This window comes from Ascidia mentula, chromosome 7 (assembly GCF_947561715.1).
Source record: "Ascidia mentula chromosome 7, kaAscMent1.1, whole genome shotgun sequence".
NCBI lineage: Eukaryota > Metazoa > Chordata > Ascidiacea > Phlebobranchia > Ascidiidae > Ascidia > Ascidia mentula.
Window position 1 is genome coordinate 12,672,526 of NC_138572.1, and position 144,179 is coordinate 12,816,704.

Consider the following 144,179-nt stretch of genomic DNA (forward strand, 5'->3'; position numbering starts at 1 on the left):
AAATAGCGGAAGCGTCATGGGTACCCCTAAATCAAAAGAGCATATAACAACCCTTCTTTAAAGCGGAGAAAGGTTTCTCATCAATCAAATGAAGTGCATACATGGTGTTACGGACAATACTCTCCCCAGCACGAAATAATTCTTTCCCGCCACCAAAGTGATTTTTGTTGTCGACGTCTTGTGACGTAATAAGCATGTACTATCTTACATTCTTCACTTTTCGGCCAGTGTAATGTTGAGGCTGGTGTAATGAGTCTGTATGTGCTTATAATATCCTTTTTGAATAGGTATGGTCAGAAAATCGTTTAAAATCACAATTTAGGAATCGATTTTGAAACTGTCGAAATAAACGTGCATATTAAACTGGACCAACCTTATAAGCAACTACCAGTTGGAGAACTGTAAGGTGGAATTGAGAGAGTGCTCGAATTCTACATTATTTTAAACGATTTTATTTGCCTCGGTGATATCTCAGTCACCATCACAAATTTGAAGATCTATGTCTAAAGACACAGGAGAAGTCCCGCCTACATCACAAGAGCTGTTTGATGTAATTGATGCTGTGAAACCTGTACAGCCCGGTGCACCGTCTTCTAATGGCTCGGTACGGACTTTCAAAAGCACAGCGAGTGCACGTGCTCGCCGAAATGCTGAGGCCGCAGCTTTAAGACTCCAACAACTTAAGCGACGATGTGCTTTAAAATCAAGAATGTTGGATCTTGAGCTCGAGCTCTCTAAAGCCCAGGACGATGTGGAATTGGCTGAATTCGCTGCGGACACAGTAAGTGAATTTGACTCATGCGAATCTACGCAAGGATGGGACCTCACCCCAGTTACAAAGCCGAAGCCCATTCGAGCCTTCCAGTGTCCTCCCAGCGAAGACAGAAGGATTTGGTCCAGCTGTTGTCACCAGCGCAGATGCCACTGGGGCCGGCACATTTGAGACGAGTCCTCTCAACCGGGCGTCGGGACCTCATAAAATACGTCCACAGGCGACTACCTCAGATTTGTACGTATTTGCTGAAACCGTGAAGCAAGGTTTTAACTTACCCAAACTGACGTTAGAGAAATATGACGGGGATCCTCTTAATTATCACAAGTTCATGAACGATTTTGATCGACAGATAAACAAGGCTTATCTATCTGACGCCGAGAAGTTGGGATACCTCTGTGAATTTTGCGTTGAAGACGCCCTGACTAACATTTTGGAATGCAAAAGCATGCCTCCCGAATTAGGATACAGGGAGGCATTGGATATACTCCACAGGAGACATGGGAGATTAGACCTTGTTGTTAGAGCACACATGGACAGACTGACCTGTCGGCCGCCACTTAAAGACAACGACTTCAGAGGTTTGCGTTCTTTTCGAGCACAGGCTTCTGAGAGTTATAAACTGTTTAGTCAGTGGAACTGTCAGTACACACTTGATTTGCCACAAAACATTGAGGCCGTTGTACAACGTTTGCCACAAAACGCGATCAGACGATTTATCACGAAGTCATCCGAACTCCGTTTGCGAAATCGGCCAGTGACTTTTCAAACCTTGTTGGATCTTCTTGAACTGTTGGCAGAGGATAGTCTTTCGCCTATGATGAGGTTTGTTTCCGTAGATGAACGTAGGTCAAAGGGTCAAGCGAGCATGAAAGGAAAGCCGCCCGAGCGAGTTGCAGCTACCTACTCAACGGTAACCAACGGTGTCACCTGCCCCGATTGCGAAGCCTTTCATTTTTTGTGGAAATGCGAGGTCTTCAAGAAACGGTCGCTCGAAGAACGCCACGCATTGGTACGTCGTAACAAGTTGTGTTACAATTGCTTTCGTCCCGACCATTTCGCGTCCGAGTGCACATTGAATCAGGTGTGTCGGGTAGAGGATTGTGGTAAAAGGCACCATACACTACTACATTGGACACATCCTACTGGTCCATCGGGTCAACGGACAAGTTTACCGGTGGAAGGTCACGGGACCGGCGTGTCAGGAACGTCTGCTGCCACGCTTCGAGCTAGCTCTGTGCGTCTGAAAGTGGTGCCAGTGACTGTCTTTGGTACGAATTCGGAGCCTTGCTTTACCCATGCATTTTTAGATGACGGATCGGATACTTCACTATGTTCTGAGGCCTTGGCAAAAAGGCTGGGATTGCGTGGTGTGGAGGACAACTTAACGATAACCACCGTAAATGGAACGCAGACATTTTCGTTATCAGTACAGGGTTTAAAGGAGAACGAACGATTTTTTATGGAAAACGTCATGGTCGTGCCCAAGTTGCCGAACTTACAGGGTAGCATTCCTACAGTAAATGATGTTAAGCGGTATCAGCACATCCGCGACCTTGAATTTCCTGTGATTGATTGTCCAGACATTGGCTTGCTTGTTGCAGCCGATGTGTACGAGGCGCACGAACAACGCGATGTTGTGCGTGGCACACGAGGCGACCCCGTTGCTATACGCACTGGGTTGGGTTGGTGTTTGTTTGGCCCAGGAAGAGAACATCGCAGCCAGAAGGCCTGTGTCAACTTCATGCATTCAGACACGAAACTACATCGACAGTTGGATCAACTATACAGTAATGAGTTTCAGGAGCAAGGCCATCAGGGCCTGGGACTGTCACTTGACGACAAACGCGCTATTTCCATTATGGAAGATAGTGTCATCAAAGTGGATGGACATTACCAGATTGGGTTACCTTGGAAGTCGCCCGAACCGAAGCTGATGCCATACAATAGAATTTTGGCAGAGCGACGCTTACTACATTTAAAGCGCCGTTTTGAGAAAGATACCAAGCTTTTTGAGAGGTACAAAGAAAAAATAGGGGACTACTTAAAACAAGGGTTTGCGCGGAGAATACCCACGGACTGTTTGCCATGTACAGAGCAAACATGGTACATACCACACCATGCTACGGGTAGCAGCTGCTTTCCACAAGGGATCCTCTTTGAACGACAAGCTGTTGCAAGGGCCAGACCTTACCAATAGTCTTGTGGGAGTGCTGCTACGTTTTCGCCAGGAGGTTGTTGCGTTTGCGGCCGACATCAAGGGCATGTTTCATCAGGTGAAGGTTGTACCAAAGGACTGTGATTCGCTACGATTTCTATGGTGGCCTGATAGCGATTTAAAACGTCCCCCTGTGGACTACCAAATGCTTGTGCATTTGTTTGGTGCCACGTCTTCGCCAAGTTGTGCAAGCTTTGCGCTGAGGAAAGCAGCGTTGGATAAGAAGGACTTATTTTCGACACCTGTTGTTGAGACTGTTTTAAAGAATTTTTATGTAGACGACTGTCTTAAGTCAGTGCCAACAGTTGACCTGGCCACTGAGCTCATCAAGGATGTAAGTGCCATTTTGCGTGAGGGAGGATTTCGTCTGACAAAATTTCTCAGCAACTCATCTGTTGTGCTTGAATCTGTAGATAAGGATGACCGCTCAGAAGCGCTGTTGAACTTGGATTTATCGTACTTGCCGATGGAAAGAGCGTTGGGTGTTCAGTGGGACATGGCCAACGACTGTTTTGGAATTCGTGTGAATATAAAGGAAAAACCACATATTCGCCGCGGTATGTTGTCAATGATCAGTCAGGTTTACGACCCGCTGGGGTTTATTCAACCATTTGTCCTTCCCATGAAAAGACTGATGCAGAATCTGTGCAACCAACAATTTGGTTGGGACGACCCACTTCCCCAAAGTGTGGTCGAGCATTGGAACGTCTGGTTGGACCATGTGCCTCTGTTAAAAAACGCGACAATTCCGCGTTGCTTCAAACCGCCTGACACTGTTATCGTATTGACTGAACTTCACTGCTTTGGTGACGCCTGCGAGGCCGGGTATGGCGCCGTTTGTTTTCTACGTTTTGAGGACTCAAGCGGGAATATACACTGCTCATTGGTGGTAGGAAAATCACGAGTGACCCCTCTGAAGCCGGTCAAGATACCTCGGCTGGAATTAGTGGCCGCAGTAACTGCTGTCAAATTGGGGACAATGATTATTCAGGAATTGGACTATGACGTAGACAATGTGTGGTTTTGGTCTGATTCCACCACGGTGTTGCACTACATTCACAATTCTTCACGCCGTTTTCAGACCTTTGTTGCGAATCGCTGTAATTCACGAGCACTCGATACCGTCGCAGTGGCGACACGTGGGGAGTAAGGATAATCCCGCCGACATTGCTTCGCGTGGGTTGATGCCCAGCGAATTTGAAAAGGCCAGAACGTGGTTTAGGGGCCCAGAATTCCTGTGGAAAGGTCGGAAATTTTGGCCAGATCAACCGCATGTCCTTCCCGTGCTGGATGCAGATCTCGAATTAATAGCACACACTGTTTGTACTGTTAATGTGACCGTTAACCAAATGCCTTTGCAGAGACTGTTGCAACATTTCTCCTCGTGGGTTACCTTACAAAAATCAGTTGCCTGGTTAACCCGCTTCAGAAATTGTCTGCTGTGGAAATACGGACGAAGAGGAGCTGCAGCTTTCACTGAAACCCCGAAATTTTGTTCGGTTGGTCTAACAGTTCAAGAGTTGGATCTGGCCACGAGAAATATCCTGCAATTGGTGCAACGAGAAGCTTTTCCTGCTGATCTAGCGAATCTGGTAAACTGTACAAGTTTAACGAGCTGTGCGTCGTCGCTGTGCAAGCTCTACCCTTGTGTCGTCAACGGAATAATTCATGTTGGAGGAAGGTTACGAAAATCAGACTTGGATGTGACGGATTTAATCATAGACTATTATCACCGCTCCGAAGGACATAGCGGAACTCTACATGTGCTCGCGTCAGTGCGCGAGAAGTATTGGGTAGTTAAGGGACATTCAGCTGTACGGCGCGTCAGTGTATAAGCTGCAAGCTGCGGCACGCCAAGGCAGGGTCGCAAAACATGGGTGCCTTACCAAAAGAACGGATTACCCCTGGAAACCCGCCATTCACCAACGTGGGGGTTGACTACATGGGGCCTTTTCTGGTAAAGGTGGAAAGGAGCCAAGAAAAAAGTTTTGGTTGTGTTTTCACTTGTATGTGCACGAGGGCTGTACATATAGAGGTCGCTCACTCGCTTGACACTTCCTCGTTCATCAACGCTTTTCGAAGGTTTTCATGTCGAAGAGGTTCACCTTCTGACGTGTTCAGTGACAACGGCACTAACTTTGTCGGGGCGGAACGTGAGCTTGGTAATGGCATTACCAATTGGAATCAAACTCACATACACAATCATCTGAGCCAGCAAAGAACCAACTGGCATTTCAACCCCCCGCTTGCAAGTCACCAGGGTGGAGTATGGGAGCGTGTCATTCGTTCCATACGCCGCGTTCTTTAAGCGGTCGCGGGCAATGCTTCGTTGTCCGACGAGTCTTTGTGTACATTTCTTGCAGAAGTTAAACGAATACTGAATAACCGACCAATCGCCGCCGTTGGGGACGATGTTCGGGACCTACGAGCTCTCACTCCCAACATGTTGTTACTTGGTAAGACGGACTGTTCGCTCCCCCCAGACGAATTTGCGACGGCCGACGGCTATCGGAAATCATGGCGTACAGTCCAGTTGTTGGCCGACATGTTTTGGAAGAGATGGGTACGGGACTACCTTCCAACGTTGCAACTGCGCCACAAATGGGTCCGACAATCCGCAAACTTTGGAGTTGGCGACCTGGTTTTGGTCGTGGACGAAATGAACCCCCGGGGCGCTTGGCCGAAAGGCCTTATTGAGGAGGTGTACCCTGACGGAGAAGGGGCTGTTAGACGTGTTCGCGTACGCACTGCAAGAGCTGTTTACACGCGTGATGTGCGCAAGCTGTGCCTTCTCGAGGCCGCTTGATATTTGTGTATATACCTGTGTTTCGTTATTGTCCATTGTTGTTTGAAATAACTTCGTTCCCACGTTCGTTATTTGAGGCCGGTATGTTACGGACAATACTCTCATCAGCACGAAATAATTCTTTCCCGCCACCAAAGTGATTTTTGTTGTCGACGTCTTCTGACGTAATAAGCATGTACTATCTTACATTCTTCACTTTTCGGCCAGTGTAATGTTGAGGCTGGTGTAATGAGTCTGTATGTGCTTATAATATCCTTTTTGAATAGGTATGGTCAGAAAATCGTTTAAAATCACAATTTAGGAATCGATTTTGAAACTGTCGAAATAAACGTGCATATTAAACTGGACCAACCTTATAAGCAACTACCAGTTGGAGAACTGTAAGGTGGAATTGAGAGAGTGCTCGAATTCTACACATGGGGCGAAAAGAAGTATGGATTTAAACTTTTTAATGCGTTGTTATGATGGATTTTTGACTTCATTAATTCAGATTCAAACTTTGCTGCGCAATAATGGCAAGCTTTAACTATGTACAGCGAGGTATGTTAGTTGTATTTTAATGTATTTTTGTTACATATACATCAAAGCCACATATTGACAAGTCAGAGCTCCACTGCTGATTCTTTAAATCTTCATCTGACTTGCCAATTTGTAGCGGCTTTGAACCATAGCTTGACTGCGGTACTGTAAATTTACAGACTGAATTTAATGTAATTTCTATTTCTTGTAGTTGCTTCGTGAAGTTAAAAGAATACAAAATTTTACTGATGAAGCTGCTTTGAACAGCATTGCCAAAAACTTAATTCAAACAATTATTAAATATTCTCTGGGAAAACCAAACAAAACATCCTCAATGAAAACTATCACAAAGAAATGTTATAAAATTTTTGTTTTTGTAGATGTTCACTTTATGGTTGGAATATTAATTTTATGTTTTTAATTGAAGTCCAATACAAAACGGCAAGTCGGCAGGAGTGGTATTTGCTAGATTTGTGCCCTGCAAGTATAAGCAATCATATTTCATATTTTGATGGAAAATTTTTGTTTTTGACTAGCAAGGCTATTTGCTCCCAAAAAGTTATTCTGTGCATGATTATGTAAAATTGGGCATTGTGAAAAAAGTACAATTTAGGTATTGGAAAGCAGCATCCTTGTTATTTAAGAAGAAGATATTTAACCCAAAAATTTTTGGGTGTGAAGTTTGGGTTTCCCAATGAACAGACCCAAACAATTTTGTTGTAATTTTTCGTGTATAAGCTGGAGAAGAAATCCATCGAAGTCGTCAACAGGAATAGTGTCATTACTTTCATCAAAACTTTTCAACATTCACAACACACGCATCGTTTGTGTGAAATCATTAACTGCTATGTGCCAGTCACTTTAAGTCATTTGTGCAAATACTTCACTAACTAAGTAATTTTAATTCATTCTGTTTTTGAGAGTTGTAATATGTTTTTCGAAATATCAGGATCGTTTCTTTTTCCTGTAATCTATCAGTTGCTTAGTCAGTAAAAAAAAATCATTGAAGCCAAGCGATTTAAATCAGAGTTTAACACGTGATTGAATTGCAGCGAATTAACCACAAAAGAACATGCGAACGTAACAGCGCGATGGCGAGAAAAACGTGGTTGTCCAGCAGAGTATCAGCAGCTTGTTTGAGCTCTGCATCCTTTGGTCCGTTAAGTAGGGAAACATGCGTGTTTGCCACACCGGAGCAAAAAAAACCTTCATTTCGTATAGTTGCAGGTTTTTATTCTGGTTCCATAACACTCGTATTGCTTCCCTGACAATACACAACTGAGCAGTTCTTTCTCTTGCATAACAATCACCAATGGTTTTCGAAGAGGTATACCCAAAATATATCCACAAAAAGTTTAATGATGATCATTTGGTCATGTCACAGTCACCTCTGTTACATCCCTGTTATTGTAAACTGCCGGAAAGAAAACGCATTGTTCTTTGTCATTGACGCAACCACTTTTTTTTGTGGATGTGCAGCGACTCAAGAAATAGCCGGCTCCGTTTGTTTCCTCGGGCGAATTTCGCTAACCACTGCCTTTGCATACATGGTTAAAATCAGGACGGTAGCAGTGAAATTGCCTCAGTAGCCGAGGTGTACTTGGGCAGTCATGTTAGGGTCATCTCTTGGTGTTGATGACGACTGTCTGCTAGAGTTGGGTATGTCCGAAGGTTGTTATTGAGAAGGACTACTACCACTTCATTCTTTCCGTGATGCCGTAGTGGTTTCAATGGAGGCATATGTAACGTCTACTTCAGTGCTCCTGGTGGGTTAGATTTTAAAACGCGCCTATCCGGTCCCAACTAAGGGCTTCTCTTCCCACTAACACTCCTCACAAGGTTATAACAGTTATTGCTGGCTTCAATTAGCAGGAGGCAGTTACTTCAACAATACAAAAAAATGCCGGTTTCAACAATATAACATTCTTACCAAAACGTTTGGACCAGGACTTGTAACAAAGTACACTTTAGACCAGGCATATTGTCACAACAAAAGGTTTAACAATACAAAACAACTTGGTCACGAATTACTAGCAGACTTTATGTGCACAGCAATAAGAAATAGGTTGCATAAGATTTAACGGACAATTTACTTGACACACGAAACGCAAACTTGTCGAACATGAAGGCGCTGTTTATACTGAAATATACAATTTTGGGAGATTGCGATGTAACAGAATATGCTGAACCAATTCCATTGTTTCTGCCTGGAACTGCCACTGCAGGTTGAATAGTAGTATCCTTTCTCTGGGCATACTTGAAGTTGACCTCGTGCTGGCCTCATTTGTGGTGAAAAACTTGCGTACTTCTTTTTTCCGTCTCAGCTGATCTTGTGTCATCTTCAATCCCATGTGCCTTGCATTTCTTCGGCATACAGCTTACAGCCTGTATCACACAACCAACATATTCTGCCATAATGCGAGTTGGTGCGTTAATTCCGTTTAAGATTGTTTTTTCGAACTGCACGTTACAGAGATCTTGCACTGTGTACAATGCAATGGTGGTGTGATACAGAAAGTCCAGCGTGCTAATGGTGTCACTAACCCCGTTTACATGACGGTTTAAGACGGCTTCATCGAAGCTGATCCGACTCTCTCGTTTTCGGCGAAGAGAAAAAGGCAAGCATCTTAAGCCGTCTCGGCCTTCGATCTAACGCGGAGAGTGGTTTACGGGACAGCTTAAGCGATTAAGTCAGCAAGTGCCGCGAAGAAGTTAGGATTAGGTAATTTGTTTATGAGGTTGTGCGTTGAGGGTTTGCTGTTTACAATAAACCTTAAAAGTAAGGCTCTATGCTGCAGGGGCGAGAAGGATGTGCTTACTCCAGTTAATTTTGATAAATACTGCGCAAGTGTTAAATGAATTGTACAAGCATCAAGATACAAAAAAGCAACAGGACCTAAGTTGCATTTTGGAGACCTGAAGGAAATAAATGCTGACACTTGCTTGAAAGAAGAATGCACTTGTGTTAACTGTTTTCATTTGCTGTTGGATGTGTTATGCAAGGATTATGTGAACAACAATCAACCATAAAATACAAAAGAAGGCTTATGTAAACCTTTTCTGTTTGTCAAAATAAAACAAATATGACAAGAATGCCATGACACAAGTTTATGTTATGTAACTATCACATCTTCTGTATATTTGTTTCAAATTAATTAACATTGGGCTGATATGAAACATTCCATTCAGTCTTTTCTGACACTCAATTGTACATGGGATTACGGGATTAAGACAGCTTCTGAAAAGGATCCTGTGAAGGACAGAGATAATTAATACTACTAAACATGAAATTTTCACTTGAATACTTTTACCATGGTGTAGTTGTGAACACATTCCAGGGAAATGTAGGCTTTTAGTTTAATCAGAAATTAAAAAAATATGGGTTGCAGCAGGCTTTCTAGTTAAAATCATCTATTATATCTGGCAAAGTAAACTCACATTATAATCAAGGACCAATTTGCAGCAATCATTTGCGTAAACTGACTACAGCCTGTCAGCCCGAGACAGCTTAACTTAAGCTGACTTAAAAGCCCCATGTAAATTCGTCGTTTTCGCGCGTCGAATTTGAAAATCACGTGACCCGGTCACGAGTCGACTTGATGCTCGAGTCGACTTGGCCATGTAAACAGGGTTAGTGACGATTTCTCTAAATTGCATTTCTTCGGGTGCAATGCTTGCATATTGTTTTCATTCAACAGCTCAAAGTGTTTGAAGGCATTTCTGGTCAATTCAACAATTGCGCTGGCACTAGGTGAGGGAAGGTCAAGGACTGAGAAACAGTGAGAGCGTAAGGCTTGAATGCTGAGAAAAACAGGTATGCAGCACTTGCCACAGCGGTAGAATTCGTACACGTCTGCGCTCTATAATCGGTTTCAAATAACCAGCCGGGGAAAACCCTGATAAGCCAATTAAATGTGGAGTGACCGAGGTTGACCAGTAGACGACTTACACGCGACAAAACCCTTCCCACGTGCACTTGAGAATTATTAGCGCGTTAAGGCGACTCGATAAAAAGACTTTTCGCCAGCTGTCGCAGCTCGTGATCGAAAATTTCCACTCGAAATCTCACGTAAAGTGTAGCTAAGTCTGGACCCTGTCAAATAAAATGAATCAACATCTAACAAACTCACACACACTCAACGTCAACAAGTTGTTTTTCTTTTGCAAATTTCAGTGAGGATTTCCGTCGCACTCTTTACCTGAACGAAAATTTTAAATTGTAGGATTACTTATTTTAACATCAAATTATTAAACGTACTGTATCAGTGTATATGTCTACAATTAAAGACTGACAAGTACCTCTCGCTTCATCAGGAGTGAATAAACACAATGCGATACAACAAGCAAGCGCAAGACGGTCTAAGAAAAATGCACTGTGAAAACGATAAGTTGTTAGTCGGCGTCCTAGTGTTAATAGTGGCTCATGAACCCCAATCTCTGAGCCCGTCTTTGGTGGCATTGCCTTGACTTTTTGCAAGACCATTACCCGTATGTCGTCCATGCTATGATTGGGCTCGTTGCCCCCACTGGCTTGTCAGTTATTGTGTCGGACATCATCGTTCTTATGGCCATTCATTCGCAGAGTTTGCCCTGTCTGTCCAATGTACAGAGCGTGTGTGCAGCGTGCATATGTTATTGCGTACACCACGTTCGTTGATTTGCAACTGAATGATCCCTTTGGTGTAAATTTGTTGCTTTTATTAGTGGTAATGTGGTTCTCCGGTTAATCAATTTGCACAGAGTACACCTGGTGCTTGTGCAAGGATGAGTTCCCAACTGTTGTTTGCTTGCAGTCGTGTCGAGGTAGTTAAAAGTTTCTTAAGTTTAGGGGGTTGCCTGGTAACTGTGGAAAAAATTCACTTACTGCTCTGTCTTGATGAAGAATGGGTTGCAGGTCTCTTGCGATCTTTTTGAGGCGACCAACCGAATTGTTGTAGGTGATGACATGTAGGTGGTATACGCGTTGGGTTCTTCCTTTGGTTGTTGTATTTTAGAAGACGGTCTCTTGGATCTTTGCTGCTGTTTTCATTTCTTTATCTACCAAGCTGGCCCGGTAGCTATTTGCCAGAAACACATCCCGCAAAGCACGTAAATGTGTGTTGCAGTCGTCGTAACGAGAACATATCCATCTGTATCATAGCGTTTGGGAATGCACTATGGACCGACACATGTCTGGGCTGGTCCTTCCCTCCAACGCTTCATTGGTCACGTCAGGACATCGTTATACAGCAACGTTGACCACGACCGTGGACTGAAGGCTATACAAGAAGCACTGGAACACAACACTTTCACAATTATATCCAAATTAAAGGTACGGCGATGGGTACTCGCTTGTCACCACAATACGCCAACATATTTGTGGCAAGTTTGGAGGAACGCTTCATACAACCATACAAGTCATCGATAACAACATAACATCGGTTTTTCGATGACGTTTTCTTGGTTTGGACCGCGGGGGAATGCCCCCTCCAGCTGTTCGTGCATCAATTCAACCGAGTGGACCCGAACATAAGGATCACGGTGGAGTGGTCTAACACTACCTGGATGTAACGGTCGCACTGCAAAACGGTGAACTTTTGTAACATGAACATTGGTCATTTATGCATACCATGAACATTGATCACAAATAGCCAACTTGGCAAACATTCTTGTATTTGCTAACCATTGCATAGGATAAACTAATTCCGTTGTTTCTGCGTAAAACTGAGCCCGACCACTGCAGCTTTCACACTTGTTTTTGTCCAGCCCAGTTCTCATTCTGGACACATTTGCAGTGGAGGAAAACTTGTTGACAGTTTCATCTCTGTGCTAAGCAAAAAATCTATGCTTCCGTGGTTTCCATGGAAGTATTTTGAAACAGCCAAGGCAACTGCATTAATTTTGCCGATTTCAGCATGGCGGGTTTGTGTTTCCTCCAAGGCAGGATCGCCCCACTGCCTTGGCTGCGAAGCCTGTGAACCTTATCCTCTGTAAGCTGGTTGAACTTGATCTTCATCAAAAAGTACATATAGGTGTCGGTAGTGATTTTTGCCACTTGCAAGTTATGTTGCCAACCGGTAGGTGTTCATCAAAGAATGGTTGGCCTGACTTTGTGGCTTGCGAGCTCAAGTGTTGTAGCAAAGACATCCTGGCTGTATGGACTGCTGTTATCGGCTACAGCGCCCACAATTTGGCTCGCTGCTTGACCCAGTCGAGCTCTTCCTGAGCCCTGGCGGAAGTTGTACCGACAATCCGATTGGAGGTTGACCTTGAGCTTCCGTCCACTCATTCACCAGCTCAACAATTGTGCGGGAAGCAGGTGAACCTGTGCAGTTAAAACACAGATTCCAGTAGCACATATTGCAAGACTTAGTTGGCCGTTGACAGCACTCTGTTGAGGAAAAACAGGATCATGATCAAGTAGCCCTCATAGCGAAACCGCAGCCATTGCTGTGCTTTTCAGTAATTACTGGCACATCGGCACACAGCTCACTTGTCTGTTGAAAGCGCAATGTTCGTGCCCAATTTTCTACATGAAACATGTCCAATCCAAACTTGCCTACATTAACAATTCGGAACAAAGTAAAGACATATTCCTTAAATAATGCTGGAAGTAATACGAAACATCGTTCGAATAAAACAATTCATATGATAAAAAGGCTTTTTTCAGAAATAAAACATACCCTAGTCTGCATATCACCTTGCAGAAATATCCCCATACAATAGTTGCAGGTTTTCGTTTTCAGACATGGCTCTAATTCTTTCAACTCTGTTGAATTGTTGAATTCTTCGTTTTTTTTCGTGTTGCATGGCATTATAGGCATTCGATTTTATGCTGGACAGTTTTTTGCTGGATTTTTCTTTGGTGTAAAATAATCTTCTCTTTGTTTATGCGTGCATGCAGGTCCATTGTTTCCGAATGCACTAAATTTAAACATTTCTCGGAAATCAAATCAAACCGATTGTTTTTGTAAAATGTAAGGAACAAATGTTGCACTGTTTAGTGTAAAATTTCTTAATGTTTAGATAAATTCTTTACTGCCCTTCCGCGATTGCAACATAAGTGCACCTCTCAAATCGAACCGATTGTTTTTGTAAAAGGTAAGGAAATTCAGTAACGTAGACAAATATGCCACTTTTGATGAAACTTGTCCTTCACCTTTCAAATGTTGCACTGTTTAGTGTAAATTTTCTTAATGTTTAGAAAAATTCTTTACTGCCCTTCCGCAATTGCAACAGAAGTGCACTTCAATTCATGTCTGGATGGTATGTTTTATGGTGGTATGTGACATTTTTATACTGCCCGTCAGTCATCCCTTTATACCACAAGGCATATTCAAAAATCTTGTTGTGTTGCTTTTTGGTGATATCGCTTTGAAAATTCTTATTAAGCCTTTGGTCTTATGCAACAGAACAAAACACATCACACTGGAAATCCGGATATATCAGACGTGCGACAGGTTTCGCTATCTTTACTACTCTGTGATATCGGAATATTTTTCCTGGTTCAGTTGACGAAACCAAACACAACACGCGTCAAAACAGAAAATGGTATTTACTGAAAGGGTTGCGATAAAGCAAAAAAAATTACATGGTCGCATTGAAATCTTGGGGTATGCGAATGCCGCACTTGCAAGATTGGGCCTGTGCGGTTGCGTGGTTTACCGACCGCATGGGCACCGATGATGGACTTTTTTGAAAGTGTTGATTAGCGAAGTTACATAAATTGCTTCCCGGTTCAGCCTGGGATGGTTGTTTATTTGCGTCATTACAGGTCAGTCCGGCAATCTCCATTGTATAAGAAAGAAAAGTGACACAAAATACGCTTCTCTTTTAAACCACAAACAAAATGTATTAAAAGCGCCTGAGAAAATAGTTGCCATGTCCGCCTCAGAAGCTCCCAATTCGGGCCGCAAACGTTCTGGCAATGTCTTCTCCCTTGTAGCGCAAAAGAAACTCGCATTGGGATGAATGGCGTACGTGCTCCACCCACAGGGAGTCGTTTGTACAAACCTCGACCACTTTATCATCTCGTGGATGTAAACAGGGATATTGCTCGTTGCACAAGCCAGATGGGTGTCCCCATAGTCAAGAGCTCAAACAAATGTTTTACGACATTCATAAAGGATGAGAGAGGATAAATCCTCACAAAGCTCAATCCGCAATACTCATTTTGCAACTTTGTTTCGTCTTCTCGTAGCATCTTATCAAAGCTGCTGAACACAACAAACCAAATAAATAGGTTGATTTTTTAGTTGAAACCATAATCTTTCCAGTATTCAGCGTTTCGGTGGGGCATTCGCGTATTGTTGGGCGCTAATCAACTTGAAACGGGTCATAGCTGTAATGTAGACATGAACAAATAATATGATATTATTTTACATTTGTTAATCTGAAACTTTTATAACAATCCTAAAACCGTTTATCAGCAAGTAAATAGAACCTTTTGTTTTATCCGTGTGTGATACATTACACCGTGGTCTAGAGCAGGGTTGTCCAAACTTTATGAGACGCATTCGGCAAGGAGATTAGATCGCGGGCCACAGTTGACATTTTTCCTCTTATACACTGTATGTAAAGTAAAACACGTACATGTGTAAATGAATCTTTATATTTATCATAAAAACATATTGGGGAATAGATTAAAGAAGCTAAGATGTGAATACTACGAATAAGAGAGTTTTGGAAATTTTGAGCAAGTATGAATAAGAATAAACCATAAATTTATTCGTAAAAAATATTTAAGGAAGTACGTAAAACGGTACAGTTTACTTAAAATTCAGTGAGATGGATGTGCCTGTATTTTGGAAGCCAGAAGGCAGGCTTCGAGAGATGTTTGTTTAAGTAGATTATGCTGCTTCACAAAGGTAGGTACTGCCAAACATTGACAGCAAGTGCAATCCGAAACGGCGTAAATTTGGATTATGCTCTTCAGAAAGAAGAGGCCAAAATTGAGTGATTGGCAGTGTAGCTTTGCTTAATAAAAACTGGTCACTTTGCAAGTCACACAATTCAAGCTGCAAATCGTCTCGTCATCGGAGCATTGAATACATTGAAGTTTTTCTCAAGGTGCCGGAAATCTTGAAATCGCTTGTTGAAGTCTTCAATCAGGGTATCAAGAGTTTCAACAAAGCAGCAGAAGTTATTGTCCTCTATTTTGAAGAGACATAATTTTTTGCGGAAGCCATCTATGAAACCATACAGAGAAGCAATTGTTTGATTCCTACCCTGTAAACTTAATTGAGCTTATTCAGATGCTGAGTAATATCCGTGAAAAATGCAAGACCTTTCAGAAAGTTGACGTCTTGCAATAAACCTTTAAACCCATCAGTGTCTGCATTCAGTTCTTCTAAAAAGTTTAGAATCTCATTACGCAGACTGAAGAACTGCTGCAAACATTTCCCAGCACTAAGCCAACGAACAGTAGAATGGAGTGAAACGTCAGAAAATTCTGTATCCAAATCTTTCAAGATGTCTCAGCGCTTTATTACCGCCTCTAATGAAATTAATAACTTTCATTACATGCTGCATCACATCAGATAAACGTATACAGCGACTAGATAACGATTCTTGATGAATAATGCAATGAAGCATTGGGCAGTCGACTTCAGCATCTCTCAAGTACCCTATAACCCCTCTTTTAGCTCCAGTCATTGATTTGGCACCATCTGTAACGATGCAAGAGCATTTCTGAAATCCACCATACTTGCTCACTAAAGAATTCAGCGCTTCATAAATATCAGATCCTTTCGTAGTGGTAAAAAGTGGGAGTAAGCCGAGTAACTCCTCACTGACATTAAACTGTGAGTCAATACTTCTAATAAAGACAAGCAACTGGCTGACATCCCTTATATCTGTGCTTTCATCAAGAGCGAGAGAAAAATAAACACACTGCTGAATTTGATTCATGACCTTCTCCTGAACGAAATTGCTAAGCTCTTCAATACGTCTAGCAACAGTTTGATGCGAGAGTGGAATTTTTTCAAACCCACGAGCTGCATCGTTAAAGCCCATGGCCTTTCCCATAGCTATTGCACATCGCTTAATGAGATCACCGTCAGAGAATGCCTTTTTGGATTAAGCCATCAAAAGTGATACATCATAAGAAGCAATGGTTTCACTAATTGAAACATGTTTTCTTGACGCTTACGCAGGTTTGATTTGAGATCATTGAGTAGGGCTCGCCGCGCCTCACCAGTGTATTTATCATAGCCAGTGACATGAAGAGTGCTGTAGTGTCGTTGTACATTGTACTCTTTCATAACAGATATCATTTCATTACAAATTAAACATAAAACTCGACCACTTTGTTCTTTCACCAGGAATCTCAATTCCCAACTATCCTTGAATTTACGTTTTTCATCAGAGATTTTTCTTTTCTGAGCCATCGTAAAAAATGTGGCACTAAGTCAGAAAAGAAAGAATAAAACAGAATGTAATGGAGGATTAAGTAACACTGAAATTATAAAGAATATTCTCAGCATAAAGCACACAGCCAATATTGCAGGTTGTTTTTCTAGGGTCGGCTTATATGCGAGGATATACGGTAATTTTTAAAAGTTTTCTAGAAGAGGCGGCCGGCCGCATTGAAGGAGGCTTTGGACAACCCTGGTCTAGAGGATTAAATACTAACCGCATATCATACGGAGATGTCTGCATTTGTCCGATTGATCGTATTTTGAATCAGGTTGTCAACATCCATACCGATATCCGGAATAACACAGTTGTTATTCGTAACCGGTTCAAGATCAACACTCAAAACAAAAATCACGATAAATAAAGACTTGTGAATCGGCAGATTTCAGTAAGTAACGTATAACCTATTCTTTTCAAACCTTTACGCGCGTCGTTACACGGTGTTTGTTCAGGGTCTTTGTTGGTATGTTTGAATGTGATCTTTTTATAGCAAATGTTGATTCCTCATCCTGGGTTGTCGCATCGACTAATATCGGTTTTGAGCGCGCAACTTCGGACAACTTTGCTTGAGGTAACGTTTCAGGTTGTTTTTAGTACTGAAATTATAAGACGACAAAAGCAATCGCATTGTCATGAACGGAGACAGTAATGAACATATTTTATACCTATTTTCAAAATCACAGCTGAGCATGTGTTTAAAAGACGCTTCGTGCCAAAACTTAGCTTGACAATTTTGACAAACAAACGTATGACGTTTTCAATTCTGTAAATATTGAAGCTCACTCTAACCACAGCTTCTCCATGCTGAGCTTTCGTTTGTTTGTTCAAATTTCTAAATGAAACTCGAATTGTTCCAAGTGCGAACTTGAGAGAGAGAGAGAGAGAGAATCGACTGTTTTACAATGGAAAAGTGAAAATTATATAAGGGGTTTATTTTGATTTTTGAAAATCCAACGGTTCGGTGGAGACTCCAGCCATTACTTTGCGTTTCCGGTTGAGGATTTTGCGATTTATTTATTCCCTTTGACGTTTGCTTCTCTGCACCGTCCCCAACTTTACAAAAATATGTTTTCGCGGTTAGATCTACAATTCCAGTTCCGCGCCATTCAATCTTAAATTCGGACGTTCGCGGTTTTTACAACACGGGGTTGAGAAAATTCTTGGTTGGCAACACGTGTTTCGACAAAATCGGTGCGATGGCGGTCGTAGGCAGGGGAAGGAAACCTCGTCAAAACTGTTTGCGAACATAGCGACATAAAACTAATCTGTGTCGGAAATTGTCAATTCGAAATTTGACCGGTCTACAAAGACGTAATAAAATTCAAGCATACGCAAAAAAAGAACAACATGAATAGGCAGATTTGGGTGAACTTTTCTCATTAAATTTTCATCTTTTTCGCACTGATACGACGTATCCACATGTTTTCTTTTGTTTGTTATCACCTTCCCGTAACTTAGGTTGCCCAGACCAACAAGATAAAATCAAACAAACCTATTACTTGCAGAGTAATTTGAATGTGTCTCCAATAATTTTTTTGTCCAGTTCGATATCACCCGTGCGACGCACTGGTAAATGATGTAAGTAATATTTTGTCGTCTTTTAGACTCGCGATCAAACAACGGCGTTCGGCAGTCATATTGTGTTTTTCTGCGTAATTCTTCATGCACTCACCGATATCAGCAAGTGAAACATAATGGGACACATTTCACTGAAATGTTCATCCGTCGGAACGGCGATATCACATTGAACTATACCAAACAGGGGGCCTGAACAGATATGCCATGCTGGAAATAGGTGTGCGCAAGTTTCGCACCTGTGGAAATAGCACTTATGTTTTCATGACACTAACCGTCAACCGGAATGTTACGCTTGCCAATACGAACTTCTTCCATATTAAACTGATGCTGGAATGTCTTACGTGGACTGAAAAAACGACGTCCCGTGTGCCTTTCCTACCGCCGAGAGATACAACGCGTTACGATTGACAAAGACGCGCCTGTTTATCGTATTTGACCGAGTGTATTCTGGTAATACCGCGTTCGTAATACCTATGAAAGATATTGGCCGGACCACCCACAACTAAACTTTTTACCAAAAAGAGGCAGGCCGATACTCGGATCAATTGTTTTCATTAAACAAACCGAAGTGACACCCGGCACTGAAATAGCCTGCTTGAACGGATCAACACCGAGCGCCTCGAAAAAACGCAGAGTTTCGAAACTACCTTTACAAATGGTAGGACATCATGGCTATTATACCAAATTAGATAGTCCACTATGATAATCCGCGTCGATGGTTGTTTCTTTGCGACCTCTCGCTGCGTGTGATTGGGAATTTGGTCGGTGGCCGGTTATAAATATGTACTGTTTAGTTTCACTACAAAATTGTGTCGGTGATTATCAAGGCAGGTATGTTCGCAAGATTTTAATCATATGAGTCAGAATCGGAATGTTTGTTAAATTAACCAATCTTTTTACCAACTGTTTAATGACGCCAGTAAAACGACAAAAAAAGATTATTTGAGGCCGCGATTCTAATTTCGTGCAGGTAGCCAACAAAACGATCCACCAAATCCTGGTTATTTGCTTTCCCAATGAAACAAACCCCACCACAGAAAAAGCAATTCATTTTCTGCCAACTCTGCAGGTGATATGGAACGACCACCGGCGCCTTCGCCTTACACGGCAATCGTTGATGTAAACAGGGATATCTTCTTGCTCGTTCCAGGAGCCAGATGCTTCTCCTCACCCGCGCTCAGCATATTGCAATTGTTCAACATGATGGGAGGAATGCTGCGTGTGTTTAATGAAATGTAGTAACTCACCCCGTATGCGATGATTTACAGGGCCAAGGAAGGGCAGTCGGTAATTGTACACAAAATATATTTCCACATTCAAAGTTGAGAGAAGATGTAATACCCGTTTTCTTCACAGGAATTGGATGCAGTAAACTCCCTCCGTTCGGATCATTCTACTATATGTGTTGAAGGGAATAGTGTAGTAATCATGGACAAAATAATTATTTATCGAAAATGATGTAATTGGAAATGCTACACTACCGCCAGCTAGTATTTCGTCGGCAATTTTACTTGATCCCGCAACCCGGCCTCTGCCAGCTCTTCAGGTGATGCGGTGATATGGAAGGGCCACAGACCGCTTTGAAACGACCGCCAGCAGTTGCAGTGATTCGTCCATGAATACAAAGTGTTTGCATAGCTTTTGTTGTATACCTTGAATATTTTTCGTTTGTGATACTGTTCCCTTAGTTTTTTTTCAGCGACACCAATCTTCGATTTAGTATTAAGAATTCAATGCAACGTTCTGTTCATTGGTTTTTATCATCGCCCTTTCTACGTTCTCATGTGTTGTGTTTACGGCGTACGTTCGTGCTGCAGGTGGTGTAGCGTTGCGTGTCACGTCATTCGGCTTATCTTTGCGCCTCTGAAGTCTGAGCCCCTTCCATTGCAGTGCATAGGGAAGGCAGCAGTACAGGGTTTCTTGCTTTTTAACTTTAGTAGTTTTATTTTACCGTATAGCTTTGTGTTTATTTGTGAAATCGATTTTTTACTAATATATCAGCTGACTCCATTCGAAACTCCTGCTAATTCATTGAATTTTTCGTTTGTGTTTTCTTTCTCTTGTTGGAATTTCAAGTCTTTGTTGCCTGACAGTTCAGAATATTTTCTAGAAAAAAGGTTGGCACATAACCCTAGAAATTCTCCTAATTTTAGTAAACATCGCCTGTTGGTACATTGTGTTGAAATCTCTTTCCACCCCGAGCGTCCATATATAGACGGTAAATGAAATCGCCTTGGCCGCGCAAAAATACATTCATTTGAATGTACTAGGATGGAAAAACAGTTGCTTGCGTCAACAAAAGTCTACAATAATGTTTTGGCCGCAATACCACCAGCAACGCGCTGTTATAATGAAAATAGAATAATTACTGTAAGAACAGAGATGGCGTAAAAATTACAACTGATTGAATGTCCACTGTGACGTCATAAATCGGCTAGATATTTTTGTCCTGTAATTATTCAGTTTGTACATGCAGCATTAGAGGTGAAATATAGCAAGTAGGGGGTATTTCTGAGACCTAACGAGAAGAAAATGTTGTTACACGAATGGGTTCGTGCGAACCCGACGTCAATAATAGTTGGTCGTTTGCATCACCTGCGAAAGCATGTTGCATCATCAACTATGGTTTCGCTCATAGAGCAAAGTTTAATGAAGTTATGGTAACCAACAAAACCAACAGTGGCCGCTACCGCTAGTGTTTACGAAAAACGATACTTTGACTTGACGTAACGTAGTAAAGCCGTTATGTCATGTTTGAACAACACAGGACTTCCATTCTTTTGTTTTTAAACGCTCTTCTGTATTTTGGTCATGAAAACCCGTCCTGCGAGCAGCCCCCAGAACTGTATACGATGTTAGACCACCGGGATTTTGCTACAATTGCAAAAACGATTACATCAGTTCTCGTGGCGTTATAAGCAGTGCTGCCGTTATTGGTCACGTGAAAAAACAAAAACCTTGGCGGTTGTATCACACAACCATATTATGCTTCAATAAATATTCGCATACGAATTTTGCGCAAAATCTGTGCTGATATTCGGCGAATCTATTCGGGTTCGCCCAGTGCAATGTACATGGATATCACAAAGAAACCTTCATAACCACAACACATCAGACAACAGCTAGAGCAGTTCAAAAGCAATTCATTCAGTGTGACATTATATGTAAGCAATGGTTGAATATTGTGTTTAGTCGTTTTTTACTCTGTTTCTCTTCTGTCATTTCTTCATGGTTGTTTTTTAGAAAATACAAAAAAAATGCATGATTTGCAAGGGTCTGGAAAGTTAAAATTTTCTATCAAAGCACACTCCATTTGGTAAAACATTTGAGCTTGTGAGTATTTCTAATGTATAAATGGTAAAACAAACACAAGCGAGTTGAGAAATTTTTAAATAGGTTTTGACTTATTATATGTTTGCATAATGCTTACTGCAGCACCACAAGCAACTATCACTGGGTTCGGACGACGTTTCGGTCGTTATTCAAAAAAAAAAGGCGAAAGCACGAAAAAGCTAAAAGAGCGCATAAAGAATTGACAACGCGCACCAACAAGGAGCGATGCCGGTGTCTAACGCACAACCCCCCCGAGGTGCTAACATCACGTTTAATCAAATCAGGCTTGTCGAGCAGACCGTTCATTAAATTACGATAAACAGGAGGAAAAAAGGTTTCCCTCTTATCATTCTATCAAGTCCAGAATTGGCCGAAATTTGAAGAGCCTGTCGTTTACAGGTTCGCCCCTTTCTTTTTCACTGTTGTCAACGAAATGAAGGAAACCTCGTATCGGTTTCGTGACATGTACCTTCCAAATTCGGGGGTAATGTGACAATATTTGTCTGCCAATACTCGTCATAACACTGTTTGTGACATAGAGCCCAAAGAAAACTTTCATCTCATCGATGGTCACAGGTTCCCATTTGCGAAACCGAGACTTGGGGGTGAGCTTCCCTGTGCGATTCCCTCTTCGGCGTATCGGTTTGTTTCTCGAACCAAAATGTTCCAACCCGAGAAATTCTTCTCCGACAGTTGCGCTTCTTTTTAGAGTCGAACTTTTCCCAGATTGTTGGTCGAGGTCCAAAGTGCACTATCGTCTCCCAATGATCGAGAAGAATACCTGTGTGAAGAACTGGAAACATGTTCCGACGACGGAAAACCCTGCTGATTTGGCAGCCGATGCCCTGGTGAGGAGTGAATTGTGGTGGACCATCGTTTCTCAAGAAGACGCCCGACTGCTGGCCAAATATGTTTGGTGACGCTGCTACAGATCCTGTTGAGGTTAATGTATTTGATAAGAAACCTTGTGGTGTGTTTACTGTGGTAGAGAAATGTCCTCCCACAGATGTTTTAATAACGAAAATTTCTTCTTTGTATCAACTTAAACGTGCTGCTGCATGGTTTTTGCGTTTGAAGGCAATTCTGCGAAGTGCGAGAACCGCGAGATTTGGCTCCTCGGCCCTGAGAGTTGATGAGCTGCAGACGGCTGAAGCCGAGTTGGTGAAATATGTGCAACGAGGTCATTTCTCACAATGGATGATAGCAATCACCCCAGATGGAAACTTGAAGAAACCAAGCAAGTCATCGGCAGTTTTTCGTATGGATCCTGTGATGATTGATGGAATGCTTGGGGTTGGCGGTCGTCTGGAAAATCCTTTTTGAGGCTCGACATCCTGCCATTTTGCCTCACAACTCGTACCTGACTGAGTTGCTAATTTCCCATTTCCATGCAGAGTGTGGACATTCGGGCATGAACCACATTCTGTCCCAGATGAACCAACGCTATTGGATCGTTAAAGGTGCAGTGGCGGTGCGACGTGTTCTCCGCGCATGTTTGGTATGCCGGCGTCGACGCAAAGCCTGAAGGGCAAATTATGTCCAGTTTACAGATTTATTGCTCGTCGCGGCGAAGTGCTGCAAATTTATTCCGATAACGGCACGAAGAAGTTCAGTGGCACTTTAACCCACCTGGTGCAAGTCACATGGAAGGTGCCTGGGAAAGGATGATTCGGTCTGTTCGACGCGTCCTCTCCTTGCTGACGAACGAACGAGTCCTCAACGATGGTCAACTGCAAACGTTTCTGCTTGAAGCGGAATCAATTATCAACTCGCGACCCCTGACTCCGGTCACACTTGATGACGTTGGTGAGTCCTAATCACTTGCTAAGGATAAATCGGTCCGGAGGGATGCCTCCAACCGTCACAAGTGATCGTGACTGCTACGCGCGCCGAGGTTGGCGCAAGGTCCAATCTATTGCAGATCAATTTTGGAGACGATGGTCTCGGGAATACTTGCGTACAATCATCGCTCGCCAGAAGTGGCATCATGAGAAGAGAAATGTCCAGGTCGGTGATGTTGTCCTTCTGGTTGATGATGCTGCCCCCAGACGTTTTTGGTCGATCGGTCGCGTTGAATCAACCAATCCTGATGACTTCGGTGTGGTCCGCAGTGTTCGAATTCGATCGAGAGCAACGATTGTGCGAAGACCCATTCACAAACTGTGTGTGGTCGTACCAGTTGGACGATCACCTACCACATGATGACCCGGCGACAATGGTCGCTGAGAAACACTGATAAACGATTGATACAAACGCGCGTCGAAATTGTGTTGTAAAAATTGAGCGTCGCTGCGACTTATCAAAAGATTTCTGTGCGCGTAACTTTCCCGTGTGAGGAAATTTCACAACAATAGAAACGTCATAATGCCCCTACCAACTATATGATGTAGTCTTAATGTTTGCCACGTGTTGAACTTGTCCGCGTGCATTAAACTGTTTTGGTGGTTAAATATCTGCTTAAGTTATAAATAGTGACTGCATAACGTAAATTTACCTGGTGCAACCGAATGCTATTCGAAGTCGGTCCTTGTGCATCTTGTATTGGTGAGTTTAATACCGTATGTCATGTTGCATGTGTGAATGTTCACTAATATGTGCTTGTTTGTTTGTTTAGTGAACGTGTCACAGTTTGTTAACTGTGCCGCAGAATAAAAGAATACTGTTCTTTCCTGACGGTGCGGTCAAACCCCTGTGACAAGTACTTTTCAAGAATTCTTCAAAAAACGTAGTGTATTCTTCGCCGTCGTAACTGAAAATAATCAAATGTAGCGATGCCATTTTTTCACACTGATACATGCAGTAGTCGAATTATTTAAATATTCGGCACTTTAGTATTTTTTCAGTAGAATGGTTTTTTTTATGATGTAACAATTCAACGGATTAAAATTATTATAAAAAAATACGATAAAATGTTTTGGGTTTCTCCAGTCACAAAACGCCAGCTGATAATAATGTTCCTGACAATTCTATTGCTGAAACCATATTTTTTTTTTCCAATGGTTCTGTGCCGGCATACATTTTAACAAAATAAAACGCAATAGCAAAAGCGAGTTGGCATCGCCTTGCTGGTGGGGCGGTGACAGAAAGGTTGCTTGTGGGACTAAGCCAGCGGTGCACAACCTGCGGCCGCTATTTTTTGCGGCCGTGCACATTTGTATCAAAATATGTGTATTGGCGGACGTCGTTGCTTCTGAAACTTGTTTTTATAGCGGTCTCAAGAGTTAAGCTATTGATTGGTCCATTTCCATTTCCGCGTTATACACATTCGTAAAGAGCAACAGTAGGGATGGTGACGTCATAAAACATTAATAGCATATCGGTGAATTGTCATGTACGCATGTACAGTTGTCGAAAAGATACAAACAGTGGAATCAATCAGTCATGTCGCTGAAACGCAAAAGGTTGTTAAAACGAGAGAAAAGGGGCGTTTAATCCCAAATGGGAAGTGGATTGTTTTATGATGGAGACGTGAACCTAGTGTGCAAGAACAAGGCAGCCATTGAATAATTCGACATTTCATTACATTGTCATATACGTAATTTGGCAAATGTAAATAATAAATAGTGCACATTTTTTCAGGTATGGAATCATTGCCATTCCTTTCTAATAATGCTCACGTCAACTTGTCGTAATTATCAGGAGTATATCGTTGGAAAAGCAGTATATTCAGTGGCGGCCGTTAGCACACAGTGGTGTGTGTGTTGCGGCCGGCAATAGTAAAAAGGTTGTGCACCCCTGGACTAAGCGTAAGCCATTTGTGCCACCACAAACTGTGCACAAACCCCGACCACCCCAGTTAAACATCAACACACAGAGGCTGAGCATTCTTGTAAGGGTCATGGTATTTACAAAGACTGTGCTCTGCCAGAGAGTTAGGTATGTATGTTATTCTATGTGGAGTGCCTACTCTGAACAAAAACGTTATTTGTTCACATGATACAGAGAAAAAACATCACAATTTTCACATATGTACATACTGTGTAAAACGTTTCAAAGAAAGGCGAGTATCGCGGGGTTTTACAGACTGGTGCAATATATGCGCTAATAACGACATCAGAAGTTCGTTTATACCATTGCGGGAGCCGTGTGGAGCGATACTTGTGTCATTTAGCATGAATGTTCGTTCGTTCTAATCGAGTTGACATGAGTTTGAAAAGTGCCCGTGGCTAAATGTAACAGGTTGGTGACGGGACAAAGCAATTGCGTGTTAAACAATAGCATCACGATACTAGGAACTGTTCTTTAATATGACATGATAGATGCACATGTAGCTTGGAATTTTGCCAAAAAGTACTTCTTACTGGGGAAGATGTAGTTAAGCATGCAAAACAACACATTCGTCAGGGATATGATGTGATTAGCCCTATGGATGGCTGTGAAAAGATTTTTTGTGTATTGTAAATTCATTTTCTTCTCACCTATTTCGCTGTCATGTGAAACAAGTCACTGTGAGGAATCGTTTTCTATCGAACCTGTTCATACAGACGCAGCAAGTTCACAAATTGTGGATGCTGACGTAACTAAAGAATGTGTACTTTTTTATTTTTTGCTCCAGTACAAGTATTTGGTACCAGTAAGCACTGTTCAGGGAATAGTTGATCATTTAAGTAAACTTCTATTCCAGCATTCAGCTGAAATTCACGCTTCTCTTGAATCCATACTTATAAGTGATTTAAAAACCAAAGATGTAATAGTGGATAGTTTTGAAACTGTTCTTCATTCATCATACAGCAGGGAAGAGTACTTTAAAAAACAATTCAACTATGTTTCTCCAATTCAAATTATTCTTGGATAGTCAGGCAGCACTTTTCACTACACCCCAATTCTACAAACTATTAAATCCATGTTTAAAGATTCACTGGTTAAGCATCAGTTTTTAAACCCTATCAATCACACAACTGGTATAACTGACTTTGCAGATGGTTTGGTATTTAAATCTAATCATTTGTTTCAACAAGAAAAACACTATAAAAATCATACTGTATCAGGATGCATTTGAAATTGTAAATTCGCTTGGCTCTGCAAAGAAAAAGCACAAAATTTTAGCAGTTTATTACACGCTCTATGCCTGGAACAGATCAAAGGTTGATTCATTTCAGCTAGTCCAACTGTGCAAAGACAGTTTGTTTCGTCCACTGATAAATGATCTAAAATTGTTAGAGAGTGAAGGCATTGATATTGGTGTTGGTTTTACTGTTCGTGGAAGTGTCTTGATGATTTGTGGTGATAATCTTGGAAGTCATTGGTTAGGGGGATTCACAACAAATTTTAGCATAAGGAAAACTGTACAATGAAGAAAAACATGCTGACAAAGCTTGACTATAACTCTCACTTATTCCATGATGGTTCCGTGAAAGGAAGTATTTTCAATGAGTTGCAATTTTTTTATGTGTGTAACCCTGGATTGCCACCTTGTACTGCCCACGACATATTTGAAGGTGTGGTTGCATTTGATATGATGTTGTACATTTCTTACTTGGTAAAAAACAGGTGGTTAACGTGGGAAATTGTCAATGGTAGGATTGAAGAATTTTCGTACACACTTTCAGATGCCCTTTCCAAACCGCCTGAATTAAGCCCAACATCCAAAAGGCTCTCGGGAAATGCATCACAAAATTGGTGTACTTTGAGGCTTTTTCCACAATTTATTTTAGATAAAATTCAGAACATACGGTGGCCCACAAGTGCCACCGCGAAATATTAACGAATCGCGAAATATATTTTCACTGCGCGAAATATATTTACATCGCGCGAAATATATTTGCACTGCGCGAAATATTTTTTCACCGCGCGAAATATATTTGCGCTGTGCGATGTATATTTTCTTCGCGCGAAATATGTTGTTAGTTTTTATTAGAAATGCCTGGCGGGAAGTCTAGTTGTTTCAAGTTTTCACGTACATCTATATGCTATAGTCTGTGCATTTAAGTTCAAATAGAAAAATAGTTTGAGTGTTTTATCCCTATTGTGGAAGGCTACTTTTTCAAAAACACTTGTATTGTGCACATTGCGGACGCGGTAAGTGGTTTATTCTTTAATTGTCGTTTATCAGCCTTGTCAATCTGTTATTTTGAGGTAACATTCTTGTAAATGTTAATATATCAGACAGACATATATGCCAGTAAAATAATATTGTGCAAGTATAATTAGATTGATTCTGTGTTGCAGAGAAAGCCCATGGCAGCAATCATCCTACTTTGTCTAAATCTGAAAATGAGGGTTCTGTGATTGAAAATGTTAATTCCAGTATAAATGGTTAGTATGCCAAACAACCTGTAGCTGAACAACTTTGGTTAACTTTGCAAAACAAAAGTTTAATAATACATGTAAAATCTACAGGTACATCATCCATGAAACCCAAAAGTGCAACAGAAATTTTGCCATTTAGTGAATTTAAAGCAATGAGTGTCGAAAAAGGATGAAAATGAGGAAGTGTGTGTTAACATAGGCATGCTTGAATATGGAGGGAAAGATTTTAAGTTGAAGCCAGTTCGGGGTCAATCCATTATAATTAATGTTGGAAGAAAAGAGTGTGTTCAATCCATACTGAATAAAGCCAAAGAACGGTACTTTCAATTTTATCCAAAGAGTCAAAGACATGGTGCAGTATACTACCTTGCTTTTAAAGATGGGCGAATTGTTGAAGTATTGCCTGGAACAAATCAGCCATTCACTCTAGTCAAATACAAGGAGAGCATTGGTAAAGATTACAAGAAGATCATGTTATATCTACTTGAATGTGACAGTGAAGATGATGAAACAAATGATTCAAGTAACATTGAATGCTCTAGTAATGGAAAACAATCTCCCTCTATTCTACAAAGTTCATTGCCTGATTTTACTGATTACTTTGATTCTAGTGAACTGGACAATATTATTGGCAATCAATGTGATTTGTTAGCCCCAAAACTCGAAAGGCATGATGGCAAAAAATTCAATGATTTGAATGCTGCACTAGAGTCATTGCATAAAAAAGTTGATGATTTAGACCAGTTGTTTATTTGTGTGCGCCGTGGGGCTCATATTCAACGTCAACTTAACTTGTGGAAAAGAGAAACCAAAAAGAAATCAGCAGAAAAGAAATTGGTTGTCCAATTTCAAGGTGAGACAGGGATTGATTCTGGTGCAATGGCTAAGGAGTTCTTTAGTCTTGTTTTGCAAAGTATTTGTGAACAATTCTTTCCTGATGGTGCCCCAGTTGACTCAATGCTTCATGTCCAAAATGGACATTTCAAAGCATGTGGTGAAATAATAGCTGCAAGTTTGGTGCAAGGTGGGCCAGCTCCACATTGCTTACACCCAAATGTGTTCACAATTCTTGCTAACATGGATTCAGTTGATATAACCAAACTAAATCTTGACCAACACTTTACTGAGAATGAAGTTCAACTGATACAGAGAGTTTGTGCTGACCCACTTGTTCATACTGACATAATTACAGAAAATGGATACACAGGCAAAATCAACATTGATAGCGCTAGTGAAATTAGTCGCACAATCATGGTGAGCATCACTAATAAGCGGCTTTGCTACCTCAAAGAGTTTGCTTCAGGGCTGAGTCTGTTTGGTTTGTTCAATGTTGTCAAAAATAATGCCTTACTTTTTGCACCATTATTCATTCCAGGCAAATTGACTGTTGATGCCAATTATGTGTCAAGTTTACTGCAACCGCAATATTCCTCAAAAAATTCCACAAAGCGGTGCGTAGAGGAGAAGATAATGGATAACTTTCAAGATTTCTTGAACTATATTGAGGATAACTGTATTCGGGCCCCCACAGAAGAGGTTTTGGCTTACTGCTGTACTAACAGTGAAAATGAAGTCAATGTAGAAAATATTGGAGAGACAATGACTGCAGCAGCTGATTGTACTCCAGCTGGTGTGCTAGGTTGGCTAACAGGCCAAAAACATAGGCCAATATTTGGTGACAGTTTGTCCATATCTGTGGAATTTAATCATGACTGCATGAGCAACAACCCAAACCACACCATCTGTTTTCCTGTTGTTGGTGCATGTGCGAAAACAATTACGCTCCCTACAAAACATATGGAAGAACTTCAAGATTTCAAATCCATCTTTATTACAGCAATGTCCAATGGCCAGGCATTTGGTTTACATTAAAAAAATTCTTCTGTTTCATTGTTTATATTCATAAGTAGTTGTCACTTCATTGCATGTTTCAAGTGTTATATGGCAAAACAGCAATTTAGATTTTTTACGTACTCACTATTGTGTTCGTGACCGTCAGCATTGTCGAAGCAAAATTAGTGTTTTATTTTTTTATTCAACTGCCTCGTGTTTGTTTTGGTGAAACGTATTTCATCCTTTTATACCAAAATTGTTTTTACCTGACACTTACTATTGCATTTTTGAGGTACTGCTGCATAATTGTGAGATTTTTGTGCCACTGCTACTTGCCACTGTACATTTATGCACTCACTTTTCTTCATTTACACTGCATGTTGTCTTTCACACTTTTCTATTCCATCATCTGTTTGCAATATAATGGGAAAAAAATTCGATTTGTATCCTAGCATTTACAAACCACCTCTTTTAGATTCTAGTAGTGCAGTATGCTGATTGTTAATCAGTGAGTAAAAAAACAATTTTTCACAAAGTTGCCTGTGTTTGTTGATGTAATTTGACAATTAACATACTTGCACTAACAACAAAGTTCAACATACGGAAGTACAAACATGTATACATGGCTGTGGGCTTTGACTTTTTATTCTTTTGCAACCTCCATTATCCCTTTGTACATTGCCAGTGCTTCTGCACAGGAGGTTGGCATGACAAATCCAAGTTCAGTTCGAACATAGTCAAAATATTCCTCATATTCGTTCACTTCTTCGGGTGGGGAAATATCATTGCACACCACTTGAAATTTCTCTTGTGAGACTGCATTTATCATGTCTGCTCTTCCACCATACCTTTCTGGCATTAAGTAAAGTAAATTTGGGCGACCAGCTATAACATTGTGTCTTGATTTTCGTATTCGATGACTATTCCAGTGATCCATTACAAAATTTAAGTCACTTTGTAGAACTTTGGAGAAGCAATACCACACACACTCCTTGCTTAAAGGAAGTGAATAATCAACAACACCTTTAAACACGAGATCACCAAAAAAGTTTCGCCACCAAGAAGTACGAAACTTGCACAATGTTGACCACCAACTTTCAATTCTCTGATTCCTTGGTGAAGGAACGTATCGATGTGCATTGATACTGTTTCTGAAAAAGCACTGTGCTGCTGCCAATATCCCATTTTCTGTGCCCAAATCAGACACAATTTGCACTGGACAACCTTGTACATGTGAAACAGTTCTAAGGTACATGGAAGCTATAGTGTGTGGGCATTTATTGGAGCGTATAACATGAAGCCATAGGACCTTACGACTAAAACCATCAATGGCTGCATGTATGGAAAAACCAAATGGCTTTAATTTATCATAACCATCTATATGCCAGGCATAATTGGGCCCTGGATTGTTATACTCTCTGCGCTTCAGACGATGGCCCCTCCTGAGTTCACAGCCATCAGGATCAATTTTATTCAAAACTTCTGCAACAAAGGATCTTGGAACTCTCAAACCCTCCATCTCCAAACCATGCCACACAGAACGGTACCCCCCACATGAAGATGGACCTTCTAAAATTTCTTTGATTCGTTTTTCAGCATCATTTATAATATTCGGATCTTTTTGCCAAGCACCACGTCTATGCAGCCCCATTTCTTGTAAGCGTCTTTTCAAGGTTCTCAAACTGAAAGTTACATTGTGGTAATTTTGCAACAAATGCAAAATTTCAGAGTGTTCATATCCTAGTTGAAAGTAGTGGGTGATGAGGTGTGTTTCATCAAAGGTGGTCCCTGCAAGGAAAAATTGTATTGTCCAAACCGAAATAACAAAATTGCAATGAATGTAGGCCAACTGGAAATACACAATACAAACACACTTACCATGGCCACAATGGGTACAAAATGAATGATCAAGTCCCACATAGTGATCACAATTTAAACAATTCATTCAGTTGAACAGTCCCTGCCAACAACTGGAGTAGGTAAATGCTGACTTAGCTGATATAGTCGGTCACCCGTCGTGCAAACATACGAACGGAGTGAAATCAACGAGAACCTGGCCTGTCACTACATTTTGCGTCACAAGAAATATATTTCGCGCGATGTAAATATATTTCGCGCGATGTAAATATATTTCGCGCAGTGAAAATATATTTCGCGATGTTACGAAATTTTATTTGTAGCGGTCGAAATATATTTCGCGCGATGTAAATATATTTCGCGAAGTGAAAATATATTTCGCGCGATGTAAATATATTTCGCGCGATGTAAATATATTTCGCGCAGTGAAAATATATTTCGCGAAGTGAAAATATATTTCGCGCTGTGAAAAAATATTTCGCGCAGTGAAAATATATTTCGCGCTTCGTTAATATTTCGCGGTGGCACTTGTGGGCCACCGTAAGAACACACAAGATGATGTTTGGAAACTGTTGCTCTGTTTGAGAAGCATTGTTGAGTTTATCTCCACTACTTCACACAATGAAGATTCTGTTTGCTATTTAAACTTCTTGGTTTCACAGTATTTGGAAAACAGAACTACTCTGGCCCATTGGTGTATTATTCAACTTTGAGGTTTGAAAGCAAGCATTCATATTTCAAACGAATAATACGACACTCCAAAATGTTTGTTATTCATTATCACACAGCCACCAGTTGCTTCAATCATGCTTACTTGAATGTGGTTATTTTGGTCCCGAGGTTGAAATTGTGTGTGGAAATGTATCATATCCACAGGAAATAATTGATGCTGTAAAGAATTTTGGAGTTGATGCTGTAAAGTGTGTATTCGTGAAATCGGCGAAATTTAATTGCACACTGTTGCAAATCAATATGTATGTAATAATTTCTAAAGTCAACCTTGACCTGCAATTGGGTCTTTTGATTGGTTTATTCATTCATGAAGGCAGTTTACATTGCATTGTCCGCAAACACCTGGCATGTTGTTATCCTCACTATGGTGTTTATACTATTTCACCCCAGCTCTCTGAAATATGTTGTGTGTCTGTACACACACTGCCTTCACATGCTCCATTCTTTATTTATAATGTTAATGGTGCTAAAATGTTTGCATTGAAACAATCTTGTAGTGTTGACATTGAAAGACTTGGAACATGTAGAAACGAGTGATTTACTTGGAATTTTTAATTTAGTCCAGGCCCGGAAACTTTTGTAAGTTAGAAGTTGGTGCATATAGATTTGCTGGTAATAATTTTATTGTCATAGATTCTATATCTGGTTCTTCGACGGAGCCCTGTTCCTCACAAAGTTCAAATGATGATTTAAACACATCACAGTGGATGTATAGTTTCAAAATTCCATGGAATAAATGCTCTCCGAAACTCATGGACATTTTGGAAAGTGGAAAGAGACCCCCAATTTATTTAAGCAAAGAGATTGTCCATGCAACAGTTGAAGGTTATATTTTTTTAACTCAGTTTAGGTTTATATTAATTTAATTATAAGTTGTTACTGTATAATTGAAGCAAAATGAAAGGTTTATTATTCAGATAACCAAGACTCCAGGCAAGAGAAACCTGGAAAGAATCGCGATTGCAATAGTTGAGAAATATCCAGATTCTTTTAGGAAGTTAAGTTGAAAATGAAAGTAGAAGTTTAAAAAGCTTCAATGTACTGGAAACAGGACAGTACCACAAAGTGGGAAGCGTTTGCAGCCATATGGAGTGGTAAATTGGAAGCCCGATGTATCCGATACAACCGCCAAAACATGGCTTTTAAATGAATTTAAAAAAGTTGACAGAGATATTGAACAAGTTGGCAGGTTAATGAAAAGCACTTTTGGTCAACAAAGGAAGAGTATAAACGATGGTAACACAATTAAAACAGTTATGGAGGATTGGCCATTTTTAAGCAAACCCCAATATCTTTTGCAACATTATGATCAGCTAATGCAGACTCATGACACCTTTAAACGACTTCCGACAGATGTGAGGAAACGAAGTCAGCAAATATACAAGTAATTTCCAGCAGACATTTTTATCCTTGTCTATTCAGTGCATCTTTTGTAGGGCACTGAAGTTTTCTTCATAACTTCCAATAAAAGCAGTGTATAAAGATCAATGTATTCAATTAGAGGAAAAAAGTCCTAAAACAATGGAAGTTTTGGCATTGCTGACAGCCTATTTCAATGAGGAACAACATACATTAATTAAATGCTACATGGTATTTGTAATTAAAACATTTGAAACTTGTTTATGGTTCAGATAAAATAATTTACCATGTCAAGTTCAAATTGAATTGTACCTGGACAAATTTAGTTTTATGTAACATGTGAAGTACAAACTTACTTTATTATGCAATTTTGTATATAGGATGAATTTATGATGGACGACATTTTGGGAGAAATTCCACCCACACCATTTTTGATCATATTTGGTATGTAAGCCAATTACAAGTTTACTTTCTTTAGTTATGAGATCGTCCTCCAGCAAAAAGATGTGTTGCAGCCGAAAAAAATATTGTATGCTCAACAGAAAACTTTTTTGTGTCCTTTGTCTGCCTTTTTGCAACATATTATGTGTTTAATATAAGTTATCCCAAGTATGGTGAACTCACTATGGAGTTCTTACAAAGGTATGATACTTAAAATCATTTAGTCTGAAGTTTGTGACAAATTTTGTTGATCATGTAGATTTATCTTCAAGATTAATGCACCTGGTGCAAAATCCACCAAAAAAGGTTTTTCAGGAGTTAATTCGAAGATTTTAAAGCTTGCAAAGCTTCTGGGAAATGACACTGAAGCAAAATTATGTGTCAAATATCAGTGTAAAATTATGTTTCGTATGTATTTCGTTCGCTGTGGCATTGGTGGTTGTGATGTTGAAACACCAAAATATACTTATGAATCCACAGTAAAGTTGGTACTATAACTTGAAATTTTACGGAGGTATAGATAGTAAAATGTAGGCAAGTTTTGACAGTATGATTTGGTAAATTACCCCAAAAAACATTGTAACATATACATACATTTTGCCGTAAAATTTACGTGACGGGTTCGTCTTTTTACTGACAGTAGTTTGTACTGTAAAATTTTTTAACAGTGCAGCTCAAGGAAGCTTAGAAACACTGATTCCAGTAACATATATTGCAAGACCCAGTTGGCCATTGACAGCTCTTTGCTCGAGGTCAGCAGGCTGTTGACACTCTTTGTACAGGAGCTGTTAGCCCTTGCAGCTCCGTTGTCTGTTGAAAGCGCAATGTTCGTGTTCATGAAACAGTTTAACTTACCTTAATTAACAATTCGGTTATCGCGAAGTGTTTTCTATGTACCATGCATAAATAATATTACATTTTTTAGGGCGCCACCATAGGAAACTTTGCTACAATCTAACATAAAAACAAATTCACAGTTTGTTGTTTAAACCCCGTTATTCTTCGGTTTTATCAATAAAGAGTCCAAATCGCCCGAGCTTCTACAAAGAATCCTTCAGGTACAGCCTGTATACCGATATAAGCTGTCCTCGTCACTGCTGCGATCTGAAAAACATAAAATTATGAGGTACAGAACCCATTTTTTTTAATTCTGCAACACCAAGATTGTTAAAGGAGCCCAAATCAAGGGAACAAGCCAATAAACGATGTTTCTTTGAAACTTTTGCGTGTACAGATAAACAAAATGAACAACAAATGATTACACATGAACTCCCTAAAGCAAGGCGAAATACACATTACACAGTTCACATTGATACGCTTCACTGTTCGTTACGGTTATGCAGTACCACAAACAGACCAACGCTATTGTTATCTACAAAAGTCCATAAATTGAAATACTATGATAACTTAATTATGTTTAACCCATCTTGCTAGTTTTCTATTTTCGAAGATTGGACGCCAACGATTTTCTAATTAACATGTAGTTGTCAATTTTTGTTACCGTACAGTCGTTGAATTTCAAACCGCAAACAATTATTTGGGGAGAAATTTGTATTTTGAGTGAACTTAATGCCATCATCGTTCGCTACGCAGGGATATCCACAAATAAACGCAACTGCATAAATTTTTGGACAAAATCCATGCAAAAACCAGCCAGCACTTACTTTAACAAACTAACCATTGTTATCAGACACGTTGTATTGTTAAAACAAGAACCATTTTTGGTTCAAACTAGTGATGTTCCCAGTTCCAAATTATCCGGCCCGGCCGGATCCGGCAGTTTGTTAACACCGATTCGTGTATTTTATCGGTATGGCAAAAATGTTTGATTGCCAAACAGAATGCTATGCTTGGAAGTCGGCAAGTATCACAGACTGGGTCCCAAAAACCAGTCATTTGCGAAATGTTTGTCCGTTTTTAGCTTTCCCAACTATCCGGTAAAATTAAGTGTATTATTCGGCCGGGTCCGGGTATTGAAAATTGGTCAATATCCGTCCGGGTACCGGGATCCGGCGCAACACATCACTAGTTCAAACGCATCCTTAAAGAGACATTGCAGCCTACATGCAAGGTGTTTGGCCTTGGCCATTCTCATGCGTAAGTTACCAGATACGACATTTCTGCAATTCGACATGTTCGACACGCAATAAAAAATCGACGATAGCATAGTTCTCAACGGATGCTTTAGAAGTATCCTTGTTTCAGAAAAAAATTGATAATATCACAAAGAAACCTGTATATTCTGAGCCCAAAAGCGTTCATAACATAACGGACCTCATAACCAATCGATGATACAAGCATGACAGTAGATTTAATGTTGGTTGGCTGTATGATGAAGTAATTACCAGTTTTCTATGGCAATTAAGCTGTTAGTATGAACACACCCTATATGTCTGTCCAACTGTGGCTCAGGCATTACAAAGAAGAGCTTCCATCAAAAAAATCGAAGGGGTGTAATGCTTTATATCAATCCAATTACAACACCACGTAACGAAACAGATCGCAATGTTGACACTGCACAAATCTATTTGCAGAAAAATTTGGGATAAAAATTGCATCTGTGGAAATGCCAGAAAGAGAACAGCAGCCAGATGGTCAACATCATTCAAAACTGTTACGGTCACAGATTGAAGGTGTGCCAAACATTATTTTAGAAAGATGTCTTTAGGGAAGTAGGACAAAGTGTCAGCTCCTTAAACGTAGTCTCTGTTATATTATTGCTGTCATGCACCATTTCCGCAAAGAGTTGTAGCAACACGCATGACAGCAATAACATAACAGAGACTACGTTTAAGGAGCTGACACTTTATTGGAATATGTCGGTTTTTCGAACAGTCCTTAACCAATAGATTAATTTAAACAGCGTCTACTTGCAACTGAACAAAACAATGCAAACTTACCACAACATCATTTCCCTCATTCCTCTGTACCAAATGCACTTGCAAAGCACCTGTTTAGTTTGTTTCTTACAATGTTTAAGGTGCTGCTAATCTTACATTCTTTCCAAAAAAATATTAACTCTGTCACCTTCTACTCCACAATCTTTGTTGTTTGTGCCACTTGCATCCATCCAAAAGCACTTTGTTGCAGAAGCTTACAAATGAAAGAGATGATGGATGTAGCTGTAAAAACAACAAATTTTGTACGTTTACGAGGACTGAATGAACTTCTTTACCATAGTGAAATAAGATGGTTGAGTGGTGGAAGTATTTTGAAACGTTTTTTTTATCAGGTTGAGGTTACCACCCGAACATCGCGGCAGTTTTAATGGGAATGCGTAGGAGAAAGAGGTGTTTATCGTATAGTTGGAACATATTAGGACAAAACGGTCAGGCACAGCGTTTCCACGCGACACTTTGCCGTCCGTGTTCCGAAAATTCATACCACCATAATATAAATTGATCTTAATTGTACCAGGACAACCAATGTGAGGTATTTAGTCTCAAACATCAACAGTTGAGGAAATTGACGAAGCGCCCATTCAGCATATAGTGTGCAGTTCGCAGATGGGGAAATATATAGATCTCATTTACCATCAGCACAGGCTACAGGGCACATAGACCCAAACTTTTATTTCGCAATTTTAAATAAGGGCTCAATGCAAACACGGATATGTAGAATACTCAACGCCCCTGGAGTAAAAGAAGTCTGTCTAAACTTTACAAAACATGCTGGACCGGTGTAAAGAACACAGGGAGCCGTACGCAATATGGAACCTATAAAATCTGCTCTGTGCCAACAAGCTTGACACCGCCATGGTATTAATTGGAAGGGGCAAGAAACCATTCGTGGCAAAACGGTTGGTCGTGGAAAATTAAGTGAAATCGCAATGACGGAAACGTACTTTAGTCTGTGTCCCATGACGTCGCTCGCAATCATTCTTGACTCTTGTTTATGACCCGTGGTTGTTGCGCCTTTTTGTATTTTTTCATCGCGTAATTTCCTTGTTTTTTTTTGCTACTAAGTTTGTTTTATTCTCTGAAGAACGTTAAAAGAATACAATCTTTTCAAACAAAAAGAAGTATATTTGATGTTTTTTTCACCGGAAGAACAAATAGTTTAGTATTTCATGATACTGTGAAACTGAAAAGGAGTTTTATATCAGTATGATGTAGTTCGGGGGAATATGTATATAAGACAATTAAACAACTCGGTTGCTTGAAGATGGGCATGCACGAACGATAGAAAACAGAGCTAGCTTAAGCAGAATCTTACAGACGCCAGCCCTGTGAGCACAGGAGAGAGGGTCCAGCGATCGGCCTCACAGCCATGGCATAATTTGCGGGCTCTTGCCCATTTTTGTCTTCAAGTTCAACACTTCATAACTATATTTATCGCATTTTTTGCATTAAATATTAACTATGTTAAAAAATGCAACCAACCCTACTGAAAACGCTAGTTCCTTTTTTAAAATTGCAAATTGACTTTTTTCAGCGAGACGGGTATATTTGAAAATTTTCTGAAAACTGCTTCGAAAAAAACACTTGATCGAGATGTCTTCCAACTATTTCAATGCTGCAGAAGCGTTTGCCATGGTAATGGCAGAAGATATTGATAGCAACTCTATCACACCAGACCGCGATTGACTCAACACTGATGAAGGATGAAGAGGACGTGCTCTCTACAAGCACTACACAAACTCCAGCAAAAAGTGGCAGAGCCAAAGAAGACTGCAAGAAAAACTGCTATGGCAAGAAGAGGCGCGCCTGCTCAGCAGACCGATGATCAATATTCCTGGGCTGCTGAGCAAATTGCTGACAGCGCTGCAGATACCTGGCTGGGTAATTTTGCAGGTGTCTTGGACATGGCAGAAGCACTGCCCATCAATTTTCTGGAATTTTTTTGGACCCCAGAATTCTGGGACCTCATCGTCACCGAAACAAACCGGTATGCTTATCAGCAGAATACAATGTCCACAGGGGGAAAGCTGAAAGATGCTTTCCGTCAACTAAAGTGGACACCTGTGACTCCATGTCATTGCCATGCGCCATAAGACCAGTTTTGAGGATTACTGACAATCATCGCCCGTCACAGCAACACCAGAATTTGGTAAATATATGTCGCGCAATCGATATAAAAAACATCATGTTTCTTGATGAAATGACAAATCCATTAAAGGCCAGATGCAAGCTAAAGCAATATAACCCCACAAAATCATCAAAAATGGGGTTATAACACTTTTGTAGTCGCCAACGCAACCAATGGCTACTGCCTGTACTGGAAAATCTGACGAACAGTCGGAGGAAAACCTGCCAAAAACCCATCACATTGTGAAAGACCTGATGGCACCGCTGCTGAATAAAAACCATGTGGTGTACACGGACAGCTACTACTCCTCCTCCCCTGCACTCTACATGGATTTGGCCCAATGTTCCACAGGGACATGCGGAACAGTTGTTTCCGCAAAAACATGCCAGAGGGTCATAGCCAGCGAATTTAAAACTGAAGAAAGGGGATGACCATGTGTTCATGCGGTCCGGCCAACTCCTTTCCTGTACGTGGCACGACACGAAGCGAGTCACACTCTTAAGCACTGTGCTCAATAGTGGTTGTGTGGAGAAGTTTTTTCAACAATTGCGCTGGCACTAGGTGAGGGAAGGTCAAGGATGAACATGCAGCCCTTGCGGTAAAACCACACCAAACTTTGTGCTCATCAGTGGTCTATGTCCTACGCCCCCCGTGTCTGTTGGTTCATGGCAAATGTCCTCGATAAAACAATTAAGCATGCCTAAATTTACTATCCGGATTGGTAGCCCATCGCGCTCAGTGGGCCTCAACACATGGACTGCCTTCCAAGTCGCACTCAATTGGATCATGCAAATTCCTCATTTGATTAGCTTAAAATAATAACAACACTACTGTAAGTACTTATTTTTACATCAAAATAACAGTTTTGTACATGCATGCAAATTTTATACCAGCTGCTAGCATGCAAGGCTATTTCGAATAAAACAACACAATATATTACATCACTTTTAGTTAACGTTTGATGTGTTTCAGTAATAATGTTTTGCAAAGAAACAGATCATCATGTTTCTATAAAAAAAAAAGATTGTCAATTATTTATTGGCTGGAAAGTTTGGTTGGAAAATTGCTTGGTGACTCCTGAAAAAGCCACGGACCGAAGACTGCAGACGGTGTTAAGCTTTCCTGCCGGAGCTCCCACAGGCTTTCTGGCATCCTGCTGGACAACACATTTTTCTCACACTTTGTTATAAAACGCCTATTTCGTAATCCTTCGACAGTCTAGTCTAAGTCTACTCTCTCGGCCCTGTCGTTATTCTTGCCATCGCGCTGTAAACGTTCGCACGTATATTCAATAGTTAAATTCGCTGCAATTCAGTCACGTGTTAAACGCGCTTGAAACAAGTTAAACTTTAGCCACCTGGTAATTGCAATCGTGTGTTTCCATTAATAAAGAAGTCTGTTCACAGAGCTTTTAATTCAGTAGTCTATATCAGCAAGAACACGCAAGCAGAATTTAGAATCAGCAAACAGGGAAATCCTATTGGTACGCTGCAAACGCATACATAAAAACAAAATAAAATGCAATAGCTGTCAAATGGTTATGTGGTTCCACAGGGTCGCTGTTGTGAATCCATTGACATCCACAACTTATACCCTGCAATGCATAGACTGACTGAACCACGTCCGGTCGAGTAGTATGTTCTTCCTTTGGGCAGGACTTGACTGAAGGTGGAGTTAACTCTTTCACACTTGTTTGTGTTGACTGTTTTCTTTCACCTCAGTCATTCATCATCAACCCTCTGTGAGAGCAAAAAAAGCCATGCTTTCGTTTCTTTCTTCGGCAACCATATTAGTGGACCTTGCAACCAGAGTGGTTTCCATGGCAACTGCATGCCATGGGGCGGGTATGTGGGTCCTGTTGGAGTGATGTTGAAATACCAACAAAAAGTTTAGGTCGGTGGTGATTTCTGCCACTTGCAAGTTGTGATAGGAAAGAATACCTGCCACCGTTATACGAACTCAAAGAGCGAGTTTCTGCATTTTCGTGTGTTGAAACAACCAGGATGTCGTCGGTGTTGCTAAAATGGCTATTACTGCTATTTCGACTATTACGAGGGATTTTTCCCAAATTATTACTACTAGGCTTTATGGCTTCTACTGCTATTAAGCAGATTTTTACCTCTGCTCAAGCACAAAGTTTGGAGTCATATTGTCTCAGCAGAATGTTGGACAAATATCAACTGCGAGACAATGAATCATGTATTGAAGTCTGTAGCTGATTGGAAGCAACAAAAGCTACCAAGCCTGATAAACATGCTGGAAAAGGTGGTCATGTCATCTTACATTGACTTACAAAAAGTAATATATGCAACAGGACCGTACATGCTCTCAACAGACGCCAAATGAATGGCAAGTAAAAAGCAAAGAGGAGAAAGAAACAGAAAAGATTTGACAGGTTAACTATCGGGGCTGGACAGAATATGAAAATGTATTTGGGTCCTTGACTTGGTTAGGTATTGCGACATTACCATTACCTGCATTTAAATCAATTGTTTCTTTTGTTAACGCAATGGGATGATTGGCAGGATCGCCCAACTGCGCAGGTCCTTGCTTGGCGATCACAGCTATCGTTTGGCAGCCCAGGAAATGCAACCTTGCTGGATCAGCCACTTTTTCCTGACAAGTCGGAGCAAGATTTGAAAAATCAAGCTCCCGGTGAGGTTTGAACTCACGACCCTGGGCTAACTAGGCCCAACGCTCCAAGTGGTTTCACGGGGTATATTGTGGCCAAGGTGCACTTGTGCGCAAGCGCACATCTTGCCAGACAACCTTCAAATATAGGTTATATTTCATGATTGGCAGAATTTAGATTTTACCAACTCTCATTAGGTTTCGTTCTTTAGTGCAAGTAAAGCTTTTTATCTTCAAACACCAACAACATTTGTAAAAACCAAAGAAATAGGACCAACTTACAATTTGGAAACGTCAAGAGCTCCGCATTGACCATAACACAGAGTATTATGCAAAGTACAGGTAACTACATGCGTGCGTTTGAGCTCCCAAGTTTTTGAGTTCCTATTTGTACCATCTTGACAGCAACTTCAGCATCGGTTCATCAGGAGAGAATTACCGAATGACTGTTGTTGGGCACACTGGTGATGCAGGTATAAGTGAGCAAACAGGTTTTAATAAATAAATTATAATTTCGCATTTAGTTATGCCTATTTATCAATATTTTTTACCCCAAAATACATGATTTTATTCTGTTTTATAACAAAGACTGGCCAATTTTATAAATATAATGTGTGTACGCCCGCAGGTTGTGCAACCCTGTTCTAACCCGTAGATTAGTTACACAACACATATGAGGATGCGTGCTAAAATATTTTATGCTATCCGGTCGCGTGCCTCCTGACAAGAATTTTCTAGATCCTTACACGCATTTGCGCTGTTAGGTATACTGGAAAATTTAACATTTATTGATATTTTAAAGACAATAATGAAGTTATGTTTAAAACCGCCAAAACACCAAGCGAATTAATGCCGCTAAAATCGAAAAGAAATCATCGAAATTATTGGAAACCTTAACTTTTCTTTCGTTATTCTTTGAAGAAGTGATCAACAATTTTTTAACCGCATATACTTATTACCACCACGATTGCATCGAATTTACAAGTGTGCTTGCTTGATACTGTAAATATTTTGTAAACACCTTGCTTCACAAATCATCTCATTTGAAATATACATGGAACATTTATGAGATGAAACCTTTTGCTTGTTTTTGTCATTATTTTGTTAGGGTGTATGTGACACGGTCACGGCAACTTTTCGCAAAAGTAATGGTACAACAAATATGAGTTTTTCGGTTCAACGTCAACTAAAAAATAAAGGGCATAGCAGCAACGACACTACTTTGTACTTCGATAACACGGAGGTGGTGCATTTCTTTGCCCAGTGACATTACATGACGTCATTTTGGGTGTGATGTCATAACTTTAACCTCACCTTTGTATTGACTTTAATTTGATGATTCCAACATTTCCAGTTACGAACTATATTGCAAAAAATACATTAATTGTGGCGAATTAATCAAATGATTTATGACGCGAACTCGTAGGCCACGCTACTGCCTGGCAAAATGTGATACTATGGAAGAATAACTGTGTTGCATAATCAGCTAATTTGGTCAGTTTTTCTCGGCGGTCTTTGCCAGACTCAAAATTCAATTCCTCAAATATTTTGCTGTAAGTGGACGCTAATTTCAATGTCATGAAACCTGCTGAATGCTGGGACTGGATTTGCGGTAAAGTTGATGCTGTGTTTCTTATGGATTGTTAATATTGAAATAATTGTAAAATTTTATGAAAAGTTTCGATAACAAATACGCATTTATTTATAGGACAGATAATTGCAATCAACACATCACCAAAACATAATAATCATACAGGTAGCCACAGATGCATTGGAGCACATTTCAGAAATCACGTGACAGTGGCATGCAAGCGTCATCACTGTCGTGTGGAAGGCATGGGGCGTGGCCACAGCAGTTGCAAACAGTCTTCTGTTAAACAAAACATCGCCATTATGCGTTTAACAAAAACAGTTTGTGACTCGTGTACGAAATCAACCACTTGATATCATGTAGAATTCCAATTGTATTTGATAATTCTGCGGCAGGCAAATAGACGTTTGTATAAAAAAGCAAGGTTTTGGGACCGTCAATTTTAAAATATGTTGGCATAACAGAGGATCGGGTCGCAAAATGGATTTCTGAGTGTGCTGTTGTATTGTGGATCCTTGAAATCGGTTGTTCATATGTCATGAGTTCCTATTTCAATCAAAAATCCGTTTCAGTGCCGGCGTGTTACTGGCGCGCTCGCCTTTATGACCAACTGTATGTGGAATACAATTGTTTGTTGTGTTATCTGTGGTGGTTGTGATTAAAATTGCTTTCATTCGAGAAGATTATGTATCCAATCAAAATTGCTTCTAGCCATTTCTTGGTTAAAAGGGGCGTTTCTATGTCTTATGTTAAATTTCTTTAATGACTTAATTAATTATCCTATACCTAGGTGCTTTATTGCCAGACCCTAACACATAATTAGAGGGTTTATTGTTTCCTTTTGTTGTTTCGGCCAACAAGGGGTGGTCATGAATCCAACCTGAACGGAAAGTAAAACAGAGACAGGAGCACCCAATTCAATCTGTCGTGGCTCTGTGTCACAAAAACGTTCGCAAATGAAAATGAGATATTTGATGCAGCTAGTAATAATGAGAAATGGAATCATTTGTGTGGTCAAAATTGAATGATAACAAAACGTGCCACCCAAAACCTTTTGTAATAAGGTTCACAGGCTTCGTAGCCAAGGCATTGCAACAAAGCTGGATCAGCCACTTTTCCCAACAAGTCGGAGCGAGATCTGAAAAATCAAGCTCCCGGTGAGGTTTGAACTGGGCTAACCAGGCTATGCGATAGCATGGTATTACCTTTGTAATGAATTGTGGTTTTCGACGAATAACTAACCCAACGCACCGATTGCCAACACCTACTGACCTAAGCAAATTGCGTGTATGTGGTCTTACCAACAACAATGCATGAACAGCGTTGAAAGTTAAAAAGTTCTTTCTTGGTGCAACAAATTAGTATACAGGAAAAACAAATGCTGTATTGATTGGTTTAAATAATTTCTGTTGCTTGTGCTAATTAAAAAAAAACTGCAGATTTCACCAGTCTACAGAACTAGCTGCTTGCCAAAAAAATCCTTCGCTTGTTTGATTGTGGTTATGCATGCAGAAAACCTTTGTGAAGCGGACGCAAGCGCGAAATGCCAACAGCTTTTACATATGGAACTATGAATCTTGATGCTTGCACAATAAACCTATCAAAATTATTTTACTAAAACTGGATTGTTACCAATAGTAAGTACATCCCTATAGTGTACAACAGACTTAAGTAGCTGTACTAGAACAAGTGCATTGCTTGAAGATTTGGCTTAAAATTCGTGAAACAATAAACCCTAAACGCACAACCTCAAAAACAAGTTACCTAAACCTAACTTCTTCGCGTCACTTGTCGCATTTGGCTTTTAGCTGTTCCGTAAACCACTCGCCGCTATAGCGTCACTAAATGGAGGGACGGAGGGAAATAGTCAAAAGTCACAATAAAAGATACATACAAGTGTAAACCGGGCAGAAACCATAAAACAATACATAAGAGAGGAATATGATTCAAATTAACACTTTCACAAAACATGAGATTGCGGAGGGTTTGCGCAACGCGATGTAGGAAAACTTGTCTAATAATTAGAAGGGAAGCATTCTCAAAACTCGTCAATTAAGACGTAGATGCAACAAACAATGTACAGGCGCTTATGGCGGGAAGGATTTATTGCAGATTTTAACAGAGGGAAAAATTTGTCGCACAATTTGATGGAGGGAAGCATTTGTTGAACACTACAACCGAATAAACTAAAATGTACATGCAACAAACAATGTACAGGCGCTTCTTGCACTATGGCCTAGATAGCGTAAAGATAAGTTAACATGCACAGTTTGGCAACTCGCTTAACCTTATTCATTTTTTTAACGGGTAACTTTAAACTCAATTGCAAGAACAGCCGTTAAGTGACCACTAAGAAGCGATAGAATGGCCCGATCGTGATGGTACAAAAATGTTTGTCTTTTCTTCGCCATGGGGGTTGAAAGTTTTGTACCGACATGTCCAAAAAATTACAAATGCCCAAAAGCATGGGGGAGAAATTAGAACAAATGAATATCAGCCCGTGGCCGTCACAAAACGGATTGAAAACATAAAATGATAGTTAATACTTAATCGGATTTTCACTGGAAGATCAAATGCTATATTCAGTACTGTCACCAGATTTGTCTCTAATTGTACGAAACTACTTTATTACACCGTCCCTCCGTCCTACAGGCGGTGAATAAAATTGTCTTCTGGATGTGTTGGTTTTAAATCATTTATGCATGCTTCTTAGTGGGATCCTACCTTTGTGGTTTCAGTAATTATGGGTAGTTCGAATTCGAATTCTGAGCATGAACAAAAGACCATGTACACACAATAAGTTTAAAAATACAGCATCTTCATTCCATTGCAAGAGCCATCAACAGCACATAGAGATGTATGGCTCAGTGTATTGGCATCCCTGTAACTACAATACTGATGAAAATAACCGACTGCAAAGGAATTGTGCTTTACTATTTCTATGCATTTCAAGTCATTAGCGCTTGAGAGCATACTACTTGTTTTTGTGTGCATGCATTTTCATTTAGCTTTTCCAGTATTCACTAAAAAAAATTTCTGTGTCTGGCCAAGTTCTTAGCGACTAGGTTATGCCAAGAGTGGCAATGTTATTTAATAATTACCACATAAAATACACGTTTATGTCAATTTCCAGAGCGTAAGTAATCCATGTTCTCTCGCAATAAGAAAACTCCCTCTCATTAAATATCAGATATAATTTCATTTCTCACATATCCAGATATTTTATTTGTATTTTTTAGTTTTTAGTAAGGTTACTTTCCCTTGTGTTGCAGACCTTCGTTTGTACTTAGTTAACTGTCTGAAAGATTGAATGGTAGATTATGATGGATGATTTTACACAAAACCATTCGACCAGCAAATGTAAAGTTCGTCAGTTTACTTACGTCATTGTGCCTTTTTTTATGTTCAAGATAATTTGCAAATGCAAAACAACCGTTCTATGCACATAAATATATTTATCAGCTTTTATTTTCACACGGTAAGTTTATACATTTCTGCTCTAGTAAAAGCATCCTTGTTAAAACGACGTCTAAAGAACCAAGCAACCAACCCCAGCACAATAATAAGCAACAGAACGATGAATCCCAATTGCTATGTAAACAACTTCCATACTCCTGCAAACATGCGGATAATGAAAAGCTTTACCCAAGGAAACACGCCCACTTTATTAGCTCACAAATATTTACAGGCAAATAAAATAAAAAGTTTAGTGGCACACAATACGCGTTTAGCCTGAATCAGAAGTGCATTTTTCAGTTCTACGTCAACTAAAAAATGTAAAAAACTGCACGAAAAGTAGCGACGACCAAAAATCGTAAACCTTTTTCGCTGTGGCGTAATTGACATCACACAAGGCGCTCGCGTCGAAAAATGCTCTGTTTACATAGGAGAAGGCGCCTTATATTGCAGATATCGCATAGTTTCAAACATAGGAGAATCCACAGATTACGTTACCTCAACGGTCAGGAAAAGATTTTACATCACACAAAAATATGTCACTGTGACGTCAGAAACCAAAGGCTTATTTGTCCTTTATCACAACTACTCTACTCTGGACTTCGATAAGACGGGGATGGTGCGTTTCTTTGCTCAGTGACATTACATGATCATAACTTTAACCTCACCTTTCTGTTGTTTCCAACATGTCTACTTACAACTATATTGCGAAAAATACATTAGTGGTTGATTGTGGCGAATTAAATAAATGATTTATGACGAGAACTCGTAGGTAACGCTACTGTCGGACAAAAAGTGGTACGATGACAGAATAACAGTGTTGTGTTGCATAATCAGCTAATTTGGTCGTTTTTTCTCGGCGGTCTTTGCAGCCTCAAAATTCAATTAACCTACTTATATCTTTTGCTGTGAGTGGACAAAACGGCAATGCTAAATTGACAGTTTGTCTTAGAAAGTTCATGTGTCACGTTAGCGATCATAAATGCTGTAACAACAAGAACACCCTGTCCCAGTAACTGTTTTATTATTACACAACTAAATAAGACATAACTAATAGGTCGAAACAGCGGTCATCTGTCTGCAGCTCAAAAATCACGCAACAATAATCTCGCTTTCGCACGATTTCGATCAGCTGTATTTCAGAAACCAGTCTTTTTGTGGATATAAAACCTCACCGGTTGTTGACAATGTTCATCAAATTCATCATCTCGTGGACGACTTTGCAACTGCGATTGAAAGAATAATGTGTAAACTTTACAATAGTAGAAGCGTTTAAAAGGATGTAATTGTTGGTTTGCATTGTCGTACCCGGACAAGTTACTTGTTCATATTTCAAACCTCCGTCATCAGAATCCAAGTTGCTGACCCAGCATGATTTTAACTGACAAATAGAGGTTCATTAAAACATTGCGAACAAAGCATTGTTGAAATTTTATCCTAACTTTTCATTTCAAAAAATTTTTGAGCAACATAAGATCGTGAATATCCTCCATATTGTCGTAACCACCATATACTGGTAATTGATACGGCGCATACGTTTGTGGCTCACCAAGACATTGAACTTTTCACTTGCGGCTGAATCAACCTTAGCGTACAATTTGGAACTTCTACACACGGATCCATGCAAATTAAACAAAAGATTTAATAATATGGCAAATTATTACTTTGCTCCAACCAAAATAGTTTTTGGTCGTGTGTGTGAGAGTGGGCAATAATTATGGTTACGGCTAAAAACGCTTGATTTAAAGTCCGGCTGTAATTAGGATTGACAGTTCAATTTTGGAACGTTTTCATCTCAAATTTCCTGTTATGTTTCAGCGCAATGACGCCTTCTACTCAGACAACGCTTTCGTTCTCCTACATTGTTAATATTAATTATATATGTGATTTTGATCAGATAAATTAATATATCGTTAATTTGTGTATTTGTATGACTAATTTTCTTGTCAAACTTCGACATAAATGTGTATTTTATAAAGTGGTACTCAATCACCACACCACGCTTCCTGTGTAATTGGAATCGTTACGTATCGCTTATTTGCGAATCGCATGAAATAAACTTTTGTCGATTTTTCATCGCTTAATTGCGTTGCCTTTATAACTGCTGTCATGTGTGACGGCCTGGTAGAGGCAAGAAAGCTGAGTGAACTGTATGTGACAATGCTCGAACCGATTGTGTGATAAATTGTATCACTTTGTTTCGTAAAGTTAATTCCGCATTATTCTTTGTTAATTGATCTCGATTTTATAATGCTATTTGAAACTATCAACGTAGGACAACTCAAATACATGGAACCGGTATATGATTTCACAATTCCAGTTGTACTTCCATCACCAGTAAACGTCCCTAACAAGGCACCGTTTGTGTTGTTTCCTTCGTAAACCTGCCGTAAACATGAAAATTTACTTTGGATAAAGAGTGTTTCCTGTTTTCTTTAGGAAGTAAATATCCCAATTTCAAAACCAGAGTAGATACTGACTTTATGCAGACACAATACCATTATTATGACATGCTTATCTTTTAAGAGAAAGTTTGTACCAAACAAATGTTGTCGCCGAGTGAAAATTTCCACAAATTCATCGCAGCAACTCCCCCGTTTCCTGTGGTAAAAGCTCGACCATAACTTGTACACGAGGATCGGAATTTCGCCAGTTCGATGTCCACTATAACATGATGGGCCACAATATGTCGACCCCCCACCTACACAAGCATTACAACAGAAATAAAAAATCATTCTTTGTTAGCTTGTTAACAAATAAGTTTAGGTATGTTTTAACTCGCATATACCTGTTACTAATGTCAGGCAGACAGAGAACAGAAAAACAACTTCCATTTAAAAGAAATTTTCTAACACTGTAAAATTCTGTGGATGACAAGAAAAAGTATTTTAACAATAATGAAGAAGGCTGTTCTGGTAAGTACACCCAAAACTGTTGTATAACCAGCGTGTCGATTAAGTGTTCGACACGCGACGAACAGACTAACGCTATTGTTATCTGCAAAAGTCTATAAATTGAATCACTATAATTACTTAATTTAGCCTAACTTATCGGTTACGCCAATCTTGCAACAATCACATCGATCTTACTAGTTTCAACGATTTTCCTATTAACGTGTAGTTGACAATTTTTGCAGTACATGCTGGTGGCAAAAGTGGTTCGAAGATGTTGGTGCCAGTATAAGTCGTTTAATTCCAAACCGCAAACAATCATTTGGGAAGAAATTTGAATTTCGAGTCTCTATCAAACAGCATTTAACCGAACGGTTGCGTAGTGTTGAAAACGTAATGGAATCATCGTTCGTTGCCAAATAAACGCAACGGCAATAAATTTTTGGACAAAATCCATGCAAAAACCAAATCAGCACTTGCTTTAACGTTTACCGAATAAACGCGTTGAACTAACCATTGTTTCCAAACATGGAGCATTGTTACCGACCACGTGACATTGTTACGAAACTAGTACCATTTTTTCGTTCAATCGGACCTTAAAAGAGACATAGCAGCCTACAACATGCAAGGTTTTTATTTGTTTTGTCATTATTTCAACATGTATTCTAAACCTAAGTACAAGAATCCTGTAATTGAAATAAGTCTGGTCGTTCACATGCGTTAGTTACCAGATACGACATCTGTACTATTCGACACGCACGACAATTTTTTAAAAAAAAAAAAAAGATGTTCGACAGACAATAAAATAATCGACGCCCTGTGTACATATAAATAAACAATATTGTGACAAAAGAGTTTTTGTACTGTAAACATGCATTAGTATCAAAATTAATTTTAAGTACAGAAAACAATACACCTCTTACAACAGCAACGTCAGGATTTGTTTGTCATGCAGACGTTTCTTAATGTCATTCACTATTGCAATGCAGTAGTTTTGCCTATCGGCATGTCTGGTGATGGATTAATGAAAACCTTATTAAACTAATCAGGTTAAAAAAGTATCTGCAGTATTCAAAAGTTAAAAGCAAAATGATTTTTCCTACACTCAATACTTACTCTCTACATTGGTCGCTCTCTGCTGGTAAATACAGACATACGATGAAAAACACTGAAAAAGGAAGCAGTCATCTTCTTAATTATTTTTTTCTGACCCTGTCACGTTTAATTTTGTACTCGTCAATGAGACGTGTTTATAGCTTCTTTGGGTGTGAAACCGAAACACAGCCAGGTTGGAAAACCTGACGCGCCCTGCAACTTGTTAGTTTAATTGTCTCTGCTAAATGTCTTGCTGTGGCAGTGACAGCTTTTAAAGCGGCGAGTTATGCGGTGATTGTGGAACGTATGTGGCGTGTTAATACCTACTTTAGGTGTAAAAACCGGAACACAGCCAGGTCAGAAAACCTGACGTGAACTGCAGCTTGTTAGTTTAGCTATCTGCTCTAAAAGTCTTACTGTTGCAGTGACAGCCTTTGTGTACGTTGCAGTTTGATAAAATACCCGACGCACTCTTCATCTTTTCGTGAATAGGGTCGTAATATATCGTTGACTTCGTCAAAACTGCATTATTAACAAACCCTTCGTCGGCCATTTGTGTTCCTCTATCGGAACTAATGCGACTAGGAACACCGAACCCAATGAAGAAGGAAAGCGTTAGCACAAGTACCAGCTGTAATGTCTTTCAATGGAATTGCTTCAAACCATTTAGTCCAACGACAAACACTAGTTAACAAATAAGAATAACCATCACACTGGGGTAATGGACCGACCAAATCTAAATCAAGTAACGACCAAGAGGTGCACGATTGTTGACAGTAACCTTAGACTTTTGACAAGGAATGCATGTTCGACACCATTGATAAACCATGCCAAACAAACCGGTTAACTTCCTCGTTGCTTTGACACTAGGGTGTGATAAACCATGCAAGGTCTAAAAGACCTTTCTCCGATATGGCGGTGGAAGAATAGGGCGACATATACCCGTAGAAACGTCTCCGATTAGCGATTTGTCTGAATCTGGAATCATACGTTTGACCGATTTCAAAGACTTATCGGAAGAATCGTCTTCTTGTTCGTCTGCAAGTTGTTCTAGAGCAGGGGTGCACAACCTTTTTACTATTGCCGGCCGCAACACACACACTGCTGTGTGCTAACGGCCGCCACTTAATATACTGTTTTTTCAACGATATACTCCTGATAATTACGACAAGTTGACGTGAGCATTATTAGAAAGCAATGGAAATGATTCCATACCTGAAAAATGTGCACTATTTATTATTTACATTTGCCAAATTACGTATATGACAATGTAATGAAATGTCGAATTATTCAATGACTTACTGCATTGTTCTTGCAAGCTAGGTTCACGTCTCCATCATAAAATAATCCACTTCCCATTTGGGATTAAACGCCCCTTTCTCTTGTTTTAACACCCTTTTGCGTTTCAGCGATATGACTGTGTCATTCCACTGTTTAGCTTTTCGACAACTGTACATGCGTACATTACAATTTTACAATTCACCGATATGCTATTAAATTAATTCCCGATCAAAGGTTGAATATCTTCGCTCCAGTCCTTTCAATGGCGCCGAAATGAAAGCTAAAGGTTTCCAGAAACCGTCAGAAAACTGATAAGACAAGCTCCGACCGCAAACGCGTTACTATCGCATATAAGGGACATACGAGCACTACCCTTTGGATACGTCAACAACGTTTTGTCACGGCGACCATTGAATATTCTGTTTCTTTGAACTAGATTTCAATCCATACAATACACCGTTTAGCTGTCTTAGATTGTGTGCAGCGTGCGGAACAAACCTCCGGTAAAAATGGTACATGGCAAGAAATCGCCGTAGCTCGGAAGAATTGGTTGGACGTGGAGTGACTGCAACTCGATCCTCGATTGGACTAATTCCGTCCTCAGAGAGTTGATGCCCCAGAAATTTTACTCTCGACTATCCGAAAACACTCTTAGATAAACGTTTAAGTAATTGTCGCAGATGTTCGGTATGCATTTCTTCAGTTGGGAAAGCTATGAGCAAATATCGTCAATGTAAGAAATACAAATGGAATCGAATAACGATCTTTGACCGTCTTGCAAGTAGGGGAGTGCGGCGGCGGGATGGTTTTTATTTGGAATAGGGGGATTTGTAAAGTTCCTTGAATTTGACAGTAGGTTTGGAATTGTTGCTGTTGTTTTTGGATTTCGTGTTTGGGGTATTTAAATGGAATGAAGGGGAAAGGTTGGCCATGAAGGATAAGTTTGTCTGAGGTTGTGAGAAAACAAAGTCGTGGAGGATATTTATATTCTTCTTCCAGGATCAACGGCCCCTATGGCGTGCAGAAATGAGATAAACTAACACTACATCGTGATCGGAAAATGGACAAGCGGAAAGTAATGATGTTTGGGAATTAGTTGTTTCGATATATATATTCTGTCTATGCGTGATTGGGTCCTTGGGAAGCGATGGGAGTATTGACGATGGGTTGGGTATAGGATGCGAAAGGCGTCTTGTAGTTCGTTGCAACGTCCGGAGACATCGAAGACGTGACAGGAGGAAATTCCTTAAAAACAGCTTCAAATTTGTTAAGCGTTTGTTGATTACAATCGTTGCTAGCGTTATCACCGCATGACTCGTCCGTAGATAACTTATCACCTGGAACATCGGCATTGAAAATTGGATCATGCTTTTGTTTGCTTTGGACAAAGAGAAAACCAACGTGGAATGATGCTGACGTCACTTCCAGAACCAACAAGGAATTTTTGACCCTGTCGACTCACCACTCACCAACTACTTGGTGGCTGGTTATTCTGTGGTCTGGGTAAGAATTCCTTTAAACGTAATTCCTGCGTCTGGGAAAAATCTGAATATGAATCTGACGTTATTCTGGTGAAAAACAACAAATATACACCTTATGTAAAGATTGTATTTTCTGACGTTTCGCATGTACGTACGATTAGGCTTAAACACAGTAGCGAACCCACGGGCAAAGAAATTAGGTGACGAAAAAGAACAAAGGGCGCAACAGCTAAAACACAGCGGGACATAAATCAATGGACACCATTAATCACAAGTCAAACGGTCAAACATGGGATACAAAAGTAACGAATGGTTACGGGCGAAATTGTGGAACATGGGCGATAGTACGTTTCCTAGGTAGCAAATTAATATAATAATTTTCAACAACCAACCGTTTTGCCAAAATTGTTTCTTGTTTTAATAGTTTTTCTTCCTTTCAATTGATACGGTGGTCGGTGTCAAGTATGTGGGCACATAGAGCAGATTTATTTGGTTCCATATTGCGCATGGCTGCCTTGTGTTCTTTAATACGGGACGTTAAATTGCGCTTAGTCTGGACAATATACACAGTGTTACAATCAAGGGAGGTGGTAAGTTTCCCGTCCGGTTTTGCAGTGACGTTTACATCCAAAAATGTCAGACTATGGTCGTGTTGTGTTTCCCGGGTTAACTTGGTAGAAGGTTCAATGTTGTTTATGTGATTATGAAACCTTGCGAACTCGTCTTTTGCTATGATGACGTACGTGTCATCGACGTCGCGGGGGTGTTTTGAAGGAAGCAAGAGCGGTTTGCTCAATCTGTTCCATTGTAATGTTGGCCAGAACCGGTAAAATGGGAGACCCCATTGGGGGCAATGTCGTGTTTATATGTGAACGACATCAAACGATCATGCGGAAGTAATTTATATTCAGAAATAATCTTAACAAACTCACTGGAATTTTTTACAGTAAAGGCAATAAAATTTGGTTGATGAACTTAGATAGCTGGTAGGTTGGCGAGTTAACAAAAGAAACAACCTTCCTTATGGATTTTGGGTAACCAGTAGAACTTTGGGAGCACACCGTCGCTGCTATGTAGTCTTCGATACTCCGGTTGGGATATGCAGTCTTCTGTCCGTAATTTCCACACAAATTTGTTCAGTTTCGTCTCCAGTCTGGTTGTCACAAATTACGTGGTTACACATCAAGTTACGGTGTATTGTGATGTCATAGTTGATTGTGATGTGTGAAGTACTGTACAGTGGTAACGGAATTATTATTAAAAAAGTGAGCAGACTGTCAACAGCTTATTCTGCAGCAGTAAAGCCAGTTTCAAAAACACGCCAATTAAACTAACCCGACAGCGTCGCCCAAGAAAAACAGTCTAGGGTCAGACGCGACATCTGGGGGCTCGTCCGGGATCACTTATTTTTTTGGCGTTAGTTTATCGAACTGAAGTCTTTGTGCAAATGCAAAATGGACAGGCTGGCGGAGTTGGGAAAGCAAATGGGGCTTACTGGAGAAACGTTAATCAAGTTTGTCAACGAACAGCAAGCGCTTGAGCGTGAAGAACGACGTCTGGCGCGTGAAGAAGAACAACGTCGAATAGAGGCTGAACTGGAATTAAAACGTCTGACGCGGGAAGAACAACGTCGAATAGAGGCTGAACTGGAATTAAAACGACTTGAATTGCAACTTGCCCAAACCAGAAACGGTGGTCTGGACGTTGCTGCAAGTCGGACGAAAACACCAAAGTTGCCTTCGTTTGTTGATGGAAAAGACGAGCTCGATAGTTATTTATTGCGCTTTGAACGGTTTGCGGCTAACAGCAAGTGGGACAAATCAGAGTGGGCGACTTCGCTGAGTGCGTTGCTAACCGGAAGGGCGTTGGAGGTATACTCGAGATTGTCCGATCAAGACGCCGTGGATTACGATCAACTTAAACGGGCACTTTTGCTTCGTTACGATCTAACCGAGGAGGGTTATCGGGTCAAGTTTCGCGAGTCAAAACCAGAGTCTGGAGAAAGCCCTGTACAGTTTGTCGTTCGTCTTGGAGGCTACCTTGACAAGTGGGTGAAAAGTTCAAACCACACAACTGAATGGGAAAGTGCCAGGCAGTTGTTTATCAAAGAACAGTTTCTTAAAGCTTGTTCCAAGGAAACAGCGACTTACCTTAAAGAGCAGGCGCCCAAGTCCCTGGATGATTTAACGGCCTTAGCAGAGCACTTTTTGTCTGCACACGGAAAAGAAATGTCCAATGATGACAAAAACTTTATGCGAGAGGGCGATCGAGACATGCGTGATTTCTGCACGCATTGCAAACGCCAAGGTCACACGGTAAAGGACTGTCCGCGTAAGCAAGTTGATAGCAGAACGCCTAGGCGGTGTTTCATATGTGACAAGACAGGTCACTTTGCTAAGAACTGTACGTCGCGGCCAACAAATGTTTCAGGGTCTTTGGTTATGGAGGCGAAAGCAGCGTCTCTGCCAATCACAAAAGGTTTTGTGGGAAAGCACCCTGTTATGGTTTTGCGTGACACTGGATGCACTGGTGTGCTGGTAAATAAAAGGTTTGTCGACCCCAAGGATATCATCGAAAGGCAAGGATCTGTTACGCTTGCTGATGGACAAGTGGTGCAAACCGAAGTAGCGAAAATATTTATTGATACGCCGTATTACACGGGAACTGTAGAGGCGTTGTGCTTGCCCAGGGCACCGAATGATTTGTGTCTTGGAAATATCGAGGGTGTACGGAATGCAGATAATCCTAACCAATTCTGGTGCGAAGCAAATGCTGCTACAACTCGATCAGGAGGCAAAAAGAAGGCATTGGTTCCGTTGGTTGTTGCTGATGATAGCAAATGGTCTGTTTGTGATAGACAAGCATTTCTAAAAGCTCAAAAGAAGGACACTTCGCTTGCCAAGCTGTGGGACAGTACGGAGGAACTGGTGCGAGGCGACCGGGTGACTAAGTTTAAAGTCAAAGAAGGCCTTCTTCATAGAATGTACAAGCATCCGAAAGTTAACAACGGTGAGTGGCTAAAGCAGCTTGTTGTACCTACGACACTAAGGGAAAGAGTAATGGCAGTTGCCCATGACTCCATTATGGGAGGTCATATGGGAATAAAGAAAACGTATGATAAGATCACTACTAACTTTTATTGGCCTGGAATTGCCGGTGACGTAAGGAGGTATTGTAACTCATGTGACATTTGTCAGAGAACTGTAAGCAAGGGGAGTGCCATTAAAGCACCCCTTCAAGCGACGCCATTGATAGACACGCCCTTCAGGAGAGTCGCGGTGGATATTATTGGTCCAATTCACCCAGTAAGCGACGATGGACATCGATACGTACTCACGTTAGTGGATTATGCGACCAGATATCCCGAAGCCGTAGCGTTGAAATCAATTACAACGGAGTCCGTCGCCGAAGCACTTGTAGACATGTATAGTCGTCTTGGCATACCTGATGAGGTTCTTAGCGACCTCGGTACACAGTTTGTATCTGAGTGCATGAAAGAGATGGAACGACTCCTTATGGTCAAACATTTGGCTACGACCCCATACCACCCAATGTGTAATGGTCTGGTTGAAAAATTCAATGGTACCTTGAAACGGATGTTGAAAAGGCTTTGTTGTGATCAGCCGAAACAGTGGAACCGTTACATTAATCCACTGCTTTTCGCCTACCGCGAAGTACCACAGGAGGCGACGGGGTTTTCCCCATTCGAGTTACTCTATGGAAGAACGGTTCGGGGTCCAATGGCAATCATGAGGGAGATATGGACAAACCCCGACACGCCGTCCGATATTACGTCGAGCTATCAGTACGTGGTCGACTTAAGGAATCGGATCGCAAACACCTTGCAGTTAGCCAAAGAAGAACTGTCAAAATCACACAGTCGGTACAAACAGTACTTTGACAGGAAAACCAAACCGCGGAGATTTAAAGAAGGCGATAAAGTTCTTCTATTGCTCCCAACCGACCACAACAAACTGTTAATGCACTGGAGAGGTCCATTTACCGTTCTCGAAAGATTTGGTACCAACGACTACGTGCTTGACATTAATGGAAAGACAAAGAAGTTCCACATAAATTTGTTAAAACAGTACATACAGAGACATGTCTCGGGTAAGGAAGGCCCAGCTGAGGAAGAAAGGTGCAGACAGGATTCCCATTCATGTGCGACCGCTCTCGTTGCAAGTGGTTCGGACCAGGTGACCTATGGAGAACAACTTGACGAGGCGCAATGCAAGCAAGCGGAACAACTCGTCCGACAGAACGGATCTGTGTTTAGCGACAATCCAGGAAGTGTGGAGTTCATTGAGCATCGAATTGAGTTGACTGACGACCATCCTGTGCGCTCTAAGGCTTATCCCGTGCCTTACCACATGCGACAGGAGCTCGAAAAGGACATTGAGGAAATGATGCGACTGGGCATAATACAGCGTTCGCGTTCCGCTTATGCTTCGCCGGTGGTCATCGTGAAGAAAAGGGATGGGACCAACAGAATTTGTATCGATTATCGCAAGTTAAACAAGCTGTCGATATTCGATCCAGAGCCGATGCCCACGGCGGAAGAAATTTTTCAGAAGCTTTTTAGAAGTAAATATTTTACGAAGATTGACCTCTCCAAAGGATACTGGCAGGTGCCAGTAGCAGCCGAAGACGTCCCCAAAACGGCGTTTGTCACCAGCGGAGGTACGTACAAGTTTCTTAAAATGCCGTTCGGTATGGTAAACTCGGGGGCAACGTTCATGAGAGCAATGCGGATGTTGCTTCGGGGCCTTGACCACGTTGATTGTTACATCGATGATATACTGCTACACACGGGAACGTGGGAGGATCACCTTGTCTCGCTAAAAGCACTTTTCGGCCGCTTAAAACAAAAAGGTGTCACCATTAAGCCGTCAAAGTGTGTAGTGGGGACTCATACTGTCGAGTTCTTGGGGCACAGTGTGTGTGATGGCAGTCTTGGATTAAACGACCGAAATGTTGAGAAAATCAAAGGAGCGAAACGGCCGGGGACGAAGAAGGAAGTTCGCTCATTTATTGGTCTTACAGGTTACTACAGAGATTTTATCCCCAACTACGCGGCTATTGCGTCACCGTTAACAGACTTAACGAAGAAAGGACAGCCGAACGCAGTTGTTTGGGGTGATGCACAGGAACGTGCGTTTGGAACCTTAAAGTGCATGTTGACAAGTCAGCCGATATTGCGCTTGCCTGATGTTCACAGGGAGTTTGTTCTGCGAACCGATGCGTCCCAAACCGGAATAGGATGTGTTTTACTGCAACAGCATGAGGGAAGACTCTACCCCGTGAGCTACGCAAGTAGGAAGTTGTCTCCCGCGGAGGCGGCATATTCGACTATTGAGAAGGAGTGCCTTGCAATCATATGGGCAGTTAAAAGGTACAGGATTTACCTTTACGGTTGCGAGTTCGTGTTGCAAACGGATCACCATTCCCTGAAGTGCCTATTCTCAGCAAAATATGACAATGACCGTGTGATGCGCTGGGCGATGTATTTGCAGAGTTATCGCATTCGCTTTGAGTATATTAAGGGTTCGGAGAATGTTGGTGCCGATTTTCTTAGTAGGTCGTAACAACAACGTTGGTAAAAGTTGTACGGCTTTTGTACATAAATCGCTGTGTGGTGTTTCTTTGTGTTTCGTAATTTGTTTTGTGTTAGTTCTCGAAAAACGATGTTTTCTCTTAAATAGGGACATCAAGTTACGGTGTATTGTGACGTCATAGTTGATTGTGATGTGTGAAGTACAGTGGTAACGGAATTATTATTAAAAAAGTGAGCAGACTGTCAACAGCTTATTCTGCAGCAGTAAAGCCAGTTTCAAAAACACGCCAATTAAACTAACCCGACAGCGTCGCCCAAGAAAAACAGTCTAGGGTCAGACGCGACACTGGTACATGTTGATTTGGCAAGTTTCTTGTAGGTTTTGTTGTCCGAGAGCAAGGTGACAGCTTTATTGTCATAATCTTGTCTGCCACAGTGCAATATACCTTTGTCAACCTTGGATATGATGATGTTGGTGTCGTTCCTCAAGCTCTTAGTAAAGTTTGAAGGTGGCAATTTGGCTTTTATACTGATGCTTATGAAGCATTCACAAAACTGGCCGTCTGAAGAGTTTTAATCGTGTCAATATCCTCCTCTGTTAGGGCGACGACAATGAAACGACATTAGACACGGATGACAAATTAGGCGAATTAATCCCCATTCAACTAATTCGGTAGTCGCGCTTGTTGTCGGAACAAGTGGAATTCAGTAATTTCGTCAACCGAACCTGTTCCTGAGGGAATATTCAATTCTCCATTAATATTTTTTTTACCAAATTCAGAATTGGAAAACACCCCACCATCACCGTGTCTTCCTGAGTCACTAATATCGTGCTTTTGTAGTTTTGGAACGTCTGGCATCACATCCAAAAGAGCAATGTTTCCAAAATAAGTTTGTTGACAGTTGAGTGCCCAACCCGGAAACTTAAAGATATAGGGCATGTAGGGATTAAAGTTTGCGAACATAAGTCCATTATAAATCTCGTTTTTTGGTTAAAACGCAACGTTAGGGCGCAAGAGAGCAGTATTCGTTGCGTTGTCCTTGGCAACGGCGGGCAAAGTTGATCTACGCTTTTTAATTTAAATAGGAAAGCCCGAGCTAAAATGTTATTAATCATAGTGGGTAGACGTTTCGAACTCTAAACTGCACGTAGAAAAGCGTCAAGGTAAAAAGGCACTAAGCAAGCAGAGAAATCACACAGCACAACAGCGACGCTCTTTCTGCAAACAAATGTATGTATTTTGCACCTCACAACCTATTATCAACGTTTTGCAGTTTGTACAGGACTTCATTTTAACCTAAATACCCATTCCATGAAAAAACTAACTTTACTTTGAAGTTTGGACCTTGACCAGAAGGATAGAAAGTAATATTTTAACAAACCTCACCGGAAGCTTCATTTTTCAAAATTTGCTCCGACTTGTCGGAAAAATAGTGGCTGATGCTTGGCTGCCAAGCCTGTAAACCTATTTGTCAAATGGTGGTTGAAAAATTGCTGGGATTTATTTCACGCACATGCTAAGTATTTTGTTGCTGAATTTTAAAACAAAAAACAGTTTGTGTTAATTAATGAAACCTTTATATTAGTGGTGTGGCGTCGAGTAAGCAGCAATTCAACATCTTAAACAATCGCCTAAAGAGTAGACTCAAGCAAGTAAACTTTTACGTAGCCTCGTTTTTTTATGTTGGCATTTTCAGTTTTTGTCTGAAAATAGAATAGCAACAAAAATTATTTAAAAAACACAACAAAAACAAATAACTCAACGGTAGGTCCACTTTCGGGTCTGCCACGATAAAAACTATAAAATCTGTTTTCTGCGACACGCCGCTGTGGCAGCAAGAGAAGCGACGAGAGACTGCACTAAAGGTGTTAGTAGCCAAAACGCGAAAGGTGTAGGCAGCAAGGGCAGTGACGTAGAATTGCGATAAGGCGATAACGCACAAGAGGACAAAAAGGGTGAGAGAGCGCAAAATTTATTTATGCTTTTCCCGACAAGTCGGAGCGAGATCTGAAAAATCAAGCTCCCGGTGAGGTTTGAACTCACGACCCTGGGCTAACCAGGCCCGACGCTCTACCAACTGAGCTACAGGAGCTCATTGGCTTCACGGGGTATATTGTGGCCAAGGTACACTGGTGCGCAAGTGGCAAACGTTGATTTTTGTACTTATATAAAAACGTTTATAAAAAAGCGTAGATCTCCCACTGACGTTGGTTTGGGATTAAAGCGTTCAAATTCTTTCAAAAAGTGATAACTAGGACTGGCCTAGATTTCTACTTAATCAGCCAAGCAAGATGTTTTTTTGAATATATATATTTCGCCTATGCGGCATCCTCAGTATTCTAAAAACAACAACAAAAATAATCGTAATGATTAGCATCCATGGCACACATCAAGACTAACATGTACTTATGTACGAACTTTCCAAGTTGTAGTTGATGCATTAGATGAATCGGCAGAATTTTGGTTTTTATTGGTAACTAAGCGCAGTGCCCGACTCTGCATAACCACTAGAGGATTTAGCAGTGACGGACTAGCTAGAAGACCATATCTTAAGTGAGAGTGTACTAGCGCATGATACACAATTCGTAGTGTGTCTTGGCCAATGTGGCTATTTTTTGCAGAGCATGCTGATGTGCGGACCCCATGAAAGTTGGCTATCGAACTCAATGCCAAGATATTTAGCTGTTTCAACTTGTTCAAGTGTGATGCCATTGATTTACAGGTGAAATGACTTGTTGTGTAATTTTTTACATCTGGAGAAGAGCATGAACTTGCTTTTCAGGCAATTAACTGTTAGTTTCTTGGACTGCATCCATGTATTGTCAATTTCAATATTGGCATATTTCTCCAAATCCTCTTTGTTTTTATGTGACATGATTAGAGATATGTGTCCTCTGCAAATAGAGTTGTGTGCAATGTGGAGGCGCAAGGCAAATCATGCGCCACGTGTGCGTACCAAACAATTACTATAATTCTATAAATTAGGCGAAAGATATTGTACTTCAGCTATAAACCATGGGAAATGACAAACACATGCAACTTCAACCTTAATAAACTTATCTGATTGGTCCAGCAACTAACATAAAAAAGGCTTCCACCAGTCCATGCATTTATAAAGTCTGGCTTGAACAAAATTTCTCCAACTACGTTTGTGGGACAAATTCGAACAACCAAAAATCACCCGTTTCTGTCTCTGCCATTTACTTTGGAATTAGTTTTGTTTATTTCGATTTCACCCATAACTCCCAATTAACTTTTGTTCTTTAGCGCCTCTAGCGGTATTTTAAATTCTACCGGTTAGATTGGCTTGTGTGTAAATGTGTCAGTAAATCTTTTTCGTATCCAACCACCAACAACATTTTTTAAAAGCAAAAATAAATAACATTTTACGTTTGTTGATTAATCAAGGCTTGGAGCTGATGCACGAACTTACAAGTTGGAAGCGCCAAGAGCTTTACATTGACCTGCAAAATTATGATAACGCAGAGTATTATGCAAAGTACAGGTAACTACATGCGTGCGTTTGAGTGCCAAATTTTTGAATTCCTATTTGTACCATCTTGACAGCAACTTCGGCATCAGTTCATCGGGGGAGAATTACCGTTTGACTGTTGGTGGGTACACTGGTGAGGCAGGTAAGTGAGCAAACAGGTTTAAATAAATTAGCTTGACACAAAGGAGGTTTAATGATCTCTAACTCAGGGGCGCACAACCTTTTTTTTATTAATGCCGGCTTCATCACACAAACTTTATTTTACTAACAGTCGCCAATGGGTACAAACTAATGATTTCCCTTATGCCCAAAGTATATTAACGTTTTACATTTAACAATATTTTTACCTAAACAATTTTTTTTGACTTGTAACAAAAACTGATCAATTTAATGAGCTAAACATCTAGGTAAAAAGTTTTGGACAATGCACGACTGACAATACAAATGTACTCTAAAGCATGTGTACGGCCGCAGGTTGTGCCTTACCCGTGGGTGAGTTACACAACTCATATGAGGATGCGTGACAAAATATTTCATACTATCCGGTCGCGTGCCACGTGACACGACTTTTTAGATCCTTATCCGGTGACAGTCTATCCTACTGAAAATTGCGAGCTCTTTTTCAAGCGTTATGACCTGATTTGAACAAATGAACAACTATTTCACGCGTGCCATTTTGCAATCAATAGCGTGCTAAATTTGACTCAAAACTATAAGTTTTTTATGCAAGAGATTTTTTATAGGTTTTTTATGCAAGAGACAACAGTGCGCTGACCGAAAAGTACCACAAAGTGGAAATCTGTGTGCCTGCTATAGTCTACCAGCTAACACAGTGCCACATCAACACCTGCACTGATGAGACCTTACAGGTCGAAACAGTGCGTGTATACACCCTGTCTGCAGCTCTCAGTGCGCCGACTGTTGTGGAAAAATCTTGCATAAAATAAAATGTTTCGCAAGTATATCTGTATTTGCTGTTCACACAATGCCTAAAACTTATTAAACATACACTGCTTTATTTTACATGCCAGGTGATTGGCTGGTTAACATCTGAACCGCAAACTAAAGTTTTGAAAATTTTACACAAAATAGGTAATAATCTGGTGGTTCACAATCAGATGTCATTCTCCACACATGGCCGAGACAACGATAGATGTGGTATGAGAGATGTCATCAATCCAACCTGGACGGAGAGTATTACAGAGAGGAGACAACAGCAGCCGATTCGAACCGTTGGAATCCGGTATCACGTAAACGTTCGGAAATGAAAATAAGACCTGTGATGTAATAAAACTGAGGGCAAAACAAAATAAATAAAATTAGTTGCGAGATTACATGAAAATAAGAAGAAATCATCGAAATTATTGGAAACCTTAACATTTCTTTCGTTATTCTTAGAAGAAGTGATCAACAATTTATTAACGGCATTTACTTATTACCACCACGATTGCAGCGAATTTATTTTCTTGATGCTGTGGTTATTTTATAAATAACTTGCTTCGCCAATCATCTCATGTGAAGCCTTTTGCTTGTTGCGTTATTACTGAGTTAAGCGTGACAGACCTCCGGGTCACGGTTTAGCCTAAGTACGGCGCCCTTGAATGCAGCCCGATCCGCCCTGCAGACACCATTATCATTTCGGCGAAAAACAAGAAAAAAAATCCAAAATTTCGTCACGCATCACTACACACAATTACATATTGCAAAAACGAAAACATCCTAAAATCAATGCAGCCCTAAACAGCGATACAAAATTAGTTGTAAATACCAATTAACGCAATATTCGAACGAAACAACTTTACTTCCGATCAGGTGGAATATGACATACAGCGTACAGCCTAGATTAAAACGTACACATTCCAGTCGACATGTTTGGTTAAAAATTTGAAAATGTTCCGAACCGACGATTTCTTTTTTAAATTGCCTCCAATGTAATCCAGGGCAAGTATCACTAACAGTTTACGTGTGTCAAAACAAGCACACACTGTAATTCCGCAGGCTTGAACGTCCTTGTCAATTACACTTCATCAAACGCCCTTTTATTGGGTTTACTGTACAACAGAAAACGATATAATTTTCTGCTTCATATTTATGTTGTAACGTATTGTCTGCTTGATCTATTGCGTTCTCCACGGCAGGTTTTATACAAATTTGCATAAAAGTGAAAAATATTTTAAGAATATGTGTGTGCGATAACAGTCATCAAAGTGTGTCTCTATTTAAATTTCTGTCCTTACATAAACAAAGATTAGTAATTCAATAAAACTATGGATGAAATCGACATGGTGTAACTACTATGCTACTGGTGGATAATGTGTGTACTTCAGACAAAAACATAAAAGCATACGCATTTGTTTTGTATACTGCCTACCAAAGCCTAGAACATGCAGTGCATTTCATTGAGCGTTACATAAAGTGGCTAACCACCCACACCACGGAGTGTACCTATGCGACATTTCCGTTTTTAAAGTTTAGTATACAACGAAGCCGTTCAGTGCTGCATGGATTACTCTATCAGGGCTGGATCGTGCCGATTATATTTTCGTGAGGATTGTTATGTATGAAATTATTTGAGCTTTAACAAGTTTAAATATTTGCTGCTCTTTTCACACGAGTTTAGTGACAGTAATCATAAGCAGGTCTGTGTAAGTTGTAAATTTTAATTACTCTGGTGAATTTGTGCAGGCCAAGGGCTCAAAGTCAAAAAGTTATTAAATATGCCGCATTAGTCTTATGTCTACGAAGTGAATGAAAGTGTACATTAGCATTGGCGAGTACCTCTCGCTTTAACAGGTGTGATTTACGCATGCTTTATCGGCTGAGCTACGGTGTGGCTCAAAAGTTACAATCTAACTCCGAAAAGTGGTTGATCCAACTTGGTTATATATATATATGCAGTGGCTGTAATTTCCATGTAAGGACTTGCGCATTAGGGCGACCCTGTTTTGTCATGCGATAGCATCAACACTTTTGCGTTTACTGTATGACCATGTGAAACAACTGTAGTCCAGATGTTATTGCCAATTTGCAAGCTTGAATAAAATTGCTTACTACTTTCTTTATATTATTGTACATTTTATTGGTCGTTAAAACTGGATATGGTTTGTATGTACACTACGTACGTCAATCAAGGAAGTAGTATCGCCAACTTTGGAATTAATAGTTCACAGAATCAATCAACAGTGAATACTAGAAATCAGAAAGAAAACCGATTGAGTTAGACAAAAATATAGTCAGTGGAATTCATACCAAGTCCGTGCTACCGCGAGTGATGTAACCTTTCTGTTACAGCTTTACGAGAGTTTAAACCCTCTTCCCGTTTAACGACCGATGCTCGTCGAAGTTTAAGAGGTTTGTAAAGGAGATTCGAACAGGGAACGGTGTTTGGTAACTTCGTAAATTCGAACGTTTTGTTCCGACTACATACGCTCGCAAACCCCAATGTAACCTCACTGGGTATGTTGCTGCGATTATACACGCAAAACGTGATTCTCTTTTTCTGTCAAACCATCCAAACCCCTTGGCAGTTCGACGGGTATGACTTTTTGGGCCCGGACAGAGCAACAGATAACTAGCAATGTACTTCCCAAAATCGATATTTTTGACATAAACAAACCATTATCAAAAGAATCAACAAGAACATAAGTTCGTCGCATTTAGTGCCATCTGGTACTTCATCCGCTAGACGGCGCTGGGAAAGGTTCTAATGAACCGTGGGGTTTTATACTTACGCTACCTGGCTCGTTTTGTGTCTGGACAGTTTTAGGTGTTGGTGAGTGTAGTTTGTGCGTGAACCAGTGTGTTAATGGGGGTGGTAGGGTGATTTGGTGATGTTGGGCTATTCTTACATGCGATGCCTGCTTTGAGAACTGATACAAATTGAATTTTAATAGTTGTTACCACAAGGTTATATTACACCTTGCTGTTTCTTGTAGAATAATTTGCAAAACTATAGCAAGTTATAAGCAGTCAGTTCCATCATTTCAACGCAAGGTGCAAAACGGCGAAAACGAGTCTTTTTTCTTGCCTGCAAGCTTCAACAAATGAACCGTAGTGTTGCTTACTTTGTCTGGCACTGAATAGTTTAGGTTTCTTTAGCTTTAATTTGTTCCCTTTGCATTTTAAATGATTTTTCGCAGTTGTATTTGCCGAAGTTGGGGATTTGTTAACGACTGAACATTTTGTTTTGCCAAACGATATTCTTTTGCATAACGTCGTTCATAATTCAGGAGTAAAGCCGAAGCTGTATCTTAATAAAAAGCCGTCGTGATACCCACCCTGATATCTTAAACCATGTCAGTTGGTCCATAATATCACACTTGCAACATTGACTTCTCATCACGTTGTGGGTCGGTACATTTACGTCACTTTATGTCATGGGAATGTTGGGTGGTCGCAAATAGTTCATTACGACACGAGTGAATGTAGGAACACTATTTACAGATTTACTCAAGTTCTGTGAATAAGGAGAATGGTCCATACTGTTAAAATCATTGACATGTTTTATTTGTTTGAAAAGTTTCGGCAAGAACTTATGCCATCATCAGTTGAAAATGACGCGCTTTTTCTAACTCCAGGATTATATGGACTAGACTGACGTCACAAAACATTGAAAGGTTTTCCGCCTCTAGGGGTGTTTGGCCGATAGCAATGATCTGGTTCAGGACACCTTTTCACACACACATGAGCGTATGGGTATTTTCAACTTTGTGACAGAAAAAACTAATCACCTTACTGACGCTTTTAATACACCAGAGCAATGACTCGGCTAAAAAGTGAGAAATACGAAAACACATTTTGTTGTACGCCCGATTTGTGGATGCGTATTGCGGCTAGCGGTAAAAAATTAAATTCATTGAAAATTATTTCACGCTTCATCGATATTTTCCGGCATATTTTTTGGGGAACATCTGCGAGAAATAAAAACTCACTCCGCTGTCGCCAACACACTAAATTACCGAGTCATGGGCGTTGGTAAAGTTTGCGGTCGTCAGCTTCCTTTCAGCTTCAGGTTAGGTTGGTTTACGATTCGATAGGCAGTAAATTCAGCTTACCGACTGACGTAAAACTCGCTGTGATCGTAAAACAAAGTGAGAGCGAGATCACGCTTTGTTGAAATTCTGTACACTGGATGACGCGAACCTGTCGCGCTCCTGTTGATTAAGATCGCCTAAATTGGGGTTTCCTAATTTTTTCCTGTTTTGCCTTGTTCAGAACCCTAACCTGCATAAAACGTGTTTAAATAACGGCGCATGAATAGTAAACAAAATTCAAAATTGCTGCATTAGCCTACCAGGGGCGGCATGATGAGCACACCTCGCTAAGTTTAGCGAGCTCGCTACTGACGCAAAACCTCGCTAACGCAACTTTTGGTATGACGAGCCGCGTTCTCGCTAAGCGATTCTCGTTAAGTTCCTCGCTAACTAACGAGGATCTCAGACCACTCGCTAAACTCATTTTTGTCGAAAAACTGCATTTTGGCAGCATATTTTGCAATTACTTGTTATAAAAATAGGCCAAAAATAACCAAGTGTTCATGAAATATGTTTCACTTGGGGGTAATAGTTTAATTTTGCTTGCCTGCATTTGCAATATCAGTATGTTTTGTGAAGATTTGCAAAAGCTTTAAAATATAGGGTATTTAACAGCAAAACAACATATTTTTACAAAAATAATCATCGTTGTGAAAACGATCGAGAGAACCACACCATTCGAGTATATATTAGTGTCAATTTTGCATGGGTTGTTTTTCATAACGTCTATGTAAGTACAATATAGCCAATTGTAAAGTTTCTGACGATATTTCTCAACTTGTGCATTTTTGAAATTTTGACAATATTAATCGGGAGACTATGAATATTTTTATACCTGTTGTACGTTTCCGGCGTGTAAATGATTTAAATAACTCGCAATGTGTGGAAAAATTGTAATTTAATTTAAAAATTTTTATAACTATTAAAAATGAGATTGACCAGTACAATGTTAGGAAATTTGCTCAACTGTTAAGCCTAAAACCAAAGCAACAATTTGATTTGTGATTTCGGTCTCATATTATCGTAAACTTACCTAAATAATGTAAACGAACAAAAAAATGTGGGGTAAATTCAATATTCTATACCGCATATGCGCAATATATGGCAAATTACGCAACTCGCATTCAGAAACATGGGACTTAAGGCGACGCAAAGGTCCCTTTCTCCTGAAAAGTGACGCATTCTCTCGTTTTCGTTGCGCCTTTGTACGAGGTCCTAACGAGATGTGCTCGGCATACCATTTTCCGTACCGAGGTCCTCGCTAATGTCTGTTTTAGCGAGCTCGGTAGTTTAACGAACGAGGAACTTCTCATCATGCCGCCCCAGGTCACTAAATGGCTCTGTTTTTAAGGCTACAGTTTGCATTTACGGATTAAGGTTTTTGATTCTTCCCGATTTTATAAAATCGATATTCATATCAAATCAAATTTAATTTGGACAAAAAACAACCACGCTGATGAACATGTGCGAAAGAAACAAATTAATATGGGCACCGATAAAACCATTGAAGGTTATCGAGTCCTCACGGAATATCGCCGTCTGCCGTAGGGTCGCAGCCAGTCGCACTGGGAGGCGCAAACGCCAACTCGGTTCTTAGAACGATATTAGAAAGGAAACCATTGGGTTACACAAAAATAAAGTCAGTGGAATTCTTACCAAGTCCATGTTACCGCGGGTGTAGTTAATGGAAAACAAGTAAGTAACCTTTTTTGTTACAGCTTTACAAGAGCTTAATCATTTCCCCGTTCAACGAACAATGCTCGTCGAAGTTTAAGGAACGGTGTTTGGTAACTTCGTAAATTCCGAACGTTCGAAAACATGAAGGTTTAATAGTAACTTCGTCCTAATGGAAAATTTTAACTGCAGCGCTGACGTTACGTGTTCAGTACAAGTCACGAAAAAGTCAGGTTCGAATTATGGACAACTTCAAATGTTACATTCCATTTCTACAAATTGTTACGTGACATTATCAACAATATGTGATTATCAAGAAGCGATGCGCGGCCGCCATTTTGTTCCGGCCACATCCACTTGCAAATCCCATTGTAACCTCATTGGTAAGGTTGCTGTGATCATATACGCAAAACGTGATTCTCAGTGTAGGTGTATAATTTTCCACATGTGTTTGCATCGTTATCGTCGTGGTTTTATCGGTGCAAATAAAGTACAAAAATTAAAAAAGATTGCCAATAATAATGGCCGACTTTGTCTGCATGAAATAATTGAACCGATTTATTGTTTGCTGAACAAACTTTTCGTTCAAGGACGAAATCGTTGTAAAACCTTTACCGAAGCACTTTATACAACGTTTCCTAAACTGAGAACCACCAGGGGTTTGCAACGGTATGGCAAAAAAGGTGTTTCATATTATCTTGCCATTTTAAATCCAGATGTTATTCATTTTTGCTTTCTTTTGCCTTCCACGCTGAGAAGGGGGAAAAATTCATGGAACATAAGATTGCGGGCCGAGAAAACCAATGTCAAAATAAAAGGTCTACAGTGCAAAAATTGCACTAAATTCTGACTTAGGCGCATTAAGCAGCTAAAATTTCGTGATCAATTTGAGGTAAAATATTTGTACTGGGATGTCAAATAAACCTAAGCCGATTCCAGAATGAAAACATTGGATTGGAAATAATTTACATCCTTGATGCATCTTAACTTCATACAAAATTTTTACACAATTTGTAGGTTATATATGTGTGGCATATTTCTATACTGTACTTGCAATACAAATGTACAACTGCTAATCCAAGAATGGCCGAACGACAAACAGAAGGAGAAAACTCACAAAACATTGTTGCCGAGGTAAGCTTGTTGCTCTTGAATATTGAGATTTGCCGTACTAGTGGAAAGAGTTGGAGAAAATCAATCACGCATGTGGGCAGTTTAGAAACAGTGATGGATTTTTAAATATTTCGATGACCATGTGTTTGGTAATTTTGCTGGTTCCCTTCCAGAACTTACACCTACATACTGGTGACGTACATCACCATGAGCATTTGCATCAGACTGTGGAAGAACATCATCACAATCAGACTGTAGAACATCATCACGCCCATTATCATGAATCAACCATTACAGAATCAGAATATAAACGAGGTATGGGAGTTTTACTAGGGAAGGTTGTCGAACCCCAACTGATTTCGTCTTTATATTCAACCATTTGGAGATGACAAAATTATTAGCTTGATGCGACTCATTTACTTCGAATCATATACTATCTGTGTCGTGCCCCAGCAACAACATAGGATCGAATTGAGCATGCCATATGACAAATACCATTTTACATTGATATCATCACATTAAATTGTCACTACATATGTCGTTTGAATTCTACATTTTTTTTATGGTTGTCAGCAATTTCTACCAATGACCAGTTAGGTTGCCATGCATGATGCATTGCTATGGAAATCTGGTGCTATGTCTGGGAATGCAAGTTTATGTAAATGTACATCGTTGACTTTTATGTATTGAGTTACTGAGCAAAAGCAATTAACATATACCATGGTAATTAGTGACTGCCCAAAGCAGGATTCACACCAAACGCGGCTAGACGTGACGGCGTGATTTTCTCGCCCGAAGCCTCTGACGGCGAAGTTAAATCTGATTTAACTTTTCCGTCAGCCGCAATGATCCGAAGCTTGTTTTCGTTGCGTATTTGGCTTCATAAGATATATTTTAGGTGGTTTTAAGTAATTCTATTTGTATATTGAGTGTTTGGTGATAAGATATCATAAATTAACTAATCGATATTTGTTGTTGACAATGGAGCAAATTGTTTTGCGGTAATTAATTGTTGGACATTGGAAAATGTTTATTTTATTGTAGATTACGAAATATTGTAGATCAGTGCCACTAACATAGTCATTTGCTGTTCGAACAATAAAAGCGAACCAAATACTACATATGTCGTAAGTAAACGCTCCGTGGATGAATATTATAAATTAAGATTAACTGAAATTTCCCAGTAATATTTCATGCAATGGCATGATAGGCAGGATCGCCCCACTGCGCAGGTCCTTGCATGGCGATCACAGCTAACGTATCGCGATCATGAGGTTTTCAGGCTTGGCAGCCCAGGCAATGCAGCCCAGCTGGATCAGCCTGAAAACCTCATGATCGCGATACGTTAGCTGTGATCGCCAAGCAAGGACCTGCGCAGTGGGGCGATCCTGCCTATCATGCCATTGCATGAAATATTACTGCGTCATCTGATACGGTGGTAGAGATCCCCTACGTATATGTGAAGGTTGCCTGGCAAGTTGTGCGCTTGCGCACCAGTGTACCTTGGCCACAATATACCCCGTGAAACCACTGAGTTCCTGTAGCTCAGTTGGTAGAGCGTTGGGCCTGGTTAGCCCAGGGTCGTGAGTTCAAACCTCACCGGGAGCTTGATTTTTCAAATCTTGTTCCGACTTGTCAGGAAAAAGTGGCTGATCCAGCTGGGCTGCATTGCCTGGGCTGCCAAGCCTGAAAACCTCATGACTGAAATTTCCCATTGACGTTTTTACGAAACAAAGACGCTGTAGATATTGAAATGATTTGCCGCAGTGGCGCCAACATTCCGATTGAATAAGAATGTGCCTGACATCAGCATTTAAGATGAAAGCATGCTGTCCGTGACGTTTTTGCGTGAAAGGTGTTAAGTTTTCAGACACTTTTTGTTCATGTGTTTAGTAATTTGTGTTTGGATCCAGATGCTCGGGAGCTCTCACTTCCCTTGTAGAATCATGATTGATGAGCATGCGATTATTTTCAACTACTTGAACGAATAATGCACTTTAAAGCTTGTCAGAATAATGCGTTCAAGAGGTTTCGCAAACTGTGTGTGCCGCGAAAAAAAATTATGAAAATGTATCGACGCTTATATGTTGCCACTGCAAACATTTTGATAATGTCGCATCGAGCCATGAATTGTTTCAATGGTTTGCTCACAACTCATAACCTCGTGACATCACAAATAACGTACGTAACCTTTTGCAAACCACTTGAGGACAACTGTTGAAATATTTAGGTAGCTGTGACAAGCGAAACTCGGTGCCAGTAGGTTAACAAGACACTTTCACGCCAATCACACGGGCTTAGAATGTAAGGAATTTTCTTCACGCTTGTTTGGCCAACATTTAAAACAAACACTGCAGCTGAAACACCATACGTCTATCTACGATGAAGCTTTTTTTGCTGACTGTGGAACGGAAACACTCTCATACAGTCGCTAAAAGTTTTTTCTCTGAAAACACACAAAATACACAACTTTGTAAAAAAATTGGCTTGTTTCCCGTTGTTTTGCTGAGTGATTATGATTTCGATTGATTTACTGCCCGCTTATATGTTCGCGTCCACTCTTTCTGCACACTTTTATCACACTCGGTTTGGCCAGGCTGGATAGTTTAGAACTTGGAACATACGAAACAAAAATTACTCACACTATTTAACTTGGCTATAAAGCGGGTTAGAACTGTAGCATTAACAGTAGGCTGCTACACAACATGACTGATTGCTCATGCTTTTAGGATGCGATTTCTCAGCCATGCATGTTGGCTGCAGGTCCCGTCACCGATAGTCTGTTCTTGGACCAATATTTGTTTATGTAATTCAGTGCAGACATAAGTCTTTGATTATTCTGCAGGTGTAGCCTGAAATTTCAACCACCTTTTCAGCTCAATTTTGTGCAGCACATGTTACCACGTATCTTTCTTAAAACGCCCAAAACTCTACTTAAAATTGCCTGAAACTGGCTTAAATTTGCCATGGCAATAGCACATGCGTTCGTGCTCACTCAACCGTAAAATTAACCCCATTGCTTCACTGATTGCTTTGTGACGTCCTCCTTCTATTCTAACAGGGGTTTATACAAGGTGGAAATTTTCCGCAGCCAAACATCTTCAGTACAGTGTACTGCATTGTGGGTAAACTTACAACCAAGCAGAGAGTCACAACTCGAAATTGCAACTAAATATACTCTGTGATAAGCAATGTGGAGCCAATAATATGAATTGTGTATAAGCTGCTGACAGATGGCCACTGTTTAGACCTAAAGGGTCTCATTAGTGCATCAATTCATATTATTGGCTCCACGTTGCTTATCATATGATTATTGTGACACGGGGCCTGACGGCACTATTGGTTGAGCTTTGCTTGGCCATAGTGTTTCCACCTTGTTTTCTCCGTTTTGGTTGCACCTAGTTTGGTGCCCAACGGATGACGGTGATTGTATAGTCACCACAAAGTGGAAGTCTTTGCTTGGCCGTTTGGTCAGCAAAGTCGTCTCATAGTCACACCAGCTGCACTGATGAGACCTTTTAGGTCGAAACAGTGGCCATCTGTCTGCAGCTTATACACATACTCTTTGATGTTTATCGATGTCATCTGAAATTATGTTTGTTCCTACGAAGCAAAGTAGTAATTTCAACTAAAACTTTGGAAACAATCATTTGAAATGAAAATATGATGATACATAATACGAAAGGGGTAAAAAAAATTAAACAGCAGACAAAATTTTACCCGTTTTTATCATTTTTCTGGGGCATTAGACGTTACCATCACAATATGATTTTACTGATAAACGTTAATCCTCAATTTGCGTTGTGGCTATGTAGCATGCTGCACTAAAAATAAACCAGCTAAACATAAATGGTATAGCTCACTGTTTCTCAAGAAACCACAGTAACATAAATTTATTATCTGAAAAACTGTTCAAAATTTGCAGAAGAAAAGTTGCAACAGGCAGTTGATGAAATCAAAAAATATCAGCTTGAAAATCTTGATCCAGATGTTGTCCCTTACAGTGAAGTTTTCAAAAAGCTTGAAATACCTGAGGTTCAGCCAACGTTGATAGATACTGATATTTACAAAGGAATTGATCCTCGAAAGGAAAATGAGTTTCAGCCATCAACAAGCAAGGGGAACAATGATCGATTTGTTGGTAAACGCATGGAATTTCAGAAACTACTTTCAAGCTTCAAAGAACACAACCAGCAAGGCATATTTCTAGCTTTTCTAGGTCCTGCTGGATGCGGCAAATCCACTCTTTCAAAGAGATTGTACAGGCAACTGGAAACAGAAGATCACCTAGTGCTTCATCTTCGGTTCATGTATTTAAACTACGGCGATAGAAAGCTAACTTTGCAGGAGCTTCTGCTGGATAACCAGTTCAACCATGCTTCACAGGAAAAACTCAGTTTGGTTTTCCAGTGGATGATAATGAACCAACAAAAGTGTGCTTTTATTTTTGATGGATTGGATCAGGCAACCTGGACACTAGAAAATATGGCCCCTGTAAATGTGAAGTATGGCACTCCCTTGCCAGTACAGCAACTTATTGCTAACCTTTGCAGCAGGCAATTTTTTCCTAATTCTACATTGATTTTTACTTCTCGACCCCACTCGTTACTATTAATACCATTAGGACTCCGACCTAAACCAACAATTTATGTCAGTGATCTTTCCCCTGAGGATGCAAAGACACTGTTTGATAGTTACTCGGATGATAAAGCAAATGCACTGTGGAACAAACTTGAAACTAAATCTCCACAACTGCTTGATTTATGTCGCAACCCAATGCTTTTACAATTTATTGTTTATGCTGGGTTATTTGGTGAGGTGCACAGTATTTCCACCATAACTAATGTATTTGATGCCGTTTTGCAACAACTTGGTCACTCGGAGCATGCAAAAGGAGAGAAATTAGTTCACCTCAAACGGCCACTTGGCCAAATGGCATATGAAGGCATGGTTCATAAAACCCTTGTGTTCACACATGACGACCTACAAAAAGTAGGTTTAGAAGATGTAAAAGTACAGGATGTAGTGTTTAAAATGGCAAAGTTCTCCTGGTTTCCCAGTCGTAGAGTCTTTGATGGGAGAGATGTCCTCTTCTACTATCTTCATCAAGTTCTGCAGGAAATGTTTGGCGCATACTACATTTCTATGTTCATGTCAGATGAAGAATTTGGTAAAATAGCGGACGATTTGATCAATGAACCCCATTGGGCAATGGTTCGTCGTTTTGTGTGTGGCCTTTTGCTCGGACACAAACCAGGTATGTGCAGCGCATTAGAAAGTTTGTAACCGTTATTTTTATTTTGTAATTTTCAATCAAAGCCCCTGGAAGTGGACGTAGTGAAACCAGTTCAGAATCTGATCCTGTCAATAGAGCTGTCAGCGGTATGACAATGATCCATGAAATCCGTCAGTACTATATTTATTTTGTATTTGTGTGTTAAAAATTAGTTTCTGTTACATTTTTGCTAACAAAATTTTGCTAATCACTTAGCGTTGAACTGAAATATAATTAAAAAAAAAGATAAATGCTTCACTATATATTGTAATTGTTTGTTTTACAGCTTGCAGGGGTGGTTTGTCTTCAACAAATGTAAAATCTACTTCATCCAAAACATTAGATGGCGCAACAAATTCCAAGGCCCAACATTCAAAACAGTCGCCGAAAAATGGTAGCAAATGTTTGCAAAGCAAAAAAAACGTTTGAGTGAAACATAACATAACAACAGTGCTTTCTTCTTTGATTTGGGCTTCATAAGATTTGACAGCGTATTATATGTTGAAGCATGGTTGTGTTTGACCTTAAAACAACGTGCGTTTGTTTTTCTTCAGTTTCTTCCAGTTCTGCCACAGAAAAATCAAGAGGATTTACGAGACTTTTTTCAAGACGCTTCAAGAAACATCCAAATCATGCAGGAAAAGGTTTAATTTCTGAATAAACGAGATTTATTTCCCTGCTTCTCTCGGCAGTGACATCGTAGCCAAACTGGGTGTTTCCGTTTTATAGCTTGGCTGGCAGAACAATGGTTCGAATGGGGTTACGAGTTCAAACTCGAGTGCTTTTTTATATCTTGAGTTGTCAGGAAAAGTAGCTTTACCGGGCTTGGTTGTGATGCCACTGTTACTTGTTGTGCAAGGTTTTAGTGCTGTAAGCATGCCACAGTATCTCAATCCATTTGCTGTGTTAATCTCAACTATCATGAAAAAGCATGTATGTTAGTTTATATTCACACACATTTCAAATTTTTTTTTAACAGAAATGTCTTGTCAAATTTCAAAAAACGTACATTTTACTTGTATGCTGTATTTTTATCAATTTAGGTTTTTGGTTAATTTGGTAAGATATAACTGTAACCCAGTCTATCTTGGTATGCAGCTGAACCTGAGGCAACCAAAACTCCTCAAATTGATTGTGGTAATCTAGGACACGTAAAAGGTGAGTTCTGCCCTATATACACACGTTGCTTAACTGATAACATTTTTTAACACGAACTGGAAAGTATTGTTGCATCCATCCATGTGGTTAGCCAAAGAATACAGCATAGCTCAATTAAATCCCCTTTCCCAGCAAAACAGAATGAACAGCTCAAAGAGAAATGTATTTTTATGACGTTAGTGTCTTAAAATCTGTTTGCAAAAGAGCGTGCGTACTATGAACAGATCAGTGGCCTGGAATACCTATTATGTTCAGCTTGGTTGTTTAGCCACTGATACGTAATATATTTATTGCAAAAATTATCAAATAAGGCCTTCACATTGGGGTACCCGTTATGGTGTACATAAGTGACATTAAATTGCAGTTATTTTTTACAGGTGATGGAAGTGGTTCCAATCCAAAAACCTTGCAATCTACCTCAGTCAAGAGAGCTTCCAGTGATCCTGCATCCTCCACACTTAACTATGAGGAACAAAAGCCTGGTAGTCAGTTTCTTCTCTTTTCTTGTCTAAACATGCGAAAATCACTCTGCTTTAGTACTTGTAACCAGCAAAATATTACAAGGCATTTGGGTGAAAAACGCTGGCAAAAACAAATTAATGCCAAAGTTAAGATGCAGCTATCAGATAACATGTTTGTTTTGTTGCACTTGTCTGTCCATTGAAGGCTTTTCTGTCAGTTAGTCAGTATAGTGCTGATGACGAATATAAACATTTTAAACAACATTTATATATTCTTTCTTAGTTTCTTCCAATTCTGCCACAGAAAAACCCAGAGGATTTAAGAAGCTGCTGTTAGGAATGTTTTACAAACAATCAAAACATGCAGGACAAGGTTTGCTACTGTCCAAAATTTAATATGACGCTATAGTGGAGATTCCATTCGCTGGACGACGAGATAGACTTGCGCCAGACAAAAGCACGCTAGTGCGATAGCGTTTTATCATTCTTGTGATATGTCCTAGGGAGGGGTCGCCTAAATTGCCCCTACCTGAAAATGATGCAAATTTTATTTCAACTTTAAGTATAATAACTGTGATTCTTAAAATTCCCTTGTCCCTTACCACTCTCACGTGGTTTTGAGCTAAATGCTTAACGATTTGCTAAACCTTTTTTAGAATTTGTTACACAACGTTGCTTTACGCGAAAAGTTTGCTGTTAAACTTTCACACACTTTCCACTACAAGTTACCATTATATTGGGTAAACGGGTATCGTGGGTTAGAAAGTCTCACATCTCATTGTGCATCTAATATACGCAGGTTATATTTGTAGAAAAACGCACATTGGGAGTTTAATAATTCTCCCATCCACATACATTGCTTTTATTTTTGCCGTACATGTTGATCTTGTTATTTTCAGACAAACGTGCGAAAATGTTGTTGAAGAAACTTTCGAAATACCTGCGAGAAAAAAAGCCCCGTGGATACGAGTTACGAGGTTAGTATTTATTTCCAGTCTGTGTGATGCGTGTTTGTAAACGTAACTGTTACGTCACTATAAGTATTCTAACGTCGCAATTCCATTGTTCTTATAGAATAGAATAAAAATGTTTAGTTCAGGTTGAAAGTTTTTAAGAAAGTTCGCATATTTTTTTGTCGGATAAAGTTTATGTCTTCCTTACAGTAGCTTAAGGTTGTTGTATTTGATTAATTTGTTGGATCTTGTCTTGTTTAAATCCAATTAAAAGTGAAGAAATCTTGTTTAAAGTTTGCAATAAAAAGTTACAGTGATTAAGTAAAATTTAAAATCCTGTTTGTTTTGATGAACTTGAACCTGTTTCAGATTTCCTCGTGGATTTACAGGAAATTGACGAATTATTTAGGAATGAAATCGCCCTCTCTTGTCCTCGGATGTTATATTTAAACGCAATCCCACTGAAGATTTCGGATATTTTCGCTCTCGCGGATTTCCTCCCACGGATTCGAGAACCCGGTTTGAAGCTGGGTTTGGGGGAATGCGAACTTAATTCCGAAGCTTTAAACATGATCTGTGAAGCGGTTGTCAAGATGGGACCCAAGGTTGGTTGTCAATATTTTTATTTTTATAAAACTTACTTTTTGTTGAAAGTGAAAACATGAATATAATTTTAATCGGGTTTTAAGATAAAAACTTTTGTTTTAAATAAAGTATGAAACAAAGATCGACCAATCTTTATATTTTAAATAGTTCGGATTTCTTAACCTGAGATTCAACAAGTTTAAACGAAAAGATGTTGGTAATATTTGTCGGATTCTCCCTGAAGTAGATGAGTTGTGGCTAGATGGTTGCGGATTCAATTCCGAATCTATTCGAGTCTTGAGAGAAGCGATTAATAAACTGAAAAACCCTGTAAGAATTTTGTTTAAATCATATGTGCACAAAAACATGGTTTCGTTAATTTTGATGAAAATAAAATTTTTACGTTTTTCTTGCAGCCGATAGTTTCGGGTTTGGATTATCAGTCCCTCCTATTGTCCTCTGTAGACTCCAGTGGTGCGGATTGAAACAAAACACAAGTCTTCCAAAATTATTTGTGTTTTACTGTAACAAAATTACTACGAAGTATATTAAGTGAAATTTGTCTGGAGCATGTTAGTTCAATTATCTTTGTTAATATTGTTTTTGAGGCTGTTATATGTTTTAAAGCAGTAAGTTTTGCGTTGATTGTGGAACGCATGTGTAACACAAGCACCTTACAGCCTCTTGCGCAAAAAAAATAACGCACTAACGGCTTCGTGAACCGTTTGTCTTCAGTTAAAGTGATTCATTCATCCACACAAAATGTTCGTCCATGCATGTCACACCACACATTTGTTGTTGTATTATTGTGACTAAACCAACCAAAAAGCCTTCGAAAACCCAGTTATAATTAGTCAGTGTCAGATTTTAAAGCGGCGAGTTATGCGGTGATTGTGGAACGTATGTGACGTGGTAATAGCTTCTTAGAGAGTGAAACCGGGACACAGCCAAGTCAGAAAACCTGACGTTTAATCCCATTTGTTAATTTTTATGTACTGCATGGTGAACAATGTTAACTGTTACGCCACTGAAAAAACGGCAGCAACTTAACCACTGGTGCAAGGTTTCTGTGCAGCGTGCGAATGCGTTCGTATGCTTTGCAGTAGGCGCTACTATCGGTTTCTTTGATTTCATGCGCCGAAACTTGCAGTTGTTGATTGCTTTAAACTCATACAGAAAAATATTGTAGAGGACATTGTCGTTCATAACAACAAAACTGTTTGTAATGTAGTAGACATGTTTAAGTGCACAAACTTTGTTGTGCAAAACCTGCCTGTTCTATGGCTTTTCAAATCTGCAAATACAGTGAAAAAGCTGTGTTGGCGGTAATGAAATTGTTTGGAATGTATGTTATCTTTTTCCTATGTTTATGTACAGTGGTTTCAGTTGAAAGAAGATGAAAAGATCTTTGTTTGTAAGATCTTTCTAAATTAAAAACAAGGATTCCAAAATCAAAACTATTGGTTAGTGCATGTCATTTTGGTTAAAAACTATGTATAGCCAAACATTTGTGTTTTTTTTGAGATGATATTAAGAAACTTGTTTGCCAAAAAAGCTTAGCTGATTTCAGTTGTTGGCTGTAAGCTGACATGGAACTTTTGTGCAAAGCTTATGAAAGTTATGTTTAAGTCGGATAAACAAGCTAAGAAAATGGTTTGTTTCGTTGTCATGATGCTATTAATGTTAGTGTATGAGCAGAATATTAATTTTTATCAAATAGTACTTGATAAGGGAGCATTATTCACTTTGCACCAGTTTAAGGAAATCTATTTTTTGTAGAGGTCCGTTAAAAGAAAAATACAACCAGTACCAATGCATGGCACTTGTTGGGAAACATGTTTTTTATGTTTTGCACAATTGGTAAAACAATTAACAGTAAAATACTAGCCAAAATTTGATACTCTAATAGTTTGTTATTTTTGTCTAGTATCTCCAATCAAAAGAATGCACAGAAACTCAGATTCTGCTTCAGCTGCCACACCAAGCAAGAAATTACCAGGTAGGCTATATCTAAAAGTTTCAAAAAATATTTTTTTGCGCTGTAACAACTATGTTGTTGTCTTTTGCGCATTTGAAGTACATTTGGTAAACAAGAATGTCAAAGGAATAACCAAAAAAGTTCGTAATAAAATGCTTGTTTAAAGTATTGCTTATTTTTAAGAAATTGTTGCACACTAGATCAATTAGAAAATTTTGGTCACATTAATGCTAAAACAAGCTGTTTTAGGATCTGAAAGAAACTGGATGAACAGAGATCTGAAGATGAATTGTAAAAAGCATTTATGTGTTTCTTCCTTTCAAAACAAACTGTGACTTTGCTACATAAATGCTAAACCAGTGGCGGATCTAGAAAAAATTAGGGGGGTGTCCGAGCTTGGTCACGCCAATTATCGCGTTTGGCTTAGACCAGTGGTTCTTAACCTTTTTTCTATCACGCCTCCTTTTAGTAACGGACTTGTGCCTTACGCCTCCCAAAACTGTAAATAGGTTTCATAACAAAGGCAATTGTGTTTTTGTCGATCTACGTAAATAAGCTAGCTAGCTAAATACTGCAACACGATAAAAACATAATATGTATCAAGAATTCAATGAAACTAGCAGAAGTTTCGAATTGAGTCAGCTGATTTATTAGTAAAAAATCGATTTCGCCTAAACTGGCATCCTCAGTATCTGCAAATTTAAATTTGCAAATAAACACAGAAAGCTATGCGGTAAATAAATCCAAGAATAAAATAAATTAAAATATAATAAAACTACTAAAGTTAAAAAGCAAGAAACCCTGTACTGCCGCCTTCCCTATGCACTACACTGCAAGAATATGTATCAATATAGGCTTGCTTATTTTAACTAAAAAAATGGGACCAATAATCGGTTTGTAACGAAACAGATAATTCATCACAAAAGGTATTTTGTGACGCAATGGTTTCTTTCTTAGTGACGTAACAGTAACTTAACTGCACATGCAGAATTTTTTATTTAAAGTAAGATTTTTGTTTCGAAACTGTAAGAAATATATAGCAGACAGCATAGGACATTAAAGTCACTACAAAAAATGAAGTTTTGGCATAGAGCTTGCGCCCCCAATGAGAATTGGATTTCCTATGGGGGTTTCTTCGTCTGTAGACTATTACGTCACATTTTTTTTTAGTCTGGAGAACGCAATAAAACGCTGCATCACTTGCCGCAAAATAGTTCAGTTGGTCCAGTAAAGTTTAATCGAAACAGTATAGCAAAATGCATCAGTCAAAAAGCTGTTTAAGTATCGAGTGATACAGGTTGTTCACATGAAGAGTCTGACACAGAGGAATCGTCCGCCGTTGTTTTGCAGCAACAGTCCTTTAAACAGGTGACTGCGTCTCAAGACATTGGCCAATTTGTAGAGGATTTGCATCTTTTACACGATGAAGAAAAGTTATTATTTATACAGCCATGCATACCATCAGAAGGCTATGAATTTCCCAAAATGTCTCGCGTGGGTAATGGGAAACCACGATTTCAAAGCATAAGGGCAGATTGGTTTCGGAGATACCCTTGGTTATCGTACAGCCCAATTAGGAAAGGACTGTTTTGTCGGTTTTGTGTGCTATTTGCTCCTAGTACCGTGCATGGTTGTAAATTAGTAAATTAGACCAAATTAGAGAAAAAAATTTGCAAGACATCAACAAGGCAGTTTATTTTTCAATTATAGCGGACGAAACCACAGATGTTGCGGGTTATGAGCAGTTATCACTTGGTGTGCGTTATGTCAGCAAAAAAGCCAAAAACCCGCTGCTGTCTGACTGGACTGTCAACGAGGTTTTTCTTGGGTTTGTCATGGTGGAAGAACTCTCAGGTGAAGCTTTGACCAACACCATACCAACAAATTTGTCTGGTTGGGGGATAAATTTGAATGGCTTGCGCGGTCAGGGTTACTATGGAGCAGCAAATATGTCTGGGCGATTTCGTGGTGTTCAGGCTTTGATTTCCAACAAATATCCACTGGCACTGTACACGCACTGCTCCTCACACTGTCTTAATCTTGCTTTGATTTGTTCGTGTACAGTCCGGGACATACTTCACACATTAAAGATAATTTCAGACGTCATCAACTTTTTTAGGTCTTCTGCCAAACGTCAGTTAGTTTTGGAATCGGCGATCCGACAAGAGTTTGCTGATGACCTAAGCATGAAGTCAGCTAAACTTACCCAAGTTGTGCCAAACTAGATGGGTAGAGCGCCACACGGCAATCGTAAAATTTATTAAGTTGTTTCCGTGCATTTTGCAAGTTTTACTCAAGGTTGAGGGCTTTTTAAACTTTACAGTTTCGTCAGAAGCAGAAGCGCACCGGAAAAGGATCGCCTCATTTTCGTTTCTGGTGGCAATGCATTCACTTGAAATGGCCACTGAGTTATTGCTTGTTGTCAGCAAATGTCTCCAAAAAAAGAGCACATATATTATTTCAGCTTGTGAAGAAATATCCAGCATAAAAAGGTCAATGGAAAAAATTGAAATTGGTGATTATCGTCAAATTTTCTACAAAGCCAAAGTTGTTGCGGAGAAACACCGAAATCCTGTGCGAATATATCGACAAAGAGGCGCCTGGACGAAGAAGAGGACTTGATGAAACATATATACGAAAACACCTTCAAGCCATCTATGAATTCGCTTTAAGGACGGGATCGAGTCACGCTTTTGCCCGATGTTTCAAACCGCCGCTCGTATCAACGGGGTAATCCCCATGTTTCAACGTAAGTGTAACGTATGATATCTATGTTATAAAAATCTTGGGGTTGAGATTATTGTGCGTTTTTGGGTCTTGAAAAACTGGGTAGATACATTGACCACATAACGGGGGCATCGACGCAAACCAGATTATGACGTCACAATCGCTTTTAACAATGGACAAGGTTGTGCGTGCGTCAAATGTGCGTGAAGTGCGCTGTAGTCTGAAACGTGTCAACTGAACCGTGAATGTTTTGAAGAATATAATGTGGGTTGGGCCCAGATTTCAGTTATGGTGTAGCGTGGAAGCATTAAATCCTCTAATGTGGGTTGGGCCTAGATTTCAGTTATGGTGTAGCATGGAAGTATTAAATACTCTAATGTGGGTTGGGCCTAGATTTCAGTTATGGTGTAGTCTGGAAGCATTAAATACTCTAATGTGGGTTGGGCCTAGATTTCAGTTATGGTGTAGCGTGGAAGCATTAAATACTCTAATGTGGGTTGGGCCTAGATTTCAGTTATGGTGTAGTCTGGAAGTATTAAATACTCTAATGTGGGTTGGGCCTGGATTTCATTTATGGTGTAGCGTGGAAGCATTAAATACTCTAATGTGGGTTGGGCCTAGATTTCAGTTATGGTGTAGCGTGGAAGCATTAAATACTCTAACGTGGGTTGGGCCTAGATTTCAGTTATGGTGTAGTCTGGAAGCATTAAATACTCTAATGTGGGTTGGGCCTAGATTTCATTTATGGTGTAGCGTGGAAGCATTAAATACTCTAATGTGGGTTGGGCCTGGATTTCAGTTATGGTGTAGCGTGGAAGCATTAAATAGTCTAATGTGGGTTGGGCCTAGATTTCAGTTATGGTGTAGTCTGGAAGCATTAAATACTCTAATGTGGGTTGGGCCTAGATTTCAGTTATGGTGTAGCGTGGAAGCATTAAATACTCTAATGTGGGTTGGGCCTGGATTTCAGTTATGGTGTAGCGTGGAAGCATTAAATACTCTAATGTGGGTTGGGCCCGGATTTCAGTTATGGTGTAGCGTGGAAGCATTAAATACTCTAATGTGGGTTGGGCCTAGATTTCAGTTATGGTGTAGCATGGAATTATTAAATACTCTAATGTGGGTTGGGCCCAGATTTCAGTTATGGTGTATGGTGTAGCGTGGAAGCATTAAATACTCTAATGCGGGTTGGGCCCAGATTTCGGTTATGGTGTAGCGTGGAAGCATTAAATACTCTAATGCGGGTTGGGCCCAGATTTCGGTTATGGTGTAGCGTGGAAGCATTAAATACTCTAATGTGGGTTGGGCCTGGATTTCAGTTATGGTGTAGCGTGGAAGCATTAAATACTCTAATGTGGGTTGGGCCCGGATTTCAGTTATGGTGTAGCGTGGAAGCATTAAATACTCTAATGTGGGTTGGGCCTAGATTTCAGTTATGGTGTAGCATGGAATTATTAAATACTCTAATGTGGGTTGGGCCCAGATTTCAGTTATGGTGTATGGTGTAGCGTGGAAGCATTAAATACTCTAATGCGGGTTGGGCCCAGATTTCAGTTATGGTGTAGCGTGGAAGCATTAAATACTCTAATGTGGTTTGGGCCTAGATTTCGGTTATGGTGTAGCGTGGAAGCATTAAATACTCTAATGTGGTTTGGGCCTAGATTTCAGTTGTGGTGTAGCGTGGAAGCATTAAATACTCTAATGTGGTTTGGGCCTAGATTTCAGTTATGGTGTAGTCTGGAAGCATTAAATACTCTAATGTGGTTTGGGCCTAGATTTCAGTTATGGTGTAGTCTGGAAGCATTAAATACTCTAATGTGGGTTGGGCCTGGATTTCAGTTATGGTGTAGTCTGGAAGCATTAAATACTCTAATGTGGTTTGGGCCTAGATTTCAGTTATGGTGTAGTCTGGAAGCATTAAATACTCTAATGTGGTTTGGGCCTAGATTTCAGTTATGGTGTAGTCTGGAAGCATTAAATACTCTAATGTGGGTTGGGCCTGGATTTCAGTTATGGTGTAGTCTGGAAGCATTAAATACTCTAATGTGGTTTGGGCCTAGATTTCAGTTGTGGTGTAGCGTGGAAGCATTAAATACTCTAATGTGGTTTGGGCCTAGATTTCAGTTGTGGTGTAGCGTGGAAGCATTAAATACTCTAATGTGGTTTGGGCCTAGATTTCAGTTATGGTGTAGTCTGGAAGCATTAAATACTCTAATGTGGTTTGGGCCTAGATTTCAGTTATGGTGTAGCGTGGAAGCATTAAATACTCTAATGTGGTTTGGGCCTAGATTTCAGTTATGGTGTAGTATGGAAGCATTAAATACTCTAATGTGGGTTGGGCCTAGATTTCAGTTATGGTGTAGCGTGGAAGCATTAAATACTCTAATGTGGGTTGGGCCTGGATTTCAGTTATGGTGTAGCCTGGAAGCTTTATGTGTAAAATAGAAATTACTTTAATTTGGTTTATTTGTAGTGACCATTTGTATTTATTGTTTATTTAGGTTCTGTTCTGCTAAAAATCGAATTGATTTTGTGCGAAGAGATGCTTTTTTGTGAAAGAAGTTTCAGTCTTTTGAAAGATGTTGTTGACTCTCATGAGTCTCGGCAATTTCGAAATTGTGTGCCAATGCCAAAAAATTTAATAATCTCTGAAGGTATTGTTCAACATTGGTAAGATGTAAAACTTTTCTAAATCCTAAAAACTATTTTAATACTTGCTTTAGCATCCTAAATGAAGTGGCATTCGGTGAGAAGGAATTTACATTCTCAAATACTCTAGAGAAGGTTAGTTATTACGCTGTGAATATTAAAGAATGAAACTTGCATTGTCACAAATTGGTCTAAGAATCTGTTAAGTAGTAATAAAAGTTCTATGTTCAGGCACATGAACACGTTTTTGTTGTATTATGGAAGTATTTCATTTGTGCTTTTATTTATTAGTGGTATGGATCCAAACATGAAGCAACAAATATGCTGCATCAATTCAAAAAGTCATGTGCACTAACTTTAAAGTCCCCGTTAATTAAATCACACGGTGAGTTTTGTTGTTTGTGGGTGCTTGTTTTCACGATGGTACTGTTTTTTTTTCGAAACCTCTTTTTACGTTTGAAGATGCATGTAAAAGCTCAGTGCATTGGAATGATGCTGCCATACCATACATAATTACACGTTCAGAGTGCTTTGAATTACTTTGGCATTTTGACCGCCAATCTGAACCAAACAAACTATATCAATATGTAATAACCATCTTTGATGTTTTGGTGTTTGCAAAGTTTGAAGGCTTAGTAAGTATACATTTAAATGTTATTAACTATCATTACATTAATGTCTTGGGCACAGAAGAGAGATATTTTGTGAAGTTTGTGAAGAATGAATTCACTTGTTTAAGTAAAATGGTTAGTAAATTGTATAGCTTAACACAATGCTTTGTGCATATGTGTGGTTGTTTATTTTAGCAAAATATATCAGAAGCAGCAAAGGAGAATAGCAAACAAAATTTGCAGGTAATATAAGACTGGTAATTGGTGCAGTTTATAAATTTAAGTTTAGAGTAAATCCAACAATTGTTGCAGTGGGCTTGTTCAATGACTCAGGCAAATGATTTAGTTGAGAAATTTGAAATCTCCACATTGACAAAGTTCATTCATTTCTCGAAGAATTCATTTGGTATGATAAAAAAAGGCATGCTTTTTAGCTTAGTTTTACTTATTAAAAGAAAGTTCATCAAGCCATAATTGTATGACAATACAAACTGATTACATTTGTGATTTTTTTTAGATATTTTAATAGGTCGCTTGCATTGGGACAGTACATCCACTCCCTACATCATAGTACAAACAAAGGTCTTGGAATGCCAACATTCTAAAGATCGCAACAAGATTAAAAATGAAAGGCGTCATGTTGCACCACCTACACATGTAAGTGACTTTATGTTTTCTATGATAAAATATTGAAACCCCTTTGATCAGTTGCAAGATCATCCAAATCCTTGCAAAAAACATTTGTGTATTCAAGGGACCAAAAAAACTAACTGCAAGGCAAAAATTGTAATTCAGGAAATTATGAAGTTTCCACAGTTTCAGGTACTTCAACTTGTTTGAATCTAATTTTATTTAGTTGGATATCAATAATTTCTTCTGTAATATGATTAGATAATCTCGAAATGTAAATCTAAAATGGACAAGACAAGTGTTGTTGTAAAAGATTTGCTGCAAAACAACGATAAGCACTTGCTAAAGCAACAAACTTACAGTGTTTGCTTTCCATCTCAGGATGACCACACCGGTCATGTTTTAGGGGAAGTAAGGATGTTATTTAAATTAAATGTTTACTTTTGAACTGTTTATTTACCATATTACATATTTTAAGGCTGCTGGTTTCCTTCGACCTGTTGATCAAAGAATAATTGCCAAAATAGATCAATTGGTTACAGAAGGTGTATGCAGTATTGAGGAAATTCTTAGAAGCCTAAAACATTATGTTGCCCATGAACTTTTTCAAAATGATACCCCACCATCTACTTCAAACAGGAGATTTTATCCAACAAAAAAGGACATTCAAAGTCATTATTACCGAGTATTTTGTAAACACAGATTTGCAAAAATTGATCAAACTAATGTCCAGTGCTTGGTGGATGAATGAGTGAAGGCAGGAGATGCCAATGACAAAATATATTTCCGGCCATTCATTGCTAACATGGAACCTGAAGTAGTTGATGGAGAAACAGCACCAGTCATTCAATCTGAACAAACCATGCTGTTTATCCATCAGTTTGCATGGCAGCGTAGATTGCTTCTGCGCTACGGCCAAGACATTTGTCTAATGGATGCTACCTACAAGACATCCAAATATGCTCTCCCATTGTTTTTTCTCTGTGTGAAGACAAATGTTGGCTATCAAGTTGTTGCCAGTTTCATTACACAGAATGAAAGACAATTGGACATTGAAGAGGCACTGAAAATATTGAAAGAATGGACTCCTGCATGGCAACCATCATTTTTTATGGTAGATAAATGTGATGCTGAGATCCATGCCATTGAAAGCATTTTTACAGGTTAAAGTTCTGCATCAAATATACATGTACCACATATGTAAAACGAATTTTTGCCAAATGCATATGAGAAGTGAGTGTACCTCCACTAAAACATTTATGGTTATATGCAAGAACATGCAATCAAAATTAATCAATAAATTTTACTTTGAGCAGATACAAACAACAAAACAAGAGATCTTCTGGCAATTACAGAAGTTACAACGCTGAGGTTCCCAGCTTTCTTCGAAACCGACCAAGAAAATTGGTAAAACATTGTATAAAACGTATCGGAGAAACTACAAACATTCAGGCAAGTTCTATATGTAGAAAAGGGGACTTGTTCACTGTATTAAGCAGTTCCTCTTCTGAAATATACACCATTAAATTTGGCACCGAAAGAGATTTTCCAAAGTGTACATGTCATGATTTTTTACACAATTTTTTACCATGCAAACACATGTTTGCAATTTTTAACAAGTATGCAGATGTTGGATGGCATAGTCTGCCAGATTGGTACTCCAATTCTGTTTACATGGTTTTGGATCCGGTTGTTGTGAACAAATTGTCAGCTGAAACTGTTTGTGATACTGTGGTCAAAACACAAGACATCAAGAATTCCTCCACAAACCAATCAATTTCTCAACCTGAAAACATTGTAACTGACGACAAAACCTGCGGTACTGACAACAAAACCTCAGATCGCAAACAAAGCCATCAAAAGTTATTGATTTAATGAAGCATTTGATAGACCTTTCATATGATGTCAGTTCCAAGCAGGTTTTGGATGAAGGCATTTCTGATGGCAATGCCATGGTGGCTAAGTTTTCTAAAGCATGTTCATACGATTCTGGGTTTAGAATTACTCAACCTCCAGAACTTAAGTCATTGAAAAGGAAGCGAAAAACAACACCTTCTGAAAATACTGTCCATGATGAGTTGCCCCGCAAGCGACCAAAGCCCAATCCATTTTCATCACGGGTTGGACAATTTGCCAACCTTATGCAGCCGCTTGTATGGATATTGTTCGGAACAAACACTCAATGATGCAAAAAAACATCACAGCCCATGTTACCGGTTACAAAGCTTCTGGTGCAATTTTAAAAAACGGCCCTCATTCAATTTCTTTGTTGGAGTTAAAATCTCTGGATGATGCATTGCCACCAGCTGAAGTTTGCGAGCTTAAAAAGCATGACAGCAGATTTAATGTTGGTTGGCTTTATGATGAAGTCATTAACAGCTACTTGTGGCGATTAACTGGTGTGCACCAACACACACTTTATGTTTGTTCGACAGTGGCTCAAATATTACAAAGAAAAGCTTCAATTAAAAAAGTTTGGGAAGGGATAAATTTGCAAGGGAAACAAACACTGTTTATACCTTGGAACTCTTCAGGCTTCCACTGGGTTTTGCTTGTAGTTGACATCCCTGGTCGAAAAATGCTGTACATAGACCCAGTAGCAATGCCTTGTGTAAAAACAGACAGCAATGTTCAAACTGCAAAAGCTATGGTGAATTGTCTAATGGCAACAAAGTTTGGTTGGAAAATTAATACTGTGGAAATACCACACAAAACAAAACAGCCAGATGGATCAAGCTGTGGAGTGATGATATGTATGTATGCAAAATGGCTGGCAACTGGAGAAAAACTTGTGCAAAATGTTTGTACCTACAGCTATAGACTTGAAATGTTAAGGGAAATTGCTGGCAAGTGTCTTCAAGGCACAAATGAAATAAGTATGTGGAGATGAAGGCGACAATCCCCTGAAAAAAGTTTGGATTGAGTGCACTCGATGTGGACAGTGGTTTCACATCATGTGTGTTGGTTTTTCAGAGAAGCAAGCAAAAAAAGATAAATATTTTGTGTGCACATTGTAAATCAAACAACATTACAATCTGTTAAACAAATAAGAACACAAGCCAAATGAAATTTATTCACTATACCATAACAACCACAATGTCCCATTTTTTTTAGTTTTATCACTTCTGCAAAGTGAATGTAATACCGTACCTTTTGGGTTTTGGCCCAAAGGGTGTAACACTCTTGGAGTGACGGTAAACCTGACCAATCGGGACTCTACCTGAGAGGTGTAACACTCCTGCGAAGTGAATTTCCTACCATACCTTTGGGTTTTGACCCTAATGGTGTAACACTCGTAGAGTGATGGTAAACCTGACCAATCGGGACTCTACCTGAGAGGTGTAACACTTTCGCAGAGTGAATTTCATACCATACCTTGCGATGGTAAAACTGACCAATCAGGCTTCAACCTGAGAGGTGTAACACTTCTGCAGAGTGATTTTAAGACCATACTATTTAAGTATTGTGTTTTCTTCAACACGTATTATGTTGTTCAACCCAGTTTCATATGGCTACTGGCGAGGCGTCTGGGTTATCAAAAATGCCAACGACCACATGGAAAAGCCTCCTGGGCGTGGTAGGAATTTTTCAAACACAACATAAAAATGCAGTCCATCAACATATAAGCAAACATTATTTATTTGGAAAGCCTGAAATGCACTTAGTTCGCCATAAAAAAGAGAAATCGATTACAAAACAAATAGCACCATTTTTGTAGCGACATGTGACAAAGAGTGCAATGTTTGTGCCCAAAGGAAGTTCATTTAAATTTGCATTGTCTGGCAGTGGCAGAAACAGTTTATTGCATCACAATTAGCATACACAAAACAATATATATAACACAAATGCTGTTTAACATAAAATAGTGTGTTTTATAAAGATTTCAACTTTGTAAAAAATATGTTTGGAAATTTGTATCTGGTTTCTTGCAGCTTATTTAGGGTGGCTTCTATCTTTGCAGAATCTGCAGTGTTAAAGCTTTGTTACAATTTTGTTTTATCAATCAAGAATCATACAGGAATATCCATTTTTTTAAATCCAATGTAAACAATATACGAAGTGAAAATATTTTGTAGTATGACGACAGACACTATCATATCCATAGTATGATATAAAATAATTTCATTTTTGGGAAGGAGTAAAAAGGACCACACAAAATGAACTTTAAAGACTTAACAGTAATTCTTACCTTATTCAAATTATACTTTATTTCCACAGATGTAATATTCCAACAGAAGCATTGCAGATGTTCAGCTGAAATTCAAGTAGCATTTAAAATTGTTTTTTTTAAATAAAATCATAACAAACCTTTTGATTTGTGTCTTCTGTTTAACTTGTCGCTTCAAATGTCATTTGTCTTTTGTTGAAACCAACATAGTCAAAATAGAATGACCTAAATTATGTTAATGGATCTAAACACATTGGCAACATGCTTCATTCTGATGGTCTGAGCTTGTGCAAAGTAAGCAAAACCAAAACATAATAGTTCCAGTCATACACCAACCCACAGAGTATAAAGTTTTTAAGCTACACTATAACTGAAATCTGGGCCCAACCCACATTAGAGCATTTAATGCTTCCACGCTACACCATAACTGAAATCTAGGCCCAAACCACATTAGAGTATTTAATGCTTCCAGACTACACCATAACTGAAATCTAGGCCCAAACCACATTAGAGTATTTAATGCTTCCACGCTACACCACAACTGAAATCTAGGCCCAAACCACATTAGACTATTTAATGCTTCCAGACTACACCATAACTGAAATCTAGGCCCAAACCACATTAGAGTATTTAATGCTTCCAGACTACACCATAACTGAAATCTAGGCCCAAACCACATTAGAGTATTTAATGCTTCCACGCTACACCACAACTGAAATCTAGGCCCAAACCACATTAGAGTATTTAATGCTTCCACGCTACACCATAACTGAAATCTAGGCCCAAACCACATTAGAGTATTTAATGCTTCCAGACTACACCATAACTGAAATCTAGGCCCAAACCACATTAGAGTATTTAATGCTTCCAGACTACACCATAACTGAAATCTAGGCCCAAACCACATTAGAGTATTTAATGCTTCCACGCTACACCACAACTGAAATCTAGGCCCAAACCACATTAGAGTATTTAATGCTTCCACGCTACACCATAACTGAAATCTAGGCCCAAACCACATTAGAGTATTTAATGCTTCCAGACTACACCATAACTGAAATCTAGGCCCAAACCACATTAGAGTATTTAATGCTTCCACGCTACACCATAACCGAAATCTGGGCCCAACCCGCATTAGAGTATTTAATGCTTCCACGCTACACCATAACCGAAATCTGGGCCCAACCCACATTAGAGTATTTAATGCTTACACGCTACACCATAACTGAAATCTGGGCCCAACCCACATTAGAGTATTTAATGCTTCCACGCTACACCATCACTGAAATCTGGGCCCAACCCACATTAGAGTATTTAATGCTTCCACGCTACACCATAACTGAAATCTGGGCCCAACCCACATTAGAGTATTTAATGCTTCCACGCTACACCATCACTGAAATCTAGGCCCAACCCACATTAGAGTATTTAATGCTTCCACGCTACACCATAACTGAAATCTGGGCCCAACCCACATTAGAGTATTTAATGCTTCCACGCTACACCATAACTGAAATCTAGGCCCAACCCACATTAGAGTATTTAATGCTTCCACGCTACACCATAACTGAAATCCAGGCCCAACCCACATTAGAGTATTTAATGCTTCCACGCTACACCATAACTGAAATCTAGGCCCAACCCACATTAGAGTATTTAATGCTTCCACGTTACACCATAAATGAAATCTAGGCCCAACCCACATTAGAGTATTTAATGCTTCCACGCTACACCATAACTGAAATCTGGGCCCAACCCACATTAGAGTATTTAATGCTTCCACGCTACACCATAACTGAAATCTAGGCCCAACCCACATTAGAGTATTTAATGCTTCCAGACGACACCATAACTGAAATCTAGGCCCAACCCACATTAGAGTATTTAATGCTTCCACGCTACACCATAACTGAAATCTGGGCCCAACCCACATTACAGTATTTAATACTTCCAGACTACACCATAACTGAAATCTAGGCCCAACCCACATTAGAGTATTTAATGCTTCCACGCTACACCATAACTGAAATCTGGGCCCAACCCACATTAGAGTATTTAATGCTTACACGCTACACCATAACTGAAATCTAGGCCCAACCCACATTAGAGTATTTAATGCTTCCACGCTACACCATAACTGAAATCTGGGCCCAACCCACATTAGAGTATTTAATGCTTACACGCTACACCATAACTGAAATCTGGGCCCAACCCACATTAGAGTATTTAATGCTTCCACGCTACACCATAACTGAAATCTAGGCCCAACCCACATTAGAGTATTTAATGCTTCCAGACGACACCATAACTGAAATCTAGGCCCAACCCACATTAGAGTATTTAATGCTTCCACGCTACACCATAACTGAAATCTGGGCCCAACCCACATTAGAGTATTTAATACTTCCAGACTACACCATAACTGAAATCTAGGCCCAACCCACATTAGAGTATTTAATGCTTCCACGCTACACCATAACTGAAATCTGGGCCCAACCCACATTAGAGTATTTAATGCTTACACGCTACACCATAACTGAAATCTAGGCCCAACCCACATTAGAGTATTTAATGCTTCCACGCTACACCATAACTGAAATCTGGGCCCAACCCACATTAGAGTATTTAATGCTTACACGCTACACCATAACTGAAATCTAGGCCCAACCCACATTAGAGTATTTAATGCTTCCACGCTACACCATAACTGAAATCTGGGCCCAACCCACATTAGAGTATTTAATGCTTACACGCTACACCATAACTGAAATCTGGGCCCAACCCACATTAGAGTATTTAATGCTTACACGCTGCACCATAACTGAAATCTAGGCCCAACCCACATTAGAGTATTTAATGCTTCCAGACGATACCATAACTGAAATCTAGGCCCAACCCACATTAGAGTATTTAATGCTTCCACGCTACACCATAACTGAAATCCAGGCCCAACCCACATTAGAGTATTTAATGCTTCCACGCTACACCATAACTGAAATCTAGGCCCAACCCACATTAGAGTATTTAATGCTTCCACGTTACACCATAAATGAAATCTAGGCCCAACCCACATTAGAGTATTTAATGCTTCCACGCTACACCATAACTGAAATCTGGGCCCAACCCACATTAGAGTATTTAATGCTTCCACGCTACACCATAACTGAAATCTAGGCCCAACCCACATTAGAGTATTTAATGCTTCCAGACGACACCATAACTGAAATCTAGGCCCAACCCACATTAGAGTATTTAATGCTTCCACGCTACACCATAACTGAAATCTGGGCCCAACCCACATTAGAGTATTTAATGCTTCCACGCTACACCATAACTGAAATCTAGGCCCAACCCACATTAGAGTATTTAATGCTTCCACGTTACACCATAAATGAAATCTAGACCCAACCCACATTAGAGTATTTAATGCTTCCACGCTACACCATAACTGAAATCTGGGCCCAACCCACATTAGAGTATTTAATGCTTCCACGCTACACCATAACTGAAATCTAGGCCCAACCCACATTAGAGTATTTAATGCTTCCACGCTACACCATAACTGAAATCCAGGCCCAACCCACATTAGAGTATTTAATACTTCCACGCTACACCATAACTGAAATCTAGGCCCAACCCACATTAGAGTATTTAATGCTTCCACGTTACACCATAAATGAAATCTAGGCCCAACCCACATTAGAGTATTTAATGCTTCCACACTACACCATAACTGAAATCTGGGCCCAACCCACATTATATTCTTCAAAACATTCACGGTTCAGTTGACACGTTTCAGACTACAGCGCACGTCACGCACATTTGACGCACGCACAACCTTGTCCATTGTTAAAAGCGATTGTGACGTCATAATCTGGTTTGCGTCGTTGCCCCCGTTATGTGGTTAATGTATATACCTGAAAAACTGTCTTCGGATGTTATGGTAGTTGTCGAGACTATCGTTATTAATAGGATATTTCACATGATTAAACAATCGTTTCTGATCTGGTGACGAACCTTCTGTGGCGAAACATTACAGTGGTGGCAGCGGTGACCATATCAGAAGTGAACAGTTGCAACTTCATTGGGCTGGTGAATCAACATGGCTTTGTCCTCAAAAAGCAAGGGGAAAGATACAGAAAATCTGTTACAGACACCTCATCCAACACTGGTGGAAAAGCAAATCGGCGGAAAAGGGAAAACCGACGAGGCAAAGGCTTGGCTAAGAAGGTATGAGGGGATATATGGTGAAGGCTTGGATTTTCCGGTAGGGACAAGAATGCCTTCCAAATGGGTGAATTCACCACCACAATTTGACGGCAGACAAGATTTTGCCGCATGGCTGGCTTGCTTTGAGAACTTTGCTGACATTCTACATATCCCCTTGGATCAACGGGCCTTTTCAATGTTAACTTTTTGCTCACCGGAAATTGGTCTAAGAATCAAGAAAATGAGTTTCGACGAAGAACAAAAGAGGGACTTTATTTACTTCAAGGGCTGTCTGAGAAACAGGTTTTCTCCGGAATTGGATAGCGGTGCTGCAATGTGCAAGTTAATGGAAAGAAAGCAGTTGGCTTCGGAGTCGGACGAAGAATACTTGCGTGAGCTAAATGCCTTAGCACGCTTAGCTTATGGAAACAAAACTGAATTTAAAAAGATAACAGACCAGGCAGTACGCAGTGCTTTTCTGCGTGGTCTTTTGGATAGAAATCTGGCGTTCCACATTTTCAATACTGACAAGGATTTATCTCCAGATGACTTGTTAAAAATAGTTGACAAATATTGGCGTGGCGCTCAACTGCTTGGAGTTGGTTTGAAACCGAGTGGAGAGAGGGTCCATGCGTTGCACGGATGTCCTGAAAATGAGCCCAAAGTATCAACCGATGTCCGCCTAGCTAATCTTGAAGCCGTAAATAAACAAATGCAAGGGGCAATGAAGGACATATCAGAAAAACTGAGTGACCTAGCCAAAGTAAAGTTTCAGGAAGAAAACCCCAGGCGAAGGTCAACACACAGACCACCGTATGGTCTCAAGTGCTACGGCTGCGGTAAACCTGGACACATTCGTCGGGAATGTCCTTTAAACGAGAATGGGTTGGGAAACCGCGGCAGGAGTTTGCCCCAACCCAACGAAAAGTAGTGCCTCTGTCCTCTCTACAGCATTCCAGTGGCGCGAGCTCGGTAAGTACACGTAAATGGCGCAGTCGAATCTCGGTCCGTCGTGTTTACTATTGATACCGGATTCCCAGTAAGTCTAATTGCTTACAGCATGTGGCAAGCGTTAGGGTTGAGAAAAACTCATCTGGCTGCCTCTCAAACCGTTTTGTTTCAGGCGGACGGACAAACCTTGCTTCCAACTGACGGCGTTGCATCGCTGTCGTTTCAGCTCGGAGGTCTGTCGAACGTTTTTGAATTTTATGTCACAAGAAATCTGGACGGAACCTGTCTCTTAGGCCATGATTTTCTGACAGCATTTCGGTGTGATATTTTGTACTCGCAGGATGTGTTGCAAGCCGGTGACGCATTCGTTCTATTTTCGTCTTACACCGCTGCGCTGTCATGCCAACGCGTATATGTCAGTCGTGATTGCGTTATTCCTTCGGGTAGCTATGGTCACGTGGTTACCGATCTCGGAGTCAACAGTGCACACGCAGCCTCCATGGTAAAACCAGAATCGCAGGTGATGATTCCGGAGCCTTGCTAAAAACTGAAAATGGAAGAGTTGTAATCTGTGCACTAAATACTTCTGACTCTTCAGTTTGTTTGAGGAAAGGGGCAAATGTTGGTGTGTTGCATCCTGTGGCTGGTTTCGGAAGGTTGTCAGCCATACCGAAAGATATGGTGGCGGTGAGAGATGTCGCGGGAGAGAGCGACGGTGACATGCACTGCTCGGAAATAGATTGGAATGATCCGGATTTTGCGACCCTGTTGAAGCAACTGCATTTTGAAGAGATCGAAAGGCGATCGGAGAAACCTAAAGCTTATCTGGGATAACCGTGAAGTATTTTCCAAGCATTCCGATGATGTTGGCTATACACTGCTTGCGCAGCATAAGATTGAAACCACTGCTCCCCCCATCAAACAGCATCCGAGACGCGCACCTTTTGTGCATCGCAAAAAGGATTGATGAGATGGTGGAAAAAATGTTGCGCTTGGGTGTGATTTCCCCCAGTGCTTCCAGTTGGAGTTCACCTGTCGTTTTGGTGCAAAAGTCAGACGGGTCGTACCGCTTTTGTGTGGACTACCGGAGGCTCAACGATGTGACCGTGAAAGATTCGTTTCCGCTTCCTCGGATTGATGACACCCTGGACGTTTTGGGTGGTGCGAAGTTTTTCTCTACATTGGATTTAACTTCAGGTTATCACCAGGTGGCTATGTGCGAAGAGGACAAACACAAAACCGCCCTTGCCACTCACAATGGTTTGTACGAGTTTAATCGTTTACCGTTTGGCTTAACTAATGCATGTGCCACATTTCAACGTTTAATGAGTGTCGTTTTAAGGGGTCTCAATGATATTTGCTTGTGCTATATTGACGATATTTTGTGTTATGCCGTTAATGAAAATGACCACAATGCCAATTTGAGCAAAGTTTTGTGCCGCCTTAAGCGTGCTTGACTAAAACTTAAACCGTCCAAGTGTCGATTGTATCGCAATAAAGGACACTTTTCCTCACTAGGACACTTTTCTGCGTGTTCCTGACCAGCATTATCACTTGTATCGCTGGAAATCTCCGGCAATCGTGGTTGAAGGTGGTTGACGTGTCTTTTCCACACACCTCTGTCGGTTTGTACTAAATAGAGAACATTTCCTCGTTTTTCAATGATTTTGCCAGGTAGCCATTTTGGTCCTAATGAGTAGTAAAGTGACAGCAGACTTCGCGGTTGACGCCCATGTAGAATTTCGGCTGGAGTTTTGAATTCCAGCGCCGGATGGGGCGTACACCTGTACGTTGTCATAAGACATCGTGTTGCTGCAGTAAGATCATCTTCTGCACTTCCCGCTTAAATGTCTGCACGAAGCGTTCTGCTTCTCCGTTCGAAGCGGGGTGAAATGGGGGTGATATGACATGACGAATATCCAACTTGGTACAAAAATCTTGAAACTCTTGTGACGTAAACTGAGGTCCATTGTCGCTTACGATGGTTGTGGGAAACTCTTCAATGGCGAAAATATCTTTCAGTGCGGCAATGGTGTGCGCTGATGTGGTGTAGCCGGACTGAAATCGGGACACGTGAGGATACCACATCTTGTTCAAGAAAGGCCCGGCGTAATTAATCCACATGTATGCGCTCTCAGGGCTTGGATGTCTTCGGCCAACTTCTGTATTGTTTGTCTGGCGCTTTTGCTGCTTGTCGACAAGGTGTGCAGCCTTTCACGAGATTCTCAATGTCAGCATTGATACGCGGCCACCAGACGTAACGGCGGGAAATTTGTTTCATACGTGAAATGCTCCAATGTGCTTGGTGCAACATTTCTAATATTTTGGAACGAAGTACCTTTGGTACAACCACTCGGGTGTTGGTGTCTCGTTGCAATATAATCACATTGTCGTTGATCCAAAGCCACTGAGCGTAATTATAGTAAGTACTTAGCTCGTCATTCGTAGTTGTGCGTTCTGGCCAGTTCCCAGTAGAGATCCACTTAGCAACTTTATTCAAATTGCCAAACTGATGCTACATGCTTTAGGCATCAATTGTTCTCTTCGGTGACTTTGCTTCATATATGCTAAACATTCCTTTCTTATTATTTTGTGTGTGTTGTGTTGTACTTTTACTCCAAAACAAATTGCCAAACTGGTGCTGCATGTTTTCGTACGGTGGCCCATAGCGGCCACGCCTGAGACACAACTCAAACGCGGAACACATTAAAAAAGTGAAACAAGGTATAATATCAGCAATAAAGTTAATAAACCAACGTATTGTGACGTAATATTGGTAATAGAATCAAATTGTAACAGTTATTAATTTTTATTGTTTGCTTCAGTGTTGGCAAAAATTGCGGACAGTTTGCACTAGTGGATTAACGTCAGAAGTAGCAACTGTGCTTGCAAGGTTGACGGCTTGTTGTTACATGTTTCAGCTAAGGTACCATAACTCGTAGTCAGATTATTTTTCCAAATTTTGCAGGATTAAAGAAGAACCTAATGGATTTCTCATTATTTCCAAACGATATTACTGACTTTGCTTGCGCGTATAGGGTTAAGCTGGAGTACAAGTTTTGCCCGCATTGCGGTTCTCCTGTTGATCCAGAAGAACTCGTCATAAAGAGACATTTCTTCAGATTTAAGTACAGCACGATCACAGAGTTCTTGTCAAAATATCACAATATGTATATGAGCATTAGGACTTTGAGGCGACGATTAAAAACTTATGGATTACAACGTCGGACTCCTTCAGTAAATGAGACTGCTATTATTTATGAAATACGCCCAAAACTTAACAGTATGTTGGGCTACAGAAGTATGTGGATATCGCGCAGCCAAACTGATGAACGAATTAGATCCAGAAGGTTGTGCTACACGACAGAGAAAATGTTTGCGGCGAAGGTTGTACCACAACCAGGGACCAAATCACTGTTGGCATATTGGTTACGACAATCTTAAACCATACGGTTTTGCAGTGCATGGTTGTATCGACGGTTGGAGTCGAAAAATAGTGTGGCTTAATGTTTTGAGATCAAACAACAATCCCAGTGTGGTGGCACATCTTTATTTAAACACCGTCCTGTCGGTTAATGGCTACCCGCGAAAAGTCGATCAGACTGTGGTACAGAAAACGTACATGTTGCAGCTGCACAATGCTATTTGAACAATTCGACTTCTGCCCACGTTCACGGAACATCTCCGTACAACCAACGAATTGAAGCGTGGTGGTTATGTTTGCGACGAAGCTGTACGACATGGTGGAAAAATCTTTTTATAGTTCTGATAAAAAAAAGAGTTGTTTACTCCGGGTCATCAGTTACAAATGGAAGCATTGTGGTTTTGCTTCTAAGACATATAAGTGGAACACACATTACATCAGGAAATCGAGAATTGAAACTGTATCAGGTAGACCGGATGAGCTTTATTATCTGTCGGAATTACATTCAGGAGAAAATCAACTCAGAACCATAACAACAGGACAAGTTGAACATCGGCGACGGAGTCTCTTGGAAATAGTTAATGACATTCAGCACAGCACTGAAGGCAATTTGTATCAGGAATATTTCGCTATCGTATCGTAAATCACCAGCCTTTCGGGTCAGCTCAACAATTGTGCTGGAAGCAGGTCAAGGTAGCTTAGAAACACTGGTTCCTGCTTGAGGTCAGCAGGCCGTTGACACACTTTGTACAAGGATCTTGGAGTTGGCCCTTACAGCGACACCGCGGCCGGTACAAGTAGAAAGCAAGATTTTGGCAGCAATTACTATTGAATAATTTGCCCTGGTAACTGCCTGTTGATCCTAGACACTTTGGTTGCGCATACTTAGTTGTAATTAGCTTTCTCACATCGGTAACCGTTTGATTTTGTTCAGACACCTTTTGTCGCATTTATTGCTTCTGGCACACTCGTTTGTGCTTCAGTTTTTTACGGTCACGTGTAAGCGTGTTTTTTCCTCATCTTCGCTATCACCTACCATAGGTTCGCTACCACACTGTAGTTCACAGTGTGAGCTTGAGGTGATAGCGCGAAGAAAAGACTCTCAGTTGCAAGGGTGGTTTTTGTGTGCATTTTATTGCTTTTATTATTACTACTACGTAATCTTTGCAGAAACTGACGATGCTTGAATAAGATAAAATCTGCTAACTTTAATCAGAGGCTTGTTGCTTCATTATATATACGAACCGAAGTAATTTGGTGTCGCAGATAAATAAACAATGTCTAACCGAGGGCTAGCCCTCTACAGCTACTAAGCAGGTCGTAGAATTTAATGATTGCTTTTTTGCTATATCTGTTATCCTTTTTTATCTTTTTCGGCCGCATGACATGACCAATAACTACACGACACACAGTGAGTACAGATTATAATATTTCTCTTGTAACTACTTTTGTATATTTCGGTGCCGACTAATCACCCACATACAAACCCATAATTTCCCCCTATTGGGTAATTTTTCACCGGTTAAGAACCACTATAAGCTTATTACCGTCATGTTTACATCAAGTGTACGAGGTATTTTTTATCATTCAACAGGTTTCCATACGTAAGAAGTATCCATTAAGAGGCCGCAGCCCTCACTCTTGCGGAGGAACATGCATCAACTGGTGTTACGTCCTCACAGCCGCGGAATAAATTAGCACAAAGTTTCAGACGGATCCTCGCTCGTAAAAGCTATCAAGTTCGTTTTGTACATAAGGATATCACGACATAAGGTCCTAAAAAATGTCATTGTTGTCATGGAGTGCTATAGAGTAAAACAAATTGCCATGAGAACCGAGTTTGCGTTTCGATTGGTTTTGCTTTGGCCAGCACGGCCGGGTGGACATCTTCACACCTTTCGTCACATGCAACCTGTCGCAGCCCATCAACTTTACATGGGCGCCTGACTCGATAACGGTTTTATCGGTGCCCATGCCATTTTACTTCTTTGTATATTGTTCTTACGCGTAGTTGCTTTTTTCCGCATAATAAACATGATTAACATGGAAACCATTTTCATGGTTACAGGTTCACCAATGAGACGATCGTTCGGGTGGGCGATTACAACAACCGTGACGGACTCCAAATCAGCCAATCAGAGGGCGTAGAGGATTCACGTGACCTAGATATTGAAGAGGTTTACAGACTTCCGGCAAGGCAAGGGTTTAGCATTGCCTTCGTTTTTACACAACGTAAACGCAATAAAATGTTTCGAACTACAGACCGGTTTCATGCAAGTTATATTTTCACGAACCAGCCCGTAAGGATGTAATTACAACTCGAGAGAGCTATGCAATTTTCAAGTTTGCAACCTGTTTTCGTAGCTACGTACTTAAAACGTGTGACATCCTCAATATATGGTCAATTATTTGTTATTTCTGTGCGGACCGGCTACAAATACCACATGTACCGGTAAATGTTTTGAAAAAATTCTACTGCAGCTGTCATAATCAACTGCGTCACAGAAACAATTCCGCTGTAAACGTCATTTCCGTGTTTTGTACGGGCGCATACAGGTTGGTATACCATCACAGGTAATAGGAAATACCACATCCGTTGACGAAGCCGTACACGCTGACAACGGTAAAGTATTTTTCGCGGGTTTTGTATTTGTCTGGATCAATACTGTTGATTAGTAGTTCAGTACAGTCATATAATATGAAATCCGTATCTATCCAGTCCGTTGTGGTTTATTCGCTGTCATAGGTCGAATATGTTCAATTTGTTTCCAAATAAAGCAGGTTACTGTAGATCACACTGATTATCTGCATGTAATATTTATACTGTACTTGCAATACCAAGCTACACCCGCTCATTCAAGAATGGCCGAACAACAAACAGAAGGAGAAAACTCACAAAACATTGTTGCCGAGATTTTATTCTTGATTGTAAAGGTTTTTATTGATTAGTCACTTTATAGTGATCTCCTGTATAACATCTTGTTATTATTACTATCATTATGACGCGTAGTGGTATCTTTGTGACATTGACAAATTCTCTCAGTAATTTATTACTTTGCTTTCAACAACCAAAAATGGTTTTATTCCAGAATCTACACCTACATACTGGTGACGTACATCACCATGAACATCTGCATAAGACTGTGGAAGAACATCATCACCACCACGCCCATTATCATGAATCAACCATAACAGAATCAAAAGATAAACGAGGTATGGGAGTTATGGAAGGTTGGAATGCAAATGCTTGAATTCTTCGAAACCCAACTAAGTTAGCAGTAGTAGTCAAATATTTGAAGATATCAAAATTATTAGCTTTAAATGCGACTCATTCACTAATATCTGTGCCTTTTCCCAGCGACAACATAGAATCCAATTAAACAAAATATGTGACTTACACATTTCACATTTAACAGACGTCAATTACGCAAGGAAAAAATATCAACTAACGTTTCGGTGACAAGGAGACTTAACAAAGTTTAAAAACCCTTTTACAGAAAGTGAACATAAGGGGATTAGTATTACGTAACCACTAAGGGCTAGGCATGGCTTAAAAGAGTAGAAACAAAAGTAATATGCACATTACCGGGTAATTTTCGATAACGTTCCGACGTTTGTAGCCAAGATTTCTTGAAATATCCTTGATGTTTGCAATGGCAGGTAAAAATTCAGTTCATTGCCTTTAATAATCCATGACCGTTGAATAGCGAAATTGAATAGTCCAACAGCATTCCATAGGTTTGACTGTAAAGTTCTTGAAATGAAATCCACCTTCCCTCGCACAACAGACTTTGTCGTGTTTCATTCTTGCCTGTTGGCATCGGTTCCAACACAGCGTGATGGTCCGCCGGAATTGACAGTGCGCTTTCCCGCAGAGACACGCCAACGTCCGCCGGCAGCCCGGGCCAAAATAACGAGACGGAAGTTGGGCAGGGGGAAACGAACAATCACGGATAATATCCAACGTTGTATAAGGGGAACGATGAAATCCGTGCGTACGCGAATGGAATCTCCTCTAAGCTCGATTAAAGCGCAGGGCTGGAGTTGACGAATCCACAGGAAAGCACTTGTGAATGGAAAGAACCGACGATGAATCCAAGAGAAATGCATAAACGTTACAGTTTCGACGGAGATATGAAACCATTCTACACATGCGCTTATATGTTGCCACTGCAAACATTTTCACAATGTGGCATCAAGCCACGAATTGTTTCAATAGTTTGCTCACAACATATTACCTACGTAACCTTTTGAGGACAATTGTTGAAATATTTTGGTAACTGACAAGCGAAACTGAGCAAATATACTGGAAGTAGGAGTGTTTGTGAAAACGTTTGAATCAATTATTGTAGTATTCTGACGTGTGTACGCACTAATTGCTTTGTCGACTTCATTGCAATGCCCTTAGAGGTCACAAGCGTTCCTTTATACGTTAGTAATAGAAACAATACTCAACATACAAACAAAATACAACATCTTCCCAAACGAAAATTAAAGGCAATTAATATACGCACAAAACTAACATTACATTGATTCATTAAGTTATTTGGGTAGAACAACATATCTGTTTTGACTTGTGTGGAAGAATGACATTGGTTGACGATTCACTTTCCGGTGCTACTGCAGCATGAGGCGACAAAGTGACAATATTTTGAACAGTGTCGTTGCTACTAATTACAACCACAATCCCATGGTGCACTTCGGTAAACAAGCAGGGCCAAATGAAATCTTCGCCAGCTAGGCCATTTGATCGCGCAAAATGTGGGCTTGAGGTTTTGTGTAAAATTTTTCACGCGTTGCAGAATTCCTTAAATTCAGCACTACTGAACTGTGGGCCATTGTCTGTAATCAAATTAAATAGAATTCCATGTCGTGAGAAGGCTAGTTTCATACAAGTTATAACAGCAGCTGATGACGTACTTGCAAGCTTGAATACTTCAAAAAGTAATCAACAACGACCAAATAACTCCTTCCCATTCCAGAAGAACAAATCTGCTGCCACATTTTGAAAAGGGTATTCGGGTTTTTCGTGAGGTTAGAGGGGTTCACTTGGAAACTTTGGTCGAAACGTCATACAAGTACGACATTTCAGGACAAGATTGTTAACTTCTTCCTTGATACCTGGCCAGAACATCAGTGCACGTGCACGATTTTTGCTTTTTTCCATTCCCTAATGGCCGACGTCGATCTTTGCTAGCAAGTTGGCGCACAAACTCTGTCGAACAACAAACTTTAAACCTGTAAAAACAACTCCCCTGTTCCTGGATAGTTCCAGAATGATTGTACTTGCCGTGGGCACAAACTTCGTTTCTCCGGCCATCCACGGGTAATAACAAATCATTTCGAGATTTAGAAAATAGACATGTTAAGGGCTTGTGGTCAGTTTTCACAAAACACCTTTACCGTAAATACATTGATGAAACGTGGTGCAAGCAAATGAAATTGCTAGTAGGTTTTTAATTTGGGCATATCTTAAGTGAACGAGCTGCAAAAGCAACAGGTGCACACTGGCCCAGAAAAGGCTGCAATAAATCTGCTCCCAACCCTTCCAAAGATGCGTCTGCTGATACCTTAATGAGCGCCGTAAGGTTGTAGAACCTAAGAGGTTGACTTGCCACTACATGTTTTAAATTCAGCCATGCTGCCTCATGCAAATTAGTCCATTTCCACTTACTCGAGTTTCTTAAACAAGGTGATCTTGCAGCAAGAGTGGGTTAACAGATGTCGGCCTTCTCATTTCTACAATCGCAGCAATCTTGCGGGGATCCGGCTTTTGTACAGAAAGCCCACTTAATTGTTAGGTTTAAACGCCGAACAAACACTTTTCTTTATTTACTTTAAGGTTGGCCAGTTGTATAACTTGAAGGACTTTCTCCGAACGGTCGTCACGCTATCGTCCATAAATGTGTCCACACCTTCTATATGTTCATGCAACAAATGAATGGCTTTGTGAAAAACTTCTGGGGTCGAAGATATGCCAAAAGGTAAACGAACAAAGCGGTACCTCCCAACTTTTTTCAGTAGTTTCATTTGCCAAAATCCTGACAACGCGTCCAACAAAAAATATTGAGCATCAGCAAACTGACACATCAATTCGTGACTTTTTAAATTACACAGAGTGCTTCTATTCGCTGAAACTCAGTTTTCTCTTAATGCCAGCGGCACTCGTGCACCACAGACATCACCTCTGGGTCCACTCTTATTGTATGTTCACCTGGAATGCAACCAAGTCCGACAAAACCTTCTTTGAACAACTAACGTACAACTTGATTCAACCGATTTGTTGGTTAAGAACTTCTGACGCGCGAAGGCCAATCATCAAAGAGACATTTGTGTTGTGCACGACAATGTTCGCGGATCAGATGCATGTTCCAGCAGCCGGAATACGATTACGCGAATAGTCAAGAAGCACAATTTCACAATAATTAAAAATGTGCTGATCTTCTGGTATAAACGTACTGTATTTTACGACGTTTCGTCTGCCATGCGGCGAGACTTCATCAGGTATAACGCAACAATTGAATCACACTGAAACACGCAGGGGCACAAACGAAAAAAGGGGAACGTTGACACCGCTTGTCAACTCACGTGCTAGAGGCAGAGGCACCAAACATTGCAGAAGACACAACAATTACAACAAATTGTTGTAAACTGCCGGAAAGAAAACACATTGTTCTTTGTTATTGACGCAACCACTATTTTTGTGGATGTGCAACGACTCAAGAAATAAGACAATGTTGTCGGCGCTAAACACCCACGTGAAGGTGTAGTGCGAATCACGGAGGCAGGAAAAAGAAAATGTGATGAAAAGTTGGGTGGATGGCGAGATAGACGAAAAGGTTTGGTGGTAAAGGACACTCACCAAAAGTGGGTTACGAACATGTCGGACAACGAACTTACGAAAGAACAGAGTGATGTTTTGGCTCTAGGGCTAAACTTCGCGGTTTCGTCTAAATTTATTCCATGGAAACACATTTTGGCTTCTATTGAGAAGGGCATCATTGGCCAACCTGCGCACATCAAGTCACTTCTGCAGAGCAAAGTGGTGGGTTGCATTTGTAGTCACACGACTGTTGTCCCGAACTTGCCTACGCCATACTTGTCGGCAATACACGAGCTTAAAAACAATCCAAGCATCGTTATATTGCCAGCGGATAAAGGCAATCGTACGGTTGTTATGAACCGAGTGCATTATAAACGATAAGCTACGGGGTCTAAGTGATACAAGAACTTACAAAAAGTTGAAGAGAAGCCCAACCCTGTCTTTAGAACGGAAAGTAAACCGATTTGTCGGGTACTTGCACAGGGAGCGTGAGGCTTTGACAGTGAGCGAATTTAGGCAGTTACACTGCACAGATGGCAGAACGCCCCATTTGTATGGTCTTCCTAAAGTGCACAAGCCAGGCGTACCCTTAGACCAATTGTGTCGTTTACCGGTTCCCCGAGCTACATGCTTGCAAAGTTTCTTGCGAAAATAATCGCTCCTTGGTGGGTAATAGTCCGCACCATGTGAAGAATTCACGCGAGTTTGCAGCCGAGGTACGGAATATACGAGTGGCGCAACTTGAAAGCATGGCATCCTTTGATGTGGTGTCATTGTTCACCAATGTACGGGGATCCTCAGCAATCAACAGGGATCGAACGCTTTTGTCCCGGGAAGACATTGCAGAGGGACTTAAATTGTGTTTAAACGCGACCTATTTCTCGTTTCTGGGTAAGCAGGTGTTCGGGACGGCGATGGGTTTCCCCATATCCGTTGTAGTGGCTAATATTGTTATGGAAACTATCGAGGAGAGAGCCCTTACCACTTTTGCGCATCCTCCGCGTTACTGGAGACGATATGTGGATGATACGTTTACCATTCTTGATACAGCAAAAGTGCAAGACTTCCTCACGTACATTAACAGCATCGAGGATTCCATCAAGTTTACGTTGGAAGAGGAGAGTGGTGGCAAATTACCGTTCTTGGATGTAGAAGTTTACCGGGACAAGGATGGAGTTCGAAAACCAACACACACGAATCGCTACCTTTTATTTCTTTCGGCACACCCGATAAAACATAAAAGGGCGGTTGTAAGATCGCTTATGGATAGAGCCAAGACCCACATTTCAAGGCTAGAAGACCAAGCAAAAGAGATTAGTGTCGTAAAAAATGCGCTGCGAACAAACCAATATCCCGCCTGGATGTTAAGCGCGAGAACGGCATTAGCCCAGAAGCATGAAACGCCTACTAGCGGAACAGTTGTAATTCCCTACGTCCCTGGCCTTACCGAGACATTGCGAAGATTGATGTCGGATTACGGCATAAAAGTTTACACGAAGCCTTATACAACGCCTGGCAATCTAATTTCACGACCCATTGCTACGGAGGCTTTCGAGCTAGAGGGGGTGGTCTATTCGATACCATGCAAGTATTGCAGTGGTGTATACATCGGCGAAACCGGGAGGGCCTTCAAGACGCGACTGAAAGAGCATCGCCGTAATGTCGCATCGAAAGATGCCAGCAAGACTGTGTTGGCCAATCATGCGGTGACATTGCGACATAAAATTGACTTCGATAGAGCCCAAGTCCTGGAAATGGAGCTGGACCACGCCAAGCGGCTATTTCTTGAGACGTTGCACATCCACAAAAATATTGGTTGCGTCAAATAACAAAGAACAATGTGTTTTCTTTCCGGCAGCGGTGTCAACGTTCCCCTTTTTTCTTTTGTGCCCCTGCGTGTTTCAGTGTGATTCAATTGTTGCGTTATACCTGATGAAGTCTCGCCGCATGGCAGACGAAACGTCGTAAAATACAGTACGTTTATGCCAGAAGATCAGCACATTTTTAATTGCAGTATGCCTGGCAGCAACATGAATTTCACAATTAACTATTTGCGCCTTTTGTTGAAGTTTTTAAGAGCGTGGCGTGCTATAATAATTACTTCGACCCAGTATCAACTTTGAAGTGCATTAATGACCCATTTATCTCAAGTGAAACATGCCAATCATTACACGAATTTGTACTCACTGAACTAAGATGAAATTCTTTATCTCCACCCTTTAAAACTTCCGCAACGCCTCGGTAACTCTGATTACGTCCAGGGGAACGTCACAACGTCTCGAGAAGTGATTCTTGGCACCGCAATTGAAGCAAACTTTGCCATAAGCCGGACATCGAAACCTTTGATGACGCCAGCCGCACAATTTGCAATTCGGGTGCTTGTGCATAACTCAATTGGCACTCGATTGAATTCAATTCATGAACATTTCCGATGGCTCACAGTTGATACATCCTGCTTGTTTCTGAATAACCTCTTTTGAACGACAAACGTTAATGGCCTTCAGTAATGTAAGTTCCTACTCCCGCTTGAGAGCTTCACGGTCTTGATTATTGGCAATACCAAACGCTATTCGGTCCCTTATGAGTAACTCTGTAAGATCTCCAAACTTGCTACTTTTAACTCCGTGGTAAACTGATTAATATTTTGTTCTGGCTTTTGTCGACAAGAATTAAATTTATACCTCTCATAAGTAAAATTCTTCTTTAGGCAACAATACGCTTCAAACTTCTCTATAATTGTAGCAAAATTAAGTTCATTGCCAGCTGCTAATTTGAACGAGTTGTACAAAGTAATACCTTCTGATCAAAGAGTACAAAGCAATAAAGACGATTTCTCCTTGGAAGTTTTCCTCTCGCACCCAATTGCAAGTAAAACTCAAACTGCAGCCTGAAACTTTTCCAACTTTCAGCCACGTTTCCCGTCTATTGCATCTGAACCAGGCGGCTTCAAAACGTGATCCATCTTGAGTTCACTTCCGACACCATGTAGTATTCTCAAATGAAGCTACGGTGCCAGTAACTTACCAAGACATTTTCACGCTGATCACATGGGCTTAGAAAGTAAGGAATTTTCTTTACGCTTGTTTGGCCAACATCTAAAACAAACACTCTGCCTTGTTTCCCATGTTTTGCTGAGTGATTATGATTTCGATTGATTTACTTCCAGCTGATATGTTCGCGCCAACATTTTCTGCACACATTTTTCACACAAGGTTTCGCCAGGCCGGATAGTTTAGAATTGTGAAAAAACCTTGTCGAAAAACAGATCTTGTCTCTTAGCAGATTTTTTTTATCCTCCATAACGTAGACTGCATTGTAGATTAAAAAAAACAACTAATCAGAGAGTTACAACTCGAAATTTAGCAGTTACAACTAAATATACTATGTGATGTTTATTGATGTCATCTGAAAATAAGATTTAAATCAACTTAACTTTGGAAACAAGCATCTCAAATGAAAATATGATGATACATACGGATGGCTAAAAAACTAAACTGCAGACAAAATTTTTTCCGTTTTTGTACTTGGGATTTTATCATTTTTCTGTGGCATTAGACGTTGCCATCACAATGTAATTTTACTGATAAACGCAAATCCTCAATTTGCGTTGTGGTTATGCAGCATGTCACTGCCGCATTTTTGTGTTTTAAACTGTGTTTAACAGTATATTCACTCTCTTGGCGGCGAAAACTAGTCAGTACCATCATCAAGGATATATTCATCGACTTGAGAGCACAGATACATGCGTACATGCAAATGCGTTTTCTACAAAAAAGAGTTACTAACTAAAACACACTGAAGTAATGAGACGCCATTGCAAACACTCACCGAATACTTGTGACTTTACAGAAACTTCACCGCGTGTTATAAATTGTTCAGTTCATATTACTCTCAATTCCTTAAATTCAAATAGATAACGAGGATTGCTTAATACTGCTCTTCTGGCAAACTTTATTGTATTTACGTTTCTCGACGTTTCGGCTATTATGCAACAGCCTTTATCAGGAGGAAGTATCTAAGTCTACCACAGTGGACGATTTGAGGCACATAAACAGAAACGCTAAAAAGAAAGAAGAAGTGAAACAACGAAAAAGCGATAAGGGCGAACACACCTGCACAGTATACTTATCACTAACCGCACGGTTTTATCACGGTTTTTGAAGTGCGTAATGTCTATCGGCATAATTTTTCTCTAGCAAGTGTCGATAAACCGGTGGAAACAGAGTTTGTTTCTTGTCATTGAGTGATGACGCATGCGTTTTGATGTTTAACGACTCTAAAAACATCCTCTTGTGCCTATCGGACTCACGTTCCAAAATGATCGTTTTTGTAAAGTCCACCGCATGTCCTGATTCGGCCACATGTTGCGAAAGAGCCGTTTTTTCCTCATGGTTTCTCACGTCCCTTTGGTGCTCTTTTAATCTTGTTCTTAGCGCACGGCCAGTTTCACCAATGTATACGCCGCTGCAACCACCGCAGGGAATACTGTAGACCACACCCCTCGTGTCGAGCTTGTCGTGCATGCGGTCTTTTGGGTGCGATATTAAGGAACGTAGGGTGACGACCGGATGTTCAAAAACCTGAATATTAAAGTCGCCAAGCAGGCGTTTTAAAGTTTCCGAAAGTTCAGAAACATATGGTAGTACAACTACACCCGCAGGTTTCCCCTCATCACTTCTTCGCGTCAAACTTCGATTATGCCGGAGAAAAGAACGAGGATAACCGTTAGCAAGAAGGGCTTTATTAACATAACCCACCTCTTGCTCTCGTTCAGATAACGAGGATTGTTGCTACTTAAAGCAGATACAAACTGTTAACGGATCGTTTAAATCTCGTGTTAAAACATGCAAGATTTCTATTGGCAAAAAATAAAGGGGTAACTTTTCGCTGTTACACAGCTTGCTGCACTAAAAATAAAGCAACCAAACATAGATGCTAGAGCCCTATAGAGCCCACTGTTTCAAAGGAAACCACAGTAACATAGATTTATTATCTAAATTAACCTGTTTAAAATTTGCAGAAGAAAAGTTGCAACAGGCAGTTGATGAAATCAAAAAATATCAACTTGAAAATCTGGATCCAGATGTTGTCCCTTACAGTGCAGAGTTGCAAAAGGTTGAAATACCAGAGATTCAACCAACACTGATAAATACTGATATTTACAAAGGAATTGATCCTCAAAAGGGAAATGAGTTTCAGCCATCAACAAGCAAGGGGGACAATGATCGATTTGTTGGTAGACACATCAAATTTAAGCAACTAGTTTCAAGCTTTAAAGAACACAACCAGCAAGGCATATTTCTAGCTTTTCTTGGACCTGCTGGATGTGGAAAATCCACTCTTTCAAAGAGATTGTGCAGGCAACTAGGAACAGAAGATCACTTAGTGCTTCATCTTCGGTTCATGTATCTAAACTATGGCGGTAAAGAGCTTACTTTGCAGGAGCTTCTGCTGGATAACCAATTCAACCATGCTTCACAGGAAACACTCAGTTTGGTTTTCCAGTGGATGGTAAACAACCCAGAAAAGTGCGCTTTTATTTTTAATGGATTAGATCAGGCAACTTGGACACTAGAAAACATGACACCTGTAAATGTGAAGTATGGCACTCCCTTGCCAGTACAACAACTTGTTGCTAACCTTTGCAGTAGGCAATTTTTTCCAAAATCTATTTTGATTTTTACTTCTCGATCCCATTCATTGCTATCAATACCATTAGGACTCCGACCCAAGCCAACGATTTATGTCAGTGATCTTTCTCCCGAGGATGCAAAGACACTGTTTGATACTTACTCTGGTGATAAATCAAATGAACTGTGGTACAAAATTGGAACTAAATCTCCACAATTGCTTGATTTATGCCGCAATCCAATGCTTTTACAGTTTATTGTTTATGCTGGGTTATTTGGTGAGGCACACAGTATTTCCACCATAACTAATGTATTTGATGCCGTTTTGCAACAACTTGGTCACTCTGAGCATGCAAAAGGAGAGAATTTAGATAACCTCAAACGGCCACTTAGCAAAATGGCATATGAAGGCATGGTTCGTAAAACCGTTGTGTTCACACGTGAAGACCTTCAAAATGTAGGTTTAGAAGATGTAAAAGTACAGGATGTTGTGTTCAAAATGGCAAAGTTCTCCTGGTTTCCCAGTCGTAGAGTCTTTGATGGGAGAGATGCTCTCTTCTACTATCTTCATCAAGTTCTGCAGGAAATGTTTGGTGCATACTACATTTCTATGTTCATGTCAGATGAAGAATTTGATCAAATCGTGAACGATTTAATTAATGAACCCCATTGGACAATGGTTCGTCGTTTTGTGTGTGGCCTTTTGCTCGGACACAAACCAGGTTCGTGCAGTGCATTGGAAAGTTTGTGCTTTAATGACCATTATTATATTTTTTAATCAAAGCCTCTGGAAGTGAACATAGTAAAACCAGTTCGGAATCTGTTCCTGTCAGTAGTGCTGTCAGCGGTACGACAATTTCCAAGATGCATAAAATCCGCCAGTACTATATTTACTGGTATTTGTGTATTAAAAATGTGTCTTTGTTGATTAGCAATAAACGTAAATATAATAGAAAGAAAATGAAAGATATATGCTATACTATATATTGTGATTAATTATTTTACAGCCTGCAGAGGAGGTTTAAAATCTACTTCATCCAAAACATTAGATGGCGCAACAAATTCCAAAGCCAAACAGTCGCCGGAAAATGGTGATAAATATTTTTCAAAGCAGAAAACATAAAATAACAACAATCCTTTCTATTTTAAACTGCGCTGCATAAGATATTTGGGAAAAAATACTTCCGTAGACAAGTCAAGTAAGACTTGCTTTTTTCTCGTCTTTCTCTCTCTCACATGTTTGGCGGAAACTTACATGTGTTTAACTCATTTTCTTGAAAGTAAACCAACACAAACAAATGTTTAGTAGTTTGCACGTCATAGACAAAGGTTTATTTTTGCAACAAGAAACTTTTTAGTGTCCTACGCCAAATACGTTCCCACCAAACTATATCCGACTTGTCTACATAAGTGTAAGAGAGAGAGACAAGAAAAAGGCGAGTCTTACCTGACTTGTTTACGTAAGTATTTTTTCCAAAAATTTGATAGTATATCATGTGTTACAGTATGGTTATGCTTGACTTTAAAAACTCGGTATATTTGTTTAGTTTCTTTCGGAAAAAAATGTTCCGGTATCGCGAGACTTTTTTCAAGACGTTCAAGGACACACCCAACACATACAGGAAAAGGTTAAAGCTTTTCGAATTATTAAGTTTTCTTTCCCTGCTTCTCGGCAGTGACATCACAGACAAACTAGGTGTTTCCATTTTTTGGAACCGTTACAGCTTAGTTGGTAGAACTATGGTTCCTAATGACCAGGGTTAAGTGTTCAAACTGCAGTGCTTTTTTATATCCTGAGCTGCCAGGAAAAGAAGCTTTACCAGGCTTGGTTGTTATGCCGCTGTTACTTAGTGCTGTAAGCATGCCACAGTAGCCCAATCCATTTGGTGTGTTAATCCAAACATATCATACAGAAACGTCTTATCAAATTTAAAAAACCTTGCACATTTTATTTGTTTACTGTATTTTTTGTTTCTCAATTTATCTTTTTGGTTAATTTGGTAAGATGTCACAGTAACCCAGTCTATATTGCTTCTTTTTAACTAATGTTTCTACAGCTGGTGGAATCTCCACTGCTGCAGTTGAACTTAAGGCTGCCAGAATACCTCAAATTGACGGTGGTGAGCTAGGACATGTAAAAAGTAAGTTCTGCCGTATATAGGCACGTTGCCTAATTGTTTTTTACTGAACTATACTATTTTTGTAACACATATATTCAATGGTATTCATTATATCCATTGTTTTACATAAACCTGTGGTTTTGAGCACTGAAAGTAATTGTCAAATGACATGAATATTACAACATTTCACATAGCTTATGAGGTCTCATCAGTGCAACTGTTGACTGTGGCACTTGTGCAAGCTTTTACACTAGTGGGCACACTGTTTTCCACCTTGTGGTACATTTCGATCAACGTCGATCCGTTTTGTATCCTATACTGAGTACGAAACAACAGAGACAATCCATCAATGGAAATCAATGTGTCCACTAGTGCCACTGAGACCTCATACGTTGAAGCAGTGCATGTAGACCCTGTCTGCAGCACTCAATTATTATGACTTTTTTTTAACATTTTGCCGTTACTGTGCTTAAAGCAGTCAGTAAGAATATTCATAGATCTCAATGGCTCCAAAATGCCTCCTTTTTATTTGCTTTTGAAATAGACTCCCGATGTGGTTTAAAGCAGTGGTTATCCTGTAAATAGGGCATAGCTGAATTAAATCCCCTTTTCCCAGTAAAGCAGCATGCACAACTCGAAGAGAAATGTATTTTTGTATAGCAAAAACCTGTTTGCAAAAGGTTAAAACGTATATGCAATCCACCTTAAAACCACTGGCAAACCCAATATGACATTCGTGTTGTGCATCCCTGCTGTAAAGTCCAAGTGGTAATCCCACAGACAGAGCAGTGGCCTGGAATACCCAGGTTCTGCTTGGTTAAACCACTGTAACCTAATTTATTTATTGTCAAAATTATCAAGTAAGTCCTTCGCATTGGGTTAACCCTTACGGTGTACATAGGCCTAAGTGCCATTAAAATGCAGTTATGACCTTGATTGTTTTTTACAGGTGATGGAAGTGATTCTAGTCTAAAAACCTTGCCATCAACCCCAGTCAAGACTGCTTCCAGTGATCCAGCATCCTCCACACTTAACTATGAGGAACAAAAGCATAGTAGTCAGTAACATAAAAAATTTTTTTTTTTTTTCTCATCTAAACATGAAAAAATCACTCTGTTCTGATAATTATAACCAGCTAAGTAATACAAGGCATTTAGGTGTAAAAAGCTTGGACAAAGAAACAATTCCCAAAGTTAAGACGCTGCTGTTATTTAACATATCTCTTTTGTTGCACTTGTCTGCATTGACAGGCCCTGAACGATTTGCAAAACCATGTTTACAATTTGTTACAGGACGTTGCTTTACATAAAAAATTTTGCTGTCAAACTTTCACACAGTTTCCACTGCAAGTTACCATTATATTGGGTAATAAACGGGCGTGCGAAATTTTAAATTGCTGAGTAAACAGTTACGTTAAAAAAAACGGGAATGGAAGTAAAAACACATAGTAGTAGGACAAAATACAAAAAAAGTGGCAACGTTGGAGCCAAATGAGCTAATTACAAACTATAGATACATGAAGTATGTATAGCAAAACCGAAGCAAGAGCTGCACCCAACCTACAGCTGCCGCAAAAAGACTTGGGACTTACCAAAATTTTTTACACGTTTTGAGGTGTGTTGAGCATCACACCATTTAAACCTAATTATTTCACTTAATGGTATATGAATCACAATAAGTAGACAATAGGCAAATAACAACAGTAAGTAGGCTACATGGTGAAAAATTAAAAGTTCACTGACAGTGCAACCTTTACGACACCATGACAATGCAGTTCGTAAACAATTTTGACAATTTTTAACCGAACGCGATAAATTTTAACCAATTTTTTCTTTTATTTTGACAAGTCAAAATGAGTCCACGCACTGTTTCGACCTGTGAGGTCTCATCAGTGCAGCTGTTGAGTGGCACTGTGCTAGCTTTCACACTAGCAGGCACACTAGTCTCCACTTTGTGGTACCTTTCGGTCAACGTCGATCTGCAGGGTACCCTATACTAGGTACCGAACAACAGAGACGACGAACCACTGTGGAGCGCACTATGGCCAAACGGAACTGCATGGTAACCGATAGTACAAAAGGCAAAAAAACACCAATGTAATATATGTGCAAAAAAAGCCATAATCTTGGAAAGCTGCAGACAGGGTGTGTACACGCACTGTTTCGACCTGTAAGGTCTCATCAGTGCAGCTGTTGAGTGGCACTGTGCTAGCTTTCACACTACATATATTACATTGGTGTTTTTTGCCTTTTGCACTATCGGTTACCAAGCAGTTCCGTTTGGCCATAGTGCGCTCCACAGTGGTTCGTCGTCTCTGTTGTTCGGTACCTAGTATAGGGTACCCTGCAGATCGACGTTGACCGAAAGGTACCACAAAGTGGAGACTAGTGTGTCTGCTAGTGTGAAAGCTAGCACAGTGCCACTCAACAGCTGCACTGATGAGACCTTGCAGGTCGAAACAGTGCGTGTACACACCCTGTCTGAAGCTTTCCAATATTATGGCTTTTTTTGCACATATATCAAAATGAGTTATTTCGCATCTAATATACACAGATTATGTTTGTGGAAAACGCACATTAAAAGTTTAAGTAATTCTCCCATCCAAATACACGACTTCTATTTTTGCCTTAAATGTTGATCTTGTTATTTTCAGACAAACGTGCGAAAATGTTGTTGAAGAAACTTTCAAAACACCTGGGAGAAAAAAGGCCCGCTGGATACGAGTTACGAGGTTAATATTTATTTCCAGTCCGTATGACGCGTGTTTGTAAACGTAACTGTTACATCACAGTAAGTATTGTGATGTCGCAATTCCATTGTTCTTTAAAAAGAGAATGAAATGAAATAAAAATGTTTAGTTCAGGTTGAAAGTTTTAAAGGAAGGTCGCATAATTTTAGATGGATAAAGTTTATATTTTCCTTCCAGTAAGTTAAGGTTTTTGTTTTTAATCAATTTGTTGGATGTTGTCCTGTTTAAATCCAATTAAAAGTGAGGAAACCTTGTTTAAAGTTTGGAATAAAACTTAAAAACCTCCATGTTTGTTTAATAAACTTCTTTCTCTTTTAGATTTCCTCGTAGATTTACAGGAAGTTGACGGAATATCGAGGGATGAAATCGCCCTCTCTTGTCCATGGAGGTTTAGTTTAAGCTTTATCCCACTGAAGATTGCAGATGTTTTCGCTCTCGCGGATTTCCTCCCACGGATTCGAAAACCGGGTTTGTGGCTGGGGTTGGTGGGATGCGAACTTAATTCCGAAACTTTAAAACATGATCTGTGACGCGATTATGAAAATGGGACCCAAGGTTGGTTTTCACTATTTTGAGAATAAATATTTGTTTAAATCCATGATATTTTTATAAAACTAACTTTTTTAATTTCCGACCAATCTTAATATTTTAAATAGTTGAGAAATCTCTACCTGAGGAAAAACAACTTCGAACAAAAAGACGTTGGAAATATTTGTCGGATTCTCCCTAAAGTGGATGGAATGTTGGAGCTGAAAGGATGCGGATTCGATTCTGAATCTATACAAGTCTTAAGGGAAGAGATTGAAAAACTAGAAAACCCGGTGGGAATTTCGTTTAATTTATATTTACATTAATACATGGTTTTGTTAATTTTGATGAAATTATAGGTTTTTGTGTTTTTTTTTCAGCCGAATCTTTGGGGTTTGTAAATATTCCTTACTATCATCCGATAAAGACTCCAGTGGTCCGGATTGAAACAAAACACAAGACTTCGAGAATCAAAAAAAATAAATGGTTTTTACTGTATATAAAATTGCTACGAAATATATAAAGTGAAATATGTCTGGAGCAGAAAGTGAGACGAAAGTTTTATATCAGTTTTCAGAAGACTACCAGGGGTTGTTTATAGAATGTTGTCATGTAGGAACGTAACAGACGGATCTGCAGGGACCTAACTGCACAATGCATGGCTTCAGGCTCAGCAGCCAAGCGTGTATGGCTTCTGGTCACTTGCGCCGTGCGACTAGCAGTCATGTGCTGCCCTTCGGACTCGTAAAATCATTGTTATACCGTATCCTATATCACAGACAACAAATAGGGTTATTCACCACCGATGTTAATTCGATTTCGGGTATTAAGAAGCCGTTAGTCCCGCAATAAAAAATAATTAATTGACGATTCGGAGACATGTATTATTTGATGAAATTTCAAAACGTATTCAACAATATCCGCACAACATTATACAAGGTTAGACCCAAATAAAATAACAGACGCGTACGTACGCGACTAATTGAATTACACAATTAAACACAAAAAAATGACGTTTAATCAAACAGTTTCTCGCGGATGTACTTCGTCTTGGAATAAAATTAAAACATTACCTGTCGCACTCTGACTTCAAAAATTGAAATATTGGGATCTACCCAAAACTTCAGTTGCAGACCTAGCGATCACTGTAACTTTCTAATAATACTAAAAAGGCAGTAGCTTTTTACTACAGGGTCAGTCTGGCTTTTGATCAGGAAAAAAAATATTTCGCCCCAAGGGCATCTTCAGTTCCTTGCAGTAAACACAATAGAAGATATTAAAACTCGACTGAAAAACAACAACAGTAAAGAAAGGGCTAGTGATAAAAACAAAAACTTCGGCCTCTTGCAATGCAACCGTGCCAAGGCAAAACTCTGAGTTAGCAGCCTTGCATGAAAAGGTAAGAGAATTACGCACACGGTGGAGAAAACATTATCAAACGCGGGTACAGATAAGGAACGCACCGACAAGACGAACGGCATAGAGCCACGTTAAAAACACACAGGAAAAACATAGAACCATTAAAACGATTAAAAGCAATTAAAACGGATCTTAAAAAGCATCAACGTACCCTAGTCAATATCATTTTCGGTATACTAATGGTGGCACCTGTAAGGTGAAGCCACTTTGCCTCGCACATGTCTAAATCCCGAAAATGTGGTTGTTCAACAAATGTTACATAAAAGCAATCCGCAATGTTCGGTTGATTTGCAAAAATGGACTTGTGACCTACAGAGAAACTGTTTTATTTAAACGTCATTTTAAGTGTTTAATTGTGCAATTTAATTAGTCGTTTACGCGTCCGTGATTTTATGTGGGTCAATCGCTTCGTTTCCATTCGCCAGATGGGTTAATCTCGCACAGATGTGTTAATCGGTTTTAGTTTTAATTTTTCATCGACGTTCCTTAAAAATCCGTCCTTAATCGCATTTTTCTCATTTTCGATAATGTCATAAATACCGCCTCACAGCCTTAAGTTAGTAGATAGAAAACGAGAGACCGAGTAGAGGGAACGAGATTGACCAAATGATAGACCGAATGACGCGCATAAAAAACATCGTATGTGTATGAAACCAAGGTATGTTTGTTTATCGTTTTGTGTATTTAATTAAAAGGTTGCAAAGGTAGTTTCTTTGGCAGATGTTCTTAATAGTCTTAGGAGTCAGATAAACGGCAGTGTTTCGTTCTGCACACCTTAGGTCACTGCAGAAATTGGTGACACCCTTAGACGTGATATTTGAACACGCAAATTTAAACCTTCTGTAATGAGAACTGCGCAATTGAAACAGCTAAACTGTATTTATTGATATTTTCTGAATTTTATTAACTTACGAAACGAGAAATAACCATGTCAAGCAAGTTTTTCAGGTTTGTTCCCTGCAAGATATTTTGGCAGACAGGTACAACGAAGGAAACAAGCACTTGGGTATTTCGAAAAGGTTTGGTGCATTTTTTATTGCGTTAAAACATAATTAAGCTCAATGCCAAACTGCTTCGAAAAGCATGTTTTGTAAAAATGTAAGTAAATGTTAAATCTTGTTACGTAACACCTAACCAGCATTTTAATGGTTACGTCATATGTCAACCTTATATAATGTTGTGCGGATATTGTTGAATACGTTTTTAAATTTCGTTAATTGATACATGACTCCGAATCGTCAATTAATTATTTTTATTGCGGGATTAACGGCTTCTTAATACCCGAATTCGAATTAACATTTGTCGTGAATAATCCTATTTGTTGTCTGTGATGTAGGATACGGTATAACAATGATTTTAGACTTGTGGTTGTCATGTTTAATTCCAAAACGTAAACCTTTACATTAATTAATCAACTTGTCAATAGGAAAAAAACAAGACAAATGCATAAATTACAGAATGGTGTTTTCAGTGAGCAATGACAGGGCTATCGCGCTGACCGCAACGCATTCACTCAATGCACGCATTTTTTTCTTCACATTCCGGACAACGCGTCCGAAGAGCAGCACATGGCTGCTAGTCGCACGGCGCAACTGACGCCTCCACTTCGCAAGTGACCAGAAGCCATACACGCTTGGTTGCTGAGCCTGAAGCCATGCATTGTGCAGTGGGTGAATTAAAAATCCACTTAGCGATTTACCCATTAGCTCATTTTGCACTGGTAACTTTCAATGCGACTAATTTTTTTTATTTTTCTCAGACCGCAGCTTGATGCATCAAACACATTTATTTTCACTGCGTGTCAACAAATTGCCTTGTGGGAGATTCGTGATTACGGGCAAAACACGAGTTACATTTCACATTGCAACACCTTTTCCCATAAAGCCCGTCACCTAGTGGACTGTATTAAATGCCAATCCTGGAAATTACTAAAGACATGTTTGATTTTTCACTATTAATTCGAACTTTTGACACATGACAATACTCGAAACTATAATTATTTGTATATTATCCTCAAGTTCTCTGTCCTTGTTGTTGTTCCGGCGCTTGAATTAAATATCACTTGCTTCATTGCACAAAAACTGAAGCTGTTTGTTACTTAAAAAAAATGTGAAAAATTACAAACAAATCACCTGACAGGTCATAATAACGCGCGAAATTTATGTAGTAACTTAGGCCTAGGACTTTTAACTGTTGTTTGTTCGAGTATGTCTACAGATTGCGACAACATTCTACATCGAACTTCAGTGCACGTTCGAATGTTACGGAACACCTGACATTCACCCAACAAACACTTTCGAAGCGGGGGACTTTCTGCAGAGAAACTGTTTTATTTAAACGTTATTTTAAGTGTTTAATTGTGCAATTTAATTAGTCGTCTACGCGTCCGTGATTTTATGTGGGTCAATCGCTTCGTTTCTATTCGCCAGATGGGTTAATCTCGCACAAATGTGTTAATCGGTTTTAGTTTTAATTTTTCATCGACGTTCCTTAATCGCATTTTTCTCATTTTCGATAATATTATAAATACCGCCTCACAGCCTTAAGCTAGTAGATAGAAAACGAGAGACCGAGTAGCAGGGTTGCCATTTGGCCGTCTTCACGGCCAAATTCCAGAAATTTGGCCGTTTGAAAATCGGCCTGGCCGCGAAAAAATCGTTTGGCCGAATTTCACTTGGTACTATATAAATCCACAAAAGGCATTGCTGGTTTCAGGTTATCAATAGATTTGTGGACGATTGTGTTGTCATAAATATGTCTCCGAAAAATTGTTACGTCATAAACTAATCTTGACTGAGTTGGCAAAGAATTATGCTGCAATCGTAATGTTTTAGCAACATAACCGGTTTTGAAACCACTGATAAGCATATAGATAACAGTGTTTTAAACATACAATTTACGAATTTATTTCCGGCTATATAGTCGTTTTTATAGAAATCATCAAACTTATAACGTGATTTGGCCGTAAGAGAAAAAAACAACCAAAAACGTGATTTGGCCGTAAGTGAAAAAAAATTGGTCGTCAAGTGTTTTGACCATCTGGCAGCCCTGCCGAGTAGAGGGAACGAGATTGACCAAATGATAGACCGAATGACGCGCAAAAAACATCGTATGTGTATGAAACCAAGGTACGTTTGTTTATCGTTTTGTGTATTTAGTTAAAAGGTTGCAAAGGTAGTTTCTTTGGCAGATGTTCTTAATAGTCTTAGGAGTCAGATAAACGGCAGTGTTTCGTTCTGCACACCTTAGGTCACTGCAAATCCAATGCCAGTTCCGGACTTGGATCGAGCACCATCAGTTGCGATTCCGCATAAGTTGGACAAGTCCAGTCCAAACTTGTCAAAAGCATCAATTACTAAAGATATCAGCACCAGTTGTCGTGCCCTTCATTGACTGTAGTGACAGAAGCTTCCGTTTCGTTTAACTCTTTGTCCACTCCTTTTATAAACATGGCCATATGTGCTGTATCCTTCTGGTCCGTGCTTTTATCGATCGCAAAATTCCATGAAACAAAGTTCTTCACCTTATCCTTGAGATAACTAATATCACAAGCAAGATCATCGATACGCCTCGCTATCGTCCACCGTGACAGACTTATTTCCTCGAACTCACTCTTCATTTTAGGGCCTATTTCTTCTGCAAAATCGACTGCTTCAAAAAATTACCGTCAGAATACGGTTTCATAGTTTGAGCTATTCTCTACGCAATAAGGTAACCACATCGGACTGCTTTTTCGCTATCGCTATGCATTTTTTGAAACATCGAACGCTGGCTTTTTAATTCTTCCTGCAATTGCCTCATTTTCAGCTTTCTGTTATGTCCATCTAGTTTTCCATAAACACTTTCAGAATGCTTTGTCTCATATTGTCGTTTAACGTTGTATTCTTTAGTAACATTAACAGTGTGATTGCAAATAAGACACAAATGCCTAATCTGAATTTTAAATAAAGAAATACTGAAAAGTCTGTAGGTTTTATGCTATGTTTACTCAGTGGTAACACAAAACCTAACTATAACTCCAAAAAGACTCCAACACTGTGCAATTAGTAATTACTGGGTTGTATTAAAATTAGTAAGACATTCGAATACTCACAATAAAAGATGCAATTTCAATGACGAATATCGAGTAAATCCAATTGGCGTTGAGACAGTACAAATGTTCAATATTACGTTTTCAGAAACTGTCTGGCTTTACAGCCCAAGCGGTCAATTATAAAGACTAACTTTCAGGCGTGTTGACCGGGTAAAAATGTCATAAACAAACGTAGATTACATAAAAATGATAAGGCTTTGGTCAGCGGAAAAGTCCGTTGTTACTAAGCTGACCAAAAAGATTCTCTCACGTGCTAGAGCAGGCTTATCAGATTTATAACGCACGAGTATCATGACTTGGCGAATTAAAGAGTGACGTGCGTTAATGAACGAATGTTGGTTAAACAAACAACAGCGATAACATACAATTTTCATTATCTTCTAGAAGTCCATCTTGTCTGAAACATTCGCTTCTCTTCCTCTACCTTCCTCTTTTTGATCTTCTGCAAGTTTGCTACAAAATTTGCCATTACGGAGTGATAATTAGGCCTAAACTCCTAGTCCGAAATTTATACCCGCACTATGTTTGTTATATCACCATGCCCACACCTGGCCAATCGGACATTGACTTGGTGTATATGCCTGGATTTTATCATGAAAGGTAATGTCAGGACGCACAAGGCCATGGCATGCCATAATACGACTGGTGAAAACCTATAATTTGCCGTGGCAAGTACTGGTATAAACTAATATAAACATCTGGTTGATACTGTATTATGCACGGCAAATATCTGAATTATCCAGTGCATATCCCAATTTTACGCACGTGTCCCTGGTCTAAAGGAGTGATAACCACAACACAAAAAAACATACAATTTTATAATATAAAACTAAACAACATTGTCACTGTCCAGAATTTATGAATCACTAGGAAACGGCTTCCTGCCAAATCCACCTGAAACCGCCTATGTGCCAGATCAATTTGAACCCGCATCTGTGCTTGCGATGGTGTCCTTTTGTCGCCGTTCCCTCCCATGGTTCCAGTCACTAGCCTGGCTTAATACCAACTTTACTTCATTTCCAACAGTTTCATAAGAACTATTCGCAAATGTGGTGTACTGCAGTATTGCTGAAACAAATACAATGACTTATAATTTTTCAAATGACAATGGCTATTTATTGATAGCTGATACAGTGCAAATCACAAAAAAAAAACACACACAGATAACAATAATAACGTCCATTCCGAAGATAAAATATATGCTACTTACTTCACAACATTAAGTGAACTGTATGATTTTTGAATTTTATTTTTTGGCTTGGGCTTCTCTTCTCCCCACACCACTTCATGAAAATTGTTAGGCCAATGAAAATTGTTAGGCCAAAAATTTCTTACTGTGGGGCGCAAGCATTTCCTATTTTCTACTTGCATGGCAATTACTTTTGGATCCTTAAAAAGAAGTCCAACTTAATCACTGGCAAAACACATTGAAACTGCCCAAATATGGAAGTATAATTCTGAAACAAACCTACTTAGCATTTTTTCAGTAGCTCACCCAATTCCTCTTCTGTTTTTGCAGGATAAATGAATGAAAGCATGGTAATGACCTGCATCTATCAAATCATTTCATCATTCATGCTGCGCCCTGTCTACGTCACCAAGACGTTCGACAACAATCTTGTCATCACCTTTAACACCAACGTCATTTGCCTTTTTCCTAAACCCAATTAACTGCACGCTCCCTGGCTATATATTCCGATAAAATTTATCAAGTAACCAGAGAGAGGGGGAAAGACAAGCAAAGCCTAACCAAGCCAAGACTGAACTAAGAGACGAGAAGACCATAAGTCAAAGAGTAGATCAAGAAACTATTGTGTTGATTTTCGCCAAGCTATACTAGCTTTATTGTTTAAGAACCGATTGATGCGTGGTTTGTAAGTTGTCGATGGTTTTTGTTTGAGTTTTAACGAATTAAATTGAAGGATAAATCTTAAAGGCCTACAGTCTTTGTTTAAATAGTAACGCAGGAGTCAGATATACGGCAGTGTTATATTTTGTACTACGTTCCGCGAACGGTCAGTGCAGACCTAGTTGTTCTCTCATTTGTCAGTTGCATTTTCAACTTTTCTTCAAAACTCACAACAGTTTTTTGTAGTGTTCCTATTTCATCTAAAATTTTGTCCTGCTTTCTTTGCACTGAAAGTGTTGATGATGGCAGTTGTAATATATGGTGAATCATGTTCTGCATATCATCACTGTTTCTGACAACCTTTGCTGCAATCGGTGATTTGTGGGGTTGTGCAAAGAGTCGTTTTCTTGGTGATGATTAAAGACTATACCTAAAGATATTTAGTCAGAGCATTTTACCAAATTTATTCAGTCAAATACTAAAATTCTTTGCAACACTTTTGCAGGCACATTGTGTCAACAAATACAATGGCTTACCTTTGTAAGGGCACAGTGGCTTGTGTGTGTGAAACATTCCTATCAGTCTCACATGGTGAACTCTGAACTGATATATCCACAGGCATGCAAACATACTTATATCAACAAGTTGGATTACAGGTTTCAAGCTGCTGTTTCTACAGTATTTAAGTGATTCCTGTAACTTTAATATGTTATCTAATTCGCCATTCATATGATCCTGTGTGTAGGAAAACACTATAAATTGATTTAGTGAAATGCAATGTGAATATGTACCTCAAGTCCTTCTTCAATTTAAAAAACAGCATCTAAATTGGTCATTAATTGAAAGTGTCGACTAACGATGTCTTCATAACAAATATTTATTAATAATTCGTAATGAATAAAAAAAACTGTTTTAATAAACCTTGAAATTTGTTTAATTTTGTTTATATTTGCATACAAATGTTATTCCATCTTCTAATTTATAAATTTCATTTCTCCGTTTTTTGAATGATTCATTTGAAATAAAAAGTACTTAGGTATTGTACAGTAACATTTACACACCAAAGGTGCCCAATAGAAGAGAAAAATCACAAATTTGGTACACCAGTTGTTGAACGAACACTCAAACACCATATCCAAAAAAAGGCCACAGAAATGTTTGGCATGTGATAGATAGTGCTCAAAAAAAGGCCTCCATCATTGCTTTAGTTTTGCATCACTACAATTATACAACAACTAAAATACAAAACTCTATCAAATTGCACAAAGTTGTGTAACGTTTGTTGTTTTGCAGCTTTCTCCTTTTTTTGCCACCGCAGATTTCTTAATTTTTGAGAAAGTCTTTTGCAAAATACAATATGATTTAACCACAACATAAACACACTTGGATAAATGTAGTAACCAGTTTAGGCTAGGATCCACAATTCACCATCAAGTAACGTCAAACACGCATGCCAAAATATTAAAGTAACGTTTTAGTTACATGGGTTACTTTAAACTAAAGAACCCCCTTCTTGAAACAAAAATAATATAATACACGAATGCATAATGACATGACCTTAAATGATAGGCGTTTACTTGCATGGCATACTGTTATAGACAAAACATGCTTTATAGCAGTTCGGCTTTTAAACGTAGTGACTAATTAATATTGCGTTAAGACATATAAGTTACAATTACAGTACCGAGTTGCAAATGGTGGTTAGTCATTACGTACAGTTCTTTTCTCGCGTCCGTCAGGGTAATGGAGCGAAGAACCACTATGTTTTTTTTCGACACAAAATTCACTCCTAATCAAGTAAAATGTCGTGAGAATCACGAAGTACCATGCAACAGAATATTACAAAAATAAACGGAACAAACCAATTTGTTAAAGCAAAAGTAATCACGTCGGGCAAGTTCACTATTGCAGCGTGCCAACTTGAATTCTCAGTCGCTGTTATAACTAAAACTAACATGCGTGTTGCTACAACATTGCCAAACTGTATGGCATTTTTTAGAAGTTGAACCATCGTTTACTTTTGAAGAAGTCATTTTTTGCTTCAGGTCCTAAACATGAGTGCATATTAATTGGTCCAAAGTACTTCATTTGACTTGGTAGATGCAACAGATAATGCATCTTTGGGGTAAATGTTGAAGCACTATAAATTTTTCGAAATTGGTTGTTGTGCAATGCAACAGCTAAATACAATTCTGCCACTGTATCATCAGATGAAACAGGGGAAAAGCGAATTACCACAATCCGCTGCAAGAACAAAAATGACTTCCATGCTTCATAGTTATCTACAACTAAGTGATCAATTACAAGCGGCAAAATAGCTACAAGCACTTTCATAGACGCTGCTGTTTGTGGCAGAACATATGTGTTTTCTTTCAATAGTTTCTGGTTTGTCAAGACGATGAACATCAAAAAAACTTTATTCGTTTGTTTTAAAGTGAAGAGTCTTTGTTCAAATATAAAGCGGTGCAATAATAACTTCAGTTACAATTTTGCAACTTCTTCTAATAAGACATGCATAGGATCATGGAGTAGACACCGACAAACATCAAATCCATCAATATCAACCAAAAAACTTTAATACCCCAAACTTTGGACTTAAAACTTTCTTGATTTCAGAGTAACTTCGTCAAGATTTTGTAATCGTTCCATGTGTATTTGTTTTACTTTTAGATTATTTGGCGTTTCAAAAGCATTATGCTGCATCTCATTATAAGACAGAATCGACTCCCTTGTACAATGCTCTAAAACAAAAAGAGATTGCCAAAAAAGGATATCACTAAAACATAAAAGAAAAAACTCACCCAGCGCTGCACGTTTCCACCATTCGCCACAATTCAATGAACTGACGACAAAAGCTTCTTTGTTGCGTCATACGAAGCGAACCAATAGCTAATTCTCTTACAAATGGCGCAATGGAAAAAAAATCACACGAAATATTTAAAGTTACTTTTGGTAGATATATCAGTACGGTTCAAATGTGTAACCAAATTCGAACTAAAATTATTTTTAAAATTTAACTAAGCAATGTACTGTTTGGCCGTTTTTTTGAACAAAACATTTCATAACTTTTTCAGGTAATTTATAAATTTCCCTTTTGTACTTCCGTTGCAACTTTCTTCCAACCAGCCATAAACACACTTGGTCATTAGGGCAATGCACGGTTCGAACGTGTTCGCCAGGTAACAAAGATACGACTCTTGACAAACATTGAACATATAATAAACCTAAACATCAAATTATGGTGTGAATTTAATCGAACGTATTGTGCTAAAGAAGGTTTAGTTACTAAACACAAGATTTCGGCATAATTAGCACTATAGAGAAATTCATGTGTTTAAAATCAATCCCGAATGTGTTTAGAAGTGTTTATTTAAAATTTCGTTTAGAAATTGAACACGTCGCAAGTGTAACACAAAAAATGCGTAACGTTTCAAAACACTTTTTTGGCTGATTACACTATTTATGTGTTTAAATTTATTACACCTAGTTTACAGTGTAGTGAAACGACTTAAAGCTTGTAAACATGCGAAACGCAACAAATATCTTTACTCCAGCTGCGACTTTGAAAGCATTCAGTTTGGCCAGAGTTGTTGATTAGGGAATTTAGAAAAAAAAAGACTATTTGTAGGATAAAGATCCCTGATGTCCATGCAAAAGATTTAACGCAACACGCGTTTACGCGCATTCAAATAATGGTTGGTTATTTTTCACTAGTTTATGATCTTTCGTTTTCGGCCAGCAGTTGGCGCTGTAGGGCAAATCCAGCAAAACTTCCTTGATGAAGTGCTGTCATGTCAGAGGTGCTAAACTTATCTTACCACAGTGTAGGAGAACTCTGTCTCTGATACCTGGGTGGAGAATAACAACACAACAAAAGTGAAACGAATTTAAGTAAATCGAGTCGGAACATGCGTGTTTTGCAAAATTGTCCGGGAATCGATTTCGCAATTATCGATCGTCTCGTTGTAAAACAAAACTTACATTGCAATATCACTTGTAATACTTTCTGACACTGATCGTATTTCATACTACATCTAATGGAAGACTTGACATTATTACAAAACCATCAATTCCTCCTCCTGCACCATCAACTTCTTCCTCCTCGTATAAGAATTTACAAGTTCAAGAATACACAAACTTTTACCCTCTTAACACTGTGTTTATTGATAACAACAACAAGTGGCACAAAACAAAACAATTGTCAGCATTTGAAAAGTTACATTTTCATAAACAGCAATAATACTCCAACCAATTACTGACGATGGAAAGTAAGTGCCAAACAGTAACTATGGTTGTCGCAAATAATATTGAATATCTACAAAAGTTGATACAACGTCAAGGAAACAAGAAAACAGAGTTAGTACCCGAAACAGCTTTCTGCTTAAATTACTTTGCCATCACAAACCAAATAGGATTCTGCACATGGAAGGTACGCGAAAAACAAGAGCAGTTTTCGAAAATTCGATCTCAGGAAAACGTACTTCACATTTTACACAAACTAAATGCAAGGTTTATTTACAGAGTGGTTTCTGCTTCAACCGAAATCACATTTTTCTGTTGATCTTTCTGTGGTCTGCGCCTAAAAACGGCTCGTAGGCCATCCCGGACTCTATCATAAAGCAGTTTCGGGGCGTTGGAGTAGGATTTAGAGAGCTGTTGATAGGGAGCAGGATAATTGCTGACATCGCGTACATCACTGGAGGCATACGGACTCCACCGAAGTTCACAAATGTCATAATGGAAATTGGAATCCAGCAGAGAAAATCGGTAATTAACAGTCGAATGATTTTCTTTTGCATTTCTGACGTAACAAACAGTGATAATGGTATGGTATGTTATGTCTGCAAATACGAATGTGCTTTACCTTTGTTTTGTGTTGCCGTCCTTGTATCTGTTGTTCGCTCGGTCACTTCCTTGGCACTGGCAGTTGACTTCCTGTAAATCCAAAAATACGCAATTGCCACAAAGATGAAGGCCAGAAAGTTGAGAGTAATGATGGCGATTGAATACCCCCATGCCTTGTCTTTGGTTGTTACATAAAGTTTGCTGATGCAAACACTGCTGCTGCTGTAATATCTATACATAAACAATTTTGTGGCGATAAAATTAAAGATTTTGCTGGCAGAAAAACAAACCCCAAATATCCAGAAATACCAAATAGCTCAGTGTAATTGTAATCCTTAAGAATATCCATAAAATCCATCCAGGAATTAGCATCATCCACGCGCTTGAGGACAGTGTTGAGTACTTGGGAATTGTTGCTTGTGCAGTTGTGTTGGAAAGTTACAAATCGATTCATGAAGTTATTCACGCCTGTATACGCAACGCGAGCTTCATTTGAAACTGGTTTCACCACCAATATCGACGACAATATCTTACCAGAAAAGTCGACTGCAACATTTTCAAAAAACGGATTCTCATTCATCAAAGCTTTGGTTTCAAACAAATGTTGAAGTTGAGTTGCGAGTGGAATAAAAGCAATTGTAAAGGACAATGCCCAGGAGAGAATAATGGAAAGGATGACTGTTTTCAATTTCGGTTTCAAGGATGCATTGAATGGCTGAAACACAAGAGAACATTATTTGCATTAAAAAGCAATCTGTTTGCAAGCTCGGCGGTCTTTTCAGATCGAGGGACGGGGAATGTAGTTGTCAGTTCGAATCCCATCGAACTGGACATTGTTCCCTCTTTCTGTACACAGTAGTTCCAAAATTGGGCAAAACTGCGTCATTTCAACTGTGTTGGGGTTTGCTAAGCTTACATGCAAGAGTGTTCGTTTCAGTTTTGTTTAACATGTTAGGCGGAGTGAGAGTGATAACAAATAAGTTTCCGGATATAAAAGATTACCGGAGAGAAAGTTGTCATAAACTTTTGGAAATGGCCGTCACCGGTTCAACTAAGTTGACAATAACATAACAACCAAATTCAATTGTTTTACTCACGTTTTTCACAGCATACAGTCGGAATATGGTCAACAGAATCATTGTAAACACCGATGTTTCGCTTGACAGCAAAACCAAAACCCCCATTGTGGTGCAACTTCCGCTTGATCTCCAAATAAGGTCATTGGCACAATAATTTCCGGAGTATCTGACACCAGCGGCGTCCAGCATGATCAGATAAACTCCCATGAGTAGATCGGAAACGGATAAATTCAAAACGAGCAGATGATTTGTGCGAAATGCAGCAGATTGTGATTCTGTCGTCGCCAACGTTTTGCTTTCCATCATCATGACAATCTCAAAAGCAAATTTTTGTTTTTTTTTACACATTATCTTATTGTACAACAAGATCAGAAAAATCACCAAATTTCCGGCAATGGCGAGCAGCCCCATTATCCACACAATGGCTCGTAGAAATGGGTTTGCAATCAACTCGTATCGTGATGAAAATATATTTTCGTTTATCACTTTTGTGTTTGTTGGGCACTCGTCTGACCAATCAAAGCAGTCGCCGACTCCATCGAACTTCTGTGAGTTCTTCGAAAATTGAAGAAAACTTATTTTAATTTGGTATAAAAATCATGTTGGGAAATGACTGTTTTGTGTGCAATTGGTGAGCAGACTTACAGCAAACTTTCTATAAACTTAACGGGTGTCAAAAAGATTAGACAAAAACATAGTAAATCAAAAAATCTTAAATTATTGATATGTGTTTACCTTCTCCTTCTTAATGAACAATGGTTGTTTGTTTCCGCAATAAAACCTTCCATCATTTGTGCAGTTTGTTTCGTCACTTTGATCGTCGCAGTTAATTGTGAGGTCACAAACATCCGATTCGTTGACAGCAATCTGTTTACGAAAGGTTTTTATTTGTTTTTGTCACAACGACACAAATGGTATGGAATTGTAAAAGTTTTTAGTGAAGCATGTTTTTAACTAACGTTATTAACATCATTGTGAATAAATAATGGGTTTTGTGGGCAACAATACATAATAGTAAATAGATAACTAATAATGGCAGTGAAAATAAAAAAATAACAAATCTGTTTAGTTTTTAAAACACTAGAACAGCATTTAGAAACTACCAAGTTTGTCAGCAACGGATATTTTTACTTTAGTCCTGTACAACGCTGGACAGTAGAATCTTCCTTCCTTTGTGCACAATTCTTCTGGATATTCGTCTCTTTCATCCCTGCAATCGATAAAACCGTCGCAGACTTTGGACATAGGAATATTTAAAAGTCCGTCTTTTGGGTCGCAGTGTTTCCGATGTTTGCAAAGTTGACGATCTTCATCGTGGTCGAAGTATCGATCTGTGTCACTATTGCGGAAGCGACGACTGCAGTCCCGCCGGCCATCGCACAGTAGTTCGTTGCCAAACGTGCGCCATATCCTAGTGCTCACCATCCAACCCTGTGTAAAACACATCACGTGGTTCCTGTTGTGCGAACGATTTGTTGCGCATGCTGGAAGGAATATTTTTGTTATAATTTTAAACGAATATTTTTATTAGTATTGTAAGGCTTGTCAGGATTTCGGCGTTGTTATGAAGTTTCGTTAACAACGCCTACTGCTGCTCTGAAAAAATTAGGAACCAGTCTTCTCACAATTAGGTGTTTTGGGTGATTGTGCTGTAATCTATATTTCAGTCCTAGCAATCACTTTTTAAAACTTTTAAAATAAAGTGCAACAAGTTGTAGTTGGTACATTGCAGTGATGTAAGTTTAACAACCAAGTCTTCAAAATTTCTTTTAAACTGATTATTAAACAAAACAATAAGCAAATTTTTAATGGTGCTTTGTAAAATTTGTGCAAATACACTTAAACTTAGCAAATAATTGCGATAGCATTTACGACAAAACTCCCACAGAAATTCAAAATATACTGGTTTTGGGGAACATGCTGCGAAAAACGACACTTGCCGACGCATTAAGGTTGTTTGTTACTGACTCCATACTGTACTCACGTAACAAGGTTATCTTGATTTGGGACGTAAATAAACAATATCAGCAGAGGCATCATGAAGATGAACTGTAATTAGCTGGTCAACATAAGGTTTGGAAATGGTTTTCAGCAACCAAGCATTAAGTATTTTACCGCAATGATGTTGTAGGGAGGTTGAAGCACAAACGGGCTGATTTTTCGCATCGGTAAAACACAAGCCTAAATTGCGGATAGCAAACTGCCGGATCCAAATTACCCGACCGGACCGGACCTACCCGGGTCCGCCCGGGCCGGATGATTTAAAACTTGGGACATCACCACAAAACGTTCAGCCGTTTCCCTTTTATTGTTTGCAAACATCAACTCCCTGTAATGACATGTATCATTCCAGCTGACGAAGATATATAACGTTTCGTAGGCATTACTGTCAACATGACCTCAAATTCCTTGTCCAGGAATTCTATTTACGTGACTCTCTGCCAAAATTGCGGCTGCATTGTTAATCCTGCAGCTCCTAGGCCCCATGCCTTACGCGTTAACATATGTACTCTTGATACTAACGGCAAGCGCGATAAAGTGCCTTATGGCTAACAAGTTCTCGCAACTAACGCCGGGAATTCCGCTCGTGTCATTAAAACGTAATTTATCGTGGCAGTTGTTGACCCCTTGGCATGCATTGCTTGTGTCTTTGCGCAACACGAAGTTCCAACTAATTTAACGTCGATTTTCGCAACGCCAAGATTAAACCAATCTTTCATCACTTACTAATGTAACTTGCCGCACTTGATATTCGCAGATTGACAAAAACATTCGTCACTTTTATCAAGGCAATCAATGACGTCATCACAAACACTTGACCTTGGGATGATCATGGGGTTGTTTGTACATTGAAAACATAACCGATGATTAAATGTGTGAGAACTACGAACATCCCTGTAGAAAAACATATTCCATGTCTGATAAAATTACAAGTTAACAATACTATGACAGAACTAACCGACAAATATAATAAAATACAAAGTTAACGCATCTGTGTGCCAATGTTTTTACCTGACATCTCCATTCTCCGAGGTGTAACACAAATCAGATTTATCATCACAATCGGCAACGCCGTCCCATAGAAACATCTGCGGAAGATTGCAATTCCTGCTATTTCGAACACATTTAAATCCATATTCATTATTCCAGTGTTGGAAAGCTGGACAGTCATTGCAAGGATCGCCATCACAAACAGTCGAACGTTTCCAGCAAACTGAATTCGAACACTGGAAGTGGGAGGGGCAGACGTCACACACCGTTATGCCAACGCATTTGATTATTCCTTTGCAAAACTCCTCCCCTCTTAGGGCGCATACTTTGTTTAAATTCCCGAAGTCATGCTTGTTTTCGCAACTGTAACAAGAGTATACACTGTCAACCAGTTTGGGTCGAAAAAGCCCAAAAAAATTGGGTCTGTTCATTGGGAAACCCAAAATATTTTTTGGGTTATTCATACCCCAAAATTTTTGGGTTAAATATCTTCTTACCCTATAGATTTACCCAATAATCTTTGGGTAGAAACACACTCGACCCAATTTTATCTGGTCACTATTTTGGGTTTAAATTCACTATACCCAGAATCTGTGTCATTTTTTGCACATTAATCATAGACATTGCACAGCTTGTTTTTTCGAAGAATTACATTTATTGTTTCTTGTTATTCTGTAGAAAGAACATGAACATTTGAAATAACTACAGTCAACACAAACAACTACAGGCTTATTTTGTCAAGTTGAAGTTTTAGCTCACGCACTGAATCATACATTGAGTTTTCAGGAATATTAAGCAGATATGTTTGAAGAAATTGCAGTGTTTTGGTAATATGTGGGCAGTATTGATAATTGAGAATATAATACACAGCAAATAAAGCTATGATGCCTTTAGAAATGCTGTCCACACTGAGCACAGGGTTCTTCTCCGCAAAAAGTGTATTTTTTTGCGGCAAGAAAATGTCTCCACATACAATCAACACAGTTTGTTGCCGATCTCCAAAGTCGGCCCTGATATCTTCAAATGTTGTGTTGGCCTAAATAGTAAAACAATTTAGTTACATACTCAGTTACTATTGGCCTGTTCTAAATAATAAGGATGCTGCTTTCCAATACCTAAATTGTACTTTTTACACTATGCCCAATTTTAAATAATTATGCACAGAATAACTTTTTGGGAGCAAATAGCCTTGCTAGTCTTGTGGATATAAAATGAGTACATTAGGTCAATAAAAAAATTGCCCTCACACTAATGACCTGGCCAATGACCCAAACAACAACAAAAATTTTCCATTAAAATATGAAATATGATTGCTTATACTTACAGGGCACAAATCTAGCAAATACCACTCCTGCCGACTTGCTGTTTTGTATTGGACTTCGATTAAGTACACAAAAGTAATCTTCTAACCATAAAGTGAACATCTACAAAAACAAAAATTTTGTAACATTTTTATGTGATAGTTTTTTCAGGCTTACCAGTAAAGCAATCATTCTCATCAAATGGCAAAAAGTCCAATATTTTTTTCATATAGGGTGTTTTGTTTGGTTTTCCCGAAGAATATTTAAAAATTGTTTGAAACAAGTTTTTGGCAATGCTGTTCAAAGCAGCTTCATCAGTAAAATTTTGTTTTCTTTTAAATTCACGAAGCAACTACAAGAAATAGAAATTACATTAAATTCAGTCCATAAATTTACAGTACCGCAGTCAAGCTATGGTTCAAAGCCGCTAAAAATTGGCAAGTCAGAAGAAGATTTAAAGAATCAGCAGTGGAGCTCTGACTTGTCAATATGTGGCTTTGATGTATATGTAACAAAAATACATTAAAATACAATTAACATACCTCGTTGTACATAGTTAAAGCTGGCCATTCTTTTATTAATGTCATAAAAGAAGGATTATTTTCCAAAACAAAGTTTTTGCGGACACAAAATGTTTCCTCCATTTTTTCTGCAATAAGTTTCTTATTGCGCAGCAAAGTTGTTTTCTCTCGCTTTCATACAATTACCTTCACAACGATTCAGTTGTATCTAAAGCTGCGGTCGTTTTAAACCAAATATGTTTTTATTCATTTGCAGTTTCATTGTTTCACGTTTTAAATTTCCAAGTTTTTACCAAAACCTTTAGACGGGCACATAGAAATGCATTCAGTCCGTCCAACAGTTTGGGGCAATAAGTCAAGCCTGCTGCCACGTCAGAGAACCTGAAAAGCTCGGGAGATTTACACCTTTGTGTTGTTTACGTCATTTCAAAAAAGATTTTTGGGAAAATATCGAAGTATTTAAACGAAGCCAGGGGAAATGAGTTGGTGATGTACAATGTTGAGTTACCAAAAAATGCTTTACTACAATCAGGGACATTTTAGACTTCAATAAAAACCCACAATGCATATCCGGCCTGAATCGTAGTGTTCTTTCATGATTTTTGGCTTGTTGCTACGAATTTTTCTGAGTAGTCATTCCGCAATCTTCATTTGTATTGAAATAATACAACAAACAACACATCTCAACATGTGGGTTTTTGAAACTTCTTCGATAACTCAGATAACAACGAATGTAGGAAACATATTGAAGTACTTTCACCTTATGTAAGGACTGGCGAGGTTTTCAGGATAAGTGGGAAAGTTGGCCGGTATCTCATCACTTCTATCCCTGCAATCAGGTGTAAAATATTCCAACATATTTTCCGGCAAATTATTATCACCACAAAACCACTCAGCCCACACCTTCCCCCCATCATCGCAAATGAAATCTGCACAAAACACATGAACACGTAAATCGATTTGAAATCTTTTGTCAACGTTTATAAACCCAGATAAATGATATTTAAAATTTAAATTTAACCTGAAACGAAATATACTCTTTGTCTTAGAACCCGAGGGCTTGCTCTTTAATCGTAAAATAGTCCATGGGTGTTTGTAATTAACTCAGGTTTGTCTGTAATACAAAGTGGAATAACAACAAATATTGCTGGCTGAAGTGCGTCTGCAACCGGTGTTCGTTATTGCGCGCATGAAACGTGAGAAATCCTTAAATTAATGTTCTATCCGCACGAACTGATAACAAATCCCTCAAGGGAATTTTCGTTCCATAACACATAAAAATATATTGTTAATACGCTAATACCTGCGATGACATCCAGCGGCAAATTAGAGTGGCTTATCACCATAAACTTGTTTTTTTTGCAGAAAATATTATCAGCATCATTAATGTAAAAAAATGCCTTCAACCCACGTTTAAGAAAGAACTCCGACAAGGTTTAAGCAATTCTTTCATGTGATTGATTGCCTTTTTATTGATAAGTCAAATTCCATGTGGCGCTGACGTCGCTTTAGTATCGCGAACCCCTAAAACATTCTTTGAAAAGCTATGGACCCCTTTGCAAGAAACACATTGCAAATGTCGAAAAATTAAAATTCGTGGACAGCGAAACCTTGTGGACAAAGGAAAATACGTGGATGTATCTTCTCGGACCCCTTGGGGGTTCATGGACCCCAGGTTAAGATCCCCTGTTCTAGATACTGGGTGAATTTTGTGTTCATAATTGTGGCAACAACCAAATAACAGTAAATTTGCCTATAGGGGCAATCAATCATTAGAGACGGCAAGTCCCAACTACATCGAGAAACAAGACGCTTCTTCATCCACACGAGGTGTATATTTTTTATAAGCAACTTTATTTGGTGTTGCAATATTACCTTTTCGTTTAAACAACCTTCTAACAGTGACCAAAGACCGTCAAGCAGCGACAAACCGCAAGGTCTTTTAAGTAGCTCAGATCCGGAACCAACACATAGTTAAGTAATTACATTTGTTTATTGCAAATATTTTTTGTATAGTTTATCTCAGTAGTTGTTTTTACGCAAACTATACAAGATTTGAGTTGATTTGTGCTTTTGACCCTTGTTTTGGTTTCAAACACGTATCTTGCCAGCGACAACCAACTTGTTATCAACGGCAAAACTTTTAAGCTAAAGCAGAGAATCAATGCAGTAGTTTGTATCCAAAGCTGGCAACCTGGCTGCTTTTACGACAAATATGAAGACCTTGAACTAATTTCTGATGTGCAAAACTTGTAAAGAGTACTTCAACAACTTCGTACTACAATTGGTTGAATAAATCAAAGTCTGCTGCTCTGCACTACGAAGACCGATTGGTAGAACTGTATACCGCTGTTGCACCATAGGAGACCATGGCATATATCAACGAGAAATGTTCTAAATTTCTATCTACTCCACTTGCCAGTACCGAATTTCCTCCACTCTTCTTGTAGACAGAGCTATTGTTTGGTTCGCTCTTTGGTTGGATCTTTTGGGGCACGGAATTCAACAACATATTCCCTTTTTCCATCTCATTCGCTTGATTGTGGCATTTCTGGCTGACGACGACATTCAACATATCTTTTTTGACGACTGTTAAAGGTTTTTTAACAACTTTGAGATAATTCGCGGGATCGACAAGCATTTGGACGAAGAATTGGGGCTTCACCATCGTTGGATCAACATTAATTCAATCGTACTGGTATTGTACTTGTTTCATTATATTTTTTGTTTTAATATTTCAAATCTCTTTTGTATCATTTGTTTTGGCATAATTAGTTGGAATTCAACTACGTCCTGTTCTGTTTATGGAGAAAATTATTTCATTTTTGCCCAAATCAAACGTAACTTCAGGTCATTTAACGCCCGGTTTGCAAACTATTGGGGAAGAATCTAACGTCACAGTGTTAAATGAATATGGGGAAACTCCTCTTAAGCGAACGGGTTTGACATCTTAGAGAGTACGTTCCCTACTGACACGGAACATATAAGGTTGTCATCTTCATTCAGATCTAGTACGCCTTGTGTTGGTAATATTGGTGGCGGAACTTAAATATAAATCTAGTATTTTAAATGCCGAAAATGCCACAGGCTTGGTTCAACAGTGTGAGTCTCAGTAATTCAATTATGCTGTATCTTGCTTGAATGAGGAACAAATCTCAAAGGTAGGAAATGTGGTGTCAAATCTTTGCAAGGGAAAAAGCCTTCCGATTTGTTGCGCAGCGAGCTAGAGCCCAGCACAGAGCGTTTGTTGAAACGATTTTTTTTGACAAACTTCCCGCTAACATCCGTCTCGTTCTTGCAACCGATTATGACACGGATTTAGACACTCTTACTATTAAAGCTAAACTGCTTCGCGCCATGAAAAGGAAAAAACCTTCTGTTGTATAGACCAAGTCTATAACCAAAATAGCAGGAATTGTTATTATCATTCTCTTTATGGATCCAGATATTGCGTCCCGCCAAAAAACTAAGGCAAAGTGGGGTTGGAAAATGACCCACATTTAAATCTTTCGTTTTTAATTGACACCGGTTCTGACGTCTCTCTCAAACGCTTTGTGCAAAAAGAAAATTTTGTTTTGCGACGTATTTCTGAAACAACGAACTTGACGGTTAATTTTGGTCAAAGCAGAATATCTTTTTGTTGGAAATTCTATGTTGCGGATCAAGGCATTCTTGGTAGAGATTTCCTTAACAAACGGCTGTGTAATTACCACAATGCTCATGAAATGCGTAAATTTTATTATCTAGTGCCTAACCTCACAACGGAGCCTGTTAAATACCCTATTCCATTTTTGGCTGATTTTGTCAGTAATTTTAATGGCGCAACATTTTTTTCCAAGCTTGACCTAAAAAATGCGTATTTTCAAATTGCACTTGAACAAGAATCTATCCCCAAAACAGCTGTTGTTTTTCCACATAGATCCTGAAAATATTTGCGTCAAGTGTTGGGTGGTCTACCGTTTGTTTGCGTCTATCTTGATGATATTCTAATTTCAAGCAGATCAGAAACTGCCAGGGTAATTACTAGTGAATCAACTATTACATGAATCTGTGTGAACTCAGCTACCAAGACAAGCGAAAAAATCGGCTTGCGCCATTTCACTTTTTTGAGCGAGAAGAGCAAAGAGTACACTGGTATATAAACAACACTTTATTAAGATGTCTTCCATGCTTCAGAAGCCTTTGCCTTTCGACTCAACAGCAATTGAATCTGATGAGGAAGATGCAAACATGACTGGTAAAGAAGAGGGTGCCCTCTACAAGTTCTGCAGAGGCAGACAAAAAAGACTGCCAGAAAAACCACAACGACAAGAAGAGGCGCGCCCGCTCAGCAGACCGATGATCAATATTCTTGGGCTGCTGAGCAAATTGCTGAAAGCACTGCAGACACCTGGCTGGGTGATTTTGCCCAGCCTGATGGGTTTGCAGGTGACTTGGACACAGAAGAAGCACTGCCCATCAATTTTATGGAATTGTTTTGGACCTAAGAATTCTGGGACATTATCGTCACCGAAACGATCCGGTACGCTGATCAGCAAATTACTCAATCATTTTTTTCGGTCTCAGTTTTGCCATGTCCTTGTGTCACAAGCCCAGCTTTGATCGGTCACATCAACACAAGAATTTGGCAAATACATGCCGCGTAACCGGTATCAAAATATAAAAACTTTCCTGCATTTCGCCAACAATGCTCCCTGGCTATGACTGGCTTTTCAAAGATTTCCGAAATACGTCCTGCCTGGCAAAAATCTGTCTCTTGATGAGATGGGGTTATAAAGCCTTTGTAGTCGCCGACGCAACCAATGGCTACTGTCTTTTTTGGAAAATCTGATGAACAGCCGGAGGGAAATCTACCCAAAACCCATCATATTGTGAAAGACCTGATGGCACCACTCCTGAATAAAAACCATGTGGTGTGCATGGATTTGGCCCAATGTTCCACAGGGTCATGTGGAACAGTTTTGTGTTTTCGCAAAAACATGCCAGAGGGGCTGAAGCCAACAAATCTGAAATTGATCCGGGCAACTCCTTTCGTGTACGCGGCACGACACGAAGCGAGTCACACTCCTAAGCACTGTGCACAATAGTGGTTGTGTGGAGAAGTCAATTCGCACCCGTGCCAGTGGAACCGGCTACAGGAGTGTGAAGAAGCCATACTGCGTGGACCGCTACAACAAACACATGGGAGGTGTTGATTTGTTGGACCAGCGGTTAAACACCTACATGTTTCCACACCGTTCCAGAAAGTGGTACCAACGTATTTTTGACATGATAATTAGTGTATGTTTTGTAAATGCGCGTGTCGAAACAAAAAAATGTTATTGAAAAAGTTTACCGATTCTGTTATTAGTAGCTTGTTGAGTTTCAGACCATCGCCTGTAATTGCTGCATCACTTCACCATCTAATTGTAAAAGCCGAAAGATATCGAGATTGTGTTCATTGTTCAAATCGTCACGCAAACGCTCAGTGTATAAATGTGAACGTTGTTCTGTAACCCTATGCATATCACCCTGTTTTAGAGACTACCATGCCAATATGCTACAGAATGTTTTTTTTTATGCAAGCCATCTATTTGTCAAAAAAGTCACCCTTTTTGAAATTTCTTTGTTTGTCATTGAAAACGGAACACACCGTTGGAAATGTATGACCCAGCCTTAGAGACAATCTAGAAAAGAGACAAGGAAAAATTCAACTGTATGAAATTGAAGCTTCCCTAGTTACTGGGTGACGGCCACACCCACTACTGTTTGATTCTTGAACAAATTTCATGAATGTGCTTCCATATATGATGCGATTTTGTTGACTGTCTTGGAATTAAATTACTTAATACTACCAGTTACAATGCGAAATGAAACGGTTTGATTGAGAGGTCCCATAGGCGTCTTAAGGCAGCGTATCAATTGATCGCATTAAAGTGGCACATTTTCCCTGTATCGAAGATTTAAACAAAACGGAATAGAGACGCCTATCCTTTCTTCTCAATCACATGATGATGAATTAACGAATTCTCCTTTTCTTGCAAGATAGTAGAACCAATAAAGTGTACCAGGGGAGACAGAGAAATCAGATTTCCACTTCGTTATAGAGATTAGATGCTATGTTTTTCTCATCGCTGTTCTTCATGTGCTTCGTGCAAACTTTGCCATGAAACAAGTGACCCGGTGGTTTGCACAAGAAATATACCAGAAACAGTAAAACAATGCCAAGTTGATGTTTTCATGTGCCAAGAGAATATTGAAAGCTACACAAGCGTTCATTATTTCTTTGGTGCAAAAACTCATGAAATGTCTACTGTAGCGGGAGCTGCACCGGTACCAAGCATTTGTGAGGAATGGAGGAAAACATGTGGCAAAAGACCTTGGAAATCTTCAACAGTTGACGTCTTCTTCTTGGACAACACGAAACAAACTGAATATCACTGGCCATCTCCAGGGCAGGGTCATGTGCAAAATGCGATTTTGACCAAATCCATTGTTTTATATGACCATACAAAACAAGAAAACAGTTAAAAGGTCCTTTGGGAATCAAAAAGGCTTTTGTACTGTTGGAACGAGAACACACGTTTGGAATCCTCCTCAAAATCTAAATTGTCCACAGACCACTCCTCTTGGATACTATTACTGAACAATTTGTGAATATGACTGCCTACATTCATAAAATGGAATGCCAATTTAACTCTCTAGCAAGGCAGTATCCAGAAGAAAAGAAACTTCAGGGTGTGAAAAGAGCTGCCAGTACTATTGAAGATGTTGTCACAGAATTGACATGTGAAAATCGCACCATACTTCACGATCTTGGACATGGCAACTTATACGAATTGCGTAACAGAGGACAACTCTATCGAGACGGATTCGTTTACAGGAATATTAATAATATATTTTATACTTATGAGAATCATTCATGTTAATACTTAGTGTTGATTACCAAACTTCCGAGACCATCTACTCCATGCTCCATATTTTATTTTAACGCACTGTTATTGGGTGCTATTTTAACTGGATGAGCATTAAAACATTATGATCCTATCGCGTTTTAACTTGATTAAAGACTGTAACCCCAAGCTTGAAGAGGAGCAATTAAAAACTCGAAGGGGTAAAATAATAACAGAGAGGATCATAGAGATCCCGTAATACAGCGGCCTTATCCCATTGTTGGCGAAGATTAAACCCCACATATTTTACAAACCCTGTCTGACCCGTCCTATAGAGCACCCAGAACTAGGTTATCTTCCCGAATTATCTGCTTCAATACACCATGCACCGTTGATGGAGGTCGACAAGAGCATAAAATACAGTGCACATCGAGATTATCTGTCAGAACATGGGGAGTCTCTGGTTCACACTTTCTGGTGCTCACTAGCGAAAGGAGTTGTTTGGGCAACGCGAGTTACGGGAAGGTTTTCACAAACAAAAGAAAGCATGTGGATAACGTCTGTGCGAAAAAGATGCCAAAAGATTGGTCAATTCCTCGTGATGATCCGAGGTCAGAATGAGAAAGAGAAAAATTCACAAAAATATTCCTGTTCATGTTTTTTTTTGCGTGTGCTTGAATTTTATTACGACTTTATTAATCATTTTGTAGACCGGTCAAATTTCACCAATATTTGCATAAATGGTTTCCTTCCCCTGCCTGCGACCGCCATCACGCCCATTTTGTCTAAACACGTGTTGCCAACCGACAGTTTTCTCACTTTAAAAAACATATTTAAGCAGATTTTTGCGTTATGAATCAAAAGTTTCTTATTGGTAATGTTTGTCGAAAATCAGTCGATTCTCTTCGAGTTTGCGTTAATTTTCCACTGCGAAATCTATCGTTGTTATGCTGACTATCATTTAGAAATTTGAAAAGCTGTATGTGTTATAATCTGCTTGGTGTAAGTTAGAATGAGCTTCAAGATTTACAGAATGGATCACGTTCGACATACGTTTAGCACTGCAAATAGAGGTATAAAATATGTTCATTCCTGTCTCCGTTCATGATAATGCGATAGCTTTTGTCGTTACCTCAAGCCGATGTTAGTCGATGCGACAACCCGA

The 144,179-nt window shown here is 39.6% G+C and overlaps 8 protein-coding genes and 3 pseudogenes across 9 annotated transcripts; 8 read left to right on the forward strand and 3 right to left on the reverse strand.

Annotated features, from left to right (window-relative positions):
- Positions 1 to 499: 499 nt before the first annotated feature.
- On the forward strand, positions 500 to 4,825 carry LOC145909609 (uncharacterized). Its single transcript, XM_082996980.1, has 4 exons — positions 500 to 781; positions 834 to 2,654; positions 2,869 to 3,815; positions 4,072 to 4,825. Exons 1-4 carry the CDS (start codon positions 500 to 502, stop codon positions 4,823 to 4,825), a joined length of 3,804 nt encoding a protein of 1,267 aa, XP_082853106.1.
- Positions 4,826 to 4,863: 38 nt separating this feature from the next.
- Positions 4,864 to 5,796, forward strand: LOC145909610 (uncharacterized). Its single transcript, XM_082996981.1, has 2 exons — positions 4,864 to 5,143; positions 5,354 to 5,796. The coding sequence occupies exons 1-2, from the start codon at positions 4,864 to 4,866 to the stop codon at positions 5,794 to 5,796; spliced, it is 723 nt and encodes a 240-aa protein (XP_082853107.1).
- Positions 5,797 to 15,530: 9,734 nt separating this feature from the next.
- LOC145909612 (SCAN domain-containing protein 3-like) lies at positions 15,531 to 16,543 on the reverse strand. Its single transcript, XM_082996982.1, has 3 exons — positions 16,490 to 16,543; positions 15,817 to 16,362; positions 15,531 to 15,683 (listed from the first exon to the last, which is right to left on the reverse strand). The coding sequence occupies exons 1-3, from the start codon at positions 16,541 to 16,543 to the stop codon at positions 15,531 to 15,533; spliced, it is 753 nt and encodes a 250-aa protein (XP_082853108.1).
- Positions 16,544 to 28,071: 11,528 nt separating this feature from the next.
- LOC145909613 (uncharacterized) lies at positions 28,072 to 29,742 on the forward strand. Its single transcript, XM_082996983.1, has one exon. The coding sequence runs from the start codon at positions 28,072 to 28,074 to the stop codon at positions 29,740 to 29,742; it is 1,671 nt and encodes a 556-aa protein (XP_082853109.1).
- Positions 29,743 to 30,333: 591 nt separating this feature from the next.
- LOC145908463 (uncharacterized) lies at positions 30,334 to 31,690 on the reverse strand. Its single transcript, XM_082995751.1, has 2 exons — positions 31,582 to 31,690; positions 30,334 to 31,491 (listed from the first exon to the last, which is right to left on the reverse strand). The coding sequence occupies exons 1-2, from the start codon at positions 31,646 to 31,648 to the stop codon at positions 30,347 to 30,349; spliced, it is 1,212 nt and encodes a 403-aa protein (XP_082851877.1). The 5' UTR covers positions 31,649 to 31,690; the 3' UTR covers positions 30,334 to 30,346.
- A 23,310-nt stretch (positions 31,691 to 55,000) lies between these two features.
- Positions 55,001 to 69,402, forward strand: LOC145909614 (uncharacterized). Its single transcript, XM_082996984.1, has 4 exons — positions 55,001 to 59,120; positions 62,511 to 62,607; positions 62,670 to 62,737; positions 69,347 to 69,402. Exons 1-4 carry the CDS (start codon positions 55,001 to 55,003, stop codon positions 69,400 to 69,402), a joined length of 4,341 nt encoding a protein of 1,446 aa, XP_082853110.1.
- Positions 69,403 to 80,791: 11,389 nt separating this feature from the next.
- LOC145909615 (zinc finger MYM-type protein 1-like) lies at positions 80,792 to 86,369 on the forward strand (annotated as a pseudogene).
- Positions 86,370 to 87,136: 767 nt separating this feature from the next.
- LOC145909616 (uncharacterized) lies at positions 87,137 to 90,459 on the forward strand (annotated as a pseudogene).
- A 9,296-nt stretch (positions 90,460 to 99,755) lies between these two features.
- On the forward strand, positions 99,756 to 103,386 carry LOC145909617 (uncharacterized; annotated as a pseudogene).
- Positions 103,387 to 107,766: 4,380 nt separating this feature from the next.
- On the forward strand, positions 107,767 to 108,846 carry LOC145909618 (uncharacterized). Its single transcript, XM_082996986.1, has one exon. The coding sequence runs from the start codon at positions 107,767 to 107,769 to the stop codon at positions 108,844 to 108,846; it is 1,080 nt and encodes a 359-aa protein (XP_082853112.1).
- A 26,117-nt stretch (positions 108,847 to 134,963) lies between these two features.
- On the reverse strand, positions 134,964 to 136,278 carry LOC145909073 (uncharacterized). 2 transcript variants are annotated; one of them, XM_082996392.1, is made up of 4 exons: positions 136,164 to 136,278; positions 135,799 to 135,973; positions 135,645 to 135,744; positions 134,964 to 135,356 (listed from the first exon to the last, which is right to left on the reverse strand). In XM_082996392.1, exons 1-3 carry the CDS (start codon positions 136,263 to 136,265, stop codon positions 135,704 to 135,706), a joined length of 318 nt encoding a protein of 105 aa, XP_082852518.1. In that variant the 5' UTR covers positions 136,266 to 136,278; the 3' UTR covers positions 134,964 to 135,356; positions 135,645 to 135,703. The 2 variants fall into 2 exon arrangements, with proteins under 2 accessions (XP_082852518.1, XP_082852520.1); XM_082996394.1 differs by lacking the exon at positions 135,799 to 135,973 and having other exon boundaries at positions 136,164 to 136,268.
- Positions 136,279 to 144,179: the final 7,901 nt, after the last annotated feature.

What these genes read in the sequence shown, in the direction of transcription:
- LOC145909609 (XM_082996980.1), top strand. Translation starts at nt 500, where the DNA reads ATGTCTAAAGACACAGGAGAAGTCCCGCCTACATCACAAGAGCTGTTT. An exon ending in CTGAATTCGCTGCGGACACA is followed by an intron (nt 782 to 833) that starts GTAAGTGAATTT and finishes ACCTCACCCCAG; the next exon opens with TTACAAAGCCGAAGCCCATT. An exon ending in GGTGACGCCTGCGAGGCCGG is followed by an intron (nt 3,816 to 4,071) that starts GTATGGCGCCGT and finishes CGCCGTTTTCAG; the next exon opens with ACCTTTGTTGCGAATCGCTG.
- LOC145909610 (XM_082996981.1), top strand. Translation starts at nt 4,864, where the DNA reads ATGGGTGCCTTACCAAAAGAACGGATTACCCCTGGAAACCCGCCATTC. An exon ending in TAACTTTGTCGGGGCGGAAC is followed by an intron (nt 5,144 to 5,353) that starts GTGAGCTTGGTA and finishes CATTTCTTGCAG; the next exon opens with AAGTTAAACGAATACTGAAT.
- LOC145909612 (XM_082996982.1), bottom strand. Translation starts at nt 16,543, where the DNA reads ATGTACAACGACACTACAGCACTCTTCATGTCACTGGCTATGATAAAT. An exon ending in TGGCTATGATAAATACACTG is followed by an intron (nt 16,363 to 16,489) that starts GTGAGGCGCGGC and finishes TAATCCAAAAAG; the next exon opens with GCATTCTCTGACGGTGATCT. An exon ending in TATCTGATGTGATGCAGCAT is followed by an intron (nt 15,684 to 15,816) that starts GTAATGAAAGTT and finishes AAATGTTTGCAG; the next exon opens with CAGTTCTTCAGTCTGCGTAA.
- LOC145909613 (XM_082996983.1), top strand. Translation starts at nt 28,072, where the DNA reads ATGCTTGAATATGGAGGGAAAGATTTTAAGTTGAAGCCAGTTCGGGGT.
- LOC145908463 (XM_082995751.1), bottom strand. Translation starts at nt 31,648, where the DNA reads ATGAATTGTTTAAATTGTGATCACTATGTGGGACTTGATCATTCATTT. An exon ending in TTGTACCCATTGTGGCCATG is followed by an intron (nt 31,492 to 31,581) that starts GTAAGTGTGTTT and finishes TTTTCCTTGCAG; the next exon opens with GGACCACCTTTGATGAAACA.
- LOC145909614 (XM_082996984.1), top strand. Translation starts at nt 55,001, where the DNA reads ATGGACAGGCTGGCGGAGTTGGGAAAGCAAATGGGGCTTACTGGAGAA. An exon ending in GAGTATTATGCAAAGTACAG is followed by an intron (nt 62,608 to 62,669) that starts GTAACTACATGC and finishes CCATCTTGACAG; the next exon opens with CAACTTCGGCATCAGTTCAT. An exon ending in TGGGTACACTGGTGAGGCAG is followed by an intron (nt 62,738 to 69,346) that starts GTAAGTGAGCAA and finishes TTTTTGTTACAG; the next exon opens with CTTTACAAGAGCTTAATCAT.
- LOC145909618 (XM_082996986.1), top strand. Translation starts at nt 107,767, where the DNA reads ATGGCATCCTTTGATGTGGTGTCATTGTTCACCAATGTACGGGGATCC.
- LOC145909073 (XM_082996392.1), bottom strand. Translation starts at nt 136,265, where the DNA reads ATGGAGGAAACATTTTGTGTCCGCAAAAACTTTGTTTTGGAAAATAAT. An exon ending in CTTTAACTATGTACAACGAG is followed by an intron (nt 135,974 to 136,163) that starts GTATGTTAATTG and finishes TATTTCTTGTAG; the next exon opens with TTGCTTCGTGAATTTAAAAG. An exon ending in TGAGAATGATTGCTTTACTG is followed by an intron (nt 135,745 to 135,798) that starts GTAAGCCTGAAA and finishes TTGTTTTTGTAG; the next exon opens with ATGTTCACTTTATGGTTAGA.